General features: G+C 48.0%; 3 protein-coding genes and 1 pseudogene across 6 annotated transcripts; 2 read left to right on the top strand and 2 right to left on the bottom strand.

Annotated features, from left to right (window-relative positions):
- The first annotated feature begins 754 nt into the window (after positions 1-754).
- On the top strand, positions 755-23,539 carry LOC309376198 (transmembrane protein 229B pseudogene; annotated as a pseudogene). Of its 2 annotated transcripts, XR_014173321.1 has the most exons (3): positions 755-870; positions 19,791-19,931; positions 21,662-23,539. The product of XR_014173321.1 is annotated as a transmembrane protein 229B pseudogene (transcript). The 2 variants fall into 2 exon arrangements; XR_014173322.1 differs by lacking the exon at positions 19,791-19,931 and having other exon boundaries at positions 791-870.
- On the top strand, positions 3,386-39,126 carry LOC309376195 (transmembrane protein 229b-like). Of its 2 annotated transcripts, none has more exons than XM_081922455.1 (2): positions 3,386-3,896; positions 38,447-39,126. In XM_081922455.1, exons 1-2 carry the CDS (start codon positions 3,871-3,873, stop codon positions 38,943-38,945), a joined length of 525 nt encoding a protein of 174 aa, XP_081778581.1. In that variant the 5' UTR covers positions 3,386-3,870; the 3' UTR covers positions 38,946-39,126. The 2 variants fall into 2 exon arrangements, with proteins under 2 accessions (XP_081778581.1, XP_081778582.1); XM_081922456.1 differs by lacking the exon at positions 3,386-3,896 and adding an exon at positions 29,719-30,361 and having other exon boundaries at positions 38,447-39,125.
- A 7,530-nt stretch (positions 39,127-46,656) lies between these two features.
- Positions 46,657-59,117, bottom strand: LOC309376120 (mRNA decay activator protein ZFP36L2-B-like). The gene is made up of 2 exons (XM_081922314.1): positions 59,011-59,117; positions 46,657-49,495 (listed from the first exon to the last, which is right to left on the bottom strand). Exons 1-2 carry the CDS (start codon positions 59,062-59,064, stop codon positions 48,638-48,640), a joined length of 912 nt encoding a protein of 303 aa, XP_081778440.1. The 5' UTR covers positions 59,065-59,117; the 3' UTR covers positions 46,657-48,637.
- A 45,629-nt stretch (positions 59,118-104,746) lies between these two features.
- Positions 104,747-114,704, bottom strand: ZFP36 (ZFP36 ring finger protein). Its single transcript, XM_081920116.1, has 2 exons — positions 114,562-114,704; positions 104,747-107,904 (listed from the first exon to the last, which is right to left on the bottom strand). Exons 1-2 carry the CDS (start codon positions 114,595-114,597, stop codon positions 106,858-106,860), a joined length of 1,083 nt encoding a protein of 360 aa, XP_081776242.1. The 5' UTR covers positions 114,598-114,704; the 3' UTR covers positions 104,747-106,857.
- Positions 114,705-121,896: the final 7,192 nt, after the last annotated feature.

Here is a 121,896-nt window from a genome sequence, read left to right as displayed (position 1 = left end):
TGACAGTATATCTACAGATGGCCATGAGGACAGGGGGAATTAGAGGTTACCCAAAACAGAAAGTACAGAAAGAATGGAAAATCTTTCAAGCGAATCTGGGAAAACATTACAATAACAAATGTCTCCTGGCAGAAATAGAATGATCCTTGTAAAAAAACAAATATAATGTCTTTTGATATCTGACGAAAACAAAGAAAGCAATAGAATAATTTGGAACTGTGTGTGAAAAAGTAGTAGAAATAATAACACAATGAGTCTAATCGGAAGCCAAATGTGTTTTTTTTCTTTTCTTTTCCTTTTCTTTTCCCTTTCTCTCTTATTCTTCCTCTTCTTTTTTTCTTTTTTGTGCCCCCTTTCTTGGTCTTCCTCTCTTTGAGAAAGAGATAAAAAGTGTATTATGGAAACTTCAGTAACTTAAAGATGATGCTGTGTGATTTTTCTATTACTATTTATATATTGTTAAAAGTGGTTAATTGGAATGAATTGATGTAGCAATTACTGTGTTTTCCCCCCTTTGTTATTGTTCAATTCTAAATAAAGTTTATAAATAATAATAATAATAATAATAATAATAATAATAATAATAATAATAATAATAATAATAATAAAGGAGATGGCTGCATTGCCGCGGGGTCAGGCTGGATGACCTTTAGAGATCCCTTTGGGCGAAAGCGCCCTCACCTGCCACTCCAAAGGTGGCGCCGGGCCAGGTACGGCGACGCACGCGCGCCATGACGTCACGAGAGGGGCGCGGACCGCCCCTTAAAGGGCCCGCGGCGCGGCAGGTGAGAGGAGCTTCGCGAACAGCTGGGAGACGGAGGGGTGGCGGAGCCGGATCCCCGGAGCGCAGCCTGACACACCTGGGCTCAGGTGAGCAGCAGCAGCTGCAGCATCTGCGGGACGTGTGTGTGCGCGCGGGGGGGCCAAATGGGCGGCAGACACGTGTACGCCCGCGCTCGTGCGAATGCGAAGTTGCGTGTAGCGGGCAAGAGATGAGACCTGCAGCCGGGGGGAAAGGGTGTTTCCCGCAGGAAGGAAGGTGTGTGTGGTTTTTTCTCACGGGAAGCGTGCAAGGCAGGGAAGCGGGATAGGATAACAGAGCGAGCGCGCAAAAAATAAGAAAAAGAAGAAATTTAATGCAAATCCGCTCTCTTTGCACGCCGGGCACAGATGGCAGCAGCGGGTCCCTCCGAAAGCGAGGGGTTAGGGCTGCATTTTCTGAGGGTGTGGGAAGCAAGGAGCAAATAGGCAGCTCGTGAGCGTGCAAAGCGAAGGCAGTGTGGTGTAGCGGTTAGAAAGCTGGCGTAAGACCTGGGAGGCTTAACGCGGGGGCAGCTGACCTCATCTTACTCTGAGTAGACCCATAGGAATCAATGGAGACAGTGTGGTGTAGCTGTTAGACCGAGACCTGGGAGAGAGCAGGGTTCAAATCCCACCAGGAAGCTCCTCGCAACCCGGGGTTGGGCTAGATGACCCTTGGAACCCCTTCTCACCCTGCAATTCAATTATTCTTTGAGAGAGGGAGAAGAAATTTTCCCTACCCGATTTCTCAATGCCGTGCATAATTTTTAAAATTCCTAACCTGTCGCCTCTTGCTGGACTCTTTCTTCATAAGCGATTCGCTCCGCCCCTCGATCATTTTAGTCGCCCTTTCCTGACCCCTTTCCAACTCTGCAATCTCCTTTCTGAGGTGAATTTCGTGTGTGCACTCGCACATTCACAAACAATTCCTCAACATAAGATCTCTGTGATCCCAGTTGATTAAAACAGCATCTTGCATGTTTTATAAGAACAAATTTAATTCCGAATCCGCCCTCTTTGCTAATCTTCTGCCCTCCAGATATTTTGGGCTGCAGCTGTAGCAAACTGTTTAGTTGCTTCCTGCCTCGGTTTTCCTCCTCTGTAAAATGGGGGCAAAAGTTCTGATCTGTTTTCTGGAGCCGTGTGGGTGGATAAATGCCAGGGCAGGCTGCTGCTCTGGCATTAATGCTTAAATAACATATTGCGTGTTCATTTAATTGAACTGGAGCCTTGAGCCAAAAACTTTATTTGAAGCAGGAGCGAAAGAGCAAACATTTCTTAGTGGTGGGATGCGAGATTTGGAGCACATTTCTGAATGAGAAAGGATTATTATTGATTGATTGATTAAATTTTTATTCTGCCCTTCATCCGAGGATCAAAGGACAGTTCACAACGTAAAAGTACAAATTGGAAACATAAAATGCACAGTAAAGCAAAAGCAAAACAAATCCAATAACCCGCTTCCAATGATTTATTTCCATTTATTATTTGGTTATTACCTTATTTGTCTAGTTAAGGCAGCCTTTGCTAACCTGATGCTCTCCAGATGTTTTCGATTAAGACTCCCATCAGCCCAGCTCCGAACATCTGGAGGGCAACAGTTTGACAAAGGCTGATTCAAGGCGTTTCTTCCGTGCTTCTCAGCCAAAGAGGTTTGCAACGTGACTTTCATGCAGGCAATCAAAAGAACACAGGCTCACATTCTGAAAAATGCAGTCCGAAAGGAAACTGGGATGGGGAGGGAAGAGGAAAACCAGGAATCCTGGGTATCTATTTGCAATCTTACAAAGTAGCAACCAGCAGGAATGGAAACAGTTCAGAGAGAGGATGCTTTGAATGGAGCTGGTCTCCCAAGCACTGAGCCACTCAAGTCTTGATTGCCTTCTTTCATTAAAGGTAAAGGGACCCCTGACCATTAGGTCCAGTCGTGGCCGACTCTGGGGTTGTGGCACTCATCTGGCTTTACTGGCCGAGGGAGCCGGCATTTGTCCGCAGATGGTTTCCGGGTCGTGGTACGCGGGTGGCACTGTGGGTTAAACCACAGAGCCTAGGACTTGCCGATCAGAAGGTCAGCAGACCGAATCCCCGCGACAGGGTGAGCTCCCGTTGCTCAGTCCCTGCTCCTGCCAACCTAGCAGTTTGAAAGCACGTCAAAGTGCAAGTAGATCAATAGGTACCGCTCCGGCGGGAAGATAAACGGCGTTTCCGTGCACTGCTCTGGTTCGCCAGAAGCGGCTTAGTCATGCTGGCCACATGACCCGGAAGCTAGTAAAAGGTAAAGGGACCCCTGACCATTAGGTCCAGTCATGGCCGACTCTGGGGTTGCGGCGCTCATCTCGCTTTATTGGCTGAGAGAGCCAACATACAGCTTCCTGGTCATGTGGCGAGCAGGACTAAGCCGCTTCTGGCGAACCAGAGCAGCGCACGGAAACACTGTTTACCTTGCTGCCGGAGTGGTACCTATTTATCTACTTGCACTTTGACGTGCTTTTGAACTGCTAGGTGGGCAGGAGCAGGGACCGAGCAACGGGAGCCCACCCCGTCACGGGGATTCGAACCGCCGACCTTCTGATTGGCAAGTCCTAGGCTCCACGTAGAGTGAGTTACAGTAATCATGTCTGGAGGTGACCATCGCATGGATCACTAGGTCAGAGCGAGAAAGGTAAGCTAGCCTTTCCCACCTGGGAATCCCAGGTTGAAAGGTGCAGATCCGAGACCTGTGCTGTCCTCGGTCCTTGTCAGTCGCTGCTCCACCCTTCTTGGCAAATGTCTTTGGCCGCCCCATGGTCCTGTTGAGCAAGGAGGCTGTGACGTCTCCTTGCAGGCTCCTCCTCTGTTGCAAGCCCAAAACTGCTCTCTCTTCACCTGAACAAAGTTGACAAACATCTCCTTTCTCCTGGACTAGTGGATCGGCCCACACACTTGACAATCAAGTCTTGCGTCCAAGCAGGAAAAAGGAGCACTGCTTACAGGCAAGCCTCCCAGCTCTCGCCATTGTCTCCTGCGCCGGACACTTCCTGGCAGAGTTCCTGCACATACACACACACACACACACTGACCCCACAGTGAATGCCAAGACCAGCTGAGGGCACCAGGTAAGTTGTATCAAGCACAACTTTGCTTGGGTGAGCTGGGAAGCTGTCTGTGTTTTGGGGTAGGACTATCCCAGGACAGGTGAGTGGAAACAGCTGGAATGCCAGCCGTCCGTCGATTTGTCTTTGCGTGTGAGAAGCGCCTTGAATTTCAGGTTTCTGCACTTAGGCAGGAAGAACCAGGTGCACAAATATGAGATGGGGGATATCTGGCTTGCCAGTAGCACATGCGAAAAGGATCTGGGGGTCTTTGTGGACCACAAGTTGAACAGGAGTCAACAGTGTGATGCAGCAGCAAAAAAGGCCAATGCTATTCTAGGCTGGGGGGACGTGGGTGGCGCTGTGGGTTAAACCACAGAGCCTAGGACTTGCCGATCAGAAGGTCGGCGGTTCGAATCCCCACGACGGGGTGAGCTCCCGTTGCTCAGTCCCTGCTCCTGCCAACCTACCAGTTCAAAAGCACGTCAAAGTGCAAGTAGATAAATAGGTACCGCTCCGGCGGGAAGGTAAACGGCGTTTCCGTGTGCTGCTCTGGTTTGCCAGAAGCGGCTTAGTCCTGCTGGCCACATGACCTGGAAGCTGTATGCTGGCTCCCTCAGCCAATAAAGCAAGATGAGCGCCGCAACCCCAGAGTCGGCCACAATTGGACCTAATGGTCAGGTGTCCCTTTACCTTTACCTTTTTATTCTAGGCTGCTTCAGAAGTATTATTATTATTATTAATTGGATTTATATACAGTGGTACCTCGGGTTAAGAACTTAATTCGTTCTGGAGGTCCGTTCTTAACCTGAAACTGTTCTTAACCTGAAGCACCACTTTAGCTAATGGGGCTTCCTGCTGCAGCGCGATTTCTGTTCTCATCCTGAAGCCAAGTTCTTAACCCGAGGTATTATTTCTGGGTTAGCAGAGTCTGTAACCTGAAGCGTCTGTAACCTGAGGTACCACTGTACCGCCCTATCCCCAGATATCTCTGGGCGGTTCACAGGATAAGAAGTATAGGGAAGTCATAGTCCTACTCTCTTCTAACTTGAGTTACAGATAGGTAGCCGTGTTGGTCTGCCATAGTCAAAACAAAATAAAAAAAATCCTTCCAGTAGCACCTTAAAGACCAACCAAGTTAGTTCTTGGTATGAGCTTTCGTGTGCATGCACACTTCTTCAGATACACTGAAACAGAAGTCACCAGACCCTTCTATATAGTGAGAAGGTGGGGAGGGGTATTACTCAGAAGGGTGGTGGGAATGGGTGATTGGCAGATAGCTGTGATGAGCCTGTTGACGACTCTTAACGACTGCAATAGGTCTTACAGGAAAAAGCAAGGGGTGAGAAGGTGAAAAATGGCTTTGTCATGTATAATGAGATAAGAATCCAAGGTCTTTGTTCAGACCAGGTCTCTCCATGGTTTTAAGTTTGGTAATAAGTTGCAATTCAGCAGCTTCTCTTTCCAGTCTATTTCTGAAATTCCTTTGTAGTAAAACAGCTACTTTGAGATCTTGTATAGAATGTCCTGGGAGATTGAAGTGTTCTCCTACTGGTTTCTCTGTCTTGTGATTCCTGATGTCAGATTTATGTCCGTTTATTCTTTGGCGTAAGGTCTGGCCTGTTTGTCCAATATAGAGAGCTGAAGGACACTGTTGGCATTTGATGGCATACACAATGTTAGACGATGAGCAATTAAATAGTCCCGAGATGGTATGTGTGATGTTGTTGGGGCCAGTAATGGTGTTGTCCGCGTGTATGTGGCAGCAAAGTTGGCACCTGGGTTTATTGCAGGCTCTGGTGCCAGTGTCCGTGTTAAGTCAACAATAATACCCACAATAATACTACAACCAGTGTATCTGAAGAAGTGTGCATGCACACGAAAGCTCATACCAAGAACTAACTTAGTTGGTCTTTAAGGTGCTACTGGAAGGAATTTTTTTATTTTGTTTTGACTATGGCAGACCAACACGGCTACCTATCTGTAACTCAAGTTAGAAGAGAGTAGGACTATGACTTCCCTATACTTCTTATCCTGTGAACCAACTAAGAACTAACTTAGTTGGTCTTTAAGGTGCTACTGGAAGGAATTTTTTTTATTTTGTTTCTTCTAACTTGGTCAGACCACACTTGGGAGTCCTGTGTCCGGTTCTGGGCTCCCCGGTTTAAAAAGGAAATTGACAAATTGGAATGTGTGCAGAGGAAGGCAGCCAAGACGATCAAGGAAAGGGGTCAGCAAACTTTTCCAGCTGTGGGCTGGTCCACCGTCCCTCAGACCTTGTGGGGGGCCGGACTATATTTTGAAGGAAAAAATGAATGAATTCCTGTGCCCCACAAATAACCCAGAGATGTATTTTAAATAAAAGGACACATTCTACTCATGTAAATGAGTAGAATCCATGGGCTGGATTGAGAAGGTGATTGGGCCACATCCGGCTCACGGGCCTTAGGTTGCCTACCATTGATCAAGGTTCTGGAAACCAAGCCTTAGAAGGAACAGTTGAGGGAGCTGGGTATGTTTATCCTGGAGAATCAGAGCGGGGAGATGATAGCCATCTTCAAATACTTTAAGGGCTGTCACATGGAAGATGGAGCAAAGCTTGTTTTCTCCTGCTCTGGAGGGTAGGACTCGAACCTGTGGCTTCAAGTTACAAGGAAGGAGATTCCAGCTCAACATCAGGAAGAACTTTCGGACAGCAAGAGCTGTTCGACAGAGTCTCCCTCGGGAGATGGTGGACTCTCCTTTTTTAAAAAAAATAATATTTATTAAGAGTTAAAAAAATACAAAAAGAAAAAAATGAGAATTAAACATAACAATATAATAAAATAAAATACAAAAACAAAAACACTACATGACACATTAAATTAATAAAGCAAAACAAAAACAATTAAAAACACTTCCAATATTTTCAATCTTAGCTTTCATTCACTTGTTTCATTGACTTCCTCACGCCTCCCTTTTTGTATTCCACTTCAATTAACTATTTCAGCAATTCCTTTCCATCTTCATCTATTTTCTGTCCTATAATTAATCTTAACATATTCTAACCTGATTTTTCCCTTTCATACATTAACAATCTATCTGTACCTAGTTCCTTATAACATTTCTGCCAAAGCCATATAACTTCATTCCACCATTTTTCTAAAGCTCATTAATTTTTACAATGTTTCTGTAAATAATCTTTAAATTTTTTCCAATCTTCTTCCACCGACTCTTCACCCTGGTCTCGGATTCTGCCAGTCATTTCTGCCAATTCCATATAGTCCATCAACTTCATCTGCCATTCTTGGTGGACTCTCCTTCCTTGGGGGTTTCTGAGCAGAGGCTGGATGTCCATCTATCCTGGACGCTTTAGTTGAGATTCTCACATTGCAGGGGGTTGGACTAGATGGCCTTTGGAGTCCCTTCCCACTCTAGAATTCTACGATTCTATGATCCACTGTCACAGATAAGCCTCCGCCGATCAATTAGCCATGTGGATCTACGGCCACTCAATCAGTGCCCGAAAACGCTCTTCAGACCAACCCCTGGAATTTTGCCTGGCTGGACCGGGCAACCTTGACCTCTAACAATGCCTCTTGCTGGTCTGGAACAGGGCTGGATTTAGGTTTAAGCTACTGAAGGTAATGGGGCCCTTTATATGTCCAGCTGTCCTTTGCCAACAACAAATTGCCGCTGTTTTTTGTGTTGAATAGATGCTATATGGAAATTGATGGACCTAATAGGTATCTGACATGGGTGGTGCTGTGGGTTAAACCACAGAGCCTAGCACTTGCCGATCAGAAGGTTGGTGGTTCGAATCCCAGCAACGGGGTGAGCTCCCGTTGCTGGGTCCCTGCTCCTGCCAACCTAGCAGTTCGAAAGCACGTCAAAGTGCAAGTAGATAAATAGGTACTGCTCCGGCGGGAAGGTAAACGGTGTTTCCGTGCGCTGCTCTGGTTCGCCAGAAGCGGCTTAGTCCTGCTGGCCACATGACCTGGAAGCTGTACGCCGGCTCCCTTGGCCAGTAAAGCAAGATGAGCGCCGCAACCCCAGAGTTGTCCGTGACTGGACCTAATGGTCAGGGGTCCTTTTACCTTAATAGGTATCTAAAACCATTTGCCGTGCAACCAGTCCATGCAGAATGCAGGTACCCTATATATAGAAAGGAGCAAACCCGTGATATTTGAGGGAGCAGGCTAGCAGGCGGGGCCCATGACTTACATCATAGGAGCCTACACAACACCAAACACGGTTGCTGGATGTAGGTTCTATTTTATTTGTTTTTTATCTTATATTTTGGAAATGTACATCCAGGTTTTTTCCCTTTACATTTTTTGGGGGCCTCCAAGAGAGTGGGGCCCTAAGCTATAGCTTGTTTAGCTTAAACATAAATCCTGCACTGGTCTAGAAGGACTCTGCAGATGCTTGTGTGAATGTGCCTCTGAATCCCAGTGGCTGGGAATCACCTGTGCTTCCTCCAGTCATCTGGCCTCCCATTATGAGAGGGCCTGTCTAGGATTTGGCTTGAGGAGTGGGGTTTTTTGGGGGGGGGCAGAAACAGAGGCAGTTGATCCGCTCAGCTGTCTGACTTCTAAGCAGTGGAGTCCTATCTGTGAGGGCGAAATGGGCAGCTGCAGCTCTCCGCCAGTCTCCACCTGCTTACTTACAACCAGTCTTGGAGTGTCTCTTATTGCCATTGCCTCTAGCGCCATCTACTGTTGGCCTCCCTACCAGTCCCCCCTCTCCCTTGCTTCTAAGGCGGCTTTCAGGCGGGCTGTGTATTCACACACAGAAATGGCTGTTGCCCTGCACTTTCCTGGGCAATTAAACCATTTCTAACTCCACGGTTTCCGGGCATTTATCCATGGAATGAAGGTCAACAGAGACTGTGTTGTCTTTGGGATGTATGATTTCATTTGCACATACAGTCATACCTCGGGTTACAGGTGTCGTGCATGTGCAGAAGCGCTAAATCGCACTTTGCGCATGCGCAGAAGCACTGAATCGCAACTCGCGCATGCACAGATGCGCCTCTGCGGATTGTGCATGTGCTTCCCGCATGGATCACGTTCGCAAACTGAGCATCCACTGTACAGTGGTACCTTGGTTCTCAAACTTAATGTGTTCCGGAAGCCCGTTCCAAAAACAAAGCGCACTTTCCCCTGGAAAGCAATGCAAAACAGATCAATCCAGACTTTTTAAAAACAACCCCTAAAGCAGCAATTTAACATGAATTTTGCTATCTGACGAGACCACTGAAACACAAAATGAAAGCAATAAACGATGAACTGCTGTCACACAATCAATCAATTGGTAGCTGAACCAGGTTCCACACAGTCACAAAAACAAAACAAAAAGGAGCCACATAAACAAAAATGTAAAATAAGTAGCAAAAACAGTGTAACACTCACTTCGGAAGCGTAACACTCAAAACGGAGCACGTTCGGCTTCCAAAAAAAGTTTGCAAACTGGAACACTTACTTCCAGGTTTGCAGTGTTTGGGTTCCAAGTTGTTTGAGTCCCAAGGAGTTTGAGAACCAACGGACCACTGTACCTCGGGTTACACACGCTTCAGGTTGCGTTTTTTCGGGTTACGGACCCGCCGGAAGTACCGGAATGGGTTACCTCTGGGTTTCGGCGGTCACACATGCGCAGAAGTGCTAAATCACGCTTTGCACATGCGCAGAAGCACCGAATCGCAACCTGCGCGTGTGCAGATGCGCCGCTGCGTATTGTGAACGCTCCAGGTTGCAAACACGCATTCCACATAGATCACATTCGCAACCTGAGCATCCACTGTATATATATATAAAAAGGTAAAGGTACCCCTGCCCGTACGGGCCAGTCGTGTCCGACTCTAGGGTTGTGTGCCCATCTCACTTAAGAGGCCAGGGGCCAGCGCTGTCCGGAGACACTTCCGGGTCACGTGGCCAGCATGATGAAGCTGCTCTGGCAAGCCGGCACCAGCGCAGCACATGGAAACGCCGTTTACCTTCCCGCTAGAAAGCGGTCCCTATTTATCTACTTGCACTTAGGGGTGCTTTCGAACTGCTAGGTGGGCAGGAGCTGGGACCAAAAGACGGGAGCTCACCCTGCTGCGGGGATTCGAACCGCTGACCATACGATCGGCAAGTCCTAGGCACTGAGGTTTTACCCACAGCGCCACCCACGTCCCATGTATATATATATAACCTGCACATATTATGGAGAGGCTCACAGTGTCGGATCCCAGAAGAACTTGCTTCTCCATTCAGATCCAAACAGAGCAAGCAGGTCTCTGTGTCTCCAGCTTCCAGCCTCTTTCTAGCTCAGCACACAGATAACACTCTGGCTGTTGTTCTCCTGCCTAGCAGATAGGTGAGGGGGTGGAAGGAAGGCCCACGCATCATTCTGGCAGCTTTTGCAAGAACGGGATCCTGATGAAGACAATGAAATGGCCAACTTAGGTCAGTGTCTTGCAAAGAAACTTGTCTGGCCAGTTAGACAACTCCGTCTGTTAGACTCTAGCCCTTCCCGGGGTACAGGACCTCAAGATTTGAATGGCGCTCTGGGAATCATCCAGCCTGACCCTCCCCAAACCCACAATGATTTTTTAAAAAGAGAGGAATGCTTCAAAAGCACCGAATGGATGGAATATTTGAATATTTCCAGATTCCGTTTCCCATGGCTGCAGTTTCCCCTGCGCAAAAGGGTTCAAAGGGAGGATAGCAACCACCGAACTAAATAGTTTTCCTCCTACCTGTTGGAACACACCCAGCCGGTTTGCAACACTGAGCCAGGGCCCGAGAGGTGAAGCAACCTCCTTGCAAAGTTAAGAGAGCTGTCAAACTAAACTTTGCACAAAAGCACATGACAAATTTACTTTGTTTTCTTTTTGAAAGGAAAATGTAAAGCGGCCTTAGGCAGTGAATCCACAGGGGCGGAGGAGGCGCTTAAGATCTTTCCGAACGGGTTTTCCACCCCCCTCCCACTAAAAATAACATACACACTTTATTTTTCCCATCGCCCGACACACACATTTTTATGGTGCTGGCTCCAGGTTTTGATGAGCCTGCGGGCAAGACACCTTGACCGACTTGCTGAATTTCTATCCCTCCTTTCTCTCTTACGCTCAAGCTGGCGTAAATGGTGGTTCTTCCGCTTCTTATTTAATCCCTACAACAGTCCTGCGAGGTAGGTTAGGCTGAGAGGAAGTGGCTTTTGGCTCTCTAGGTCATCCCCGGGAGTTTTGTGGTCATTTAGCAACACCCTAGAGGTCCCAGCCCTAAGGAAGTCAGATTAGCCTCAACCAGAGGCAGGGCCTTTTCAACACTGGCCCCAGTCTGGTGGAACGCTCTGTCTCATGAGACCAGGGCCCTGCAGGATCTGATTTCTTTCCGCAGGGCCTGTAAGAGCTGTTCTGCCTGGCCTTTGGCTTGGAATCAACTTGATCCCCTTCCCCTCTTTCCTTTTTCCTTCTGTGATGGAACTCCTATTTGGGGACTTCCCTGGCTTTTTTCTGGCCCACGTAGGACCAGTCTGGATAGTTGGCCTTGGTAAAGACTTGACGTTTTCATCCCCAAAAAGTTTTTGATTGGAGTTTCTACTGAAATGAGGCTGCATTTTCATGTTGTATTTTAATCTTGTTTTTTAAGTTGTATTTCAACCAATTGTTTTTATACCTGGTGTTAGCCACCCTGAGCCCGGTCTTGGCTGGGGAGGGCAGGGTATAAATAAAATTTATTATATTCTTCTTATTATTAGAACCCTGGTCTCCAAGGTCCTAGTCTAGCGCTCTAACCACTGAACCACACTGTTTCCTTGAGAAGGTACAGATCAGGCCAGAGGGGGCCCTCTAGTCCAGCCTCCTGTTCTCACAGTGGCCGCCTAGATGCTTCAAAGGGAAACCAACAAGCAGGATTCGAACACAAGACCAACTCTCCCCTCCTGCTTTTTCCAGCAGCTGGGATCCAGAAGCACTGCTGCCTCCGACTGTGGAGGCAGAACAGAGAAATCCTGGCCGACTGCCCTCTCCTCCTCCACAATTTTCTCCAATCCTGTTTGAAAACCGTCCAAGTTGGCGGCCATCCATGTCTCTTGTGGGAGGGAGTTCCATAGTCTAACCCTGTGCTGTGTGAAAAAGGCTTCCTTTTCTCTGTCCTGATAGGGCAGTGGGTAGTCCGGTTGGTTAGAGCACGGTGCTGAGAACACCAAGGTTGCAGGTTCGATCCCGTATGGGACAGCTGCGTATTCCTGAATCGCAGCGGGGTTGGACTAGATGATGCTCAGGGGTCCCTTTCTGACTCTACAAAGTCTATGAAACTTCCAACACTCAGCGTTGTTGAATGCCCACCGCTTTCTCTCTTTTTTTTGAAAATAATATTTATTAAAGTTTTTAAAGTTACAAAAAGAAAAAGTAAAAACACCATATTAAACAAAAACAAAACAGCACATCACAATAAGGAAAAAGAAGAAAAAGAAAAAGAAAAAAAGGGGGGGAAAGAACAGAAAAATAGAAACAATTAAAAAACACATCAAACCTTCCTATAACTTATCTTTCATTTGCTTGTTTCCTTGACCTCCTCACACCTCCCTTTTTTGTATTCTAGTTCAGTTAACTATTTCAGCAAATCCTTTCCATCTTTTCCAATTTTTGTCCTGTAATTTATCTTAATATAATGTAACTTTACTTTCCCTCCTTTCACCAATTAACAGTCTGTTTTTTCCTAAACATTTATAACATTTCTGCTAAAACCACATAACTTCATTCCAACATCCTTCTAACATTCCTTAATTTTACAATGTTTCTGTAGATAATCTTTAAATTTCTTCCAATCTTCTTCCACCGACTCTTCTCCCTGGTCTCGGATTCTACCAGTCATTTCCGCCAGTTCCATGTAGTCCATCACCTTCATCTGCCATTCTTCCCGGGTGGGTAGATCTTGTGTCTTCCAATACTTTGCGATAAGTATTCTTGCTGCTGTTGCTGCATACATAAAGAAAGTTCTATCCTTCTTTGGCACCAATTGGCCGACCATGCCCAGGAGAAAGGCCTCTGGTTTCTTCTCACTATGAATTTATAAAGTCCCAAACTCTGCAAACTACAGTGGTACCTCTGGATCCGTTCTGGAGGCCCATTCGCAACATGAAAAGAACGCAACCCGCAGTGGCGCGTCTGCGCACACACGGATTGCGATTCGCCGCTTCCGCGCATGCGCGTGACACAGTTTTGCGCTTCTGCACATGCGCGAGCGGCGAAACCTGGAAGTAACCCTTTCCAGTACTTCCGGGTCGCCGCGGGACGTAACCTGAAAGAACGTAACATGAAGCAGACATAACATGAGGTATGACTGTATTTCCTCATAAGGGAGTCACTCCATCCTACGAATAACAATAACAATGACAATTTTATTATTTCTACCCTGACCATCTGGCTAGGTTTCCCCAGCCACTCTGGGCGGCTCCCAACAGAATATTAAAAACACGAGGAAACATCAGACATTAAAAACTTCCCTAAACAGGGCTGCCTTCAGATGTCTTCTAAAAGTCAGATGGTTGTTGATTTGTATATTGATCACGTGGGCTGCTTGTTACGGAATCCTCTGTGGGCTTCACTAGGTCGCTGAACCTGCCCTTATCGCCAATGACTTCTGCGACTTCGGTTCCTTATCATTCGCTACCACCTGCCTGTTTGCCAGGGAGAAAACGAAGGAGAAAACAGGCTTCGTTCCTTCTACCCCCTCCCCCCGTTATTTTCATGAATAAAGCAACTGATAAATATATAATTATTATTATTATTATTAATAATAATAATTAAGAACAATATCCCCAAAGTAATTTGCCCATCCCTATCCCGGATGATCAGGGACGCGGGTGGCGCTGTGGGTTAAACCACAGAGCCTAGGACTTGCTGATTAGAAGGTTGGCGGTTCGAATCCCCGCGACTGAGTGAACTCCTGTTGCTGAGTCCCTGCTCCTGCCAACCTAGAACTTCGAAAGCACGTCAAAGTGCAAGTAGATAAATAGGAACTGCTCCGGCGGGAAGGTAAACGGCGTTTCCGTGCGCTGCTCTGGTTCGCCAGAAGCGGCTTAGTCATGCTAGGCACATGACCTGGAAGCTGTACGCCGGCTCCCTCGGCCAGTAAAGTGAGATGAGCGCCACAACCCCAGAGTCGGTCACGACTGGACCTAATGGTCAGGGGTCCCTTTACCTTTACCTTTACCCCGGATGATCAGATGGGCAGCTGAATCTGACCTAAACCCTCATGATGGTGCAACAGCCCCCACTAAAACAGGGATAGCGCATTCGGAAGAGACTCTTAAAACCAGGGCTGTGGGTTCGAGCCCCAGGTTGGGCTAAAGTGGGTTGGGATAGATGACCAAGGGGTCCCTTCCAGGGATTCTGAGTTTCTACTCCTGAGGGCAGCTGCTAGGTCAGGTGAAGCCAGCCCTGAAGGTATACATGCATCCTTGAGAAAGAGATATTCACTAAGCTTTCTTCCTCTTCCTCTTCCTCCTCCTCCTCCTCCTCCTCCTCCTCCTCCTCCTCCTCCTCCTCCTCCTCTTCTTCTTCTTCTTCTTCTTCTTCTTCTTCTTCTTCTACTTCGTCGTTTTCTTTTCTTCTGCGATCCCTCATATCTGAGTCAGATTGTCTTCCATAAACACAGTTTGAACAATGAGTCCGTAAGTGACTGTGGAGGCCAATTCTGGATCCACACGTCCTTCCACAGTGGGGACATTGGTTTCCAGGCGGGAGTTGATCACGGTGTCGGTTTGCCAAGTGTGCCTTCCTCTTAGCACGTTTCTTTAAAAATGGAAAGCGTAATGCTGGTGGTCAACAAAAGAGGTTTAAAGACTGTCTCAAGGCAAATCATAGAATCATAGAGTTGGAAGAGACCACAAGGGCCATCAAGTCCAACCCCCTGCCAAGCAGGAAACACCATCAAATCTAAAAAAAAAATGTAGTAAAAGCACCGACAACTGGGAAACACTGGCCTGCGAGCGCTCCAGTTGGAGAACAGCCTTGACCAAAGCTATCATGGGCTTTGAAGACACTCGAACTCAGGACGCAAGGGAGAAACGGTAGTGGCGCCCACCCTGTGGAACGCCCTCCCATCAGATGTCAAAGAAATAAACAACTACCTGACATTTAGAAGACATCTGAGGGCAGCCCTGTTCAGGGAAGTTTTTAATGTGTGACACTTTAATGTGTTTTCAATCTTTGTTGGAAGCCGCCCAGAGTGGCTGGGGAAACCCAGCCAGATGGGGGGGTACAAATAATAAATTATTATTATTATTATTAAGAGGAAGGCACGCTTGGCAAATCCACACCGGGATCAACTCCTGCCCGGAAACCAGTGTCCCCACTGTGGAAGGATGTGTGGATCTAGAATTGGCCTCCACAGTCACTTACGGACTCATTGTTAAAACCGTGTTTATGGAAGACAGTCTTACTCGGCTACAAGGGATTGCAGAAGAAGCAGCAGCACGTTTCTCCCTTGCGTCCTGAGTTCGAGTGTCTTCAAAGCCCACGACACCTTTGGTCAAGGCTGTTCTCCAACTGGAGTGCTCACAGGCCAGTGTTTCCCAATTGTTGGTGTTTATACTACATTTTTAAAGATTTGCCTTGAGACAGTCTTTGAACCTCTTTTGTTGACCACCAGCATTACGCTTACCATTTTTAACTTGGGAATAGAGTAGTTGCTTTGGAAGACGATCCTCAGGCATCTGCATAACATGACCAGTCCAACGAAGTTGATGCTGAAGAATCATTGCTTCGACACTGGTGATCTTTGCTTATTCCAGTACACTGGCATTTGTTCGCCTGTCTTCTCAAGTGATGTGTAAAATTTTCCAGAGACACCATTGATGGAATCTTTCAAGGAGTTGGAGATGGCGTTTATAAGTGGTCCATATTTCAGCGTTTATAAGTGGTCCATATTTCACAAGCATACAGTAAGATTGGTAGTACAGTAGCTTTGTAAACAAACATTTTGGTTTCCCTGCAAATGTCCCGATCCTCAAACACTCTGCATTTCAATCAGGAGAAAGCCGCACTCGCAGTACAACAGCCCTGTAGGGTAGTCCAGTATGGCAAGGTGGGTCGATCGACCCTGGTCACACCCCACACACCCAACTCTGGGATGCAGTGAGTCAGCATCTTGGGCTGCCTGCGCAAACGCAACGAGAATTGCCACATCGCTATGGCTATGTCAAAATGCGGAAGGAAAATGAGCTTTGTCTACTGAATTGCAGCCGGCAACATTTCCTGGGAGAGGACTAGGGGGCCCGTGCGAGGCAGCCTTGACTGGCATCTTGGGTAAAGAGTCACACGATATTTGGGTTGCACCTCATGACAGTTCCCACCTCTGTGTCCATCCCCTACTTCCCTGCCTCTCTTCCCCCCCCCCCCCTGCTGATTTTCGGAAGGGGGCCGAGAGAGGACTTAGGATGCAACCTGCAGAATGAGGAACTGGTGCCTGGACCAGTGGCTTAAATTCTTTATATATATATATATATATATAAATTTTTATTAGTTTTTTCACATATCATTTTCAACAGTAATTAAACATACTTTTACATCTTATTCAGTTTTTTTGACTTCTATCAGTCCAGTCTGAAAATTTCCCGATCTAATCTCTTAGTATGCATTTCTTATCTTCCCTATCACATTTCAAACTCATAACCAATGTCTCTATCTTTTCCTACTTTGTAACACTTCGTACATTTCTCCTTACAAAACTTCTTGTAGTCCTGCTAGCGTAATTTGTTGATTGCAGTTGCTCTTCAAATAATTCATATACTTCTTCCACTCTTCTGTATAGTGGGTTCACACCATATTCTCACCATACATTTAAAGCACGATCAGGGCCGGATTGAGGTTTGATAAGGCCCTCAGCTACTGAAGGTAACGGGACCCTTTCTATGTCCAGCTGTCCTTGTCAACAACAAATTGTTGCTGCTTTTTTTGTTGAATATATGCTAGATGGAAATTTATGGACACTCATAGGTGTCATGCCAGCGCAGAAGCAATTTTCAGCGTCTGGGCATGCGCAGAAGTGATTTCCGCACCGCGGACAAGCGCAGACGTGATTTCCAACATCTGCGCTTGCACAAAGGTGATTTCCAGAGCTGTGGAAGAGAGCCCCCGTGCCGCACTGCACCGGTTTAGCGCAGCGCACCAGGATTCGCCGAGCGGGCGGCTCGGTTCTGGAGCGGCTTGTGGGCCAGTTAAATGGCCTCTGGGTCACTTCCAGCCCATGGGCTGCACGTTGCCAACCCCTGAGCCAAATCCATGAAGTTTGTTGTAGAATTGCAGAGTTGGAAGGGAGCAGGAGACTCATCCAGCCCAACTCCCTGAAGTGCAGTGAACATTTGCGCAACACAGGACTCGAATCCACGCCCGTGAGATTAAGAGTCTCATGCTGCACCAGCTGAGCTGTCAGGGCAAGAATGGACCTCTGGAATGAATTAAGTATGTAACCAGAGGTACCACTGTACACTTGAAGAATATATTTGTTCATTTTATTCTAAATGTCCTGGGTCTTTTTGCAGCATAGATGCTGAAAGTTGATTGGTAGCCTGAATGGTTTTAGCTTATTGGTATTTCTTTTTTTTAAAAAAAAATCACAATTAAACTTACCATAAAACATAAAGCCACCTAGGCATCTCAGCCTCCTGTGGAAGGGAGTTCCATAAGTTAACATAAGAACATCAGAAGGGACTTTGGCATCAGCCCACGGTTTCCAGCGACTTTGTGGAGGTAGAGAACATACCCTCCAACATTTATTTGATGAAAACAGGGACATCCTAAGGAAAAGCGGGACATTCCGGAATCAAATCAGAAACCGGGACAGCTTCTTTAAATCCGGGACTGTCCCTGGAAAACAGGGACACTCGGAGGGGTGTGAGGGCATAGCCGTTCCTGTTCTCCATGCCATATATCCTTAAATACGCCATCTTAATTCCCTTCTGCTCGGGACCGGTGGAATCTCTCACTGCCCTGAGATTGGGGTGCTGTGTTGCAATATCTATACAGCGGTACCTTGGTTCTCAAACTTAATCCGTTCTGGAAGTCCGTTCCAAAACCAAAGCGTTCCAAAACCCATGGAAAGCAATGCAAAACGGATCGATCCGTTCCTGGCTTTTAAAAACAACCCCTAAAAGAGCAATTGAACGTGGATTTTGCTATCTAATGAGACCATCGATCCATAAAATGAAAGCAATAATGTATTGCGGTCGCACAATCAATCAATCATTAGCTGAACCGGGTTCCACACAGTCGCAGAGCTGTCAATGTTTCCCTTTTTTAAAGAGAAATCCCCTTATTCCGAATAGGATTCCTCGCAAGAAAAGGGAAAAGTTGACAGCTATATACAGTCACAAAAAGAAAAAGAGCCACAAAAATGCCAAATTAAATAGCAAAAACAGACAGACCTCAGCGTAAAACTCAAATCGGAAGCGTGACACTCAAAACAGAGCATGCTCGGCTTCCGAAAAAAGTTCGCAAAATGGAACACGTACTTCCAGGTTTGCAATGTCCGAGTACCAAGGCGTTTGAGAACCAAGGTGCCACTGTATAATTATTTCCCCTGGATTTCATCTCTCCGGCTGAGACGTCTCGCAAACCATAGCCTTGAACTGGAGACCCCACCTTTTGTGGCTCCAAGAGCTGAAATCGTAATCCACCGAGACCCGGCGGAGTCTAATTAGCAGGGGAGAATGAGATGTTCTCTAGGAAATCTTCCCCGCTGGCAGAGACGCTGCAGTTTGTTTACCAAGCCTGGCATCGGAGAGCTCCAAAAGCAGAGCAAGGTGCCAACCTGGGAGCCCCAGGGAATCTCCAACGGCTGCTGGAAAAACCTACAGAGCAGAAATAAAATGCCAGGCAGTGAATTGCAATTGAAGAAGGCAGGGTGACTTCACACCTACGTTGGAAGCACCCAGGGAGGAGAGAGAAGAAGGGGCGGATCTTGGCCAAATGTGGACCCCAAGGCCTCTCATAAGACCGGAAGAAGGTGCTGGATCAGACCACTGGCCCATCTAGTTCAGCACCCTGTTCTCACAAGCAGGATCCGAGCACAAGAGTTGGAAGGGGTTCCCAGGGTCATCCAGACCAACCCGCTTTGCGGTGGCTGCGACGGGCAGTGGTGAAATCATCAAGCCTGATGAGGAACGGTTGAAGGAGCTGGGTAGGTTTCGCCTGGAACGAGGAGTCTGCTTCTGATATGTGATGGGGTTGCCGCATGGAAGAGGGAGCAAGGTGGTTCCTCCTGCTCTGGAGGGTAGGACTCGAACCCGTGGCTTCAAGTTAGAAGGAAGGAGATTCCAGCTGAACATCAGGAATGACTTTCTGATGGGAAGGGGTGTTTGGCTGTGGGGTGGAAGGTGGTGGGCTCTCCTTCCTGGAAGGTGGGGAGGTTTGGACGGCCATCTGTCATGGATGTTTCAGTTGAGATTCCTGCATTGAAGCGGGTTGGTCTAGATGACCCTCAGGGTCCCTTCTAACTCTACTCATGGTTCTAGGATTAAGCGGTCTGCCAAGACCCTCGGGAGCTTTCAAAAGTGGTCTATGGAGAGGGAAGTGTTTGGAAACCACAGATCTGATTTTTGCGTGTCGGAAATGCAGCTTTTGGGTCATACCTCCCTTCCTTTGTTCTGCCCTGCCTGAAAGGCTCTCCTTCAGGGTTCAAAAGGTTGACCCATCCCTAGCTTAGAAGAAGTCACATCCTTTGACCTGGATTTCTGCTTTATTGGGGTGGTGGTTCATCCAGTGATTAAAAGGCTGCAAGGCAACGGCTCTTCCTGTGATTCTTTTAATTACGCCAGCCTGGAAAGGTAGAATCAGAGGACTTGATTGGGCTTTGGCAAAAGGAAGTGAGTCAACCAGAAAAACAGCGAGTCGGACTTGTTCTCTGGCACACGACACCAGCCTAATAAAGACTCCTCTCTCCCCAGAGCTAGATTCAGGATTTATTCCACCCTGCTCCAACCACTGGATGACACTGCCTCTTCCAGAGCTGAGAAGAGGTCCAGGGAATTTGCCTCCATCCGGCCATCTACTTGAGCAAAGCAGAAATCTGCCGCAGCGAATCAGTGGTAAGGAACTCCTTTTGCTCCTGTTTGGATGGGAGAGAGACTAAAAGGACGGGTTTCTAACTAGGGCTGGGAGATATTTGGTTTTCAACCAGATCACCAGCTAAACGTTGCAATATACAGAAATATCACGATATCTGAAAAAAGGATGGAACCGTGTACAGTGGTACCTTGGTTGTCGAACGGCTTGGCTCCTGAACAAATTGGTTCCCGAATGCCACAAACCCGGAAGTGAGTGTTCCGGTTTGTGAACGTTTTTTTGGAAGCTGAACGTCCGACGCAACTTCCAATTGAGTGCAGGAAGCTCTTGCAGAAAACCGGAAGCTGCGCCTTGGTTTTCGAACTCCCGGAACGGATTACGTTTGACAGCGAAGGTCCCACTGTACTCATTTTTACATCCTTAAGATATCAATGACTTCCCTCCTTCTCTTTCCATGGTTCATTTTACATATCATGTTGTTGTTGTTTAGTCGTTTAGTCGTGTCCGACTCTTCGTGACCCCCTGGACCAGAGCACGCCAGGCACTCCTGTCTTCCACTGCCTCCCGCAGTTTGGTCAAACTCATGCTGGTAGCTTCGAGAACACTGTCCCACCATCTCGTCCTCTGTCGCCCCCTTCTCCTTGTGCCCTCCATCTTTCCCAGCATCAGGGTCTTTTCCAGGGAGTCTTCTCATGAGGTGGCCAAAGTCTTGGAGCCTCAGCTTCAGGATCTGTCCTTCCAGTGAGCACTCAGGGCTGATTTCCTTCAGAATGGAGAGGTTTGATCTTCTTGCAGTCCACGGGACTCTCAAGAGTCTCCTCCAGCACCAGAATTCAAAAGCATCCATTCTTTGACGATCAGCCTTCTTTATGGTCCAGCTCTCACTTCCATACATCACTACTGGGAGTACCATAGCTTTAACATACGGACCTTTGTTGGCAAGGTGATGTCTCTATTTTTTAAGATGCTGTCTATGTTTGTCATCGCCTTTCTCCCAAGAAGCAGGTATCTTTTAATTTCGTGATTGCTGTCACCATCTGCAGTGATCATGGAGCCCAAGAAAGTAAAATCTCTCACTGCCTCCCTTTCTTCCCCTTCTATTTGCCAGGAGGTGATGGGACCAGTGGCCATGATCTTGGTTTTTTTGATGTTGAGCTTCAGACCATATTTTGCGCTCTCCTCTTTCACCCTCATTAAAAGGTTCTTTAATTCCTCCCCACTTTCTGCCATCAAGGTTGTGTCATCTGCATATCTGAGGTTGTTGATATTTCTTCCGCCAATCTTAATTCCGGCTGGGGATTCATCCAGCCCAGCCTTTCGCATGATGAATTCTGCATATAAGTTAAATAAGCAGGGGGACAATATACAGCCTTGTCATACTCCTTTCCCAATTCTGAACCAATCAGTTGTTCCAAAGTGCAAATAGATAAATAGGTACCGCTCCGGCAGGAAGGTAAACGGCGTTTCCGTGTGTTGCTCTGGTTCGCCAGAAGCGGCTTAGTCATGCTGGCCACATGACCCAGAAGCTGTACGCCGGCTACCTCGGCCAATAAAGCAAGATGAGCGCCGCAACCCCAGAGTCGGCTACGACTGCACCTAATGGTCAGGGGTCCCTTTACCTTTACCTTAAAGCCGCCTAGAGTGGCTGGGGAAACCCAGCCAGATGGGCGGAGTATAAATAACAAAATTATTATTATTGTTATTATTATTATTATTCACAAATGCACCCCTATTCCCCATCTATCCCACGCAGGTCCCCAGCCATGGGGAGCCCCGGTGAGCCGCTAAGCCGCTTCTGGCGCTGGTACATCTACGCCATCCACGGCTACTTCTCGGAAGTGATGTTCACAGCCGCCTGGTCCTTTGTGGTGGACCGGGACTGGAAGTTCCAGGGGGTGACCAGCGTGTGGGCCCTTTTCATCTACGGGACCTGCGGCCTGGCCCTCGAGCGCCTCTACGTCCTGCTCAAGGGCCGCAGCTTCCTGGTGACTCGCTGCGCCATCTACACCCTGTGCATCTACCTCTGGGAGTTCTCCACCGGTTATGCGCTGCAATGCTTCAACGCCTGCCCCTGGGACTACAGCCACTACCGGTACAACTTCATGGGCCTCATCACCCTGGAGTATTGCCTCTTCTGGTTCGTTGGCGCCCTCCTGCTGGAGAAAATCGTCATCCGCAACGCCCTGAGGCTCAGGCTGGATCCAGCCGGTAGCACCCAAGGGCGCCCCTTCCCCAGGTTCGAACTGAAAGACGACTGAGTTCGGGGTAACTCCGGATGGAGAGAAAACCAGGGAGATTTAAGATCCCGGACAGTCAAACTCCATCCTTTTCTTCCTCTGGACAAATCTGTGGAGGGGACGGCTATCACAACGGCCACACTCTTACTCCACGGTCAAGCGATGCTTCTGAAGGCCCGTTGCTGGAAGCCGCAGGCGGGGAGAGTTGTTCTCGCACTCAGATCCCACTTCCGGGTTTCCGGCAGGCTGGCCACAGGGTGCTGGGCTGGCTGGGCCCCTGAAATATACTCTGAGTCGAGTGTGGATTTCGTGCTCTTTATTCAGCTCAGAGTAGTGAGGATTGGAAGTTCCCCAGAATGTCTGCTTTATATACATTATTTACACAATGAGCCCCATGTGATTGGCTAATTCCGGGATTCTGGTGAAGGCCAATCAGGTTGCGGATTCACTTCCACCTGAAGCTGGATTGGGTGGCTCCTGCAGACCAATCAGACTGCTGCATTATGGATCCTATTGTTCTAGGACCAATCAGACGGCTGCATTCTGAATCCTATTGTTCTAGGACCAATCAGAATGCTGCATTCTAGATCCTTTTGTTCTAGGACCAATCAGACTGTTGCATTCTGGATCCTATTGTTCTGGGACCAATCAGACTGCTGCTTTCTGAATCCTATTGTTCTAGGACCAATTAGACTGTTGCATTCTGGATCCTATTGTTCTAGGACCAATCAGACTGCTGCATTCTGGATCTTATTGTTCTAGGACCAATCAGACTGTTGCATTCTGGATCCTATTGTTCTAGGACGAATCAGACTGCTGCATTTTGGATCCTATTCAACTCAGTACATTACAGCCCCGATCCAGCAGACTTTTTCTTCTTCTTTGCAATATAACCCAAGCCTTGCTTTCCCTCCTTGCAAGTCGAGGGGGAAAGAACGTCTGAACTCTTCCGACTTTGAGCCATGGGTTCGAATCCTCCCCCGCCAGCCACTGGGTGACCCTGGACTCTGGTGACGGTCTCCCGCTTTCACCTACCTCACAGGGTTGTTGTGAGAAGGCGGCGGAAAACGCCGCGATCCTGGAGCTGTGGCGGAAAAGAGTCTCGCAGGATTGGAAGGATTGAACCCAGGACCTTCTGCAGGCCAGGAAAATGCTCTAACCACTGAGCCACAGCTGTCCCCCTGGGATCATAGACTTGCAAGCGTTTCAACCGCCTCATACAATGAGCTAGTCTCTCAGCGAATAGCAACACTGGGAGCTGGGTCCGTTGAGCTCATATTGTCAACACTGGGCAGCATTGGATCTGCAGGAGTTCAGCGGGAGACTTTTCCAGCCCTGCCTGGGGATTTCTTTTTATTTCTATTTATTTATTAAATATGCTGCTGTGGAATGAATTTGGGTCCTGTTCCTGCCTGCACTGCAGTCGCAACACCCCTGATTCGCGGCTCGCCCCCTAAAAATATACCAAGATGCCAGATTCTGAAAAAGGGATGGTTTAATAGACACACAGGAAGCAGCCTTAGAGCAAACCAGTCCATTGGTCCACGTACTTCAGTACTGTCTAATCTGACTGGCACATAGCTGTCAACCGTCCCTTATTCGGCAGGAAAGTCCCTTATCCCAGCGCCGTGTCCCACTGCTGTCCCTTATTGATGATGTCCCTTAAATTTCCCAGGTTTCCAAGGAAGCAGCTCCTCTCCCTTCCTCCCTGCCAGCCAGGAAGGAGGGAGGCTCCAACTGGGTTGCTTGGCTGCGTTGCTCACCCAATAAGGAGTCTTAAGAACGACTGGGGGGTGGAGCTTGCATGCCTTGTGCCCATCAAATCGGCTGCGTTGCCTGGGGACTCGCCTTTGCTCAGCGCTTCCCAGCGGAGAGGTGACGGTGGTTTTCCTTGCTGTATCCCCTTTGCCAGGTTGCTGCGCTGTGGGAACCACCGCTTGAGGCTTCGTTTGGCTGCTGGCTGGACTTTCTGCCTTTGGCTCGGAGGGGCTCAGAAGTTGAAGCCTTATTTTGGCTGCTGATCTCTTATTTTCAAAGCAGATGTTCTAACACTAAGCCACGACTTTTGCCCAAAGTGCCTACGCCAGGGTTTCCCAACCTGGCTCACTCTTTTTGGACTACACTTCTCATTCCTTCCTGGGCACTGGTCCTGCCAGCAAGGGATGATGGGAGTTGTAGTCCAGAAACAGCTGGAGAACCAAGTTTGGGGAAATCTGGACCACACAATTGACTCCTGTGGCTTATTTCAAATCAGAACCAATAAAGGCGGTGAAGGTCCTGTGTGAGTGTCTGGAGATGGTTGGAGGATGGATGGCAGATAATGAATTGAGGTTGAATCCTGACAAGACAGAAGGACTGTTTTTTGGGGACAGGAGGCAGGCGGGTGTGGAGGACTCCCTGGTCCTGAATGGGGCAACTGTGCCCCCGAAGAACCAGGTGCGCAGCCGCGGAGTCATTCTGGACTCACAGCTGCCCATGGAGGCGCAGGTCCATTCTGTGTCCAGGGCAGCTGTCTACCAGCTCCATCTGCTATGCAGAATGAGACCCTTCCTGCCTGCAGACTGTCTGGCCAGAGTCCAGCATGCTCTGGTTATCTCCTGCTTGGACTACTGCAATGCGCTCTACGTGGGGCTACCTTTGAAGGTGACCCGGAAACTACAACTAATCCAGAATGCGGCAGCCAGACTGGTGACTGGGAGTGGCCACTGAGACCACATAACACCGGTCTTGAAAGACCTATGTTGACTCCCAGTACGTTTCCGAGCACAATTCAAAGTGTTGGTGCTGACCTTTAAAGTCCTCAACGGCCTCCCCCTCCCAGTATACCTGAAGGAGTGTCTCCACCCCCATCGTTCTGCCTGGACACTGAGGTCCACCTCCAAGGGCCTTCTGGCGGTTCCCTCAGTGCGAGAAGCCAAGTTACAGAGAACCAGGCAGAGGGCCTTCTCGGTGGTGGCGCCCGCCCTGTGGAACGCCCTCCCATCAGATGTCAAAGAGATAAACAACTACCTGACATTCAGAAGACATCTGAAGGCAGCCCTGTTCAGGGAAGTTTTTAATGTGTGACATTTTAATGTGTTTTTAAGCTTTGTTGGAAGCTGCCTAGAGTGGCTGGGGAAACCCAGCCAGGTGGGTGGGGTAATAATAATAATAATAATAATAATAATAATAATTTATTATTTATACCCCGCCCATCTGGCTGAGTTTCCCCAGCCACTCTGGGCAGCTCCCAATCGAGTGTTATAAACAATACAGCATTAAATATTAAAAACTTCCCAAAATAGTGGTGCCTTCAGATGTCTTTTAAAGATAGGATAGCTGCTTATTTCTGACAGGAGGACGTTCCACAGGGCGGGCGCCAGTACCAAGAAGTCTCTCTGCCTGATTCCCTGTAACCTCACTTCTCACAATGAGGGAACCTCCAGAAAGCCCTCGACGCTGGGTATAAATAATAATAATAATAATAATAATAATAATAATAATAATAATAATAATAATTTGCACTTCCGCCATGGGCAGCCTCCAGTTCCTTCTCGTAGGAGCTCTTGAAGCCACGTTGGAGGAGGGGGGTTTGGAGTGGCTCAGGACCACCCCCCATCCTGCCTGGGCCCTTGGTCAGTCCAGCCCTCCATCCTCTCAGGTCAACAGCGTCACTGCACAACCAGGTCCAGGGATCAATGTTTGGGCCTTTCTGACTCACACCAGAAAATTCACAGGGGAACCTTATGGTATTACCTGGAAAAGGGGAGAGAAATGTCCCATGGGTGCTGGCTGCAATTGTTTGAAGGGGTAAGGCAGGCATAGGCAAACTCGGCCCTCCAGATGTTTGGGGACTACAACTCCCATGATCCCTAGCTTACAGGACCAGTGGTCAGAGATGATGGGAATTGTAGTCCCAAAACATCTGGAGGGCTGAGTATGGGGATACCTGGGGTAAGGGGTAGAGGTGGCAATCAAAAAACCCAAATGAAACACACCTGACTGAAAATCCGGACTGTTTGCAGTAAGGAAAGTGACAGGGGGAAGCGTGAAATAACGCCTGCTTTGATGCAACGTCATCTAAAATATCCCCACAAACAAATCAGTGCAAGTGCTCAATAAGCAGGTCATCTGGAAGCGTCCTCCCTCAACCCAAGCCTACATTTAAAAATAAAATCAGAAAGTCTAAAGGGCTCGAGGATGAGTGAGTTCGACAAACAGGCTGCCTGTGCTTCATCAGCCATCCAGCAGAGGGAGCTGTTGCTGCACTTTGAGAGCAGGTGAGGTGGTCCAGCGATGATGCGTTTTGCAGGACTGGGAAGTTTTGCAAGCGCTGCAAAAAAAGTTGCTTTATTTCATTTGCAGAGTCATGCTCTCTTGGCTTGCAGCTTCCACAGGCAACTTGAGCACACAGGCCAGGAAAACAGACACATTCCACCCCTCCCCCCACCCCTTTTAACCCTGCACGTAGCCAGGACTTTTGCATATCAAATCTGCATTTTCGGAGCAGAAGGAAAAGAGTAGCATTGTGACCCAGAAGCAGGAAAACACACATTTCAGGAATTTGGAGTGCCGGGTTGCCACTGGGCGGAGCGCTGCAACAGGAGAGACTGAGCGCAATTAGAACACAGTGGTACCTCGGGTTAAGAACTTAATTCGTTCAGGAGGTCCGTTCTTAACCTGAAACTGTTCTTAACCTGAAGCACCACTTTAGCTAATGGGGCCTCCCGCTGCCACCGCACTGCCAAAGTTCTCATCCTGAAGCAAAGTTCTTAACCCGAGGTAATATTTCTGGGTTAGTGGAGTCTGTAACCTGAAGCATCTGTAACCCAAGGTACCGCTATTGTTGTTGTTTAGCTGTTTTGTCATGTCCGCCTCTTCGTGACCCCCTGGACCAGAGCACGCCAGGCCCTCCTGTCTTCCACTGCCTCCCGCAGTTTGGTCCAACTCATGCTGGTAGCTTCCAGAACACTGTCCCACCATCTCGTCCTCTGTCGTCCCCTTCTCCTTGTGCCCTCCATCTTTCCCAACATCAGGGTCTTTTCCAGGGAGTCTTCTCTTCTCATGAGGTGGCCAAAGTCTTCGAGCCTCAGCTTCAGGATCTGTCCTTCCAGTGAGCACTCAGGGCTGATTTCCTTCAGAATGGAGAGGTTTGATCTTCTTGCAGTCCATGGGACTCTCAAGAGTCTCCTCCAGCAGCTGAATTCAAAAGCATCTATTCTTCGGCGATCAGCCTTCTTGATGGTCCAGCTCTCACTTCCATACATCACTACTGGGAAAACCATGGCTTTAACTATACGGACCTTTGTCGGCAAGGTGATGTCTCTGCTTTTTCAGATGCTGTCTAGGTTTGTCATTGCTTTTCTCCCAAGAAGCAGGCGTCTTTTAATTTCGTGACTGCTGTCACCATCTGCAGTGATCATTGAGCCCAAGAAAGTAAAATCTCTCACTGCCTCCATTTCTTCCCCTTATAATAATTATAATTATGATTAATTGGGTTCTGATTATGAGCTTCCCAGAAGAGGCATCTGGTCGGCCGCTGTGAGAAGAGGATACTGGACCAGGTGGGCCACAGAGACCTGATGCTGTAAGCCTCTTTCTGTGTTCTTGTGACTTCAGTGTGAGGCACAGCTATGGAAATGTAAATTGCACAAAAACACACAAACCCCAGACTCTCCAAGCATCCCTATTTTCCAGTGACAGTCCCGGATTTACGGAAGCCGTCCTGGTTTTTGATTTGATCCTGGAATGTCCCACTGTTCATTAGGACATCCCTATTTTCATCAAATAAATGTTGGAGGATATAGAGTTATGGGACCTCCCTATCCAAGGAGATACCGCATTTTTCGCTCCATAAGATGCACCAGACCACAAGACGCACCTAGTTTTCGGAGGAGGAAAACAAGAAAAAAAATATTCTGAATCTCAGAAGCCAGAACAGCAAGAGGGATCGCTATGCAGTGAAAGCAGCAATCCTCTTGCTGTTCTGGCTTCTGGGATAGCTGCGCAGCCTGCATTCACTCCATAAGACCCACACACATTTCCCCTTTCTTTTTAGGAGGGGAAAAGTGAGTCTTATAGAGCAAAAAATACGGACTAGCAACCTTTAGAAGTCATCTGAAGGCAGCCCTGTATAGGGAAGTTTTTAAATGTTTGATTTTGTGTTTATATATGTTGGGAGAGTGGCTGGGGCAAACCAGTCAGATGGGTGAGGTATTATTATTATAATAATAATATAATATAATATAATATATTATATTATATTATATTATATTATATTATATTATATTAATTATATTAGTATATTATATTATATTATATTATATTATATTATATTATATTATATTATATTATATTATATAGAGGTAAAGGGACCCGTGACCATTAGGTCCAGTTGGGACCAACTCTGGGGTTGCGGCGCTCATCTCGCTTTATTGGCCAAGGTAGCCGGTGTACAGCTTCCGGGTCATGTGGCCTGCATGACTAAGCCGCTTCTGGCGAACCAGAGCAGCGCACGGAAACGCCATTTACCTTCCCGCCGGAGCGGTACCTATTTATTTACTTGCACTTTGACGTGCTTTCAAACTGCTAGGTTGGCAGGAGCAGGGACCGAGCAACGGGAGCTCACCCCGTCATGGGGATTCGAACCGCCAACCTTTTGATCGGCAAGTCCTAGGCTCTGTGGCTTAACCCACAGCGCCACCCGCGTCCTTTTTTATTATATAGGACATCCCTATTTTTGTCAGGAAAATGTTGGAGGGTGTCAAACCCAGTGAAGTACTGTATACTTTGTCCAAGCCTGAGTGTTGGCTTATTTGAATCTATAGCAGATGTTTCAGGGAGATTTGGAGTGGGGGCAAGTTCCCGTTCATTCATCTTGGAGCTCTTCCCACTTTTTAAAGGAGAACAAAAGGTATTTCTTAAAAGGGGGAGGGAAATCCCATCGCCTGCCATGTACTGCAAGGCTGCGGGAGTTTCTCAAGCCCTCTCCCCAAAGCCTTTCTGCCCTGCTCCACCATCACCAAGGCATAATTTCGTGGGAACTGCCCAAGCTCACACAGCCCAACAGGCTGCCTGGGAGAGGAAGGGTTAAACAGAGCAACCCCTCTCACCTGACCCAAGTCTATGGATAATAATAATAATAATAATAATAATAATAATAATAATAATAATAAAAAATTATTATTTAGACCCCGTCCATCTGGCTGGGCTTCCCCAGCTACTCTGGGCGGCTTCCAACAAAATATTAAAATACAGTAATGCATCAAATATTAAAAGCTTCCCTAAACAGGGCTGCCTTCAGATGTCTTCTAACAGTCTGGTAGTTGTTGTTCTGGTAGCTGAGGCTCCAAGACTTTGGCCACCTCCTGAGAAGAGAAGACTCCCTGGAAAAGACCCTGATGTTGGGAAAGATGGAGGGCAGAAGGAGAAGGGACAACAGAGGACGAGATGGTGGGACAGTGTTCTCGAAGCTAAAAACTTGAGTCTGACCAAACTGTGGGAGACAGTGGAAGACGGGAGTGGCTGGCGTGCTCTGGTCCAGGGGGTCACGAAGAGGCGAACATGACTAAACAACTAAACAACAACAACAGACTCCTTAAGTGGGTCCCCCATCTATAGGAGAAAACAGCAGAGGCCAACCAGAGAATATTGTTCCCCCCATAAGAGAATAAGGGCAGGTTTTCGTTTAATACGCCCTCCTCGCTGAGCCTTCAATCAGATATCACCCTTCTGAGATACATAATTCCTAGGGATTCCTTCCGCTGTCTAATTTCCAAGCAGGGATGAATATTCCAGGTTTAGGCAGCCAATGTTCTGGCCATCCAGGAAGACCTGGAGCCCAACTTGGCTTTCCTCCCCTGAGTTTTAAGTTTGCTAACATGTTTACACGGAGGCGCCCAAAGGAGTGGAGCAAAAAAATTGCCCCTCCCTGCAAAACACGTCTAATTATCCCCCTAATTATCAGCAGGTGCCTTTGAAATGGTGTGGAAAGCGAAGCCTCCGTGGGAGGAAGTCACACACCCACAAATCGGGGCGTGGAACGGGAACATCTCACCTCACTGCTCCAACCACTAGGCATCATTCCCTTCCAGACCCGGGAAGACGTCCTAGGAGTTCTCTGCCTCTGAGAAGTCCCTGTTTCCCTTCAAGACCGATGTGGTCCATTTAGAAATATACGAAAACATAGAAATATTGGAGGCAAAGGAAGACCATTGGGGGAAACCAGCGATTCTGGGGTAAGTAGCTCGCTTTTGGACTGTTTGCATGGGAGGCGGCAGAATGTGCGGCAGGGTCTGAAACTGACCGATTGATTTCTGTACCGCTTAATATATTATAAGCATCCCTAAGTGGTGTATAGGGAACTGAAGCAAGCGACAGGCAGCTTGCACAAAATATTGCAGAGATATGCTGTCACATATAAAAATGTAACAAAGTTAATAATAATAATAATATATAAATCAATATCCATTCATTTTTCCCTGTTTAGGGAACCTTTTAATGTTTAATAGATTATTGTAATTTAGTGTTCTGTTGGAAGCCGCCCAGAGTGGCAGGCTATAAATTATTATTATTATTATTATTATTATTATTATTATTATTATTATTATTATTATCCTTCTGACCCAACCTCCCTCTCAGCCTCCAGATTCTCTCATCATCATCATCATTTAGTCTCTAAACATTCCTTCCAGTAGCACCTTAAAGACCAACTAAGTTAGTTCTTGGTATGAGCTTTCGTGTGCATGCACACTTCTTCAGATACACTGAAACAGAAGTCTTCAGTGTATCTGAAGAAGTGTGCATGCACACGAAAGCTCATACCAAGAACTAACTTAGTTGGTCTTTAAGGTGCTACTGGAAGGAATTTTTTTATTTTGTTTTGACTATGGCAGACCAACACGGCTACCTATCTGTCTCTAAACATTGTTCCTGCTGGCTGGTGGGGCTGATGGGACCAAACCCTGACCTCAAAGAATCATAGACTTGTCGGAAGGGACACCCAGGGATCATCCAGCCCAACTCACTGGATTGCAGGGCAAAAGAATCCCTGACAGATGGCCAGCCAACCTCTGATTAAAAACCTCAACATGCCTTTGTGTGAATATTCTTCAAGATGAATAGGGAGAGGGGTATTTTATTTTATTTTTAAGTGCATTTTAGGTAACGCCATGTGGTCTGGTAACTTGAATTGCTACTCCGGCCAAATGAATGCCGTTGGCAGCAGGTTTAAGAAGCAGACAAATGAGCAATTGCCCATACATTGAATGCTCAGCCTTAAGATGCAATGATAGTCGCTGTTTTTGATGCCTTTAAAAGAGGATAGGACAAAGTCACAGAGGAGAGAGAGAAATATATATCCTTCGATGGCTAGTGATAGGGCAGAGTGGAGCCTCCATGCTCTGAGGGAGTCTATCTGTGAATGCCCAATCCTGGCAGCTGGGAATGGAAAGGACTGTTTCCTGCTTATGGGCTCTCCTTAAACCACTGAGCCTCTTGGGCTTGCGGATCGGAAGGTCGGCGGTTCGAATCCCCGCGACGGGGTGAGCTCCCGTTGCTCGGTCCCTGCTCCTGCCAACCTAGCAGTTCGAAAGCACATCAGTGCAAGTAGATAAATAGGTACTGCTCCAGCGGGAAGGAAAACAGCATTTCCATGATCTCTGGTTTCCATCACAGTGTCCCTTTGCACCAGAAGTGATTTTGTCATGCTGGCCACATGACCCGGAAAGCTGTCAGTTCCCTCGGCCTGAAAGCGAGATGAGCGCCGCAACCCCAGAGTCGCCTTGGACTGGACTTAACCGTCCAGTTGTCCCTTTACCTTTTTTTGTGTAGCCACAGCTGGAAACAGAGTCCTGGGCTGTGATTTGAGCGAGCTCCCTACACGTTCTTCTGAATTGCAGCTGGTGGGAAATCCTGGGGAACCTGTCTGAGGCAGCACCACCTAGACTGGATTAGGCAACAGAGTTGTTAGAGCAGTCGAATGGGTGAGGCAACTGTGCAAGCTGGGCAGTAACCAGGAGGAACCCACAGCTTTCGTGTTTCAGTAATGGCAAAACAGCATGCTTCTAGCCCTCAAGGTTGCAACAATCACGTTGCAAAACATGGCGATGTGCAGATCCGAGAGTGAGCAGGGCTTTATTTTATTTTATTATAATTTTTAAAATATATACAGTGGTCCCTCGGGTTAAGTACTTAATTCGTTCCGGAGGTCCGTACTTAACCTGAAACTGTTCTTAACCTGAAGCACCACTTTAGCTAATGGGGCCTCCTGCTGCTGCTGCGCCGCCGGAGCACAATTTCTGTTCTCATCCTGAAGCAAAGTTCTTAACCTGAAGCACTATTTCTGGGTTAGCAGAGTCTGTAACCTGAAGCGCATGTAACCCAAGGTACCACTGTATATATATTATTTTTTAGGTAAAGGTAAAGGGACCCCTGACCATTAGGTCCAGTCATTGCCGACTCTGGGGTTGCGGCCCTCATCTTGCTTTATTGGCCAACGGAGCCGGCGTACAGCTTCCGGGTCATATGGCCAGCATGACTAAGCTGCTTCTGGCGAACCAGAGCAGCGCATGGAAACGCCGTTTACCTTCCTGCCGGAGCGGTACCTATTTATCTACTTGCACTTTGACGTGCTTTAGAACTGCTCGGTTGGCAGGAGCAGGGACTGAGCAACAGGAGCTCACCCCGTGGTGGGGATTCGAACCACCGACCTTCTGATCGGCAAGTCCTAGGCTCTGTGGTTTAATCCACAGCGCCACCTGTGTCCCTATATTATTTTTTACCAACCACCAAAACACAAACAGTGAAACCCACCAGGCGGCTGATACATTGGGTATACAATATTCAATAATATACATATTCAATAATAACGTACTCAAATTAACCATATGTACACTTCTATATACCTTAACACTCCTCCTTCCCCAAGGTTTATTTAACTTTTAACATTTTAATTGCCCCAAATTGTTCAAACCTACTCACATAATTCAATATCTTCTCCAACCAATCCTCCTCCTTCTCACAGACCTTAAACCCTTTCATTCTATGTATCTTCACAGTTAGGTATTCTAAAATTATAATATTATTCAGTTTTTTCCTCCATTGGTTCACCCCTAGCTCTTCTGCTTTTTTCCAATTACTCGCTATAACATATCTGGCTGCAATTACCATCAATTTTACCCATTTGCATTCCTCTTTTGTTTCTAGCTTGGTGCTACTCAGGGTAATTTAGTTATTTCCACGTTCCTTCTCACTATTCCCGATATGGGAGCGGGGCTTTATATGCCGCACCGTAGCTCTTCTCCAACTTTCCAGATGTTCTGGACTACAACTCCCATCAGCCCGAGCCAGCAGGGGCTGATGGGACTTGTAGTCCTCAAATCCCGCTTGTGGGTTTTCTAGCCAGGCATCTGGCCAGCCATTGTGCGAAATATTTCGGCCTGATCCAGCAAATTCCTTTCTTTTTTAAAAAAAGATATTTATTTAAGTTTCAAAAATTATATAAAAACAAAACAATAATACAAACAAAACACAAACAAAAACAAGTATAATTTCAATCCCTTATTTTCTTATAACTTACTTCCCCGACCTCCTCATACCTCCCCTTTCTGTATTCCAGTTTCTAATTATTAATTCAGCAAATCCTCTCCCTTATTTTTCATTTGATTTTTAACCTTTCTTTTCTTTTTACTTAATCATTACAGCTGAAACCACACAATTTCTAAACCAACGTCATTCTAACATTCATTAATTTTACAATGTTTCCTAAGATAATCCTTAAATTTCTTCCAATCTTCTTCCGCCGTCTCTCTCCCCTGGTCTCGGATTCTGCCAGTCATTTCTGCCAGTCCCATGTAGTCTATTACCTTCATCTGCCATTCTTCCAAGGTGGGTAGATCTTGTGTCTTCCAATACTTTGCGATGAGTATTCTTGCTGCTGTTGTAGCATACATAAAGAATGTTCTATCCTTCTTTGGCACCAATTGGCCGGCCATGCCCAGGAGAAAGGCCTCTGGTTTCTTCAGGAAGGTATATTTAAATACCTTTTTCATTTCATTATATATCATTTCCGAGAAAGCCTTAATCTTTGGGCATGTCCACCAGAGGTGAAAGAATGTACCTTCAGTCTCTTTACATTTCCAGCATTTATTATCAGGCAAGTGGTAAATTTTTGCAAGCTTGACTGGGGTCATGTACCACCTATAAATCACTTTCATAATATTCTCTTTTAAGGCATTACATGCCGTAAATTTCATACCGGTGGTCCACAACTGTTCCCAGTCAGCAAACATAATGTTATGACCAATATCTTGTGCCCACTTGATCATAGCTGATTTAACCGTTTCATCCTGCGTATTCCATTTCAACAGCAAGTTATACATTCTTGACAAATTCTTAGTTTTGGGTTCTAACAATTCTGTTTCCAATTTTGATTTTTCCACCTGGAAGCCAATCTTCCTGTCCAACTTATAAGCTTCCATTATTTGATAATAATGAAGCCAGTCTCGCACTTTATCTTTTAATTTCTCGAAACTCTGCAATTTCAATTTATCCCCTTCTTGTTCCAGAATTTCCCAAGATTTCGGCCATTTGGACTCCATATTGAGTCTTTTCCCAGCCTTTGCCTCCATTGATCCAGCAAATTCCTTTTTTTAAAAAAAAATCCTATGTCCTTATGGAACCTCCAGGTCCATAGTCTATCTAGACCCCCAGGTTCTTTGGGGTATTCAGCCACTGTCAGAATTGAGCCATTGGCCATATCCTGCAGGACTGCTCTTATGTTCTTAGATCTGTGCATTCTGTTGGCTCATATATTGCACATTTTATGAGTGCTTGTATATTCACCTGCCTGCTTTTTTTTTATATACAGTGGTACTTTAGTTCTCAAACTGACCGTATTTATCCATGTATAAGACTAGGTTTCCTCCCAAAAAGATAATGTAAAAAATTAGGGGGCGCCTTATACACGAATATATCTCCCCCCATTTTCTTAAATCTGAGTCCCCCCAAATAGGGGGCATCTTATACATGGGGGGGAACCCGTGTATAAAAATATGGTAATCTGTTCCGCAAGTCCGTTCCAAAATCAAAGTGTTCCAAAACCAAGGCGCGCTTTCCCATAGAAAGTAATGCAAAATGGATTAATGCGTTCCAGACTTTTAAAAACAACCCCTAAAACAGCAATGTAACATGAATGTTACTATCTAACGAGACCATTGATCCATAAAATGACAGCAATAAACAATGCACTGTACTATAAAATAAGACAGTATTGTAGATGATAAAAATAAAATAAATTTTCTTACCCGCACTGATAATAGTCATTGTTTGGATGGGGGGCTTTTATCCATTTCTGCAGTCACACAATCAGTCAATCAGTAGCTGAACTGGGTTCCACACAGTCACAAAAACAAATTAACCAAAAAAGCCTCAAAAATAAAAACACAAAATAAAAAGCAAAAACAAAAGCGCCAAACTTAATCTGTTCCGGAAGTCCGTTTGACTTCTGAAATGTTTGAAAACCAAGGCGCGGCTTCTGATTGGTGCAGACGCCCCAGAAATAATAGCTGGCAGCCGCATCGGATGTTCAGCTTCCGAAAAACATTTGAAAATCGGAACACTTACTTCCGAGTTTTCGGAGTTTGAGAACCAAGGCATTTGAGAACCAAGGTACCACTGTACTGCATTGGACTGATGGCTGTAACGTATTTCCTTAAATAATTTTTCTAAGACCCCTGGCCCCTTAGCAATCACTGTCAGAACGTCTGAGGGCTTAACTCTGGCTCAGACGACCATCACTCGAAGATACAGTCATACCTCAGGATGAATACGCTTCAGCTTAAATATTTTCAGGTTGCGCTCCGTGGTGACCCGGAAGTAACGGAGTGTGTTACTTCCGGGTTTCGCCACTCGCACATGCGCAGATGCTCAAAATGATGTCACACGCATGCGCGGAAGCAGCGAAACGCGACCCGCGCACGCCGAGACGAGCAGTCTCGTCTTACATTTGCTTCAGGATGAGAACGGAATGGATCCTGTTCACATCCAGAGGTACCACTGTATTTTAAAGTGCAGGGGATCTACTAGGAAGCCAATCCTGACTAAATTTCAGGAGGAACTTCCTGATGGAAACAATAGTTACCGTATTTTTCGCCCTATAAGACGCACTTTTCCCCTTCCAAAAATGAAGGGGAAATCTGGGTGCGTCCTATGGGGTGAATGCAGGCTTTCGCTGAAGCGTGGAGAGTGAGAGGGGTCGGTGCGCACTGACCCCTCTCGCTCTCCAGGATTCAGGAAGACATCCGCAGCCTAGACAGCCCTGCGGGAGTTCCTGCAGGGCTGTCTAGGCTACGGATAACAGCCTGCTGCCCGGCGGGCGGGGCGCCCTGAAGCAGAGTGCCCTGCGCGCCGGACAGACATCCGCAGCGTGGGGAGCCCTGCAGGAGTTCCCCGCAGGGCTCCCCACGCTGCGGATAGCAGCCTGCTGCCTGGCGGGTGGGGCCCGCTGAAGCAGAGCGCCCCTCGCGCCGGGCAGACATCAGCCAGCCCCACAAGCTCGGGGGACAGCAGGGAGGTGCAGCGCCGCCATCCCGCTGTTCCTCGTCCTGGTTCGGTTTCCCCGACCTCCTTTGGGGGGGGGGGAAATAAAGGAATTTTTTCCCCCTTTATTTCCCCCCCCCCCAAAAAAACTAGGTGCGTCCTATGGGACGGAGTGTCCTATGGGACGGAAAATACGGTATTTGGCGAGGAACAGACTCCGTCGGAAAGCAGTGGACCCTCCTTCATTGGAGGTTGTTGGATGGTTACCTATCTGCGCTTCTTCTGCATTGATCCCCGCGTTGCAGGTTGGGGTTGGTCTAGTTGGCCCCTGGAGGTCCCCTCCCAATTCTTCATTTCCTTTTTATTATTATTATTCAAAGTTATAACAAGACATATTATCCAAAAACATGTCATCCTTGCTTCCCCCCCATTTTTCCTCCCTCCCCCCCCAAAAAAAACCCCACCCACCCCCCGACTTCCCTCAGTTCCAGTCTTTGGTTTCTCCAATAATGCTGTTTTCTGCATGTTACAAAGTTGTTTGGATCCTCAAACTGTTTAGCTGATTATTATCAGTAAAAAAATTGTGAATGTTTATTCAAAACCTGCCAAGGAGTCCAGTTCGCTTTGTTGCGTCTTCAGATACTTTGTAAAGGGTTCCCATTCATCCATAAAGTCACAGTTATCCTTCTCCCGTAGCTTATATGTCAGTTTTGCCAGTTCTGCATAGTCCATCAATTTTTCTTGCCAGGATTCTTTAGTTGGGGCTTCTTCAGTCTTCCATCCTTGTGCTGCCAGAACTCTCGCGGCCGTTGTCGCATACATGAAGATGTTTTTCTTTTTTTTCTTTTCTTTTTTAAAAATAATATTTATTGAGGTTTTGAAAGATTACAAAAATAAAGAAAAAAAAAAAGAACAAAAAAGAAGAAAAAACAATTTAAAAAAGACATATCAACCCTTCCATAACTTATCTTTCATTTGCTTGTTTCCTTGACCTCCTCACACCTCCCTTTTTTGTATTCTAGTTCAATTAACTATTTCAGCAAATAGTTTCCATCTTTGTTTCTATCCTAATAATTTATCTTAATATAATGCGACTTTACATTCTCACCAATTAACAATCTATTTTTACTTAACCCTTTATAACATTTCTGCTAAAACCACGTAACTTCATTCCAACATCCTTCTCAATTTTGCAATGTTTCTGTAAATAAACTTTAAATTTCTTCCAATCTTCTTCCACCGACTCTTCTCCCTGGTCTCGGATTCTGCCAGTCATTTCCGCCAGTTCCATGTAGTCCATCACCTTCATCTGCCATTCTTCCCGGGTGGGTAGATCTTGTGTCTTCCAATACTTTGCGATAAGTATTCTTGCTGCTCTTGCTGCATACATAAAGAAAGTTCTATCCTTCTTTGGCACCAATTGGCCGACCATGCCCAGGAGAAAGGCCTCTGGTTTCTTCTCACTATGAATTTGTAAAGTCCCAAACTCTGCAAACTACAGTGGTACCTCTGGATCCGTTCTGGAGGCCCGTTCGCAACATGAAAAGAACGCAACCCGCAGTGGCGCGTCTGCGCACACGCGGATTGCGATTCGCCGCTGCCGCGCATGCGCGTGACATCGTTTTGCGCTTCTGGGTTTTGCGCTTTCCGCCAGTTACATGTAGTCCATCACCTTCATCTGCCATTCTTCCCGGGTGGGACATGAAGATGTTTTCCAACTTTTTGGGCAATTCTTCATTTCCACCAACCTCTGCCTGACGAGCCCCATCTCTTCTTGCGCGCAGGTCGCGGCCAGCCATGGCGACGGCCCCCGAGCCCCTGAACCCGTTGTGCCGAGCGTACCTCTACGCCTTCCACGGCTACCTCTTGGAAATCCTGTTCACGGCCGTCATCTCGGGCGAGGACTGGGCCTTCGGCGGGGCCACCACCTTGCTATCTTTCTTCGTCTACGGGACCTGTGGACTGGCCTTGGAGCGCATCTACCTCTGGCTGCGCAACGACTGCTGCCTCCTGACTCGCTGCCTCCTCTACAGCCTCTGCATCTACCTGTGGCAGTTCTCGACGGGCTACGCCCTCCGCTGTTTCGGCGCCTGCCCCTGGGACTTCAGCGAGTTCCGCTACAGCTTCATGGGGATCGTGGCCCTAGAGCACAGCCTCATCTGGTTCGTGGGATCCCTCCTGCTGGAGAAGTGGGTCCTGGCCAACGTGTTGAGGCTCCGGTTGGACGAGCCCTGGAAAGCCAAACCTCGTCCCATGCCCAAATTTGTGCTGAAGGACGACTGACCTCCAGCTGGTTTTAAGGAGGAGTAGAAAAGAGTGAGGGTCTGGGTGGTGGGACTCCGTCCTCTTCCTCTTGGACCTATAATCCTCTTTTAAATCCATCTAACAGATGGAGGTTGAATCCTGACAAGACAGAAGTACTATTTTGGGGGGACAGGAGGCGGGTGGGTGTGGGGGACTCCTTGGTCCTGAATGGGGCGACTGTGTCCCTGAAGGACTAGGTGCGCAGCCTGGGAGTCATTATGGGCTCATGGCTGTCCATGGAGGCGCAGGTCCATTCTGTGTCCAGGGCAGCTGTCTACCAGTGCCATCTGGTACGCAGGATGAGACCCTACCTGCCTGCGGACTGTCTTGCCAGAGTGGTGCATGCTCTGGTTATCTCCCGCTTGGACTACTGCCATGCGCTCTATGTGGGGCTACCTTTGAAGGTGACCCGGAAACTGCAACTAATCCAGAATGTGGCAGCTAGACTGGGGACTGGGAGCGGCTGCCGAGACCACATAAAACCGGTCTTGAAAGACCTACATTGGCTCCCAGGACTTTCCAAGCACAATTCAAGGTGTTGGTGTTGACCTTGAAAGCCCTAAACAGCCTCAAAGGCACAGTATACCTGAAGGAGCATCTCCACCCCCATCGTTCTGCCCAGACACTGAGGTCCAGCTCCGAGGGCCTTCTGGCGGTTCCCTCCCTGCGAGAAGCCAAGTTACAGGGAACCAGGCAGAGGGCCTTCTCGGTAGTGGCACCCACCCTGTGGAACGCCCTCCCACCAGATGTCAAAGACAAGAACAACTACCAGACTTTTAGAAGACATCTGAAGGCAGCCCTGTTTGGGGAAGCTTTTGATGTTTGATGCATTACTGTATTTTAATATTTTGTTGGAAGTCACCCAGAGTGGCTGAGGAAGCCCAGCCAGATGGGCGGAGTATAAATAATAAATTATTATTATATTATTATCTAGGTTGGTGGCCATCACTGTTTCCTGTGGCAGTGAGTTCCACAGGAACTACGCGCTGCATCTGGTTGGCCGCTGTGAGGATGCTGGACTAGATGGACCAATCCAGGAGCCTCTTCTTAGAACTGTAGAGTTGCAAGGGACCGCGAGGGTCATCTAGACCAACCCCCTGCAAGGCAGGAGTCTTTCACTCAACGTGGAGCTCGAACCCACAACCCGGGGACTAAGAGTCTCATGGGCAACTGACCAAGTTCTTATGCTCTTAACTTTCACCGAGGGAGCGATGCAAAGGGTTCACAGGGCGATCTGAACCACGTCTACTCAGAAGTCAGCCCTGCCGATTTCACTCACAGGTAAGTAGGTTCAGGATTGCAGATGATGTGTGAAAGGAACCTTTTTTTAATGTGCTGGGGAACTTCGCTGAACTCCTTGGGAGTAAGAAGAAGGATCCGGACCATGGGAAAGAACATTGCTGGATTATATAGCAGCGTATCAAATGTGGACACACTGTTTAAATTCCATTTACAACTAACTAACTGCATCAATTCTACGGTGATCAGCCTTCTTTATGGTCCAGCTCTCACGTCCATACATTACTACTGGGAAAACCATGGCTTCTTCTTGGGAGAAAAGCTATGACAAACCTAGACAGCATCTTCAAAAGCAGAGACGTCACCTTACCGACAAAGGTCTGTATAGTTCAAGCTATGGTTTTCCCAATCAATTAGTCGTGTCCGACTCTTCATGACCCCTGGACCAGAGCACACCAGGCACTCCTGTCTTCCACTGCCTCCCGCAGTTTGGTCAGACTCATGCTGGTAGCTTCGAGAACACTGTCCCGCCATCTCGTCCTCCGTCGTCCGCTTCTCCTTGTGCCCTCCATCTTTCCCAACATCAGAGTCTTTTCCAGGGAGTCTTCTCTTCTCATGAGGTGGCCAAAGTCTTGGAGCCTCAGCTTCACGATCTGTCCTTCCAGTGAGCACTCAGGGCTGATTTCCTTCAGAATGGAGAGGTTGGATCTCCTTGCAGTCCATGGGACTCTCAAGAGTCTCCTCCAGCAGCAGAATTCAAAAGCATCCGTTCTTCAGTAATCAGCCTTCTTGATGGTCCAGCTCTCACTTCCATACTTCACTACTGGGAAAACCAGAGCTTGAACTATACGGACCTTTGTTCGCAAGGTGATGTCTCTACTTTTTAAGATGCTGTCTAGGTTTGTCATTGCTTTTCTCCCAAGAAGCAGGGGTCTTTGAATTTCGTGACTGCTGTCACCATCTGCAGTGGTCATGGAGCCCAAGAAGGTAAAATCTCTCACTGCCTCAATTTCTTCCCCTTCTATTTGCCAGGAGGTGATGGGACCAGTGGCCACGATCTTTGGGGTTTTTTTATGTTGAGCTTCAGAAGCGTGTAGTCTTGCAAATTAAAAGAGAGAAAACTTGTGTATGCACACCTCCGGTTCCTGAACACACACCATCGCAAGCCTGAGTTCAAGGCCTGCAGCTCAGATGCAACCCCCCTGCCCGCTTTCGGCGTTTAAAGAAGCGCAAGAGTAAAAAGGACAAGCTGTCATTATAATACCTGCTGTCAGGCTGATGTTAGCTTCAGAGTCACAGCCCTTAAAGCAGCCCTAAAGCCCATTTCTCCCTTCAAAGAATTCTGGGCACTCTAGGGCAGGGGTGTCAAACTCAAATTCATCGGGGGCCACATCAGCAGTTTGGTCACCCTCAAACGGCCGGTTGTATCTGTAGGACTATGTGTCCACTCTTTATTATCATTAATTATTGTCACTGCATTCAATTATTACTGTGACATTTTGGGGTTATTTGATTATAGTTTATGGTCCCTATACCACTGTAAAGTGACACGGAAGTGGTCAGTACAGTGGTGCCCCGCAAGACGAACGCCTCGCAAGACGGAAAACCCGCTAGACGAAAGGGTTTTCCGTTTTGGAGGCGCTTCGCAAAACGAATTTCCCTATGGGCTTGCTTCGCAAGACGAAAAAATCTTGCGAGTTCCCGCGGTTTTTTTCTGCTTTCCCCCCCTTTTCCTAAGCCGCTAAGCCACTTAACAGCTGATCCGCTGATAAGCCGCTTAACAGCTGATCGCTAGAAGCCGCTAGACCGCTAATAGCGCTAATCCGCTAAGCTGTCAATGGGCTTGCTTCGCAAGACAAAAAAACCGCTAGACGAAGAGAATCGCGGAACGGATTCTTTTCATCTTGCGAGGCACCATTGTATATCCAAAGTTTACTGCTCAGACTTTTAAGCAGAATAATAAGCAGACCCCCCCCAATAAGCAGACCCCCCTCCCACCCCCAAATACATCATATGTACTTACAGTACAGGAGAGAAGGGTGCAGGCAGCCGTTGGATCTGTCACATCACAGGATGGCATGCGCTCAATATAAAAACAAGTGGAGGGTTCCTGAATGCATGTAAAGTGGAGGTTTCCTGTGTAGAACGGCCGGCGCCGCTAGAGGGCAGACGTTCTCTGGCCTGTAGGCTGCCACGCATGCGCTGAAGAGGCGGCTTTCTTGTGTCAAAAAAAGAAGCGAGAATAAAAGGTGAAGGCTGGCGGCCGGCGGCGGCTACACCGGCCACATGACAAGGTCTGGCGGGTCGGATTCGGCCCGCGGACCTTGTGTTTGACACCCGTGCTCTAGGGTGTTTTTTAAAAGAGTGTCTGGGAATTGTAGTTCTGTGAGAGGTGAACTACAGGGCCCATGGGGAGAAGGCGCTCCAAATGTCATTTAATAATAATAATAATAATAATAATAATAATAATAATAATAATAATAATTTTTATTTATACCTAGCCCTTCCCGGTTCAAAAAACCGGGCTCAGCAAATTTTAAACACTTAATTGTAAAAGCAGCATAAAATACAGTAGAAAAACATGAATAACAATAAAATTCAAAATTCAGAAATCAAATTAGGGGAAATAAGCATTAGATAATCCCCAGGGCTAGCTGGCTGAATTGGTCCTACTTGGGCCAGCGAGGAGGCCAGGGGAGAATTATCTGTGGGGTCTCAGAGCGGGTGATCTTCATAAAAGGGGAAGGGGAGGGAAGAAAAGGGAAATAAAAGATCAGGCTGAATTCAAATTAAAGTCCTGGTGGAACAACTCTGTCTTACAGGTCCTGCGGAAAGAAATCCTGAAGGGCCCTGGTCTCATGAGACAGAGCATTCCACCAGGTGGGAGCCACCACTGAGAAGGCCCTGGCCCTGGTGGAGGATAGTCTGGCTTCCTTAGGGCCCGGGACCTCTAAACTATGGATATTCATGGACCTTAAGGTCCTCTGCAGGGCAGACCAGTTTAAAGGTTTAGGTGTGTGTACCCAGCTCCAGTCAACTTTCCGGTAACCCAGTTAAGAAAGAAGATCAAGGAAAGGGTGTGGACGCTTTGGTTTTGCAAACAGGATCTGCAACAGCTTGGAAAGACGTGGGCGGTGCGTGCAATTGTTGCAACATGCCTATTTTGGGAGAGGGAAAAGTCTATATTAGGATGAGGAGTGGGCTATTGACGGAGAGATGTTCTAGCTAGCAGCCGTCGATGCCCCTCTCCTCCAAAAAATTGTCCTTTTAAAGCCCTCCAAGTTCATGGCCACCATCAAAAGATCAACATTTTTGCGATAATAATAATAATTTAATAATATTTTATTATTTATACCCTGCCCATCTGGCTGGGTTTCCCCAGCCATTCTGGGCAGCTTCCCACAAAATATTAAAAATACAAGAAGGGAAATGATAGGAAATGCCATTTTAACCTTCTCGCCAACAACTCAGAATGAATGCTCAACTTCAGGAAAACCAGAGACCTGCACTACTGTAGGCTAATCTTTTAGCAGTTAAGGTGCAAGTTTCCCATGACATCCGGGGTCCAAATGGATGACCTTGAGGGGTCCCTACTGCTTGTTAACAGTCCCAGGGACGGATTTAGGTTTGATTATGCCCTAACCTACTGAAGGGACGCGGGTGGTGCTGTGGGTTAAACCACAGAGCCTAGGACTTGCCGATCAGAAGGTCGACGGTTCAATCCCCGCAATGGGGTGAGCTCCCGTTGCTCGGTCCCTGCTCCTGCCAACCTAGCAGTTCGAAAGCACGTCAGAGTGCAAGTAGATAAATAGGTACCACTCTGGCAGGAAGGTAAACGATGTTTCTGTGCACTGCTCTGGTTCGCCAGAAGCGGCTTACTCCTGCTGGCCACATGACCTGGAAGCTGTACGCCGGCTCCCTCGGCCAGTAAAGCGAGAAGAGCGCCGCAACCCCAGAGTCGTCCACGACTGGACCTAATGGTCAGGGGTCCCTTTACCTTTAACCTACTGAAGATAATGGGGCCCTTTATATATGTCCAGCTGTCCTTAGACAACAACAAATTGCCGTAGTTTTTTGTGTTGAATATATGCTATATGGTAACTTATGGACCTAATAGTTATCTTGAGCCATTTGCACATGCAGAATGTGGGCACCCTATATATAGAAAGGAGCAAACCAGTGATATTTTAGGCAGCAGGCGAGCAGGCGAGGCCCATGACTTACATCATAGGAGCCTACACCACACAAAACACGGTTGTGTTTTTTATTTTATTTGTTTTTTATCTTATATTTTGTACACCCAGTTTTTTTTCCCTTTAATTTTTTTGGGGGCCCCCAAGAGAGTGGGGCCCTGAGCTAGAGCTTGTTTAGCTTATATGTACATCTGGCACTGAACAGTCCTCACGCAAACAGATCTCTTAGAAATAATAAATAAAAATAAAAATAATTTATTATTTATACCCCACCCATCTGGCCAGGCTTCCCCAGCCACTCTGGGCAGCTTCCAACAAAATATTAAAATACAGTAATGCATCAAACATTAAACGCTCCCCTAAAGTAGTAGCGTTTTATTTTTCATCTCTGGGATAGCAGTGAGTGCCGGCGATTCAGCCCTGCTTACAGGGATCAATAGTCTAGGGTGAGGGTGTTTTAGGGTGGGTCAATTTGTTGAACCCCTCCTCTCCCAGGCTGCCTGTGGGGCTTTTGTGATCTGGGGCCATTCCCATAAGGCTGTGCACTTTTGTGGGGGCAGAAAGGCGAGCCGGGGTGTGTGGGGGGGGTGGTTTTGAGAATCTCTGGGCATCCCGACCTCATAGGGGACTGCAATTCTTCCTTTATAAATAAAATAAAATAAGCACGCCTTTTGTTCTCGCAAGAAAGGGGGAGGCAGGGCAAGAAGATGGATCGCTGGGAAAACTCGCTGCAAAGCCCCGAACATCTGTTATGGATTCAAAGAAGCAGCTGGCGAGGCCTGGAGAAAATGCACAAAAAGATTTTGCAGTGTGGCTGGAGGCAAAAAAAGAGAGGGTTATTTTTGGGGAGGCTTCCACAAATTCAACGCAGGTGAGATCTTGCCTTGCACAAGACCCGACCCTGGCAGGCTTGGATTTGATCGAAGAATGTTGATGCTTCTTAATTCGTTATCATTTACATTTCCATCCTGCCTTTAAGCTTAGCCCAGGCTCAAGGCGTCTTTGCAAATAAAGACCGTAAAATGCAGCTTAAAAAAGAAGAAAAGCTAAAAACTTGGAAAACATTTTATCCATGTACGTGGAGCTCAAAGTTCACCCACATTTAAGTCTGCCTGAGCCCCCTAGTAGGTTCTAGCAGGTTCAGAGTGAGTTTTTTATTTTTTAAAAAAAATCAAGACGAGAGAGTTTAAAATTAGACAGACTTTATTATGACAGGATCAAACCGGAAACGCAGACGCATCCATGTTAAAAGTCGTTCTGATTAACACAGAAACCCGTTAACGAAAGGGGAAGACAACTCTATAAATAAAAAGACACAAAAACAATAACTTAATACTGAATATTCCCCCGACACACACCAAATTAAGGCAGACGTTGGCTTTTTCAATTTTTAAAGTTAGCAGATAAACTAAGAACTTTTTATGCACTTCTATAAAAAGGAGAAAAAAATAACATTTGGTTCCAAATATCAGAAATAACGTTCATATATTTTTTTTAAAAAAGGATGCAATAAATAGCTTACAATATATTAAGGATTCAGGGTGGAGCTTTGCCAATTCCGAGGTTCTCTGTCCCGGATTCCCACTCCCTGGAGACAGTTTATCCCCTGATATGCTTTCTCCATACACAGAACTTGTGTAGGTAGGAATCGCCCGCAATCTCAGGCAACACAATGTGTTCCTGTGCTCCACACATCAAACATTCCTTGGAAGAATGAGCTGCAAAACCAGCACGAGATTAAGGATTGTTTTCCGGGGCACAAAAATATTAGCTCGGTTATGAGAGGTGCAATTCGCCCACCAAGCTCCTGAAAAAAATTATGAGAACCCTCACTCATGCACAAATAGAGATTGAAAGGGAATTCGAGAACGGAAACCCTTCCTTTCCTCCTGTTCTATGCAAAATAATCCGAACCTGCAAAATTCCCCCTTATATTTTAAAGGAAAAAAAGAAGTCGTCGTCGTCCCTGTGGGGGAAATACCACACTTTCTTCAAAAAAACTGAAGAGAATATCTTTTTTTAAAACACACACACAAACAAACAAACTTGGGGGCTAATCCTGTCCCCACTACAGAAGCATTATTGTGAAGGGCACAGGTGGTCTGGCTCTTTAAGAAGACCGGCTGTGCAATAAGGGGATGAGAGAATTAATGCAGGAGACAGACAACGACCCCCCCTCCCCGTCTCTCCCCCCCTCAATCTTGGAGACTTGAAGGCGGTTTCAAAAGACGGATTTTAGCAGTTTTTAGCAGGGCTTTGCCGTTTGCATCGGGGGCGATGGCGTAAAGGGGAACACTCTCAACCAATTTTTGAGTCTGCAGACACTGTTTTCTAGATCTTTTTTATCAGGTAACGCGCCAGAGACCCGGGCATGAGCCCAAAAAACCAGTGTTGTGTTGGCATACTAGTGCGACTGAGAGTTTCCAAGCAAGCCACACTCTTGCCCTGGAAAGAAGAATGCGAAGGGCTGCTGTTTCCGTTGCAAAAACCGGAGGGCCAACCCAAGACGCAATCTGGGGTCCCTCCAGATGTTTGGGACAGCATCTTCCATCAGACCCTGCAAGGGCTGATGGGAAAATCCCAGTTGCAGTTGGCACCGCCCAGCGGCCTCCATCCTAGGACCCAACTCATCATCTTCCCAACCTGCTCTGCAAAAATGAATAAATTAAGAAGCACTTGGGTGTTTGGCCTGAGAAAATGCGAAACCCGCCGTTAATACAATCTCTTCTCCACACCCACCCCGCCTTCTTCCTCACCCAGCAGCCATTCAGAAATATCCAACATTCTTTCCTCTGAGCACCCAAATTTGTGGAGAGAGTTCGGATTCGAATGCGTTGCCGCTCCCTTAAAAATTAAAAAATGCTTTTGGCCTGTGGTCAGTTTTCAAGGTTTTCTCCCACCCCCTCAGTAAAGAGAGAGAGAGAGAGAGAGAGAGAGAGAGAGAGAGAGAGAGAGAGAGAGAGAAATCTTGGCAGGCGAATATTTGTCAGTTTAAGTTTTTCGTTCTGTCAGTTTCGTCCTCCAGCTTTTCTGCCCGTAGTCAGAAAGTTCTTGGCTTTCCATTTTTGCATGCTGCTAGATTCTCAGCTGAAACAACACAGTAAAGGAAAGCCCTTTGCTTAAGGCTTTTTTGGGGGGTGGAGCAACCACCAAAATTAAGGTTTTCCATATTGCAACAACAAAAAGACAAAAAGCACGGGTAGCTGCAAATTCGTCGGCCTCTTCTCGCATGGAGACAGGAGTCAACATTCAGGGTCGTATCCAATGCTAGCGCTACACAGAGTAGACCAACTGGAGATAAGGAACACGGCCGACTTAGGTCCCTGAATGCTAGTGGGTCTACTCTGTGTAGGATTTGGTTGACTACATTCCAACGGTATCGAAATAAAGTTCTGCAAATCTTTTGGAGTCAGAAACAGAACCCAATAATTCACGGGTCACAATATATGTTTTTTGCCAAGGCCCTAAGCCAGATTTCCCCAACATGGTGCCCACGCCAGAGCTTTTGGACTACAACTCCCAGCCAGGTGCAAGGATGACTACGGATAATGGGAGTCGTAGTCTAAAATATGAGCACCAAGTTGACCCTGAGAAAATGTGAGTAGCCCGGCGGAAATAACATCCTCCTGGATTCCACAAAAAATCTCGCCACGTTCCATGGAGTCGGCTTTGCTCCAGACTTCCCACATGTCCCTGGCTACTCTCTGTGAAACTATCGCAGCAAGCAGAGCGTCGTCTGTTCTGGTGGTTCCACGTCCTTCTCACTCTGCATATAATTTCCTCTATCCCTCCCTCAAGCAGAGAAAACCAGCGATATAGCGCAGAAGTTGTTCATCTCAGTCCATTGCTTGAGAAACGTCAGGTTTTTTATATTAAAAAAAAAAAATCAAATCATCGACAGCATAAAAAAAGAGTCTTCCTAAACAACTCGGGATATCTAGAGAAACCAGACCATTTTTAAGAGCGCTGGAAGTGGTCTGAGAAGGACACACCTCTCGCCCCCCCAACAGCATAGAAAAACACACACTGTTGCCTCTGGATAAACAGGTTGATGAGGTTTTTGAATCGATGCGGAAACCTAGCAAACCTGTTTAAGCAGAGGCAAAAAGTCAGGTGGGCGTCCACACACAAAGAGCAGGGGTTCCTAGTTGCCTCCAGCATTCTCTGGGTGCGGACAAGGGAAATCTTGCATCTTTCTCTCCATGCCTCAGTTTCTCCTCCCAACCTCGAAACGCCCCTTCAGTCGTCGGAGACAGAGATTTGGCTGAAGATGGGCAGCCGGCGGCCCAGCGGGCCCAACCCCGGGGATTCTGACCCACTGCTGCCCCCCGAACTCCCGGAGTCTTCCTGGTCAGAGAGGGAGTCGGCGGAAAGGCTTTTCTGCAGCGTCAGTAGGGCCGGGAAGCCAAAGGGGCACGGCAGGGACCCCTGAGCGGCCCTGGCAGTACGGAGGGGGCAGGCGAGAGTCGGCTGGCTCAGGGCGTCATGAGGGAAGGAGGTCTCCGGAAGGCGGGGGTCGGCAGTGGGGCAGTGGCGGGTTGGTGCCCGCGGGGGCGGCACGCGGCGCTCCTCTGCATTGTGGATGAAGTGGCAGCGTGCGCCGTAGGGGCAGATGCCCGAGGTGTGGAAGGTGCGGCAAGGCTCCGTCTTGTACTTGGGGTGTCGGCTGAGCCCCCGCAGCTCGGCCGCGCCGTGGGCAAACTGGCACTTGGCCCCGTACTTGCAGACGCCACTCTCCTCAAAGGTGCGGCACAGCTCCGTCTTGTAGCGGGACGAGGGCGGCTTGGCGTCGCCGCGGCAGCAACCTTCGATCAGGCTGGTCGAGCGGTCCGCTCGGAAGGGGATGCGCTGGAGGGAGGTGGGCGGCAGCTCAGAGTCCCGGCCCCACAGCTGCTGGAGGGGCCACGCTGGGTCGCTCGGACCAGCCGCGGCCACGTGGGGAGCGACAGTGTCAGCCGAGTGCAGCGCACAGCTGGTTCCCTCGAAGCTGGAAGCCGAGAGGGTGACAGGGCAGGCGGAGAAGGTGCGCTGGAAGCGGAGGAAACGTCTGGCATCTGGGCTGTTGTCGTCCTCATTCAGGTTCAGGCTCAGGAACGTCTACGAAGGAGGGAATTGGGGGAATATTATGAGAATTGAATTGATCAGTCGCTGGTTTTTTTGGCCACAGGCAACTCAAAGCGATGTACAGAAAAATGGAAAACCCAAACATAACTTACTGCATTTTTCGCTCCATAAGACGCACTTTTTTCTTCCTAAAAGTAAGGGGAAATGTCTATGCATCTTATGGAGCGAATGTGTGGTCCCTGGAGCCGAATTGCCCAGGGACGAAAAGCAGATTGTGCTTCCCTTTTTTTGAAAGAGGGAAGGGGGTGTTGAAATGAAGCCGCCGATCGTTTGCCGACTGGAGAGAGATAAGAGACGCTAGAGATAAAGGAGGCTGCCTGGGAGGGTGGAGGTAAAGACAGCAAACTTGCAAAGGGGGGGAAACAGGAAGACTAAAGCAATAAGGAGAGGAATTAGAAGAAAAGGAGGAGCAAAAAACTGCTCCAGCTAAGGAAAAGACACTAAGGCAAACAAGAGGGAAGGGAGTGTTGAAAGGAAACAGCTGATCGGTGGGATCGGAAGAGGGATAAGGGACTGGCAAGGGCTGCCAGGGAGGGGAGGAGGTAAAAGCCCATGGATCCTCAGGATTTTTGCATTGGGTCACCCCAAATTCACCATCAGATCACATAGCATGTCCATGGCTACAGCCTGCACCAAAAAATTCATGCATCCACTGTTGCGTGGGGCTGCAATGGTGCAAAAACGTAGTTACAAAGCACAGATCCACATGGATCGTCAGGATTTTTGCATTGGGCGAGCCCAAACTCACCGTCAAATCACATGTCTGTGGCCACAGCTTGAACCACAAAAATCATACATCCACGGTTTCGTTCAGAATATTTTTTTTCTTGTTTTCCTCCTCTAAAAACTAGGTGCGTCTTATAGTCAGGTGGGTCTTATGGGGCGAAAGATACAGTACAGTGGTACCTCAGGCTACATACGCTTCAGGTTACAGACTCCGCTAACGCAGAAATAGTGCTTCAGGTTAAGAACTTTGCTTCAGGATGAGAACAGAAATTGTGCTCCGGCGGCGCGGCGCAGCGGCAGGCCCCATTAGCTAAAGTGGTGCTTCAGGTTAAGAACGGACCTCCAGAACGAATTAAGTACTTAACCCGAGGTACCACTGTACATTAAAGGCAGGGGAGAGAGAGAATAATAGAATTCTAGAGCTGGAAGGGACCTCAAGGGTCATCTAGCCCAACCCCCTGCAATGCAGGAATCAAGACATCCCACTCACTCTAAAAGGCCATAGATGGTAAAAGCCACAGACCTGGTTAAAAAGGAAGGTTTTCACCTGGCAGCTGAAGATATGTAATGAAGGCATCAGGCTAGACTGGGGAGAGCTAAACCCAAGTCAACGGAGTAATGCAGCAGCAAAAAAGGCGAATGCAGAATCCGAGACCAGGGAAGAGAGACGGCGGAAGAAGATTGGAAGAAATTTAAGGATTATCTTAGGAAACATTACAAAATTAATGAATGTTAGAATGACGTTGGTTTAGAAATTAAGTGGTTTTCAGCTGCAATGATTAAGTAAAAAGAAAAGAAAGGCTAAAAATTAAATAAAAGTTAAGGGAGAGGATTTGCTGAACAAATAATTAGAAACTGGAATGCAGAAAGGGGAGGTATGAGGAGGTCGGGGAAGTAAGTTATAAGAAAATAAGGGATGGAAATTATACTTGTTTTTGTTTGTGTTTTGTTTGTATTATTGTTTTGTTTTTATATAACTTTTGAAACTTCAATAAATATCTTTTTTTTTAAAAAAAAGGCGAATGCTATTCTGGGCTGCATCAACAGAAGTCCAGATCGAGGGACGTAATAATCCCTCTCTATTCTGCCTTGGTCAGAACACATCTGGACTCCTGTGTCCAGTTCCGGGCTCCGGAATTTAAGGAGGACGTTGACAAGCTGGAAGGCGTGCAAAGGAGGGCGACCAAGATGACCAGAGGTCTGTAAACCAAGCCTTATGAGGAATGGTTGAAGGAGTTGGGTATGATAATAAATAAATAAATAAATAAATATAATAATAATAATAATAATAATAATAATAATAATAATAATAATAACAATAATGTATTATTTATACCCCACCCACCAGACTGGGTTTCCCAAGCCACTCTGGGCGGCTCCCAAACGAATATTAAAAACACAATACATGGCAGGACCTGCCAAGGAAATTTATTTATGTATGCTGCAATAGCAGCACGAGTCTTGATAGCACAAGGTTGGAAGAATGAGGAAATAAATGCCGACGAACGAACAGTGGCAAGAGAAATTGATGAATTATGCAGAACTGGCCCAACTGACTTACAAATTGCGAGACGAGGACAACCCGTGACTTCAAGGAAGAATGGGAGCTTTTTACAAACTAACTAAAAAGACAACAAAATGAACTGGACTCCTTGGCAGGTTTTGAATAAACATACACAAATTTATTGGTTGATAACGTGATGGATAGATATGTAAGGATATGTACAATTTTATAATATGCGGAGAAATATGTGAAGAGAAATCAGGAAGAGGAGCTGAGGGAAGTCTGGGAGGGAGGGGAAAATAAAGTATGTGATTATATGGTTTGATAATTTGTTATGTGGAAATTGATCAATAAAAATATTAAAAATAAAAAACACAATACAGTATTAAACATTAAAAACTTCCCTAAACAGGGCTGCCTTCAGATGTCTTTTAAAAGTAAAATAGTTGCTTATTGCCTTGACATCTGAAGGGAGCGTGTCCCACAAAACGGGCGCCACCACCGAGAAGGCCCTCTGCCTGGTTCCCTGTAACCTCACTTCTTGCAGCGAGGGAACCGCCAGAAGGCCCTCAGCACCGGATCTCAGTGTTCGGGCTGAATGATGGGGGTGGAGACGCTCCTTGAGATATATACTGGACTGAGGCCATTTAGGGCTTTAAAGGTCAGCACCAACACTTTGAATTGTGCTCGCAAACATACTGATTACCCTGGAAAAGAGGAGACCAAGAGGAGTTATGACGGCAATCTTCAAACATCTCAAGGGCCATCACATGAAAGAGGGAACAAGCTTGTTTTCTCCCGCTCCGGAGGGTAGGACTCGAACCCATGGCTTCAAGTTACAAGAAAGGAGATTAATACTAAACACTCGGAAAAACTTTCTGACAGTAAGAGCTGTGGAGCAGTCTCCCTCGTGAGATTGGACTCTCCTTCGTTGGAGGTTTTTAAGCAGAGGATGGAAGGCCATCTGTCATGGATGCTTGAGCTGAGATTCCTGCATTGCAGGGGGTTGGACTAGATGTCCCTTGGGGTCCCTTCCAACCCCACATTTCTACGATTCTATAATTCCATGCAAGTCCCTGATGCAACTACGACTTCCACACTTCTCTGCAGGCAAAGAATTCTCCCGTTCTCAACGCTTGACCTCCAGGGACCCAGGGCTGCTCTCTTGCGCCAAGTGACACCGAGGAGGAAGCAATTTGCCAGCCGGCCAGTCCTCCCCGTGGGCTAATTGTTTTGAGCTGCGCAATCCGGCGACGTCTAAGCCCAAGCCAGCCGCTCTGAGCCCTCCCTGGGTTTTCCCCACGAGGGGCAAGCTGGTAGCCGCACTCTCCCTCTGCAAATCCCTCGGACGGAGGCAACTCGCCCCAGAGGATGCTATTAACTAAATGGATCTCCATCTGGTCGCTGGGCGGATGACACCTGCCTGGCCCAGCGCTTGTGGAGGGCACCCAGGGAAGGAGCCTTGAAATCAAGGGGGAGGAATGCGAGACCCTCCAAATATTGACGGACTTAAGATCCCATTGTTCACGACAACCAGTGTGGCCACGGGGAAGCAGAGGCATCTTAATGTTTTGCTCCCTGGCAGTGTTCGAAATAGCCCAGGTAGAGGTCTAATAATAATAATAATAATAATAATAATAATAATTTATTTACTCCCCAGCCACTATGGGCAGCCTCCAACCGAATATTAAAAACAATACAGCATCAGACATTAAACAGGGCTGCCTTCAGTTGTCTTTTAAAAGTAAAATAGTTGTTTATTGGCTTGACATCTGGTGGGAGGGCGTTCCACAGGGCGGGCGCCACCACCAAGAAGGCCCTCTGCAACTACTGGTCTTCCGGCAGTTCCCTCACTGTGAGAAGCGAAGATACAGGGAGCCAGGCAGAGGGCCTTCTTGGTAGTGGCACCCTTGCTTCAGAAGTCAAGGAGATAAAGAACTACACAACATTTAGAAGGCATCTGAAGGCAGTCCTGTATCGGGAGGTTTTTAACGCTTGGTTTTTCTACTGTTTTTAGAAATGCTGTAAGCCGCCCAGAGTGACTGGGTTAACCAGCCAGATGGGCAGGGTATAAATAATAAACTTATTAGTAGTAGTAGTAGTAGTAGTAGTAGTAGTAGTAGTAAAGGGACCCCTGACCATCAGGTCCAGTCGTGGCCGACTCTGGGGATGCGCGCTCATCTCGCTTTACTGGCTGAGAGCCGGCGTACACCTTCCTGGTCATGTGTCCAGCATGACTAAGCCGCTTCTGGCGAACCAGAGCAGCGCACGGAAACGCCGTTTACCTTCCCGCTGGAGCGGTGCCTATTTATCTACTTGCACTTGGACGTGCTTTCGAACTGCTAGGTGGGCGGGAGCAGGGACTGAGCGACGGGAGCTCACTCCGTTGCGGGGATTCAAACTGCCGACCTAGAGATTGGTGTGAACGGAAGCAGAATTGCTGGGCGCACTGTGTGTTGTGTCTGGGGTGTGTGTGTGTGTGTGTTGGTGTACCAGCCCAGCCCAGCCCTCACCCAAAGCAACCCTCTAGATAAACAATTTGCTTGCTTACTGCATTAGGAGGTTTTGGTCATCCCCAAAATGGCGTTCCTGTGCCTCTCTCACAAGACTAGAACATTGGACGATTCGGGACAGATAAAAGGAAGCCCTTCTTGACTCAGCTAGGGGACGCAGATAGTGCTGTGGGTTAAACCACCGAGCCTAGGGCTTGCCGATCAGAAGGTCGGCGGTCCCTTTACCTTTACCTTCTTGGCTCAGCACATAGTTAAACTATGGAACTCCTTGCCACAAGGGAATGGGATGGTCACCAAATTGAATGGCTCTAGAAGAGGATTAAAGGAGGAGAGGGCTGTTGAAGGCAGTAATGCTTCTGGGTACCAGCTGCTGAAAGCCGCAGGAGGGGAGATTTGCTCTCGCACTCAGGTCCTGCCTGCGCGTTTCCCACAGTGGGCATCTGGTTGGCCACTGTGAGAACAGGAGGCTAGACTAGACGGGCCATTGGCTTGATCTGTCAGCCCAGCTCTTCTGATGTTCTTATGGAACCTCCAGGTGCAGAGGCAGTCTATCCAGATTCCTATAGTTGCCCTAGGAAACTGAGAGAACAGGATGCTGGACTAGACTCCCTGGTCCTGAATGGGGCAACTGTGCCCCTGAAGGACCAGATGCGCAGCCTGGGAGTCATTCTGGACTCACGGCTGTCCATGGAGGCACAGGTCCATTCTGTGTCCAGGGCAGCTGTTTATCAGCTCCATCTGGTACGCAGGATGAGACCCTCCCTACCCACAGACTGTCTGGCCAGAGTGATGCATGCTCTGGTTATCTCCCGCTTGGACTACTGCAATGCGCTCTACGTGGGGCTCCCTTTGAAGGTGATCCATAAACTACAACTAATCTAGAATGCGGCAGCTAGACTGGTGACTGGGAGCGGCCGCCAAGACCATATAACACCAGTCTTGAAAGACCTACATTGGCTCCCATTATGTTTCTGAGCACAATTCAAAGTGTTGGTGCTGACCTTTCAAGCCCTAAACGGCCTCAAAGGCCCAGTATACCTGAAGGAGCATCTCCACCCCCATCGTTCTGCCCGGACACTGAGGTCCAGCTCGGAGGGCCTTCTGGCAGTTCCCTCACTGCAAGAAGTGAGGTTACAGGAAACCAGACAGAGGGCCTTCTCGGCGGTGGCACCCGCCCTGTGGACACCCTCCCACCAGATGTCAAAGAGAAAAACAACTACCAGACATTTAAGGCAGTTTAGGGAAACTTGTAACGTTTGATGCATTACTGTATTTTAATATTCTGTTGGAAGCCGCCCAGAGTGGCTGGGGAAGCCCAGCCAGATGGGCGGGGTATAAATAATAAATTATTATTATTATTTAGATGGGCTGTTGCCGTGATCCAGCAGAGTTCTCCTTTGGGATTTCTCTCTGCATGGACGAAACTCAGCTCCTTACTCTTTTTGCACCTTATTGGGGGACAAGTGCCCGCGCGGCATGTGAAATGCTTTGCCCGTGAGGCAGACATCGCCCTGCTCTGTCCAGCAGGTACCAGCCTCCACCGCAAGTACCTCCAGATGCCCCTAAGATGCAAATCCTGCTCTGAATAGTGGCTTTTATCCCACAAGGGAGGACCATATGCTACAGGTCAATACTTGGGTTGCCAGGGAAACAGACAGGGCATTGGGAACAAAAGTCTCACCACAATGGCTCCCTAGAGTCACCGCCAATTGTGATGGAAATTTCCACACTCTGAATACCATCACATGCAAACACCTCCAGCCCAACCTGCCCCAACCCTCGAGGCCAAACCACAAACCCTTCCTTCCTATGCTGCTAATATTTCCTGTACGTTAAGAACTCTTGATTAGGCACAAGATAAATGGTGTGTTTGGGGGTTGTTGTTTTTTACTTTGCTTCTCTCTCTCTCATTGCAACGCGGACATTGTTTTGTATACAACATTAGCAGCAATGCCCTGACCGACTGAAGCATAGCTGTCAACTTTCCCCCTTTTTTAAATGTGAAATTCCATCATTCCGAATAGGATTTCTCGCGAGAAAAGGGGAAAGTTGACAGCTTTGAACCAAACACTTCCAAACCTGCAGCCAGGAGTTCTAACGCGGCAGACCCCAACATTTTACAGTTGCAGGGCCCACCTTTAATGCATATTTGGGGGCCAATTTCTCAGTCTTTTACCATATATTTGCACGGTTGTAGGGCTGCTGGAGAATTGCACCTTGGATCAGGCCGTGACCCAGGAAGGGGTCCCGACCCACCAGTTGCAGACCATTGTCCAATACTTGCATGCATCCATAACCTCTTTATTTCTGCACGCAGATCAAGGACTAGGTGGGGCATTGATGTCCCAAAGGGTCTCCAATTCTGGCAGGCTCAGAGGGGCTCTTACACCTTTACTTAGATGCTGCTCTTTAGGGAAACTGTTAACTAACTTGGAAGAACTTGCTAGGTTCTTATTTTTCCTAAACACACAAAATTATACATGCAGCAGCATTCAGTATTTGGTTCTAAGCAGGAAACTGTCAGTATATGGAAACATCACCGCTGCAGACAGCCAGTTTGTTGACATCACATGATGTGCTTATCTTTGGGAAAGAAGAATTTCCCAGGATGTTCACAGGCTGGATAAGTCTTTGTGAAGAGTGTAACTTGAAACCTTCTGACTGCGCATGTTCAGGAAGTTTGTCGGACTTGCTGGAAGAACTGAACTGAAAGGACGTGTTTTTCTCTAGTGCTGTAATGTCAGAAATAAACATCATGTAAATAGATTTCTGACTTATTTTCTTTCCCCTGCGGAAGCAGGAGGAGGGAGGGGTTGTGCATTTTGCCCATGCTTGGGAAAATGTCGCCTATCAAGATCTCCCTGGTCTGTCCGAGATATCAGCCAGAGGAGGTTACCGGTAAGCAACTCCGAGGACAGTGAGAGGGGCCAGCCTCTATGGAGGGGGCTTGCAAACCAACAGAAACAAGATTGATGTTGAACCCCTGAGAGTTCCCCATCTCTACCTTACAAACAACCCTGTAAGGTAGGCCAGCACGATTACCCAATGGGCAAGAACCAGGAGGGGGAATCTCTGTGTCCAAGGCCTTCCGGCATGTTCACAGCAGACGCTATACGCAAACAGAGAACCTCTCTGGATATCTAACTGTGCACCCTGACCTGGGACTCAGCACCACACAACAAAGCAGGATGCTGCCCCAGTTCACATGCGGTCAGGCACCATAGCCAACATGGCACCCTCCAGCAGCAAGGGCTTCTGGGATATGAAGTCCAGGCACAGCGTGACGTCCACAAGACCCCCGGTGCATCTCCATTTTGCAGGCAATGTGCAGAATCTCTCCCTCCCTTTCGTGGGGCAAAGTCTCCTTCACCTTTGCAGGAAGGAAGCATAATCTAAAAGCAGACCTCGATTCGAATTCAGGGCCCCAACGGAACAGAGACATACCGCCTGGGGCTCAGCCAAGGCTCAAATTATGGGGAGGTAGGGAGCCCTTACCAAAACTCAAAAACTCCCCATTTAACACCCAGACACTGCTTTATACACACCCCATAATTTCTTTAAAGCAAGGCCCCTCTGCCACCCTCCCTCCGTGGTGGAAATGCCAGGGATCTGGTCCCAGGTTCATCGACTATCGGAATTTGAAATGCTGGAATCAAGTTCATACATTTTGCTGAATTATTTGAACTAAATAGTTTTCATCAAGAGTCTGAATAAACTATTTATTACTGTATATGAGTTTTATCGCGTTATTATCTTCCTCAGTGGGGCGTGCAAAACTGCTATTCTGAATAATGTTTTTTTATTATAGGGTAGAGGGTACATGGGATGAGTTTATGGAACCCAAGCAGGCAGTGGCCCCCAAAAAGTTTGGGAACAAAAAAACCACACAAATCAGACTGCAACACACGTCGGCTTTCTGAACAGCTGAGCAGGCTCATCCAAACAAACGTTTTTAGTAGGCACCTCCCCCCCCCAAAATAGAGGACAGCGAAGGCGCCTGCTTGATTATCAAGAGGCAGGGAGTTCCAAAGGGAACCTTGCAAATGGGATGCTGAAAGAGGGGAGAGAGAGAATGTGAGTCAGGAGGAGAAGAGGGTTTGATGAAGAACAACAGGTGGACAGAAAAGAACTGCTGCAAAAAATCCCCTCCGTATAAAGGCCCAAAGCGAGGGGTCTGTTTTTTCAGTGGTGCCTGCCCTCTGCAAGGAGGAAGTCTCTCCAGAGGAGAGCGGATTCCTTCGAAGCACATAACAGATCGTGATGGGATCCAGTGATCCAGAAAGGTCGCTCCATGCACCAAGCAAGTCAGGAGAAAGACTTTTGGGGTATCCTTGCATTCTTAGACAACGCTGAGTGACGTCTGGACCTGTTGATCTGGCCCAGTAATCGGAAGTTTTATTTTATTTTATTTTTTGCAAGCGAAGTTACAGCTGGGGAGGGAAAGAGCTTGCTGCAGTTTCCTTAAAACACTTTGATAGCTTCCACAAAAATAGGGGCAAAACAAAACAACAAAACAAAACACTGTTTTAAATGAGTTTTCAGAGTACTCCCTGCCTCCCCCCCCTATTTTTAACTACCAAGGTTTCTGGTAGCTAAAAAAAAGGGGTAGTGAGTTTGCAGACGCTTAAGCAACACGAGGAAGTTGCAAGGCTGAAAATAAACCGGCAGAAATGCGCTTTGCCAGAACTTCTGGGAAAGTCCAGCAGTTCAGACCAACTCCAGCATCCTACAAAAACACACCTTACCTTGCAGAGAGCATCATCCAGCTCCTGGAAAGGACTCAGGAAATACGAGGGCATCTTCTCCTCCAGGAAGCGTCTGGCTCTTAAAAAAAATCGCCCACCCTCCTCCCCGCCAGGGAGAACCGATTAAAACCAAGAAAGCCCTGAAGCGGCTCTTTTAAAAGCCTCCTGCCTCCCATCTCAGATTTGGGGGGGGGGGGGGAGCCACGCCTCCTGGTCCAGAATGGGCGGGGCATAGGCGGGGAGGGCGGGGAAGTCCCGGGCAAGGAGGGGGCTAACAATTTGGTGGGATGGAGGGATGGAAAGGGAGGGGGGCGAGAAAAGGAACAGGATGGAGAGGGAGGAAGGAATACCTGTGGAAGGTTTTTTTGCCCAAGAGCAGCAAAGCACCTGGGCTCCTTAACTGGAGCTGCGCTTTTCAATGAAAGGAAGAGGTGCAGGCTTCAGAGCTATGCAGAACTCTTGGTGCTGCAGAAATGGGTTTTCTTTTTCTTCTTCTTCTTCTTCTTCTTCTTCTTCTTCTTCTTCTTCTTCTTCTTCTTCTTCTTCTTCTTCTTCTTCTTCTTCGGTGATCTCTTGTAGCCAAGTAAGATTGTCTTCCATAAACACGGTTTTAAAAGTGAGTCCGTAAGTGACTGTGGAGGCCAATTCTGGACCCACACGTCCTTCCACAGGGGGGACATTGGTTCCCGGGTGGGAGTTGATCCCGGTGTGGATTTGCCATGCGTGCCTTCCTCTTGGCATGTTTCTCCCTTGCGTCCTGAGTTTGAGTGTCTTCAAAGCCCATGACACCTTTGGTAAAGGCTGTTCTCCAACTGGAGCGCTCACAGGCCAGTGTTTCCCAATTGTTGGTGTTTATACTACATTTTTAAAAACATTTGCCTTGAGACAGTCTTTCAACTTCTTTAAACCAGCATTAGGCTTCCATTTTTAAGTTCGGAATAGAGTACAGTGGTACCTCAGGTTACATGCGCTTCAGGTTACATATGCTTCAGGTTACAGACTCCGCAGGTTACAGTTCTCCTGTCTTCCCAAGTGATGTGTAAAAGTTTCCAGAGACACCGTTGATGGAATCTTTTGAGGAGTTGGAGATGGTGTGTATAAGTGGTCCATATTTCACATGCTTGCAGTAAGGTTGGTAGTACAATAGCTTTGTAAAGAAGCATTTTGGTTTTTCTGCAAATGTCTCAGTCCTCAAACACTCTGCAAGGAAAGAAACAATTATCTGACTTTTAGAAGACATCTGAAGGCAGCCCTGTGTAGGGAAGTTTTTAAGGTTTGATATTTTATCGTGTTTTTAATATTCTGTTGGGAGCCGCCCAGAGTAGCTGGGGAAACCCAGTCAGATGGGCGGGGTATAAATATATTATTATTATTATTATTATTATTATTAGATGTAAATGCAATCAGTGCAATCAATCGATAACCAATGAATAAATCTTGAGGACAAACAGATTGCTGAAATCACCTACACTCTGGTTGCTGGTTTTACCCTAGCTCTGTACAGTGGTACCTCGGGATGCGAACGGGATCTGTTCCGAAGCCCCACTCACATCCCGAAGCAAACGTAACCTGTGTCCGCGCATCTGCGCATCCGTGGGTCACGTTTCGGCGCTTCTTTTTTTAAAAAAAGATTTTTATTAAAGTTTCAAAAATTATATAAAAACAAAACAAAACAATAATACAAACAGACAAAAGTAAAAACAAGTATAATTTCAATCCCTTATTTTCTTATAACTTACTTCCCCGACTTCCTCATAACTCCCCTTTCTGTATTCCAGTTTCTAATTTATTAATTCAGCAAATCCTTTCCCTTAATTTTCATTTAATTTTTGGCTTTTCTTTTCTTTTTACTTATCCATTACAGCTGGAAACCACGTAATTTCTGAACCAACGTCTTTCTAACATTCATTAATTTTGTAGTGTTTCTTAAGATAGTCCTTGAATTTCTTCCAATCTTCTTCTGCTGTCTCTCTCCCCTGGTCTCGGATTCTGCCAGTCATCTCTGCCAGTCCCATATAATCTATCACCTTCATCTGCCATTCTTCCAAGGTGGGTAGGTCTTGTGTCTTCCAATACTTTGCGATGAGTATTCTTGCTGCTGTTGTGGCGTACATAAAGAATGTTCTATCCTTCTTTGGCACCAATTGGCCGACGTTTCGGTGCTTCTGTGCATGCGCGTGATGTCATTTTGACGGTCTGTGCATGCGCATGCGGTGAAACCAGGAAGTAACATGCCACGGAGCGCAACCCAAATTTGCCTAACCCGAAGCGTATTCATCCCGAGGTATGACTGTACTCTGGATTCATACTGGCCAATGGCCCCCCTAGTCCAGCATCCTGTTTTTATGGGGGCCGACCAGGTGCCCCAAAGGGAAATTTGCAAGCAAGACTCTCCCCATAAGGGCCCTTGCTCCTCCTGCAGATTCCAGCAACTGGAGTTCAAAGGCATTACTGCTTCTGATCACAGCCTGGTATCCATCCATAGCCCTCTCCTCCTCCATGAATTTGGCCAACCCTCTTTTAAAGCCGTCCCAGTCGGCAGCCATCCTTGGCTCTTGTGGCAGTGAGTTCCACAGGTCAACTATGTCCTGCATGCAGGATTTCCTGTTACCCGTTCTGAATCTCCCGACTTTTGCCTTCATTGGATGTCTAAGAGTTCTAGCGTTGCAAGAAAGGGAGGTGAACCTTTTCTCTCTGCCTGCTTTCTCGACGCCGTACAGAATTTTCTGTACTTCGGCCGCGTCGCCCCTGGCTCACTTTCCTCCAAACCTCTGCTGGCGGGAGAGTCTCTCTGGAGGGGCATTCCTGCAGCACCACAAAAGTGGGGAATATGGGGTGCACAGTTGGAAGTCAAACGCCTTGGATGTAACCTTCGACGCCTCCCTTTCCATGGAGCCACAGCAAAAGTGGCATTTTTCCATCTCCGCCGTATCAAGCAGTTGGTCCCTTAGCTTTCTCGCCCTGATCTGGCCACTGCGATCCATGCCATGGTCACATCCAGGCTTGATTATTGTAACTCGCTCTACGCGGGGCTGCCCTTGAAGCTGACCCAGAAACTCCAGCGGGTGCAGAATGCTGCGGCAAGACTCCTTGCCACGGGATCACATTCATCCAGTGCTGTTCCAGCTGCACTGGCTCCCGGTGGAGTACAGGGTCAGGATTAAGGTGCTGGTTTTGACCTTTAAAGCCCTATGCAGCCTAGGACCCTCGTACCTACGGGACCGCCTCTCCAGGTATGCCCCACGGAGGACCTTAAGGTCCACAAATGACAACACCTTGGAGGTCCCAAGTCGTAAGGTGGTTAGGTTGGTCTCCACTAGGGCCAGGGCCTTTTCAGTACTGGCCCTGACTTGGTGGAACGCTCTGTCACAAGAGACTAAGGTCCTGCGGGATTTGACATCTTTCTGCAGGGCCTGCAAGACAGAGCTGTTCCGAATGGCCTTTGGTTTAGACTCAGTCTGACCCTTATGTTTCCCTCCCCTTAGGGTTTTGATCTATGGGCTACTTTTAAAATGAGGCTGCATTTTTACCTGTATTTTAAATTGTTTTTTTTCCCCTAGTATGTTTTTACTGTAATTTTACTGGTGTTAGCTGCCCTGAGCCCGGCTCTGGCCGGGGAGGGTGGGGTATAAATAAAATTTATTATTTATTATTATTAAGTCAAACGTTTTGGCTCTTGAACGCCGCAAACCTGGAAGTGAGTGTTCCGGTTTGCAAATGTTCTTTGGAACCCGAACGTCCGACGTGGGTTCCGCAGTTTCCGATTGGCTGCAGGAGTTTCTTGCAGCCAATCAGAAGCCTCGCCTTGATTTCCGAATGTTTTGGAAGTCAAATGGACTTCCGGAACGGATTCCGCTTGACTTTCGAGGTACGACTGTAGTTACTCGTTGCATTTCTGTCCCCCCACTTTGTGCAGGGGCTGAGAGTTGTGCAGGGATCGGGACCCTTGGGGCAGGCAGGCAGCATTGAGAACACCTGCTGCACCGGCTGGTAGGAAGCCGGTCTGCCAACATTGAGAGGCGAAAAACAGGACTCGGTCTTCTGGGGCTGCACTCCCACGGAAGTTCTGCGACTCGCACGGGATCACAACCCCCAAATACACTTTTTTGGGGGGTGCCGCTCCAAAACGTGTGTTTTGGGGTGCTGTGCAAGATTGCACCAGGGCCGGATTTAAGTTTGATGAGGCGCTCAGCTCCTGAAGGTAATGGGGCCCTTTCTGTGTCCAGCTGTCCTTTGTCAACAACAAATTGCTGCTGTTTTTTGTGTTAAATGCTGCATCTGCTAGAATGGTCATTTATGGACCTCATAGGTATCTCAAGCCATTTGCACATCACAAAATGTGTATTTTCTCAAAGGAATTGTTGAACTGAAATACAATGCAGAAGAAGTCTATTAATAGTGAAATACAATTAAGAAGAAGTATATTAATAGTGAAATAATTATTAAGCTCTAACTTAAAATGAGGGACACGGGTGGTGCTGTGGGTCAAACTACAGGGCCTAGGACTTGCCGATCAGAAGGTCGGCGGTTCGAATCCCCGCGACGGGTCAACAACTTTGGGGTCCCCCCCCTTAAAAAAGGTTGGCAATTCTGGGAAACCTGGGGGGGGTGCCAGCGGGATCTTTGCACCACGGCGCTGGATATGCTTAAGACGGCCCTGTGGCCGTCACTGTATTTTGCTGCTCCTTCGGTTCGCCTGGGGTGCAGCGATATACAGGCGGTGTGCAAATTAAAAGTGGATCAATAATAATAACAATAACAACAACAACAACTCTGGGAGGCTTCCAACAAAACACTAAAATACAATAACCTACTAAACATTAAAAGCTTCAGTAAACAGGACTGCCTTCAGATGTCTTCTAAAAGCCTGGTAGTTGTTTATCTCTTTGACATCTGGTGGGAGGGCGTTCCACAGGGCGGGTGCCACCACCGAGAAGGCCCTCTGCCTGGTTCCCTGTAACCTCACTTCTTTCAGGGAGGGAACCGCCAGAAGGCCCTCGGAGCTGGACCTCAGTGTCTCGGCTCAACGATGGGGGTGGACACGCTCCTTCAGGTATACTGGACCGCGGCCGTTTAGGGCTTTTAAGGTCAGCTCCAACACTTTGAATTGTGCTCAGAAACGTACTGGGAGCCAGTGTAGGTCTTGAAATGAGCAAGAGGCCTAGTGGTTAGATCTGCGACGGATGCCTCGCCGAGCTCTGCTTGCAAGACCTTTAAGCTACCCCGCTCCTCACATGCTTCTGCAATTTCTTCGTCGCTCTCACATTTTCCCCTTGTGGCTGAGACCTCTCCATCCCACAATGACATCAGCTCCCATCAAGGTGTGCTTATATAATGCTTTGCCTCCGCAACGGTTGAAGCCCTTCCTGCCTGCCAGCCACACGCCGGGTGTTCGCACAGTCACACTCCAGGCAACACAGGCATCCGGAACACGCCTGACTCCGTTTCACACTGACGCCCCCGCTGGGTCCTGCAAAGGCCTGAGCGCTGCGCTCCTCTTCTCTGTCCTGGGTTATCATTGCCCGATTTACGTATAAGCTAAAAAAGCTCTAGCTTAGGGCCCAACTCTCTTGGGGGGGCCCCAAAAAAACAAAGGAGAAAAAACTGGATGTACATTTCCAAAAGATAAGATAAAAATAAAATAAAATAAACCCTACCTACAGCAAAAAGCAGAGACATCACCTTGCCGACAAAGGTCCGTATAGTTCAAGCTCTGGTTTTCCCAGTAGTGATGTATGGAAGTGAGAGCTGCACCATAAAGAAGGCTGATCGCCGAAGAATGGATGCTTTTGAATTCTGGTGCTGGAGGAGACTCTGGAGAGTCCCATGGACTGCAAGAAGATCCAACCTCTCCATTCTGAAGGAAATCAGCCCTGCGTGCTCACTGGAAGGACAGATCCTGAAGCCGAGGCTCTAAGACTTTGGCCACCTCAGGAGAAGAGAAGACTCTCTGGAAAAGACCCTGATGTTGGGAAAGATGGAGGGCACAAGGAGAAGGGGACGACAGAGGACGAGATGGTGGGACAGTGTTCTGGAAGCTACCAGCATGAGTTTGACCAAACTGCGGGAGGCAGTGGAAGACAGGAGTGCCTGGCGTGCTCTGGTCCAGGGGGTCCCGAAGAGTCGGACACGACTAAATGACTAAACAACAAACAACAACAACCTACAGCAACCGTGTTTTGTGTTGTGTAGGCTCCAGTGACGTAAGTCGTGGGCCCCGCCTGCTCCCTCAAATATCCCTGGTTTGCTCCTTTCTATATATAGGGTGCCTACATTCTGCATGGATTGGTTGCACTGCAACATGTGCAAATGGCTTGAGATACCTATGAGGTCCATAAATGACCATCTAGCATATTTTCAACACAAAAAACAGCGACGATTCATTGTTGACAAAGGACAGCTGGACATATAAAGGGCCCCATTACCTTCAGGAGCTGAGGGTCTCATCAGATCTAAATCCGGCCCTGCAGGTTATGTAACATGGAAGAAGAAGAAGAAGAAGAAGAAGAAGAAGAAGAAGAAGAAGAAGAAGAAGAAGAAGAAGAAGAAGAAGAAGAAGAGGAGGAGGAGGAGGAGGAGGAGGAGGAGGAGGAGGAGGAGTAGTAGTAGTTTGGATTTGATATCCTGCTTTATCAGTACCCGAAGGAGTCACAAAGCATCTAACATTCTCCTTTCCCTTCCTCTCCCACAACAAACACTCTGTGAGGTGAAACAAAAAAAATTCCTTCCAGTAGCACCTTAAAGACCAACTAAGTTAGTTCTTGGTATGAGCTTTCGTGTGCATGCACACTTCTTCAGATACACTTCTTCAGATACACTTCTTCAGTGTATCTGAAGAAGTGTGCATGCACACGAAAGCTCATACCAAGAACTAACTTAGTTGGTCTTTAAGGTGCTACTGGAAGGAATTTTGTTTTGTTTTGACTATGGCAGACCAACACGGCTACCTATCTGTATCTGTGAGGTGAGTGGGGCTGAGAGACTTCAGAGAAGTGTGACCCGATTATGAGTCCACCGCTCTTAACCACTACAGTGGTACCTTGGGTTACAGACGCTTCGGGTTACAGACTCCGCTAACCCAGAAATAGTACCTTGGGTTAAGAACTTTGCTTCAGGATGAGAAGAGAAATCGGGCTCCGGTGGCGCAGCGGCAGCTGGAGGCCCCATTAGCTAAAGTGGTGCTTCATTTTATGAACAGTTTCAGGTTAAGAATGGACCTCCAGAACGAATTAAGTACTTAACCTGAGGTACCACTGTGCACCACACTGGAAGGACGGCGATCTCCTGGGTTCAAGGCTGACCTCCCCTCTGCTGGGATTTGTGGATGCTCCACATGGATTTTCAGAGGTCACATTTTTAAAACCAAAACAAATAGGGAAGTGGGGAAGTGGTTTTAGAGGGTCACACATTTCTCTGCATTGGTCACTCTCCTGCACTCAGTTTGTTGGCCTGATCATAGAATCACAGAACTGTAGAATTGGAAGGGAACATGCGGGGTATCGAACCTGCAACCTTGGCCTTATCAGCACCACGCTTTTAAGCTCCAGCAGGGCATTTACATATTCATTTCGCATCATGTCTACACTGCTTGCTTGACTGTTTGTGTTTTTTAAATAAAAAACACACACAAATGGGTTTACAAAAATCAATAAAATTATCCATAAGGAGAACTAACAAGGCTCCTTTCAGACTTTCGAGAAGTTAAAGTAACAGTTGGCTCAAAGCAGATCAACACTCACTCCGATGATGCGGAACAGGGATGGCTGTCAACCATAGCTGTCAACCGTCCCTTATTTGGCGGGACAGTCCCTTATCCCAGCACCGTGTCCCGCTGCTGTCCCTTATTGATGATGTCCCTTAAATTTCCCGGGTTTCAAAGGAAGCAGCTCCTCTCCCTCCCTCCCTGCCGGCCAAGGAGGAGGGAGGCTCCAACTGGGTTGCTTGGCTGCGTTGCTCGCCCAATAAGAAGTCTGAGAACGACTGGGGGGTGGAGCTTGCATGCCTTGTGCCAATCAAATTGGCCACGTTGCCTGGGGACTCGCCTTTGCTCAGCGCTTCCCAGCAGAGAGGTGACGGTGGTTTTCCTTGCTGCATCCCCTTTGCCGGGTTGCTGCGCTGTGGGAACCACCGCTTGAGGCTTCATTTGGCTGCTGGCTGGGCTTTCTGCCTTTGGCACGGAGGGGCTCAGAAGTTGAACATACCTGTGCCCCTTGGAAAATCCCTTATTTTGGCTGCTGATCCCTTATTTTCAAGGTTGGTGGCCCCTTCTTTTCAAATCTGTAAGTTGACAGCTATGTGTGGCACCTGTCGCAGTGCCAGTTCCAATCGACTGAAGCAGCCAAGTGGGCACATATAGGGTGAGCCAATCTTGCAGGTAAACTGGCCCCCAGTTGTTCAGGGCTTTATATACTAATAGTAACAGCTTGAACTTGGCCCCGTAGCCAATCAGCAACCAGGGCAGATTTCTGAGCACCCAAGTTGTATGCGGACAAAGCTTCTCTCCCGTCAGCGCATTGTAGTCGTCCCGTCCTTTGTAACCACTTCTTACATTTTTATGTTCTTTACCATTCCTGGAAGGGATGTGGGTGGCGGGTGGGTTAAACCACAGAGCCTAGGGCTTGCCGATCAGAAGGTCGGCGGTTCGAATCCCCGCGACGGGGTGAGCTCCCGTTGCTCAGTCCCTGCTCCTGCCAACCTAGCAGTTCAAAAGCACGTCAAAGTGCAAGTAGATAAATAGGTACCACTCCAGCGGGAATGGACCCCAGAGTCGTCCACGACTGGACCTAATGGTCGGGGTCCCTTTACCCTTTACCTTTACTTTACCATTCCAGGAAAGGGATAGCCTGGCTGCTGTGACTCGCATCACATACACCGATAACTTCAAGCAACTTTTCTGCACACAATGTTTGATTTTATACACGTCCGTCCTGTTTCTCAAGCTCTTGGGCCAGTCTAGTTCCATCACCTACATTCAGGAAACAGAGAAAGACTTTTAAAAAACAAAAACAAAACATTCATCCATTTAGATTTTTGGCCGCTAAGTTTGCGTAGTTTTTACCTGATCGGCTTTAAACTGCTGTCTGGCAATAGAATGTTTTGAATCGTTTTATGGGATTTTATCGCTGTGAGCCACCCAAGGGCAGTCAAAATCGTTGAAGGGGTGGAGAAACTCCCCTATGGAAAAAGATTGTCACATTTGGGATTTTTTGGGTTGAGAGAAAAGGCTAATAATAATAATAATAATAATAATAATAATAATTTATTTATACCCTGCCCTTCTGGCTGGGTTTCCCCAGCCACTCTGGGCGGCTTCCAACAAAGATTTAAAATACATTAAAATGTCAAACATTAAAAGCTTCCCTGAACAGGGCTGCCTTCAGATATGTTCTAAATGTCAGGTAGTTATTTTTCTCTTTGACATCTGGTGGGAGGGCATTCCACAGGGCGGGCACCACCACCGAGAAGGCCCTCTGCCTGGTTCCCTGTAACTTGGTTTCTCACAGGGAGGGAACCACCAGAAGGCCCTCGGAGCTGGACCTCAGTGTCTGGGCAGAATGAGGGGGGTAGAGACGCTCCTTCGGGTATATTAAGATAAATTATTAGGACAAAAACCAAGCTGGAAAGGATTTGCTGAAATATTTAATTGAACTAGAATACAAAAAAGGGAGGTGTGAGGAGGTCAGGGAAATAAGTAAATGAAAGACAAGACATGGAAAGATGGACTTTTTTTATTTGTTTTTATTTTTCTGCATTTTGTATTTTCTGTTTCTTCTTTTTTTTCCTTCTCATTTTTGTAACTTTTTTGAAACTTTAATAAATATTAATAATAATAAAAAAGAAGTAGTACAGTGGTACCTCGGGTTAAGAACTTAATTCGTTCCGGAGGCCCGTTCTTAACCTGAAACTGTTCCTAACCTGAAGCACCACTTTAGCTAATGGGGACTCCTGCTGCCACCGGGCGATTTCTGTTCTCATCCTGAAGCAAAGTCCACCAATCCCACAGCACCTCCTTTACCTCTCATTGTGTCTTCCTGTTTTCCTGATCATCTCTATCCTAGCACCTAGATATAAATCCCTCTTTCTTTTCCCTTCACAGACTCAGCCAGATTTCTGTCCTTGAACCTTGGCTTTTAAGGTATTCATTTAGGCACTCCTTTTTCACTTCACTTTTTGGTTTTTGTCTTGTTGTATCTGTCAATCTGGCTAATTCTAAATATTCCATTTCATGTGCTAAGGCATAGGAGCCTTGCCAGAAAGAAAAGGGGGCAACTCTATAAAGGGACTAGATGTCATAGATGTCAGACACAAGTATGTCACCCAATGTAATTTGGGAGGAAAATTTCTATATCGATTGTTTTACTCGTGGATAGTCAAATATCAGAATTCAGCTGTGGTCTGAAATTCACATTTATATATATGTCTATTAAACGCTGGGTGAATGTTAGGTTCCAGCCCTGATATTTGGCAAGTGCTTCCTAACAACGCTTGTGTAACCTTGGAAACTCAGGCATCACGTTCCTCAGAAACATTTTGCAGAACCTCAAATTGTACAACACCTTGGATCATTTTTGCCTTGAACGTTGCAGGACTGTTTGGAGTTAGTCAGGGTAGGGGTTGAATGGGGCTGCCTTAAGGCTGCCAACTTTTATTTTTGGCGAGGCTCCTCTGCCCTTAGCAACTAGATGATGTAGCAAAATCCAGCAGGTTATTAAAGGCCCAGGAGCCCCGTCAAAAAGAGAGAGAGAGAGAGAGAGAGAGAGAGAGAGAGAGAGAGAGAGAGAGAGAGGAAGGAAGGGAGGGAGGGAGGGAGGGAGGGAGGAAGGAAGGAAGGAAGGAAGGAAGGAAGGAAGGAAGGAAGGAAGGAAGGAAGGAAGGAAGGAAGGAAGGAAGGAAGGAAGGAAGGTAGCAGATCTCAACTCCTTTTTGCTCTGGGAAGAAATGCTATTCTAGGCTACATCAAAAGGAATTATAGTGTCTAGATCAAGGGAAGTCATGGTACTGCTCTATTCTGCCTTGATCAGACCAAAACTGGAATCCTGTGTCCAATTCTGGGCACCGCAATTTAGGAAGGATGTTGACGAGCTGAAACGTGTGCAGAGGAGGGCAACCAAGAGGATCAAGGGCCTGGAAGCCAAGCCTGATGAGGAATGGTTGAAGGAGCTGGGTATGATTAGCCTGGAAAAACGGAGACTGAGAAGAGATAGGAGAGCCATCTTCAAATATCTCAAGGGTTGTCACATGGAAGCTGGAGCAAACTTGTTTTCTCCTGCTCTGGAGTGTAGGACTCGAACCCATGGCTTCTTCTTCCACCACCGCCTGCTGTGCGGTCCAGGAGGCGGCTGAGCTTCCTGAGCAAGGGACGAAGGGCTGACTGACAGAGCCAAACGGCCCCATAGCGGTTCTCCCCAAAAACCCACACAGCCCAACGGCTGTTTTGTGGGCGATGCCAACAGGAGACACCTGGAGAAGGCAGCGAACAACCCCCCCAGCCCGTAATCTTTCCCTTCCTCTTCTCCAGGGCGCCTTGCCCTCCCCGCTTACCCTCTGTGCCAAAGACAGGCCCTTCTCCCTCTCTTCTCTCCCTCCATTTTGCCAGTTTGCAATAGAAGGGGAGGTGATCGCCCTGACCATGAGGTTGGTCGCCCAAGGAGCACGTACCTTGCTGATGGGTCTGATGTAGAGGCAATATTTCTCCGATGCAAATATTGATGCAAATGTGAGTGCCTGGAGGCGGTTGGAGGATGGATGGCGGCTAACAGATTGAGGTTGAATCCTGACAAGGCAGAAGTACTGTTTTTGGGGGACAGGAGGCGGGCTGGTGTGGAGGACTCCCTGGTCTTGAATGGGGTAACTGTGCCCCTGAAGGACCAGGTGTGCAGCCTGGGAGTCATTCTGGACTCACAGCTGTCCATGGAGGCGCAGGTTAATTCTGTGTCCAGGGCAGCTGTCTACCAGCTCCATCTGGTACGCAGGATGAGACCCTCCCTGCCCACGGACTGTCTCGCCAGAGTGGTGCATGCTCTGGTTATCTCCCACTTGGACTACTGCAATGCGCTCTACGTGGGGCTACCTTTGAAGGTGACCCGGAAACTACAACTAATCCAGAATGCGGCAGCTAGACTGGGGACTGGGGGCGGCCGCTGAGACCACATAACACTGGTCTTGAAAGACCTACATTGCCTCCCAGTACGTTTCCGAGCACAATTCAAAGTGTTGGTGCTGACCTTGAAAGCCCTAAACGGCCTCGGCCCAGTATACCTGAAGGAGCGTCTCCACCCCCATCGTTCAGCCTGGACACTGAGGTCCAGCTCCGAGGGCCTTCTGGCGGTTTCCTCACTGCGAGAAGCCAAGTTACACGGAACCAGGTAGAGGGCAGAGGTGGTGGCACCTGTCCTGTGGAACACCCTCCCACCAGAAGTCAAAGAGAACAACTACCAGACTTTTAGAAGACATCTGAAGGCAGCCCTGTTTGGGGAAGCTTTCAATGTTTAATAGGTTATTGTATTTTAATATTCTGTTGGAAGCTGCCCAGAGTGGCTACGGAAACCCAGCCAGATGGGCGGGGTATAAATAATAAATTATTATTATTATTATTATTATTATTATTATTATTATTATTATTATTTGCATCCTATTTCATAACAACAACAACTTTATTATTCATACCCTGCCCATTTGGCTAGGTTGCCCCTGCCACTCTGGGAGGCTTCCAACATATATAAACACATAATCAAACATTTTAAAACTTCCCTCTACAGGGCTGCCTTCAGTTGCCATCTAAAGGTTGTATATTTACTTATCTCCTTGGCTCAGGGGGGTCACATAACTCCATACCCTCCAGCATTTCTCGGATGAAAATAGTGACTTCCTACAGAAAAGCGGGACATTCCAAGATCAAATCATAGACCGGGACGACTTCTGTAAATCTCAGACTGTCCTTGGAAAATAAGGCCTGGGTTTTCTCCCTCTGAAATTTTGGGACAACGACGGGTTATACGTTACAGACGGAAGACATTGCTTTGATGGTGTCCTTGTGTCTGTATCCCACAGACAGGATATAAATAAATGACATTATTGTGGGCTAGGGTGTCCCTGTTTTCATTGGGCGAATGTTGGAGGGCATGGGGAACCTCGCAGCTCCGAGGGAAGCCAGCGATGGGATGGTTTGAATAAAAAGGCCCCCGGCCAGCTGATGGAATTCGCCATCTGCGTCGGGGAGAAGAGAAGAAGGCGATGGATTACCCTGGCGCGAAAGGCCTGCCCCCCCTCCATTTCATAGAGATTAGGGGCAGACGAGCTAAGGGTGGGTTTGGCCCCATATGTCCCCGTGCTGGACAAAAGAAAGCCAAGACCTCTCGCAATAGCCCCCGTTTCCCAGGGCAACGGCTGAGCCCAGGGTCTGTTAAAGGACTTATTGTGGCTGCAATTCGAAAGGAGATGGCCGGGGAGGGGGGGCGGCAGCTGCTCCCTCCATCAATGGTGGGGAGGCGATGGGAACAGCAGGCCGGCACATGCCTCCATCCTCTGGGCTTTCTTCCCAGAGACCGCCCAACCCACCCGCTCCCTGGCCCACCCCCACTTTTCACAGGAGGGTCCTGGGTGAGTTGGAGGCACAGATTTCTGCCAGGCGGGGGGGTCTGTGGTGTGTGGAGAAATGCTCTGCGCATGGATGCGGGCCGTGAGCAAGAGGAGCGATCTGCAAGGAGCGCTACCGAAGAAAGTCACTTGCGGAATGAACCCCAGGGCAAGGGGTGAAATAGTTTACAGTGGTACCTTGGTTCTTAAACTTAATCCGTTCCAAAACCAAGGCACACTTTCCCATAGAAAGTCATGCAAAAAGGATTGATCCGTTCCGGACTTTTAAAAACAACCCCTAAAACAGCAACTGAACATGAATTTTACTATCTAACGAGACCATGGATCCATAAAATGAAAGCAATAATAAATATACAGTGGTATCTCGGGTTAAGAACTTAATTCGTTCTGGAAGTCTGTTCTTAACCTGAAACTGTTCTTAATCTGACACACCACTTTAGCTAATGGGGCCTCCTGCTGCCACCGCACGATTTCTCTTCTCATCCTGAAGCAAAGTTCTTAACCCAAGGTACTATTTCTGGGTTAGCGGAGTCTGTAACCTGAAGCGTCTGTAACCTGAAGTGTCTGTCACCCGAGGTACCACTGTACTGTACTATAAAATAAATAAGACAGTATTGTAGATGAGAGAAATTAAAATTACTATTTTTTTCTTACCTGCACTAGGAGTCTTGGTTGACCACAAACTTGACATGAGCCAACAGTGTGACGCGGCAGCTAAAAAAGCCAATGCAATTCTGGGCTGCATCAATAGGAGTATAGCATCTAGATCAAGGGAAGTAATAGTGCCACTGTATTCTGCTCTGGTCAGACCTCACCTGGAGTACTGTGTCCAGTTCTGGGCACCACAGTTCAAGAAGGACACTGACAAACTGGAACGTGTCCAGAGGAGGGCAACCAAAATGGTCAAAGGCCTGGAAACGATGCCTTATGAGGAACGGCTAAGGGAGCTGGGCATGTTTAGCCTGGAGAAGAGGAGGTTAGGGGGTGATATGATAGCCATGTTCAAATATATAAAAGGATGTCACATAGAGGAGGGAGAAAGGTTGTTTTCTGCTGCTTCAGAGAAGCGGACACGGAGCAATGGATCCAAACTACAAGAAAGAAGATTCCACCTCAACATTAGGAAGAACTTCCTGACAGTAAGAGCTGTTCGACAGTGGAATTTGCTGCCAAGGAGTGTGGTGGAGTCTCCTTCCTTGGAGGTCTTTAAGCAGAGGCTTGACAACCATATGTCAGGAGTGCTCTGATGGTGTTTCCTGCTTGGCAGGGGGTTGGACTCGACGGCCCTTGGGGTCTCTTCCAACTCTAGGATTCTATGATGATAGTCATTGCTTGGATGGGGGCTTTTATCCATTTCCGCAGTCGCACAATCCATCCATCTATCAGTAGCTGAACTGGGTTCCACTCAGTCACAAAAACAAAGGAACCGAAAAAGCCTCAAAAACAAAAACACAAAATAAATAGCAAAAAATAAAGCACCAAACTTAATCTGTTCCGGAAGTCCATTTGACTTCCGAAATGTTCAGAAACCAAAGCGCAGCTTTGATTGGTGCAGGCGCCCCAGAAATAATAGCCGACGGCCGCATCAGATGTTCAGCTTCCGAAAAGCGTTTGAAAATTGGAACACTTTCATGAATGTTAGAATGATGTTGGAACGAATGTATGTGGTTTTAGCAGAAATGTTATAAAGGTTTAGGAAAAAACAGACTGTTAATTGGTGAAAGGAGGGAAAGTAAAGTTAGATTAATATTAAGATAAATTACAGGACAAAAATTGGAAAAGATGGGAAGGATTAGCTGAAACAGCTAACCGAACTAGAATACAAAAAAGGGAGCTGTGAGGAGGTCAAGGAAACAAGCAAATGAAAGATAAGTTATGGGAAGAGTTGCTGTGTTTGCATTTTTTCTGTTCTTCTCTTTTTCCTTTTTTTCCTTTTTTACTTATTGTGATGTGTTGGCTTGCTTTTGTTTAATATGGTGTTTTTACTTTTGCTTTTTGTAACCCTTAAAATTTTAATAAATATTTTTTTTAAAAAAAGAAAAGAAAATTGGAACCCTTTCTTCCGGGTTTTCGGCGTTTCAGAACCAAGGCGTTTGAGTACCAAGGTACCACTGTACGGCTAGGTGCCAAGAGCTGTGCATAGTGTCGATGTGCCCGTTCCTAAAGTGCTGTGCCGCCACCTTTTTAAAAAAATAATAATATTTATTAGAGTTTCAGACAAATCACAAAAATGAAAAAAACAAAACAAAACAAAAAAGAATAAAAAAAGATAGAAAATACAAAGAAGTAAAACCAATTAAAAACATGTCAATCCTTCCATGTCTTATCTTTCATTTGCTTGTTTCCATGACCTCCTCACACCTCCCTTTTTTGTATTCTAGTTCAATAGTTGTTTCAGCAAATCCTTACCATTTTTTTCTTTTATCTTAATAGTTTATCTTAATATATTGTAACTTTACATTCTCACCTGTTAACAATCCATTTTTACATACCCCTTTGTAACATTACTGCTAAAACCACATAACTCCATTCCAACATCCTTCTAACATTCCTTAATTTTACAGTATTTCTGTAGATAATCTTTAAATTTCTTCCAATCTTCTTCCACCGACTCTCTTCCCTGGTCTCGGATTCTGCCAGTCATTTCCGCCAGTTCCATGTAGTCCATCACCTTCATCTGCCATTCTTCCCGGGTGGGTAGATCTTGCGTCTTCCAGTACTTTGCAATAAGTATTCTTGCTGCTGTTGTTGCATACATAAAGAAAGTTCTGTCCTTCTTTGGCACCAATTGGCCGACCATGCCCAGGAGAAAGGCCTCTGGTTTCTTCAGGAATGTGCCGCCACCTTTTGTCCAGGAGGGGGCAGCCTTGACAAGCCCAGCCGAACCTTTGAACGCCTGCTGTTTGGCATAGCTCTGAGCTGAGCGCTCAGGTCTTGCTAGTGACTTCCTTTTTTTTGCTTCGGCGCTGTGATTTCGTAACTTCTTTTTCTTTCAGAGAGAAAAATCCCCACAGGTCAGAACAGTTTGTTCCACCCTGCGGGGAGATGTGTGACGATGAATCATGGCGGGCGCAGAGAAAAGAGGCTTCTATTGATCGCTGCCTCTGATTTCGTGGAAAAGGGAATCAAAGGTTAGCAAGTCTTGGCTTGCTGAAAGAAATCTGGGTGGGGGGGGACAAATGTTTGCTTGGAGGTGGGTGGAGGGTCAGATAAACACAGGAGGGAGGGAGAGAGAGGCACCATGCCTTCAACAGCTGCACAGCAGGCAGATATTCTACCGGTGGAGCTTGCTTGTGGTAGTGGGGTTAAAGGTTAAAGGTCTACCTGTTGGTTGCTTTCAAGTCCAGGGGTCAGAAAACGTTTTCAGCAGGGGGCCGGTCCATTGTCCCGCAGACCTTGTGGGGGGCCGGACTATATTTTGAAGGGAAAAAATGAACGAATTCCTATGCCCCACAAATAACCCAGAGATGCATTTTAAATAGAAGCACACATTCTACTCATGTGAAAACACACTGATTCCCGGACCGTCCGTGGGCCGGATTTAGAAGGCGATTGGGCCGGATCCAGCCCCCGGGCCTTAGTTTGCCTACCCATGCTTTAAACTATGCAATACAGTGGTACCTCAGATTAAGTACTTAATTCATTCCGGAGGTTCGTTCTTAACCTGAAACTGTTCTTAACCTGAAGCACCTCTTTAGCTAATGGGGCCTCCTGCTACTGCTGCACCGCCGCCGCGCGATTTCTGTTCTCATCCTGAAGCAAAGTTCTTAACCTGAGGTACTATTTCTGGGTTTGTGGAGTCTGTAACCTGAAGTGTCTGTAACCTGAAGCGTATGTAACCCGAGGTACCACTGTACTGATTTTCTCGACGCAAAACTCGGCAGGGCATGTCACCCATGCACAAGCTTGTGTTGTTGTTTTCAGATTTGCTTATTTTTAATGACTTTGCAAACTTCCCTGTACTGTAAATATATTGCACCACTGAAAAGGAAAACAAACAAAGCAAAACGAATGATGTTGGATGTTGGGAGCCACAAAGAGCAAGCAGGGTTGCCAACATCTGAAAAAATACCTGCTGGGTCTGCTCTTGAGCTGTTTTAAAAGCAGCTGAGTTCAGCAGCTGAAACTTTTCACAGCATGGAGGTTAGTATAGCTTCCCGTGGTAATATCTGCAGAGTAAGCTGCTGTTAGAGGTTGTGAAGTAGGAATCCACAAAGATATTGGCATTCTTCTTGCAAATCACTTTCGTACATTAATCTGAGATGAAAGATATCAGAGTCTCTATTGATTAAGGGTAAAGGTGTGTGTGTGTGTGTGTATGTGTGTGTGTGTGTGTGTGTATTCCATGGGACGCGGGTGGCGCTGTGGTCTAAACCACAGAGCCTCTTGGTCTTGCCGATCAGAAGGTTGGTGGTTCAAATCCCCGCAATGGAGTGAGCTCCCGTTGCTGTGTCCCAGCTCCTGCCAACCTAGCAGTTTGAAAGCACACCAGTGCAAGTAGATAAATAGGTACCGCTCCGGCGGGAAGGCAAACGACATTTCCGTGCGCTCTGGTTTCCGTCATGGTGTCCTGTTGCGCCAGAAGTGGTTTAGTCCTGCTGGCCACATGACCCGGAAAGCTGTCTGTGGACAAACGCTGGCTCCCTTGGCCTGAAAGCGAGATGAGCGCCGCAACCCCATAGTCGCCTTTGACTGGACTTAACCGTCCACCACCTCCCAAGGGAGACTGTTCCGCAGTTGAACAGCTCTTACGATCAGAAAGCTCTTCACTCTTGTGACCTGTCCTCACAACATCTACTCATTATGGGCCCTACTAAAGCAAACAGTCTAAGTGGTCAACATCTAAAAGATGTCGAGCATCAGAACAACCTGGCCACTATAAGGAAATTCTGCCCTTGGTACGTTCATTTTCCATCTCTCCGTTTTGATTCTCTGGCCCCATATCTGCACAAACGTATTATCCCAAAATACAGACGTGCTTTTACACTTGCAAGACTGGATATTCTGCCATCTGCGGTACTCGAGGGTCGATTCCAAAAGATCCCGCCTGAGAAACGCCTTTGCCCCTGTGGAGACGGTAGCACCGAAACAGCGGCACGCGTCTTCCTGTCTTGCGCTCTCTACAAAGACCTGAGGAACGAGATCCTCACCCCACTCGTACTAACCATCCCAGGGCGCTCAACCACTGCCACAATGTCCTTTCTGCTATCAGATCAAAATGAGCAGATAAGAGCAAAGGTCGCTAGGTCATAGCAGGGGCAATTAGAATAAGGGCCACTAACTGACTACTGATTTAGGACTTATATCATATTTCCCTTTCTGCATATACTGTAATGTTTTACTGTTGCTATGGCCATTGGCTAATGCGAAGTAAGTTTTATCTATCTACCTGGTGTTTAGCTGGAATGTCCTTTTGTGTAATTTGAAGCCATGGGTTCGAGTCCTACCCTCCAGAGCAGCAGAAAACAAGTTTGCTCCAGCTTCCATGTGACAACCCTGGAGATATTTGAAGATGGCTCTCCTATCTCTTCTCAGTCTCCTCTTTTCCAGGCTCAACATACTGAGCTGCTTCAACCATTCCTCATCAGGCTTGGCTTCCAGGTCCTTGATCCTTTTGGTTGCCCTCCTCTGCACACATTTCATTCGCCAACATCCTTCCTAAATTGTGGTGCCCAGAATTGGACACAGGATTCCAGTTTTGGTCTGATCAAGGCAGAATAGAGCAGTACTATGGCTTCCCTTGATGTGGACACTATAATTATTTTTGATGCAGCCTAGAATAGCAATGACAAACCTAGACAGCATCTTAAAAAGCAGAGACATCACCTTGCTGTCAAAGGTCCGTATAGTTCAAGCTCTGGTTTTCCCAGTAGTGATGTATGGAAGTGAGAGCTGGACCATAAAGAAGGCTGATCGCCGAAGAATGGATGCTTTTGAATTCTGGTGCTGGAGGAGACTCTTGAGAGTCCCATGGACTGCAAGAAGAACAAACCTCTCCATTCTGAAGGAAATCAGCCCTGAGTGCTCCCTAGAAGGACAGATCCTGAAGCTGAGGCTCCAAGACTTTGGCCACCTCATGAGAAGAGAAGACTCCCTGGAAAAGACCCTGATGTTGGGGAAGATGGAGGGCACAAGGAGAAGGGGACGACAGAGGATGAGATGGTGGGATAGTGTTCTGGAAGCTACCAGCATGAGTTTGACCAAACTGCGGGAGGCAGTGGAAGACAGGAGTGCCTGGTGTGCTCGGGTCCAGGGGGCCACGAAGAGTCGGACATGACAAACAACAACAGTCGACGCCTGCACAGATTTTAATTCTTAGATTAGGAGCAACTTGTGTCTGTCCCGTCCACACCAGGAGTCATTTAAATTAGTCACCGCCATTTAAGTTGTTGATTCCATTGTGCCATTTAAGTCTCCGCCCAGGAAGGGCGCAAAAGCACACAGCCAGGCAACTTTAAATCCTCAGCAGCACACACACACACAGACACACACTTTTGCAGGTTTTGTGTAAACCATGGGATCCAAAGAAGAAGAATGTTATGAGGGGTTTTTTGGGAGGGGGTCAGTCTGGATGACATCCCGGGTCCCCTTCCAAAAATACGACCCTGTATATGTGAGGAGAGGACGTTTAGGAGGCGGCTTGCCAAGCCAGTTCCTTTGTCAGGGCAACGGCGTCAGCTGGCTGCTTAAGTACCACGCTGAGCATCTCTAAAGAAGATGCTCTGTTGCCATGGAGACGAACGGGCAGCCCTCCATCCTCACCTGACTGGTACATACGAGAGCAATAGTCAGAGCTGTGTGAGAGAGAGCTGCAGTGCTGGATTAAACCCTCTAGAGGCCCCTGGGCCATGGGTAGGCAAACTAAGGCCCAGGGGCTGCATCAGTCCCAATCGCCTTCTCAATCCGGCCCACGGACGGTCCGGGAATCAGCGTGTTTTGACATGAGTAGAATGTGTGCTTTTATTGAAAATGCATCCTGGGGTTATTAGCGGGGCCTAGGAATTCGTTCATTCCCCCCTTCAAAATATCGTCCGGCTCCCCACAAGGTCTGAGGGACAGTCAGACCCAAATACGGTATATCACCCAATGTAAATTGGGAGGAAAATTTCTATATCAATTGTTTTGCTCGTGGATAGTCAAATATCAGAATTCAGCTGTGGTCTGAAATTCACATTTATATATATGTCTATTAAACGCTGGGTGAATGTTAGGTTCCAGCCCTGATATTTGGCAAGTGTTTCCTAACAACGCTTGGGTAACCTTGGAAACCCAGGCATCACGTTCCTCAGAAACATTTTGCAGAACCTCAGCTTGTGCAACACCTTGGATCATTTTTGCCTTGAAAGTTGCAGAACTGTTTGGAGTTAGTCAGGGTAGGGGATGAATGGGGCTGCCTTAAGGTTGCCAACTTTTATTTCTGGCGAGGCTCCTGTGTCCTTAGCAACTACATGATGTAGCAAAATCCAGCAGACGCAAAGCCTTTTCCCAGCATGCAGGATGAAATGGTGAGGGAAGCTTGCCCGGTGGGATTTCTGCCTGTTAGCATGGTTATTAAAGGCCCAGGAGCCAGAAAGAAAGAAAGAAAGAAAGAAAGAAAGAAAGAAAGAAAGAAAGAAAGAAAGAAAGGTGGCCTATCTCACCTCCTTTTTGTTTTGGGAAGAAATGCTACTCTTCTTCTTGTTGTTCTTTAGTCATTTAGTCGTGTCCGCCTCTTTGTGACCCCCTGGACCAGAGCACGCCAGGCCCTCCTGTCTTCCACTGCTTCCCGCAGTTTGGTCAAACTCATGATGGTTGCTTCAAGAACACTGTCCCACCATCTGGTCCTCTGTCATCCCCTTCTCCTTGTGCCATCCATCTTGCCCAACATCAGGGTCTTTTCCAGGGAGTCTTCTCTTCTCATGAGGTGGCCAAAATACTGGAGTCTCAGCTTCAGGATCTGTCTTTCCACTGAGCACTCAGGGCTGATTTCCTTCAGAATGGAGAGGCTGGATCTTCTGGCAGTCCATGGGACTCTCAAGAGTCTCCTCCAGCACCAGAATTCAAAAGCATCCATTCTTCGGCGATCAGCCTTCTTGAAGGTCCAGCTCTCACTTCCATACATCACCACTGGGAAAACCAGAGCTTTGACTATACGGACCTTTGTCAGCAAGGTGATGTCTCTGCTTTTTAAGATGCTGTCTAGGTTTCTCATTGCTTTTCTCCCAAGAAGCAGGTGTCTTTTAATTTTGTGAGTGCTGTCACCATCTGCAGTGATCATGGAGCCCAAGAAAGTAAAATCTCTCACTGCCTCCATTTCTTCCCCTTCTATTTGCCAGGAGGTGATGGGACCAGTGGCCATGATCTTGGTTTTTTTTTATGTTGAGCTTCAGACCGTATTTTGCACTCTCCTCTTTCGCGGGCATCGACTACTCCCATCTAATTCGAATTGGGGGGTGGGAAGCAAAGGAACAGCTAAATTAGGTTCAGCAAGCCCTGGCACACCAGTTTCGCTGCCAGGGCCGGCCCAACCATGAGGCAAGGTAAGGAAAGCGCCGCAGGCGGCAGAGTCCACAGGGGCAGCAGTTCCTGGTGCAAATCTTTCTTCTCTCCTCGTTCCTGACGTTGTTGATCTCCACTCACCCCTTCTTCCCCTGTAGGGTGGAGGAGCGCCATTCTGGGGTTCGCCTCAGGCGTCAAAATGTCTTGGGCCGGCCCGGCAAACTGCATCTTAACAGGATACGGAACAACACAGGAACATAAGCAGAGTATGCTGAGCGGCCTGTCTAGTCCAGCCTTCTGTTCTTGCCGTGGCCAGCTAGATGCCTGTGGGAACCCTCAAGCAGAGAACAGCCATCGGGGCTAGTAACCATATGATATTATTATTATTATTATTATTATTATTATTATTATTATTATTATTATTGCCCTGCCCATCTGGCTGAGTATCCCCAGCCACTCTGGGCAGCTTCCAACAAAATATTAAAATACAGTAATGCATCAAACATTAAAAGCTTCCCTAAACAGGGCTGCCTTCAGACGTCTTCTAAATGTCATATAGTTGTTTAATTTTTCAACATCTGATGGGAGGGCGTTCCACAGGGCGGGCGCCACCGCCGAGAAGGCCCTCTGCCTGGTTCCCTGTAACTTGGCTACTCACAGTGAGGAAACTGCCAGAGGGCCTTCAAATCTGGACCTCAGTGTCCTGGCTGGATGATGGGGGTGGAGACACTCCTTCAGGTCTACTGGGCCAAGGTAGTTTAGGGCTTTCAAGGTCAGCACCAACACTTTGAATTGTGCCTGGAAACATCCTGGGAGCCAATGTAGGTCTTTCAAGACCAGTGTTATATGGTCTCAGCGGCCACTCCCAGTCACCAGTCTGGCTGCCGCATTCTGGATTAGTTGTAGTTTCCGGGTCACCTTCAAAGGGAGCCCCACGTAGAGCGCATTGCAGTAGTCCAAGCGGGAGATAACCAGAGCATGCACCACTCTGGCCAGACAGTTTGCGGGCAGGGAGGGTCTCATCCTGTGTACCAGATGGAGCTGGGAAACAGAATGGACCTTCGCCTCCATGGACAGCTGTGAGTCCAGAATGACTCCCAGGCTGCGCTCCTGGTCCTTCAGGGGCATAGTTACCCCATTCAGGACCAGAGAGTCCTCCACACCTGCCCACCCCCTGTCCCCTCAAAACAGCACTTCTGTCTTGTCAGGATTCAACCTCAACCCGTTAGCCTTCTCCTGCATGAATTCATCTAATCCTCGTTTAAATCATCCAAGTCAGTGACTATCGCTGCCTCTTGTGACAGGGAGTTCCACAGATTAAATATGTGCAGTGTGAAGAAGGACTTTCTTTCTCTTTCGTGAATCTTCCAGCACCCGCGATTTCTGCTGTTATGAGAGGGGGAGAGAAAAAACGTATCTGAAGCGTGGTAGGAAGTTTTGCACAACCCAGCGCTTCTGCCTAGTTAAACAAATAACCGCATCGGTCCAGAATGGACAAACTATGACACATTCCTAGCCACCTCAAGCTTGTGAGCAAGAAGGACTCTTCCTAAAGATCATAGAAGCATAGAATTGTAGAGTCGGAGTCCAGTTTTCTGCAATGTAGGAGTCCTTTGCCCGGTGTTAGACTCGAACCCAGGACCCTCAGTTTAAGAGCCTTATGTTCTGAGCCGCCTGAGTGCAACTTTTGAGTATCCTGCCCTTCCTTCAAGTAGCTTAAAGTGGGGCGCAGCGAACTCCTCCGGCATCATCCTCTCAGCAACCCTTAAACCAAAAGATCATAGAATCATAGAGTTGGAAGAGACCACCAGGGCCATCGAGTCCAACCCCCTGCCAAGCAGGAAACACCCTCAGAGCACTCCTGACATATGGTTGTCAAGCCTCTGCTTAAAGACCTCCAAAGAAGGAGACTCCACCACACTCCTTGGCAGCAAATTCCACTGTCAAACAGCTCTTACTGTCAGGAAGTTCTTCCTAATGTTGAGGTGGAATCTTCTTTCTTGTAGTTTGGATCCATTGCTCCGTGTCCGCTTCTCTGGAGCAGCAGAAAACAACCTTTCTCCCTCCTCTATGTGACATCCTTTGATATATTTGAACATGGCTATCATATCACCCCTTAACCTCCTCTTCTCCAGGCTAAACATGCCCAGCTCCCTTAGCCGTTCCTCATAAGGCATCGTTTCCAGGCCTTTGACCATTTTGGTTGCCCTCCTCTGGACACGTTCCAGTTTGTCAGTGTCCTTCTTGAACTGTGGTGCCCAGAACTGGACACAGTACTCCAGGTGAGGTCTGACCAGAGCAGAATGCAGTGGCACTATTACTAGATAATTCTTTGCTTTTCAAAGTGAATTTGCAAAACCGTTTGCAACATGGAAAAAAATGCTACAGAACAGCTTTATCATGTTACAGGCTATAAACAGAACCAGTTGAAGGAAGTGAAATCATTGCAGCTTAAAACACGTACCAAAAATATATTCCCAAGAGGAGACCCGTCATCAGAAAACACACGATTCCTCTGATTAGTTACAGCTGTTGCAAAATGGGGAAGAGTCGACTTTAGGACTTTCTCCATGATTCTTATTCCACATATGTGTGTGTGTGTGTGTGTGTGTGTGTGTGTGTGTGTGTGTAAATATATATGCTCATTGTTTCTCAAACACATGAAGTATTTGCCCATAAAATCCAGGAGGTCTTGCTTAGTGTTGTGAAATCTTGCAATTAAAATGTGCTGTTCTTGCAATTGTGGATATTTTCCTTTCTCTCGCCAGTACTTTGTGTAAAACAAAAGGCTCATTTCTCTTTATCCTCTTCATTCATATAGGTCAATAATAATAATAATAATAATAATAATAATAATAATAATAATAATAATACATTGGGAACTAAACACAGCCTATGTTCCAAGATTGTTTGGACATTCCGTAAAAATCTCCTGCCAGTAATTAAGGGCAGGCCCACCAGCATATTTCTAACCGTTAGAACTGTTGACGTTATAAATCCAAAATAATCGGGGAGGGGCTAAGTCTTGGAGCCTCAGCTTCAGGATCTGTCCTTCCAGTGAGCACTCGGGGCTGATTTCCTTCAGAATGGAGAGGTTGGATCTTCCTGCAGTCCATGGGACTCTCAAGAGTCTCCGCCAGCACCATTATTCAATATAATAATTCAATACTATATTGTGAATATACAAGCATACATTTCATACAATCCTTAAAAATGTTCAAACATACTTATACTCAATCCCACAGATAATTCCTTTTCCCATCACCATCCACCCCCCCTCACCCCCAATTACAATTTCTTTCCACTTCTATTACTTTCTTTCACACACCTTTAACCTAATTTAATGCTTCTTTTTCTATTACACATTGTTACCCAACCTATTTAGTATTCCAGTATTTAAAACGGAAATTGTTTATTCTACTAGGAGTTCTGATTTTTCAATATGGTTTTGCAAGTATCCTTTAAACACCTTCCAGTCCCTCTCTATCTTCTCTTTTCAGATCCTTCCAATTTCTCCCATTGTTTTGAATATATTGGAATATTCCAGTAATTTGGCAAGCTACTCTATTTTTGTCGGTATAATACCACTTTTCCAATTTTCGCAATCAGGAGCCTTGCAGCTACTGTTGCATATGAATATAATGTCTTGTCTTCTTCCTTTAGGGACGTGGGTGGCGCCGTGGGTTAAACCACAGAGCCTAGGACTTGCCGATCAGAAGGTCGGCGGTTCAAATCCCCGCGACGGGGTGAGCTCCCGTTGCTCGGTCCCTGCTCCTGCCAACCTAGCAGTTCGAAAGCACGTCAAAGTGCAAGTAGATAAATAGGTACCACTCCAGCGGGAAGGTAAACGGCATTTCCGTGTGCTGCTCTGGTTCGCCAGAAGTGGCTTAGTCCTGCTGGCCACACGACTCGGAAGCTGTCTGCGGACAAACGCCGGCTCCCTCGGCCAGTAAAGCGAGATGAGCGCCGCAACCCCAGAGTCGGTCATGACTGGACCTAATGGTCAGGGGTCCCTTTACTTCTTCCTTTAGACATCCTGGTACTATTCCCAATAGAAAACCTTCTGGTGTTTACCTAAATGAATAACTGAACATTTTTTTCCATTTCATTATATATTGTTTCCCAAAACTGTTTGATGTTTAACGCCTGACTCAGATCTATCATGCCATCAGCACTGTCTATACCTGGGAGCACCAATGTGGTACCCACCTATGGAAGGTTGAAAGCAGGGCTGGGCGATATATCATCCAAAACCAGTTTGAAGTCCATCTCATGATATCGGTTTCATAGTTTTTGACTTGGCAATATATTGCAAATCGTGATGTGCATCAGGGCTGGGCGATATATCATCCAACACCGGTTTCAAGTCCACATCGTGACAGTGGTTTCCTAACTTTTGACCTGGCAATGTATCGTGAATCAAGTGTGTGTATGTGTGCTGTGCAAAAAATCACAATGTGGGGAAAACCATGAAGTCAGCCCATGCCTCTACAGAGCTCCATCCTTATTTCAGACATTGTGATAGATCCGTATATTGCGATGTTTAGCTGGCAGGTAAAGGTAAATTAAAAGACGCCTGCTTCTTGGGAGAAAAGCAATGACAAACCTAGAAAGCATCCTAAAAAGTAGAGACATCGCCTTGTCCGTATAGTAAAAGCTCTGGTTTTCCCAGTAGTAATGTATGGAAGTAAGAGCTGGACCATAAAGAAGGCAGATCGCCAAAGAATGGATGCTTTTGAATTCTGGTGCTGGAGGAGACTCTTGAGAGTCCCATGGACTGCAAGAAGAACAAACCTCTCCATTCTGAAGGAAATCAGCCCTGAGTGCTCACTGGAAGGACAGATCCTGAAGCTGAGGCTCCAAGACTTTGGCCACCTCAGGAGAAGAGAAGACTCCCTGGAAAAGACCCTGGTGTTGGGAAAGATGGAGGGCACAAGGAGAAGGGGACGGCAGAGGACGAGATGGTGGGACGGTGTTCTCAAAGCTACCAGCATGAGTTTGACCAAACTGCGGGAGGCAGTGGAAGACAGGAGTGCCTGACGTGCTCTGGTCCAGGGGGTCACGAAGAGGTGGACACAACTAAATGACTCAACACCAACATCATATTCACAATATGTATTAATATGTGTATTAATGCTGAATTATTTTAATAATAAAAGAAAAGAAAAAGAAGAAAAGAAAAGAAAAAGATAGATCAGAGTCAATCAAAGGCTGCTCTCACTGATTCATTGCCAAATGCTGACACCTTTGGGCTAGAGACAAGTGGCCCAAACTTGGCATGCCAAGCCCCACGTTCCGAACTTTCCCTTGGCAGATCCTTTTGAGCAACCGGAAGAAAGCGCTTCACACGCCTTGTAATTAGCCGATGGAACTGGTTGCCACAGGATGTTCCCAAAGGCCTTAGGAAATACCTTCCCTCAAAATCCACAGCATGATGCAAATGGGCGTTGCTATCAGTATTGATAAGGAGATAAATACGCAGATGAGGAGGTGATGTCCGGGCGCTGCGAAAAGAATGCAGAGCTCAAAGAGGAAGTGGGAAAGAGTGCCAGCCTTGCAAATTTGCATTTCTGAAAACTCAAATCATTTTGTGTGGCGGCACCTACTTTGGAACTCCCTGCTTATTGAGCTCAGGGAACAGCCTTGGTTTTACTCTTCTCGGCACCTGCTAAAAACATTTCCGTTTAGACGAGCCTACGCAGATATGGGCTTGCTGTACGTCAGGAAAATTCCTGACATGTCCTGGTTTTCGGGTGTGGAAATGGCATTGGGAGGGGGGGGGGGAATTTTGCCGAATCTGCAAAATGTCAGGGGAAACCCGGGTGCATGGCGACAGAAGAAGGAGCAGAAACAGCTCCAAATCTTATTTTGGGGGGACGTTTAGGTTTGTTCCCCTAAAAAGCTGAACAGTTTTGGAGTCTCCCTAAAAAGCTCGACAACTTTGTGGGTGTTTTTGGCAACCCTAGATACTTAGAAATTGTAATCTGCTTTAGCATTATAACTTTTGCATGTTCTAAAGCAGGCTTGTAACTTTTTATTGATTTTATTCCCTCTTTATAAACCACTTTGTGGCTGCTGCTGCTGTTTACAATCAAGAAGTATATACGTTTTATGAAACAAGCAAGCCAGCAAGCAACTTTGCTCCTTCAGAGGGGACTTCCAATAATAGCTCCATCACTGATGTATGCTGGGACAGCGTGGATCGACTCTGCTAATGGACTTGACCTGGTCTAGTTGACATTGGTGCATCGCAGGGGGTTGGACTAGATGACTCTCAGGGTCCCTTCCAATTCCACAACACCAGGGCCAGGGCCTTCTCAGTGATGGCTCCCACCTGGTGGAATGCTCTGTCCCATGAGACGAGGGCCCTGCAGGATTTAACTTCCTTCCACAGGCCTGTAAGCCAGAGCTATTCCACCTGGCCTTTAATTTGAATTCAGCCTGATCTTTTATTCTCCGACCTTCCTGCACAGAAACGCCATTTACCTTCCCGCTGGAGCGGTACCTATTTATCTACTTGCACTTTTGGCACTGGGAGACAGGGAGACAAACCCCCCCTCCCAACCCTCTTTCCCCCTGCCTGCATCACTGCGTAAAAATCTATTGTGTTGCCTTTTCTCTCTAGTCCCAAACGATGAAGCCTTCCTTTGCAGGGGTGTGGCGGCTCCATCCCCCCCCCGGGGGGGCCTTGCTGCAAAATACACCAATGCCCTCCACCCCAAACCCCGGGAGAGAGAGAGCGCATGGTGTGTGCTGTCCTTAGATGGCATATGTGGGACGAAAGCCGAGCCACGCAGTGCGTTTTCTCCCTGGACTTGGACGTCTCCAAACTGCTGCGAGTGCTGCGTCAGATTTCCAGCTGTTTCCCTTTGAAGGAGGCAGCTCTTGAGACACAGCCGCATTCCACAAACGGCTGGGAGGCTGCAGCCTTGACGCAAGACCCACCTCCCGCGCCTCCGTCCCTCCTCGGCAATGCTCCCGTCCACAGCCAGCCTTGGCACGGCCAAGCCTTCCGCCGGCACACACTGAACTCTTGTCCGGACCTCTGCGCGCCCTCCGGACCACTGGGACTGGCAGGCAGCGCTGGATTTACAGTACAAGCTAGAGCATAGGGCCCCACTCTCTTGGAGGTCCCCCAAAAAATTTAAGGGGGGAAAAAACACTGTATGTACATTTCCAAAATATAAGATAATAAACAAATAAAATAAAATCCACATAGAGCAACAGGGACATGAGTGGCGCTGTGGGTTAAACCACAGAGCCTAGGGCTTGCTGATCAGAAGGTCGGCGGTTCGAATCCCCTGCGCTGCTCTGGTTCACCAGAAGTGGCTTAGTCATGCTGGCCACATGACCCGGAAGCTGTACACCGGCTCCCTCGGCCATTAAAGTGAGATGAGCGCCGCAACCCCAGAGTTGGCCACGACTGGACCTAATGGTCAGGGGTCCCTTTACCTTTACCTTACATCAACAGTGTTTTGTGTTCTGTAGGCTGCTATGATGTAAGCAATGTTATTAATATACTTCTTAGCTGTATTTCACTATTCATATTTTTGAATTCTGGTGCTAGAGGAGACTCTTGAGAATCTATCCATTCTGAGTGCTCACTGGAAGTACAGATCCTGAAGCTGAGGCTCCAAGACTTTGGCCATCTCATGAGAAGAGAAGACTCCCTGCAAAAGACCTTGATGTTGGGAAAGATGGAGGGCAGAAGGAGAAGGGGATGACAGAGGACGAGATGGTGGGACAGTGTTCTCAAAGCTCTACCACTCTCTCAAATCAGAACCAGTGAAGGTGGTGAAGGTCCTGTGTGAGTGCCTGGAGGCGCTTGGAGGATGGATGGCGGCTAATGGATTGAAGTTGAATCCTGACAAGACAGAAGTACTGTTTTTGGGGGACAGGGGGCGGGCAGGTGTGGGGGACTCCCTGGTCCTGAATGGGGTACCTGTGCCCCTGAAGGACCAGGTGCGCAGCCTGGGAGTCATTTTGGACTCACAGCTGTCCACGGAGGCGCAGGTCAGTTCTGTGTCCAGGGCAGCTGTCTCCCAGCTCCATCTGGTACACAGGATGAGACCCTCCCTGCCCGCAGACTGTCTCGCCAGAGTGGTGCATGCTCTGGTTATCTCCCGCTTGGACTACTGCAATGCACTCTACGTGGGGCTACCTTTGAAGGTGACTCGGAAACTACAACTAATCCAGAAGGCGGCAGCTAGACTGGTGACTGGGAGCGGCCACTGAGACCACATAACACCGGTCTTGAAAGGCCTACATTGGCTCCCAGTACGTTTCTGAGCACAATTCAAAGTGCTGGTGTTGACCTTTAAAGCCCTAAACGGCCCAATATACCTGAAGGAGCATTTCCACCCCCATCGTTCTGCCCGGATGCTGAGGTCCAGCGCCGAGGGCCTTCTGGCGGTTCCCTCATTGCGAGAAGCAAAGCTACAGGGAACCAGGCAGAGGGCCTTCTCGGTAGTGGTGCCTGCCCTGTGGAATGCCCTTCCAGCAGATGTCAAAGCGATAAACAACTACCTGACATTCAGAAGACATCTGAAGGCAGCCCTGTTCAGGGAAGTTTTTAACGTGTGATATTTTAGTGTATTTTTGGTTTCTATGGAACCCGCCCAGAGTGGCTGGGGAAACCCAGCCAGATGGGCGGGGTACAAATAATAAATTATTATTATTATTATTATTAGTCCTCTGCCCACCTCCCAGCTTGTCAATATCCTTTTTAAACTGGGGCCCCCAGAACTGGACTCAGGACTCTGGGTGGGGTTGCACCAAGGCAGAATTCCTTTTTCTCCAACTTCCCTTGATCTACATCAGGGGTCAGCAAACTTTTTCAAGGGCCGGTCCACTGTCCCTCAGACCTTGTGGGGGGCCGGACTATATTTTGAAAAGAAAAAATTCCTATGACCACAAATAACCCAGAGGTGCATTTTAAATAAAAGGACACATTCCACTTGTGTAAAAACACGCTGATTCCCGGACTGTCTGCGGGCCGGATTTAGAAGGCAATTGGGCCGGATCCGGCCCCCGGGCCTTAGTTTGCCTACCCATGATCTGGATGCTGGACTTGATAGGAGCCAACAGCAACAACAATTTATTTATACCACGCCCATCTGGCTGGGTTTCCCCAGCTACTCTGGGCGGCTCCCAAAAGAATATTAAAAACAAGCTAAAACATCAAACATTAAAGAAAGAAGGGCAGATGAAAATAATAGACTATGCAGATTTGGACAAAATGACAGGAAGGATTTGAAACCTGCGGGACCAGAGATTTACAGTAGATTGGAAGAAGTATATGAACTACAGTATTTGAAAAGCAATTGTAACCAAAAAATTGCGCTAGTAGGACTACAAGAAGTTTTGCAAGGAGGAATGTATGAAGTGCTACAAAGTAGATAAAGAATAGAGATATTGGTTATGAGTTTTAAATGTAACAGGGAAAATAAGAAATGTATACTAAGAGATTAGAATGGAAAATTTTCAGACAGGGCTGATGGAAGTCAAAAAAATTGAATAAGATGTAAAAATATGTTTAATTACTGTTGAAAATGGTATGTTAAAAAAAACTAATAAAAAATTGATATATATCAAACATTAAAAACTTCCCTGAACAGGGCTGCCTTCAGATGTCTTGCAAAACTCAGACAGCTGTTTATTTCCATGAATTGCATTCGCCTTTTTTGCTGCTGCATCACACAGTTGACTCATACTAAGCCTGCGGTCGACCAGGGCTTGGGATGTTCCCTGAAGTCTGAAACCCTGGAGAGCATCTGCCGGTCAAAGTAGACATTATGAAGCTGGATAGACCCATTTCTGACTCACTGTAAGAGCGGCTTCTATGTTTGGGATGGTTTCCCCTACAGGGCGACCGCAGACAGCGCCCACACCCGTTATGTAACAGATGTCACAAATTCAGGAAGTTGCCTTCTCCTTGGACCAAAGATGGGGAAGTTGTGGGCCTGCAGATGTTGCCCATCATCCCATCATCCCTGACCATTGGCCAGGCTGTCTGGGGTTGATGGGAAGTCTGGAAAGGCCCCCCGCAGACTCCGAACCCGTGACTTAGGCACTTAGTTGTACCTGAGAAGAACTGGCCATAACGTACGTTATGAAAATCTGTGTCTTGTCAGCCTTAAACTGAGTCAGACCCTCGGGGGATTTAGGTCAGTACAGTGGTACCTTGGTTCTCAAATTTAATCCGTTCCAGAAGTCCATTCCAAAACCAAAGCATTCCAAAACCAAGGCGTGCTTTCCCATAGAAAGTAACGCAAAATGGATTAATCCGTTCCAGACTTTTAAAAACAACCCCTAAAGCAGCAATTAAGCATGAGTTTTACTTTCTAACAAGACCATTGATCCATGAAATGAAAGCAATAAACAATGTACTGCAGTCACACAATCGATCAATCAGTAGCTGAACCGGGTTCCGCACAGTCACAAAAACAAAACGAAAAAGAGCCGCAGAAACACAAATGCAAAAACAGACAGACTTCAGAGTAACACTCAAAACGGAAGTGTGGCACTCAAATCACAGCACATTCGGCTTCCGAAAGAGGTTCGCAAACCGGAACACTTACTTCCGGGTTTGCAGTGTTTGGGTTCCATGTTGTTTGAGCACCAAGGAATTTGAGAACCAAGGGACCACTGTATTGTTGTCTACACTGATAGGCAGCTGCGATTTCAGGCAAAGTGTCTCTCCTGGCCCTTCTGCATGCCAAGCATACGCTCTAAAACACTGCCTTTGCAGAGTGAATTAACTTATGTTAAAGAGTTAAATCTACCCTGTACCTTTTCGCTACCAGCCTTTTCCTGCCCTTTTAACATATCGCCGACTTTGTTTTTGCAGAAAAACATAGACTTTGCTTTTGCAGGGGGGAAAACAAAATTGTAACTTACCAGCTTTTAAAAATTCATAATTCAGGAAGGTTAACCTTTCAAACGATGAGTTGCATTAGGGTGCTTAAATTTCTTAATCAGCGAATAAACAGCGAAGGAGATGCATATGTAATGCATAAATGAGTCCTGGGATGAATATTGCATCCATATTCAAACAAACTTTGAAATTTCCTGGAGAGTTGGGTAAAAGCAAATCTATTAAGGCCAAAAAAAGAGAAATATCTATTAAAGCACTGTACTGTTTGAATCTGTTTAAGGAAGTTTTTAATGTCTGACGTATTATTGTGTTTTTATTATTCTGTTGGGAGCCACCCAGAGTGGCTGGGGAAACCCAGGCAGGTGGGCGGGTGTTTAAATATTAAATTATTATATTATTATTATGTTTATACTCATGGAATGACAAACCTGTAGAGCTGGAAGGGGCACAAATGGGTTTTCTATCCTAACCCCATGCAATGCAGAAATCAAGATATAGAACCGGCTTGTTGTAATTCTGTATGTTGCCTACAGCTTTCATAGAATCCTAGAGTTGGAAGAGACCCCAAGGGCCATCGAGTCCAACCCCCTGCCAAGCAGGAAACACCATCAAAGCACTCCTGACATATGGTTGTCAAGCCTCTGCTTAAAGACCTCCAAAGAAGGAGACTCCACCACACTCCTTGGCAGCAAATTCCACTGTCGAACAGCTCTTACTGTCAGGAAGTTCTTCCTAATGTTTAGGTGGAATCTTCTTTCTTGTAGTTTGGATCCATTGCTCCGTGTCCGCTTCTCTGGAGCAGCAGAAAACAACCTTTCTCCCTCCTCTCTGTGACATCCTTTTATATATTTGAACATGGCTATCATATCACCCCTTTGCTACATTTTCATGAATATGCGGTCTGTAAATATGGACACGGGTGGCGCTGTGGGTTAAACCACAGAGCCTAGGGCTTGCTGATCAGAAGGTTGGCGGTTCGAATCCCCACGATGGGGTGAGCTCCTGTTGCTTGATCCCAGCTCCTGCCAACCTAGCAGTTCGAAAGCATGTCAAAGTGCAAGTAGATAAATAGGTACTGCTCCAGCGGGAAGGTAAATGGCGTTTCCGTGCGCTGCTCTGGTTCGCCAGAAGCGGCTTAGTCATGATGGCCACATGACCCGGGAAAATTGTCTGCGGACAAACGCCGGCTCACTCGGCCAGTAAAGCAAGATGAGCGCTGCAACCCCAGTGTCATTCACAACTGCACTCAACTGTCAGAGGTCCTTTACCTTTAAATACAGTGGTACCTCTGGATACGAACGGGATCTGTTACAGATCACCATTCACATCTTGAAGCGAACGCAACCTGTGTCTGCAGGGGCACGGCTCGCCATTTGCCGCTTTCGCGCATGTGTGTGATGGCATTTTGACTGTTTGCGCATGCGTGAGCGGCGAAACCCAGAAGTAACGTGTTCCGTTATTTCCAGGTCGCCGCAGAGCGCAACTCGAAAGTGCTCAACCTGAAGCATATTTAACCCGAGACTGTATTTCAATAAGCATGCTCATTTCTTTTCTTTAAGTAAGACTCTAGTCCTCAGTTTTTCAGAAAAATGCCAATTTCAAGATGAACATAAAAAGCTGATGGGACACGGGTGGCGCTGTGGGTTAAACCACAGAGCCTAGGATTTGCCAATCAGAAGATCGGTGGTTTGAATCCCCGCGATGGGGTGATCTCCCGTTGCTCGGTCCCTGCTCCTGCCAACCTGGCAGTTCGAAAGTACGTCAAAGTGCAAGTAGATAAATAGGCACCACTCCAGCGGGAAGGTAAACGGTCTTTCCGTGCGCTGCTCTGGTTCGCCAGAAGCAGCTTAGTCCTGCTGGCCACATGACCCGGAAGCTGTACGCCGGCTCCCTCAGCCACTAAAGCGAGATGAGCGCCGCAACCCCAGAGTCGTCCACAATTGGACCTAATGGTCAGGGGTCCCTTTACCTTTACTATAAAAAGCTGACTACCGCTCCATCTAGCTCAGCTGTCAGACTCTCCTCACTTGCAATTCTCAGCGGCTGGAATTCAGAGCCAAACACTGGCTGGGATTTCAGACAAGAGGGTCTCTCCCAGTCCTACTCTAGATGCCACTGGGGTGGCGGTCCAGTTGAACCCGGGGTCTTTTGCCTGCAGAACCCGTATCCCAAGCCTACCCCTCTTCCTTCAGACATTTGTCCCTGCTGAGAAAATATAAACGGACCCAAAATTTCCCAACAGGAAAAGCGACCCAGGGGTAATTCCCAGAAAAGACAAGCGTGGGCGTCGTCTTCTTCTGCAAATGCTTTGCAGTTTTGCAAGCGTCAGGAGCCAATTCCCCTTTTTGGGCAGGGGGCAGAGTTAGGGAGCAGGGTCACATTCCTGAACCCCAGTTCCACCGAATCCTCAGGAGGGGGGCACAGCTCCAGGGTCTTTCCTTGAGACTTCCTGAACCTGGGCCTCTAACTTGGCTGCTCTGCAACCTCCAGCCCCCTTTCCTCCCCTCTCCCCGCCTGCCTGCCTGCCACCCACGTCATTTTATATTGTTCGGCCCATTTCCTTCCACTTCTCCTTTTAAGGGCAACGCTTTGTCAAGCAGGCCTGCAGCAAATCTTGAGACAACCCGGAGAAGAAGAAGAAGAAGAAGAAGAAGAAGAAGAAGAAGAAGAAGAAGAAGAAGAAGAAGAAGAAGAAGAAGAAGAAGAAGAAATTTTATTTATACCCCGCTCTCATTGACTTGGAAAGGGACCCCTGGGCATCATCTAGTCCAACCCCGCTGCTATTCAGGAATGCGCAGCTGTCCCATATGGGAATTGAACCTGCAACCTTGGCATTCTCAGCACCATGCTCTAACCAACCGGACTACCCACTGCCCTATCAGGACAGAGAAAAGGAAGCCTTTTTTCACGCAGCACAGGGTTAGACTATGGAACTCCCTCCCACAAGAGACATGGATGGCCGCCAACTTGGACGGTTTTAAAACAGGATTGGAGAAATTTGTGGAGGAGGAGAGGGCTGTCAGTGGCTACCGGCCAGGATTTCTCTGTTCTGCCTCCACAGTCGGAGGCAGCAGTGCTTCTGGATCCCAGCTGCTGGAAAACGCAGGAGGGGAGAGTTGGTCTTGTGTTCGAATCCTGATTGCAGTTTCCCGTTGAAGCATCTAGGCGGCTACTGTGAGAACAGGAGGCTGGACTAGATGGGCCCCCTCTGGCCTGATCTTTACCTTCTCAAGGAAACAGTGTGGTTCAGTGGTTAGAGCGCCGGACTAGGACCTCGGAGACCAGGGTTCAAATAATAATAATATAATAAATTTTATTTATACCCCCCCCTCCCCAGCCAAGACCGGGCTCAGGACGGCTAACACCAGGTATAAAAACAATTGGTTGAAATACAACTTAAAAAACAAGATTAAAATACAACATTAAAATGCAGCCTCATTTCAATGGAAACTCAAATCAAAAACTTTTTGGGGGATGAAAACGTCAAATCTTCACCAAGGCTAACTATCCAGACTGGTAGAAAAAACCAGGGAAGTCCCCAAATCGGAGTTCCACCACAGAAGGAGAAAGGAAAAAGGAAAGAGGGGACGGGGATCAAGTTGATTCCAAGCCAAAGGCCAGGCGGAACAGCTCTGTCTTACAGGCCCTGTGGAAAGAAATCAGATCCTGCAGGGCCCTGGTCTCATGAGGCAGAGCATTCCACCAGGCTGGGGCCAGTGCTGAAAAGGCCCTGGCTCTGGTTGGAGAACAGCCTTGACCAAAGGTGTCCTGGGCTTTGAAGACACTCGAACTCAGGACGCAAGGGAGAAATGTGCTAAGAGGAAGGCACGCTTGGCAAATCCACACCGGGATCAACTCCCTCCCGGAAACCAATGTCCCCAATGTGGAAGGACGTGTGGATCCAGAATTGGCCTCCACAGTCACTTACGGACTCATTGTTAAAACCGTGTTTATGGAAGACAATCTGACTCGGCTATGAGGGATTGCCAGCATTCAGAAGAGAGGGGGGATTGGGGGGCTGCTGGGGGGGGGGGAGAGAGCTGCACATAAAAACAAGGAACTGAAATTGACGGCGAAGCCGGGAGTATCGGTTCCCCTTCTGGAAGCTGCTAGTGGGTTGGGGGTCAGACAGCTCAGTGGGCGGAGACGTCCATGTGAAGAGGGGGTGCAATTGCATTGCTTGGCTGTCAATCATTGCACACCTGAGTCGTCTTCACCCTTCTGGTGCCCTCTGGATCAGGGGTCCCCAAACTAAGGTCCGTGGGCCAGATAAGGCCAGAGGGACTCGTTTATCTGGCCCACGACGACCCCCGCTGCCCGCTTTTACTGGCGCTGCTCTGCGTGGCTGCCCACTTCCGGGTCAGAGGAGCACTGGAAATAGCTTGTGCGCATGCTCAAGTGTTATTTGCACATGCGCAGGCATTATTTCCAGTGCACATCTGGGTCGGAGGAGGCCCGTGCACATTGTTGTTGTTGTTTAGTTGTTTAGTCGTGTCCGACTCTTCGTGACCCCCTGGACCAGAGCACGCCAGGCACTCCTGTCTTCCACTGCCTCCCGCAGTTTGGTCAAACTCATGCTGGTAACCTTGAGAACACTGTCCAACCATCCCGTCCTCTGTCGTTCCCTTCTCCTTGCGCCCTCCATCTTTCCCAACACCATGGTCTTTTCCAGGGAGTCTTCTCTTCTCCTGAGGTGGCCAAAGTCTTGGAGCCTCAACTTCAGGATCTGTCCTTCCAGGGAGCACTCAGGACTGATTTCCTTCAGAATGGAGAGGTTGGATCTTCTTGCAGTCCATGGGACACTCAAGAGTCTCCTCCAGCACCAGAATTCAAAAGCATCCATTCTTCGGCGATCAGCCTTCTTTATGGTCCAGCTCTCACTTCCATACATCACTACTGGGAAAACCAGAGCTTTAACTATACGGACCTTTGTTGGCAAGGTGATGTCTCTGCTTTTTAAGATGCTGTCTAGGTTTGTCATTGCTTTCCTCCCAAGAAGCAGGCGTCTTTTAATTTCGTGTCTGCTGTCACCATCTGCAGTGATCATGGAGCCCAAGAAGGTAAAATCTCTCACTGCCTCCATTTCTTCTCCTTCTATTTGCCAGGAGGTGATGGGACCAGTGGCCAGGATCTTCGTTTTTTTGATGTTGAGCTTCAGAAGCGTGTAGTCTTGCAAATTGAAAGAGAGAAAACTTGTGTACGCACACCTCCGCTGCGGCGGTGACAAGCGTTCTTGTCGCGGGAAAATGGGAGAGTAATGAAATCTGCTCTATACAAGATTGGATCCAAAAGCTGACAGAATATGCCAAATTAGACGGTCTATCAGAAAAAAAACAAAGAATAAATCAAAACAGGAATTTGTCTCAAAATGGGAGGTTTTCAAAGAATGTTTGAAATATAAATATAGTCATTTAAACTCTGTTGCAGCATTCGAGGAACTTCAGTAATAGTTGCAAGGTAGATATAAGAATTAAGACATATTAAGAAAAAGTTTAATTACGATAAAAGTGTGTATTGGCGATAAATAATATGAAATCGAAATATGGAATAGACGGGAGGTGGGGTCTTTAGTGTCTTAAGGGGTCTTAAGACATAAATTGGTCTTCTTTATGTTTTATCGTTTATTAAGAAAATTATGTGTTTATGGTTATTCTTGTGTGTAATTTGGTGTTTGTGTTTTGTCTTTCTTCTTGCTGTATCAATAAAAAGGAAAAAAAGTTCTGACATTAAGAGCTCAATCCTTGGAGGTTTTTGAAGCAGAGTTTGGATGCCCATCTGTCATGGATGCTAAAGAGGGGGTTGGTTTGGATGACCGCTGGAGGCCCCTTCCAGCCCTCCTTTTATATAAAGTCTCTCCCAGCCCTACCTGGAAACGGAGCCTGGGACTTTCTTGACGCAAAGCCGCTGCTCTGCCCTTTCCCCTCATCCTGGCTCTGATTCCCAGAGGAGAACGGCTGCCAAGGACAAGGGAGCAAAAGTTTGGTGCCGTGGAGGCAGCCCGTCACAGGTGCTTCGGGGAACGGCGTCCTTGGCCCCTCGCCAGCTACTCCTCGAACTTTGGGCTCGCACCAAAGCCACGCACGCACGCAGGGACTCGCCCGGCCGCTGGACGGATCCTGGCCGCTGCCTCCTTGCTGGGAACTGGCAGCCAAAAAGGAACAGTTTGCAAAGCAGAGCTGCTGGAGCTTTAGGGGCCAGGAGCAGCGGCCTGTGGCTGGATCAGGCCAAAGGAGGCCCATCTAGTCCGGCATCCTGTCCTCAGAGCGTTCCCACTGTCTGGGATTCAGAGATAGACTTCTCCTGAGCATGGAGGCTCTGCTATGTGATTTTGTTGTTGTTTCGTCGTTTAGTCATGTCCGCCTCTTCGTGACCCCCTGGACCAGAGCACGCCAGGCACTCCTGTCTTCCGCTGCCTCCCGCAGTTTGGTCAAAGTCATGCTGGTAGCTTCGAGAACACTGTCCCACCATCTCGTCCTCTGTCGTCCCCTTCTCCTTGCGCCCTCCATCTTTCCCAGCATCAGGGTCTTTTCCAGGGAGTCTTCTCTTCTCATGAGGTGGCCAAAGTCTTGGAGCCTCAGCTTCAGGATCCGTCCTTCCAGTGAGCACTCAGGGCTGATTTCCTTCAGAATGGAGAGGTTGGATCTTCTTGCAGTCCATTGGACTCTCCAGAGTCTCCTCCAGCACCAGAATCCAAAAGCATCCATTCTTCGGTGATCAGCCTTCTTGATGGTCCAGCTCTCACTTCCATACATCACTACTCAGAAAACCATGCCTTTAACCGTACGGACCTTTGTTGGCAAGGTGATGTCTCTGCTTTTTAAGATGCTGTCTAGGTTTCTCATTCCTTTCCTCCCAAGAAGCAGGCGTCTTTTAATTTCCTGACTGCTGTCCCCATTTGCAGTGATCATGGAGCCCAAGAAGTAAAATCTCTCACTGCCTCCATTTCTTCCCCTTCTATTTGCCAGGAGGTGATGGGACCAGTGGCCAGGATCTCCGTTTTTTTGATGTTGAGCTTCAGACCATATTTTGCGCTCTCCTCTTTCACCCTCATTAAAAGGTTATTTAATTCCTCCTCACTTTCTGCCATCAAGGTTGTGTCAGGCTCTGTAAAAAGGGTCCTATGTCTAGACCAGGCCAGAAATTCCAGCTTCCTGTCCTTAGAGCGTTCCTACTGTCTGGGATTCAGAGACAGACTTCTCCTGAGCATGGAGGCTCTGCTATTTCAATAGAGCTCCATAAAAAGAGTCTTATTTCTCAAAGGTAAAGGTAAAGCACCCCTGACCATTAGGTCCAGTCGTGGCCGACTCTGGGGTTGCGGCGCTCATCTCGCTTTATTGGCTGAGGGAACCGGCGTACAGCTTCCGGGTCATGTGGCCAGCAGGACTAAGCCGCTTCTGGCGAACCAGAGCAGCGCATGGAAACGCCGTTTACCTTCCCGCCAGAGTGGTACCTATTTATCTACTAGCACTTTGACATGCTTTCGAACTGCTAGGTTGGCAGGAGCAGGGACTGAGCAACGGGAGCTCACCCCGTCGCAGGGATTCGAACCGCCGTCCTTCGGATCGGCAAGTCTAAGGGTCTATGGTTTATCCCATAGCGCCAACTGCGTCCCATAATATATAGATACCCCCCCCAATAAAGACATGTTACAGAACCCGAGTGCAAAATCACTCTCTGGTCACCGTTCCTACTGTCTGGCATTCAGAAGATAGACTTCTCCTGAGTGTGGAGGCTCTGCTATAGCAACAGAGCTCCATCAAAATAACTCTGGGTTTGGATCAGGCCAAAGAGATCTCATTTTAGTGGTTGGGTGGCCGTCTGTCATGGATGCTTTAGTTGCGATTTCCGCATTGCACGGGGGGGGGGGGACTAGATGGGGGCGTTCCTTCCAATGCTACAATTCTGTGATTTTATCTAGTCTAGCGTCCTGTTCATAAGACCTCTCAGAGCCCAGGAATCCAGGTAGACTGCCTCTGTACCTGGAGGCTCCATCAGCTTCCTGCACCCTTTCTAATAATAATAATAATAATAATAATAATAATAATAATAATAATAATAATAATATTTTATTTATACCCCGCCCATTTGGCTGGGTTTCCCCAGCCACTCTGGGTGGCTTCCAGAAAAATATTAAAATACAATAATTCATCAAATATGAAATGCTTTCCTAAACAGGGCTGCCTTCAGATGTCTTCTAAACATCAGGTAGTTGTTTATTTCCTTGATATCTGATGGGAGGGCGTTCCATAGGGCGGGCACCACCACAGAGAAGGCCCTCTGCCTGGTTCCCTGTAACTTGGCTTTTTGCAGCGAGGGAACCGCCAGAAGGCCCTCGAAGCTGGACCTCAGTGTCCAGGCAGAACGATGGGAGTGGAGACGCTTCTTCAGGGATACTGGGCCTTTGAGGCCGTTTAGGGCATTAAAGGTCAGCACCAACACTTTGAATTGTGCTTGGAAACGTATTGGGAGCCAATGCAGATCTCTGAGGACCAGTGTTATGTGGTCTCGGCAGCCGCTCCCAGTCACCAGTCTAGCTGCCGCATTCTGGATTAGTTGTAGTTTCCGGCTCACCTTCAAAGGTCGCCCCACATAGAGCGCATTGCAGTAGTCCAAGCGGGCAGGGAGGGTCTCATCCTGCGTCCCAGATGGAGCTGCCCTGGACCCAGAATTGACCTGCACCTCCATGGACAGCTGTGAGTCCAAAATTACTCCCAGACTGCACACCTGGTCCTTCAGGGGCACAGTTACCTTATTCAGGACCAGGGAGTCCCCCACACCCGCCCGAACCCTGTTCCCCAAAAACAGCCCTTCTGTCTTGTCAGGATTCAACCTCAATCTGTTAGCCGCCATCCATCCTCCAGAACACGGAGGGAAAGCATCTCAATGAGGATTTGAACCCTTGACTCTGGTTCCCTTGCTTCGCTTTTCGTTTTGCAGCCAGTCGGCTGCTCTGCCTAGGAGGCGGCGACGGTTTTGTTCCCAGCTCGGGATTTTTCGTCAGGCGGAGCCGACCGGCAGGTTCTCCCAGTCTGGGTAGGGTTCGGAGGATAACAATGTGGGTGTTCTCACCTGGTGAGACCTGCTGGCGCGCCCCGGGCTGCTGGAATGCGCTGGGGCCGCACCCTGGTCCACGGTGACGCAGGTATCATGCACTCCGCAGCTGAACATGTTCCCAGCTCAAGGAAGTAAGGCGTAACTAGGCCAGACTCTCCCAGTCTCACAGACTGGGAAGCTCATGTAAATTCCAGTTTCACTGGGATCAAGAGGTTTATCTCCCTGGGGAACCTTCCTTTCTCTTTCGTATTTATTTTATAATACAGTGGTGCGCAGCCTGGCAGTCATTTAGGACTCACAGCTGTCCATGGAGGCACAGGTCAAATCTGTGTCCAGGGCAGCTGGTCCAGTATACCTGAAGGAGCGTCTCCACCCCCATCGTTCTGCCCGGACACTGAGGTCCAGCTCGGAGGGCCTTCTGGCGTTTCCCTCCCTGCGAGAAGCCAAGTTACAGGGAACCAGGCAGAGGGCCTTCTCAGTGGTGGCACCCGCTCTGTGGAACACCCTCCCACCAGATGTCAAAGAGAACGACAGCTATCAGCTAATAATAATAATAATAATAATAATAATAATAATAATAATAATATATTATTTATACCCCAACCATCTAGCTGGGTTTCCCTAGCTACTCTGGGTGGCTTCCAGCAAAATATTAAAATACCTTAATACATCAGACATTAAAAACTTCCCTAAACAGGGCTGCCTTCAGATGTCTTCTAAAAGTCTGGGAGTTGTTGTTCTCTTTGACATCTGGTGGGAGGACGTTCCACAGTGAGGGTGCCACCACAGAGAAGGCCCTCTGCCTGGTTTCCTGTAACTTGGCTTCTCACAGCAAGGGAACCGCCAGAAGGCCCTCAGAGCTGGACCTCAGTGTCCAGGCAGCACAATGGAGGTGGAGACGCTCCTTCAGGTATACAGGACCAAGGCCATTTAGGCCTTTCAAGGTCAGCACCAACACTTTGAATTGTGCTCGGAAACGTACTGGGAGCCAGTGTAGGTCTTGCAAGACCGGTGTTATATGGTCTCAGCGGCCGCCCCCAGTCACCAGTCCAGCTGCCACATTCTGGATTAGTTGTAGTTTCTGGGTCACCTTCAAAGGTAGCCCCACGCAGAGCGCATTGCAGTAGTCCAAGAGGGAGATAACAAGAGCATGCACCACTCTGGAGAGACAGTCTGCAGGCAGGGAGGGTCTCATCCTGCGTACCAGATGGAGCTGGTAGAAAGCTACCCTGGACACAGAATGGACCTGCGCCTCCATGGACAGCTTTGAGTCCAGAATGACTCCCAGGCTGCGCACCTGGTCCTTCAGGGGCACAGTTACCCCATTCAGGACCAGGGAATCCTCCACACCTGACCGCCTCCTGTCCCCCAAAAACAGTCCTTCTGTCTTGTCAGGATTCAACCTCAATTCGTTAGCAGCCATCCATCCTCCAACCGCCTCCAAATACTCACACAGGACCTTCACCGCCTTCACTGGTTCTGATTTGAAAGAGAGGTAGAGCTGGGTGTCATCCGCATATTGATGGACGCCCAGCCCAACCCCTCTGATGATCTCTCCCAGCGGCTTCATATAGATATGAAAAAGCATGGGGGAAGAGGATGAAACCCTGAGGGACCCCACAAGTGAGGGGTCTGAACACTCAACCCCCAACAATATATAAAAGGATGTCACATAGAGGAGGGAGAAAGGTTGTTTTCTGCTGCTCCAGAGAAGCGGACACGGAGCAATGGATCCAAACTACAAGAAAGAAGATTCCACCTAAACATTAGGAAGAACTTCCTGACAGTAAGAGCTGTTTGACAGTGGAATTTGCTGCCAAGGAGTGTGGTGGAGTCTCCTTCTTTGGAGGTCTTTGAGCAGAGGCTTGACAACCATATGTCAGGAGTGCTCTGCTGGTGTTTGCTGCTTGGCAGGGGGTTGGACTCGATGGCCCTTGGGGTCTCTTCCAACTCTATGATTCTATGAACACCACTTTCTGGACACAGCCCAGGAGGAAAGAGCAGAACCACTCTATAATAATGTGTGAGGGAATTGCCAGCTGGTTGCCATTCTACATCTCTGCCCCAACATGGCCAACACATTTAGTCACAGTAGGTCAGGATTCAATCTCAATCCGTTAGCTGCCATCCATCCTCCAACTGCCTCCAGACACTCACACAGCCTAGACATCAGGAATAATTTTCTGATAGAAAGAAAGAGCTGTGGAACGGACTCCCTCGGGAAGTTTTTGGTCTCTCCTTCCTTAGAGGTTTCAAGGCAGAGGATGGATGGCCATCTGTCTGAGATGCCAAGGGCTCCCATCTTCCAACTCAACAATTCTATGAATAAGAGCTTGCAGGATGCAGGGCGATCCCAGAAGAGATGGGGGCAGGAGCTATTCTCATGGGCACCTCCCCCAGGCTGAGGAGTTACTGGTGGATTTTGGAATTCATCCAGGGATTTTTGGGAGAAAGGGGAATTTGAATTTTGACTCTCCCATCCTGACTCTTTGTCAACAAGGAAAAACCAAACCTGTTCAGATCTAAATGCACGTTCCGTTTCCAATAGCAGATGTTTTGTGCTCAGCAAATTATCACCTTTAGGTTTTCCAGAAAGCCGGTTGCTAGCTTGGGCCTCAATCCCAGAGCTGTGGGGCATCACAAGAGCGGAGTGGTGTTGTCGCTGGGCACAGAATTTCAGCATCCTGCGATTTGTTTGTTTTTCAAGTTTCCAGACCTCATGGACGCAAACATGGGTTTTATGTGCAGCAAGACGAACCGCAGCGATTGTGAGGCAGAGCTTGCTTTGGGGGCCCTGTGTTAAATCCTGGCTTTCCCAGGACCATCAGAATAAATTATGCAATCAAGCTAATGTATGCAAAGTACTTGATTTGCATAATTCTTCCCTCCTCCCAACCAGAGAATCTAGGTGCCCCCCCACCCAGTTTCTTATATATTCTGGGTTCAAAATCCTAATCAGGCCTATACATAGCTGTCAAGTGTCCCTTATTTGAAGGGACAGTCCCTTATTCCAGCGCCATGTCCCGCTGCTGTCCCTTATTCGTGGATGTCCCTTAAATGATGTCCCTTAAATTTCAAAGGAAGCAGCTCCTCTCCCTCCCTCCTTGCCGGCCAGGGAGGAGGGAGGTTCCAACTGTGTTGCTTGGCTGTGTTGCTCACCCAATAAGAAGTCTAAGAATGACCGGGGGGTGGAGCTTGCATGCCTTGTGTGTGGCTAGTTAATGCAAGCTGAGGAGGTTTTTGAATGCTGGACGCCACGTGCTGCTGCAAACTTTGCAGTGCAAAGCCAGGCAGGGGAGCCATCTTAAGTTGAGGCTGCATAGGCCTTGTGGTGCATGTGATTCAGATTCTATTCAGTTGAACCTCTGGTTACAAAGTTGGTGGGGCAGTGTTCTCGAAGCTACCAGCATGAGTCTGACCAGACTGCAGGAGGACAGGAAGACTGGAGTGCCTGGAACAGGTGAGGCTGCAGGTCCCTTATTTTGGCTGCCGGTCCCTTATTTTCAAGGCTGCTGGTCCCTTATTTTCAAATCTGTAAGTTGACAGCTATGGGCCTAAACTGCCTTGGGTTAGGCTGGCTGGTGTTTCTACACATTCCAAAAAACGAATCCTCTCCTTAAACTGGAATGTGCTGCAGAAATATAAGAAATGCATCTTTTCCTCAAGGCGACTCGTCACTTATGTTATGCAGGTGGTTTTGTACTGCAAATAAATAGCCACAAACGTCACAGGTCCTTTCGATCTTTGAATTTATTATTATCAATAATAATAATAATTATTAACGGCACCATTATTAGTTGCTTTTTTTTATCTGAAATTCTCACGTTGAGAAAAGAAATAGCAAACTTTTTTTTCCCCTAGCGAAGAAAGTAGCAAACTTATTTCCCCCCCCCCATAAGCAATTTAAACTTTAGCACAATGTTCTCTTTTTTTTCCATATTTCAAACACGAAAATATATATATATATATATTATTTTGGAATATTACAAAAAAAGATAAATAGTATATAAAATTGTTTGAATAAATAAAGTGTCTATAAATAGTTTACATTTTGGTTTTTTTTCCGCTTATCGCAGTATTATAAGGTAAACATTGAGGGCTCATTTTAAAGGAAATAAAAATACACACAGACACATACGTTCCCCACAATAATTAGACGCAGGTAGTTAGCATCAACATTTTATATATATATAAAAGATTAAGAATTCCACCCCACCCCCTCATGGCTGCTCAGTCTCCCTTTAGCCCCTGATCTCCATCCTGGGATGCTCCTAGTGATCAGTGTAAATATGGGTGTGAAACAGCAAGACACACCTAGGTGGCTTTTTTCCACCCTTCCACCAAAAGACAGAAAACCACAGAGTCTCTTCTTTTGCAATCTCAGAAAAATTCAAGGCTCCTCCAACCTCCATTCTAGGGGCCAATGCTATTTTGATATTTGATTTTATTTTAAACCCAACTCTCAGCCCCTTGTCGTTTGTGTGCGAGGGGAAGGGGGTTGCCCATTAAGGCAGCGAGGTCCAGGCATTCACAGTATGTTAGAAGCAACCAGATATATATCTATTTTTAATTTTAAAAAATAAATAAACGAGGAGACCGGCAGAGGAAGCATCGTCACGATTGCACTTCTCCTCTGCCCAATTTCCAACCGCCGTGTCGTCTGTTCCCCCTTCCCAGAGAGGAAGTGTGAATCTGCTACATACAAAATGGGGCGGGGGCGACGAGAAGGGCGGAACTGCTCCATTTCCCCACTGCGGAGATATGTGGGGCAGCTTGGGGTTTGGAGGAGCGATGCTGGACGGGCAAGAGGAATGCCAGGGACTAAATGATCCATGGAATCCCTTCCAATTTGTCTGTGATCTCCATCTCCCCCCAAACCACAGCAAAAGAGTTTAGCAGACTGGGGAGGGATGAAGGAATGTTTTTTTGGGGGGAAGAGATCTCCTAGCTGCCACCCCGTATTAGCAAAATTTCACAGGATGGGGAAAAGAGACACAAGAGAGGTGGGCAGTTGGGATAATAAGCCTCGCACTTTCGGCTTTTATCCGCCCCAACCAACATGGCACTTTCGGAGGCAAGGCACTGTTTCTCCCTCTTTCTGCGTAGTTTTAAGAGGTGGGGGCGGAGCTCTGTAAGGGGTCGGCAACTGGCGGCCAGGGAGCCAAACCCGGCCATCGCCAATCTCTCTCTTTAGTCTCTCTCCAATCATCCTGTTTCGTCCGATTTGCGGTTTCCACTGCAGTGGTGGGTCAAATGATTTGGTGGTGGGTTTGTCATGCTAAAAAGGGGGGCAGAGGTCACTAGGATGAGGAAGAGCAAAACCCAGGTGAGGAAGCAGAGGGTGGGGGGGTCCCTGCCCCACTGTCAAAGGCTTACTGTGATCACCTGCCAATCACATCACTAACTACCTGCTGTTCGACGCAAGCGAGACTCTCGGCCCCTGACGTATTGGGTTGGGGGGCTGTGCCTCCTTCGAGCCAGCACAAGGCACTTGTGGGGTAAACACAACAAGCCACAGCCAATTTGGGTTGTTGTTCATTTCTCTCTCTCTCTTTTAAAAGGCGTTTTCCAGGCACATTTGGACGGAGGAGAGATGCGAAGGAGGGTTCCAGCCTCCTCTTTCGCGCTCTCCTCTCCCTCTTCCGTCAGCGAAAAGGACGCGGCGAAACACCAGGAAGTCCTGCGTGCGGCTTGAGGACCCCGGAGCAGCGACAGCTCCGAGGGATCGAGTCCAGAGGGTGGTTCGAACAGGCCCCACAAACCGGGAAGGTCATACGTAACACCTGCGCAGCGACAAATCACTCCCCGCATAAATCCGCAAACCGGCGAAGTGGCCGCAAGGCTCACTCGGAGACGGAGATTCGGTTGAAGATGGGCAGCCGGTTGCTGCTCCCCACGGGCCCGCTGGGGGCGTGGAAGTCAAAGACGGGCGAGTCGGAACCGCTCAGGCTGCTGGAGCTGCTGTAGCAGTCGGGGTCGGAGAGGGAGTTGGAAGAAGGTGTCCGGGGCAGGTTGGCGGAAGCGGCCGCAGAGGTCGGCGTCCCCGGGGCAGCGGAGAAGAGGTCCCGGTGGTGGGTCTGGAGAGGGCCGGACACGCTGGCTGACTTGCCACAGCGGCACGAGCAGCACCCCCCGGAGGCCGGGATGGCCAGGGCCTCCCCCAACGTGTGGAAGCGAGAGATGGGATCCGAGTTCAGGTGCCCAAATGTCGGGGAGAGGAGGTCGGCTGGGGCCGGAGGCGGCGAGACGGACGGCGCCCGGGCAAAGGAGGCCGGGTCGGGGACGCCGTGCAGAGGGGAAGAGCGTCGGCCGGCCGGCACCCCGGAGTAACTGACGCTCTGGCGCAGGAGCTGCGGCGACGACGAGGACGGCGAGCAGGCCTGCGCCTCCTCGATGGAGTGGATGAAGTGGCAGCGGGAGCCGTAGGGGCACTCGCCGTGGATGTAGAACTTGTGGCACAGCTCTGTCTTGTACTTGGGGTGGCGGCTGACCGTGCGCAGCTCGGCCGCGCCGTGGGCAAACTGGCACTTGGCTCCGTACTTGCACTTGCCCGTCTCGCTGAAGGTGCGGCACAGCTCCGTCTTGTAGCGGGAAGAGAGCGGAGGCGCCGCCAGCGAGGGCAGCTTGAGGGGAGGGAAGCCCGGAGGAGGAGGCGGCAGCACCTTGTTGCCCTCGATGAGGCTGATGGAGCGGTCCGGCCGCAAAGGTGGGCGGCGGGCGGGCTCGCTGAGGGGGCGCAACTGCTGCTCTGAGCCGGGGCTCCAGTGGCTGCGAAGTGGCCACAGCTGGGAGGAGTCCCCGCTGCTGTAGGGCGTGTCCAGGGAACAGGCGGAGTCGCGGCGCGAGGAAGGCATGTCCTGGTCTTCGCTCAGAGACAGGTTACGCAGGTTCTGTGGGGAGAGAAAGAGAGAGGCGTGAGCTTTCGGTGCTGCTGCCTTGTGATATATTTTTATGCAGAGAATGGACGGCCCTCTGTCATGGAGGACTCAAGTCGAGATTCCTGCATTGCAGGGCGTTGGAACGAATGACCCCCGGGGGCAGTGGCATGCGGCCAGCGGGAACTAGGCTAGCCCCCTAAGTGTCCCCCTAGAGCAGGGGTCCTGCTAGGTTTCATCAATCTGTCCCGCCACCAGGCGAGCAGGACGATTTCCATGGCTGTTTCCTGCACCCCGGCGGGCAAACGGGGCTTCAGTCCCCCCAATATTTAGGGACAGCGAGATCTGACTCGGGGCCCCATTGGGTCCTCCCCACCATCGGGAGAGTGGGACGGACAGCGTGGCGGTTTCCTGTTAACCTACAAAAAAGCTGACCACATGAACATGAACGCCACCACAACGGCGAGAGTATTGTTAGCACAAAACTGGGAAGGAGATCAAATTCCAACGAAAAGGGACTGGCAAGTGAAGTTGATGGAATACGCAGAGATGGGCAAGCTGACCGGGCAGTTAAGAGACCAAGAGCACCCAAAATTCAACAAGAATTGGAGTAAATTTTTAAAAATATCTGGAAGATTACTGCGGCGATTTTAATTTTTTTGACTGGGCTAGAATGACTCTTGTAAAGATAACTAGTAGAAACAGTGGGAAAGATGGTAAATAGAATATTAGATACAATTGGAAAGGCATATTATATAGAATTCTATGGACCCAAGTAAGAGGTGGAGGCAAGTCTGGTGCAAACCAAGGATTTGAGGAATGCCTGGTTGTCATTTTGGGGCAAGTCTTAATTTTCAACGGATGGAACGACTCTGATTGAGTATCAGTTCAGATGACAACCTTGAGCTAAGTTAAGAACCTTGAGGAATTGAAGGAGGAAAGTCACTCGGCTCCAGGGACAGCCCACAATTATACTGGGCTATTTTGACTGCTCAGACAAGGCATTTTGGTGCCAGTAATTCGTTCTGGTTGTGCGGATAAAATATAACTAATTCTGCAGGATAGGGTACACGGTGTGTGAAAACAGTCTGGATCAAATGATTCCCAGATGGCAGAGATGGCAAATTCCAAACACTGTCCTTCGGTCCCCAAAGTCAGCCTATAAATAAGTTTACAAACACAGGTAGATGCCGGAAGTGTGTTGGAGACCAAAAACCTGGGAGTATTGTCCCCTCTGAGATCCTGCCCTAGAAATGGCTGCTATGGGATACAATCAAGATTTCAAAGGAGGCTCAGCCTCAATCCTTCGCCCCTCTCTCCAAGAACGTCAAAAATTATATCCTAGTAATTGCATTTCTTTCCCACCTTTTCCCTCCCCTAGAGAGCTCAAGGTGGCATAGCTGGTTCTCGTTTAATCCCCACAACAGCCTTGCAAGGCAGGTTAGGCTGGGAGGGAGAGTGACTGGCCCATAATCTTCATGGTCAAGGGCAAGGATTCGAACCCAGGTCTCCAGGCCCTAGTTCTACATCACACTGGCTGCCGCGACAAGGCAGCTGGCGGGAAAGAAGGAGGCGGAGGCGCTGGGGAAGGGCAAACAGGTTTCTGAGAGCAGAGCGGGCCTCGCTGCGGAGCAGGAAAAGGTGACGTCAGGCAGTTTCATATAGCCGCGGTGGGCTGGGTCGCAGTTATTTTTAACGCTGGGCCTGCGCCAGAGCTGGAGGGGGAACAGCTGCTCTTCTGGCTGCGGAAAGCCAGAAAGATAGGGGAGGAAGGGAGGGTTGTGGGAGCCCAGAAAGCCTTTCACCTACTAGAGGCGCATTATCACTTTGCTATCGTCTGGGCTAATTAAGGAGGCAGGGAAGCATCTAGCTGCTGGAACTGGCCCAAAGGGGCCCACCGAGTCCAGCAGCCTGTTCTCGCCGGGCCAAATACCCCAGCAAACCTAGAAATTGGGATAGACTGCCACTGGTGCTGGAGGTTCCACAAGCCTGCGCATCTACAGTCCAACATCCTGTTTTTTGTACCAGATGCCAATATGGGGAAACCCTGTGAGCTCCTGAGCCGAGGGGGCGCAGACAAGGGCTGCCTCATTTCATAGCAGCACAGAATCACAGAGTTGGATGGGACCCCCCAAAGTCATCTAGACCAACCCCCTGCAATGCAGGAACAATTTGTTTCCAGCTCAACCAGCCTCCCAAGTTCGCCGGATTCAGTTTACTGGCATTTTGAAGCCACCGGTTTGGGTTCGGACCTGCCGTTCCAATTCAGATGGCTTGCGTTTTAAATGGAAATATCTCTCTCTCTGGGTAAAAAAATACAAGTTTGAATCAGGTCTGTGGACTTTGGCATTAGACGGGCCACGCCTCAAGGCGTCCCAAAGTCAAAAGCTGCAAAACAGCGTTGATAAAAAGACTAACAAGGGAAAACTCCCGTCTTCTAAATGAAATAGAATCATAGAGTTGTTGAGTTGGAAGGGATCTCTGAGGGTCATCTAGTCCAACCCCCTTCATGGAGAACCCGGGTTCCACAGAGTGTGCAATCTCAGCTTAGATGGTTGAGGAGAGACAAGGGAGACAGGCTGGACAGGGCACAGCTGAGACAGGTGGCAGTGCAGGTGCAGCCCAGGTAAGGCAGGCTAATGAAAGATTTGCTAAACAGGAATTGCTCGGCAGATGAGTGGCAGGAGCCTGACAAACAGGAAGAGGAAGTCCTGCCCCCAGGAAGTGGCAAGCATCTTTTTTTAAGGTGGGGGAGAGATTGCCAGGTAGCTAGCAGTGGAAACACACGTGCAAAGGGAAGGAAGGTTGTCAATGGAAGATCTCTGGCCAGGAAACAGACCATGAGATCTAGAAACTTGAAACGAATGCCGAGCAACAGAAAGGATGAAGACTCAATTTTTCTTCTGCGTCCCCACATGATTTCACTGTTCCCCACGCCTACAATCGAGGGCCCCTTCACCTTCTGGCAAATATCCAGAGTTGCACATTGGGCGTTATTAGGAATAGTGTGGTGCAATGGTGAGAGTGTCTAGGATCAAGAGCTGGGTTCAAATGCTCAATCAGCCGCATGAAGCTCGCTGCTGCCTTTCTCAGCCTAACCTACCTCACAGGGCTGTTGTGGGATTTAAAAGAAGAGAACCATGTACACGGCGCCTTGAGATCCTTGGAAGAAAAAGTGGGGTATATAACTGTAATAACTAAATAAGGTAAAATAGAGGGGGCCCTTCCTCAACTTGCACCAACAAACACACACTTCCTGAGTGGTGCTTACAGAAACCCAAGCTGCCCCAGACTTATCTGGGACTGAGAGGCCATAAAATGTCTTTGCGTAGGAAATCAGGTGTCAAACTAAACTTGCATGTGCTGTCAAAAATAAAAATGGACCTTCTTCAGGAGGCTAACCGCTGTTTATTTGTTTTTTTATCAAGACTTTCCAAAGCTGCAGGATTTATTAAAACCAATCAAAACAAGAGCACAGTCTCCCTGGGGGAAGTCTTTGCTTTAAAACATTTTTTGGGGGGAGAAATGAGAATTTTTTTTACACCCTATTGGCCAAAACCTGTAATATGGAAAACTGGGCAAAATATACCCCATGACTAGACCCCGCTTTTAAAATGCTGGGGCTAAATTCTCAAAGTGTGTGAGATCACAAGGGAAGAGAACACGACTGAGCATGTGTCCTGTTCGTCCCCAAATATAAACCAGGCTCCAACTATATCTACAATCTGGAGGAGTAGAAACTTTGAAAAACAACTTCCCCCTGTTTTGCCACCTGGCCTGTTAATCTTCACAAATCTGCTCCTTAATCATCCAAGCCACAAGACCCCTTATCAAGATGTGGCAAGAGTCAACACCTATTTCTCAATCTTTCACTGGCATGATCTGTGCCGTTCAGTGAACTGGGGGTGACACATGCAACAATAATGGGCTGTCGGTGCAGATTCTCTCGAATTCATTTTGAGATATTTGGAGATATTCTGCAAACCGGTCCTCCACGTAGCCGACGCAGCTTCTGAGTTTGACAGCTCATCCCAGGATGGGAGAACCTGCCCTCGTTCCTTCCTGCCTGTCAAGAAGGGTTTGCTCTGTTTAATTTAGCAGGGGTGTCTGGGGCTGATGGGAATTGTAGTCCAAGAAATCTGGCGGGCACCAGCTTGGCAAAGACTCTCTAGACCATGGAGGCCTGTAATAATAAGACCTCTTGCTCCAAAAGGCGCTCATGGCACGCACATTTTAAGGAGGAATATTTTGGGGTTCTGTTTTAAAGAAAGTATCTGTTTTGCAGGGTTCGCAGAAGGCTTCAAGAAAATGCAAGCTATTTCCTTGCTTACACAGAGGTAGAGAAGTCTTTTGCATATGTGATGAGGCTGACATTCACATGAGGACTGTCAGGTTTTGTGGATGTGGTCGCAAAGCTGCTCCCATTGATGTGGGCCTTGCTTCAGAGGAGTGGGCTGTTGCTTAACACATCTTCTGCTATGGGACTGAAAACACGTCGCCTCCAACTAATTGCGGAAATTTACCTTCACTCAACATCTGCCCGAAGTATTCCACGTAACCCAAAAACTTTAATTCCTCAATTTCTCAATCTAGCCAAAGCCTTCTTGGGCTCCCAACTGAATGAACCCTTTATCGGCGGGTTGTAAACTAACTTGCTTTATTTATGATTTGCACAGCCTACCGGGAAACAAAATCAGGCTTGCATGTTTATTTTTAAAAAATCCTATGTAACTCTCACCGTAAAGTCCCAAGGACATGTTACAACAGCAAAACATACATTCAACAAACAAATGATTCAGGCCCATTCAGTTTTTTTCTATAGAGGAAACTTTGTCACACCCTCTCAACAAAGATAAATGTTTTGCTTGATTCAATTGTGGTTTTTTCTTGTCCCTCTCCTGAGGAGATCAGGTGGTGAACAAGGTTCCTTCTCCATCCCTATTTTATACTCACAACAACCCTGTAAAGTAGGGCAAGTCATTGGTCTGAAGTCACCCGGGGGATCTGAACCCCAGATCCTAATGGCTGGGACCTAATCTAGCACCAGACTGCATTGGCTCCATTATATACCAAATATTATTTTTTAGAACTCTTCTTACAGATTCTGCACAGAAAATTCAAACTGCCGCAGCGACTCTGTGCAGGTCAATGACAGAATTTCATTTCCTGGGTCTTTTGCGGGACTGAAACCCGCGCACCAATCCTGGACTGTTGCAGTTTAAGCAAAGGGCTTGTGAAATCTGAAGTCGGAGTGCTTTATAGCATTCGCACACAAAAGCCTGCTTGATTTCACAGCCCCAGCCAAGGAGGAGGAAAAGAAGAAACAGAACTATTGACCTAGAAAAAAGCGCTGTTCCTCCCTCCAGGAAGTAAGCCAGCAAAAAAAATATGTTCCTGTCCCCTCCCATTCCCTTCTGAGCCACCCAATTCAATTTGGAGAGAGCCGGGTGGGGCAGAATCTAGGAAGGGGGCACAAACAACCCCCTGCCAAAACAAAGTAGTCCAACAGGCAACACTCTCCCTCTATACAGAACCACATTTCTCAGATTCGTATTTTTCCTCAATAGAAGCAGGATAATCAGAAAGGGAATCCTGCAAAATAACTGGAGCCCCTCGCCAAGATTTTCCAGGTAAGGATGAGAGCTGGGGAGGTGATATTCAGGGTTCAAAATGGGTGTGCTTTGCAGAGTAGAGCCACATTAGAGAGCAGGGGGGAGAAAACCCGGATTCCCAACACTTGCCAGGATTTTAACTCTTTTGTCTGAAAGGTGGCACAGAGCTCTGTGTCACTCAAAAGCTTGCGTTGTCATACAAGGAAATCTAGACGCCCAAAAAGAACCATCTTACTTTAAAACACACACACACATAAAATCTCTCTCTCTCTGAAATAAACACACCACCAATCGTATGGAAAATGTGTCCCAGGCTGTGCTGGCAGAAGGAGGTCAGGCAGCGGGTGCTGTCAACAAGAAACCGCAGCGCCCCAAAGAAATTTTCCTACCCAAAAGTCAAAAAAAGGACACTCTCCTTCCTCCTAGCTCTGAAGTGGCGTCCACTTTAAAAAATAAAAATGACACCCAGTGGGTGGAGGCAGGGAAAATGGCCGGTCCAGCCCGGGATGTAGTTAGGTCTAGCAGTAAAGAAAGAGATCATTAAGTTTTACTATCCGGCGACCAGTAATCTCAAGAGGGAAAGGTTCCTGTCTGATCCAGGGATCTCTCTCTCTCACACACAAATATATTTCTAACTTCCAAGGTTACACCAGCCCACAGAGCTGCCAGCAAAATCCCTTCCAACAATCAGTCCCTAGGAGCCAAAATATCCCAGCCAAATCCAGGACTCTTTCCAGTCTCCCGTAACCGTTCCCGGATCTCCGGTCTTTCTGGAAAGTCCAAAACCAATTTGGCGACTCGGTATCGGAGGAACAGGACGGAAAGGAGGGGGGAAAGGGAAGGGGTGGAAGCGGGGGGACATCCGACCTTCCTTTCCGACCTCGGCTGGGAAGGAAAGAGGGCGAAAAGTAGTTGCCAGAAGCTGCGTAAAAAGCCCGGAACCCAAAACGCATGCAAACCGCGCGCTGAAAGCTTTTCTCTTTCATGGAGAGCATCTCCTTCCTTCGTCTGGGAGACAGTCCCCAGCCCCTCCGCGGCTTTTCCGCGCTGCTGCGCGTACCTGGAAGATGGTGTTGACGTCCAAGATGGAGCTCATCGCGCTACGTGGGGCTCTCGGCTGGGGCTCCGGCTGCGCCGCCGCGTAAAGGCTACTTGCTGAGCTGCGCGCGTCGCGTCTCACGCGGGGAAGCTGAGAGCGCAGCGCCGGGGCTGCGCCTTTTATTAAGGGCTGGCGATGAGCTCATGGGGCGGAGACGCGGCAGCCGGAGCTGGAGGTTGCAGGGAAGGCGGGTGCCCAGAAAGGGGGAGAGGGAGCAGGGAAGAAAGAGAAAGAGGACCGAGGGGGAGCGCGCAGGAAACGGAGAGGAGATTTATTCGCCGCTTGTTCTTGCCAGGGCAACCTACAGAAACAAACGGACCCAAGCCACATTTTTATGGTTTCCCAAACTTGGGTCTCTCCAGTTGTTTTTGGAAAGCAGTGCTAGCTAGCTAGCTTTCTTTCTTTTATATATACTGTATATAATTTTTATTAGTTTTTTTAATATATCATTTTCAACAATAATGAAACATACTTTTACTTCTTATTCAAATTTTTGACGTCCATCAATCCTGTCTGAATATTTTATCTCTCAGTATGCATTTCTTATCTTCCCTATTGCATTTCAAACTCATAACCAAAATCTCCTTTTTCTGCTTTGTAACACTTCATATATTTCTCCCTACAAAACTTCTTGTAGTCCTACTAGCGTAATTTGTTGATTACAGTTGCTCTTCAAATAATTCATATACTTCTTCCAATCTTCTGTAAATCTCTGGTCCTGCAGGTTTCGAATCCTTCCTGTCATTTTGTCCAATTCTGCATAGTCCATTAATTTCGTCTGCCATTCTTCTTTCGTCGGAATTTCTTCTTGTTTCCATTTCTGGGCTAACAATACTCTTGCCGCCTTGGTTGCATATAAAAACAATTTAACATCTTGCCTATTAATGTCCTGACCTATAATACCAAGTAAAAATGCTTCTGGTTTTTTTAAATGTATATTTCAACATCTTTTTCATCTCATTATATATCATTTCCCAGAAGTTCTTTACTTTTTTACATTCCCACCACATATGATAAAATGTTCCTTCTTTTTCTTTACATTTCCAACATTTATTATTTGTCTTATACATTTTAGCTAATTTCACTGGTGTAATATACCATCTATACATCGTTTTCATCATATTCTCTTTCAAAGCATTGCAGGCTGTAAATTTTATGCTTTCATTCCACAACCCAGTGGCGTAGCGTAGGGGGGGGCGGCCGCACCGGGCGCAACATCTGGGGGTTAGGGTTAGGGGGCGCAAATCCACGGGTTAGGGGGCACAAATCCACGGGTTAGGGGGCACAAATCCACGGGTTAGGGGGCGCAAATTACTTGCCTTGCCCCGGGTGCTGACAACCCACGCTACGCCACTGCCACAACCTTTCCCATTCTTCAAGGAAAGCCCTAACCACTGGTCCTGCTAGCTCGGAATGGTGGGAGTTGTAGTCTAACAACAGCTGGGGACACAAATTTGGGAAACACTGTTCTAGGTCAGAGAAGTTTAGAGTTGGAAGGCATGGAGTCCAACCCCCTCTTGCAATGCAGGAATCGCCACTAAAGTGTCCTCTTTGACATATGGTCGCTTTCAGATTGTTTCCCAATCTTAATGTGGTAACCTGGCCTGGGTGCCTTCGGGCGAAGGTCGAGGGATAACAAGATTTTATTTATCTAACTTATCTATTGCCGTTCTTTAGTGCCCTTTGTCCGAGGGTCACAGGGCGGCAAAAATGCATCACGTAGTAGCAAAGAAAACAATAACACCCCCCACCCCATACACACAGCTTAAAAGGCCATATGTGGGGCTCCCTTTGAAGGCGACCCGGAAACTACAACTGATCCAGAATGCGGCAGCTAGACTGGGGACTGGGAGCGGCCGCCGAGACCATATAACACCGATCCTGAGAGATCTGCATTGGCTCCCAGTACTTTTCCAAGCACAATTCAAAGTGTTGGTGCTGAACTTGAAAGCCCTGAACGGCCTCAAAGGCCCAGTAGACCAAATCCACCTCCATCTTTCAGCCCAGACACTGAGGTCCAGCTCCAAGGGCCTTCTGGTGGTTCCCTCGCTGCATGAAGCCAAGTTACAGGGAAGCAGGCAGAGGGCCTTCTTGGTGGTGGCGCCCACCCTGTGGAACGCCCTCCCATCAGATGTCAAAGAGAAGAACAACTACCAGACTTTTAGAAGACATCTGAAGGCAGCCCTGTTTGGGGAAGCTTTTAATGTTTAACAGACCACTGTGTTTTAATACTTTGTTGGAAGCCGCCCAGAGTGGCTGGGGAAGCCCAGCGAGATGGGCAAGGTATAAATAATATATTATTATTATTAATTAGCCAAAGGCTAATGATAATAATAAATAAAGATTAATACATTAATCCCACATGTCTACATTAAAAGCGAGGAGAAACAATGCATTAGAACAGGGGTTGGCAAACTAAGGTCTGCGGGCTGAATCAGGCCCAATGGCCTTCAGGATCCAGCCCACGGACTGTCTGTGGATTGCCGTGTGGATTCTGTTGATTCGGGCTGTGCCATTTCCCCCCCCCCTGTGAATTCCATTCCCAGCCCTTCCTCTCACACACCGCAGTGACGCCTCCTCCCTCCCTCCTCCTGGCTTCTCCCCGCCCTGCCTAGAGGAGGAAGGGGTTTGGGCTGAGCTAGCTGAGCGCCATTTTAAGCAGCCCCTCTCCGGATCCAGCCCTTTTTAAGCAGCCCTGAGAGCCAGTGTGGTGTAGTGGTTAAGAGTGGTGGACTCATCATCTGGGGAACTGGGTTCGCGTCTCCGCTCCTCCACATGCAGCTGCTGGGTGACCTTGGGCCAGTCACACTTCTCTGAAGTCTCAGCCCCACTCACCCCACAGAGTGTTTGTTGTGGGAGAGGAAGGGAAAGGAGAATGTTGGCCGCTTTGAGACTCCTTAGGGTAGTGATAAAGCGGGATATCAAATCCAAACTCCCCCTCCTCCTCCTCCTCCTCCTCCTTTTGCACCGCTCATCTTCCCGCCACCGCCGTGATGCTCCTTTGGCCAGAGAGTGGAGCGGACTAGCTCATGAGAAGCAGTGCCGGCAGCGGCGGCCCCTGGGAAGGTAATCGCAGCGGCTGGGGCTGGGGGGGTGGGGAGGAGGACTACTTGCCCCCCCCTTGCCTCTTCTCCCAGCTCGGTGCCGCTTCTGTAGCCCACCACAAGGTCTGAGGGTCAGTGGACCAGCCCACGGCTAAAAAAATTTGCCGATTCCTGCATTAGAAACATCACCCCCCAAGGCCACAGGTGGTTAAAAGCCAAAAGGTCTGGTCCAAGAGGGGTGTTTTTGCCTGGGCTCCCCCCACTGCATCACCCCCTCTTCTCTTGGGAAAGTTCAGCCTGAGTCGTGGCAGTGCTGGGCCATCTCATTTTTTTGCCAGCACAGGCTGGCAGCAGCTGGGCAGGGGTTTGGGTGAGGGGGGGTGTGCTCCAGAGAGAGGTAAGAAGAGGCTGTTTAGTCAGATAAAAGGGGGGTCCATTTGGGCCAGCGTTCTGTTCCTGTAAACCTAGGAATCAAGATAGACTGCTCCAAACCAGCAGGTTCCATAAAGGTTTAAGAAGAGCCTGGATCACCTTTTGTAGGTGTGTAATGTGGCAGACGTGGTCCCCCCCCCCCATTTTAGCCTCACAACAGCCCTGTTGGGTAGGCCAGGTGGAGAAACATTGACTGGCTCAAGGGCACCCAGTGAGTTTCACGGTCACCTCCAACAACTTGTTTGTTCAGCATTTATCACCCTACACTCCCTGGCGGATTTCCCCATCACTTTCCTTACTGCAAACAGTCCAGTTTTGTGGGAGAAGTAGGTTCGTTGCACAAGAGCTCCAGATCCGCTTTGACTGTGCAGCCTGACTTTTCTGGAGGGCGACTGAATCCCACAAAAAAAGCAGCAGCTGTCTGGGATCCGTCTCCCCTCTCTTACCTGTGGCTTAAGTTTGATTGTTGAAAAACCTCCAGGTGGCTTGCATTGAGACGAAGCGAGGAAATTAGTTTCCAAAACAGTTAAAAGCAACCCTTTAAAATGTTTTCCCCAATTTAAAGTCAGCAACAAACTTAAAAGGCAGCTTTAGGCACAAACTAATGTTCTACATATCTAGGCTCCCATTCGTCAGGGAAATTCTGACATATCCTGGTTTTAGGGTGTGGAAATGGCGTCAGGTCCAGTCATGGCCGACTCTGGGGTTGCGGCGCTCATCTCACTTTATTGGCTGAGGGAGCCGGCGTACAGCTTCCGGGTCATGTGGCCAGCAGGACTAAGCTGCTTCTGGCGAAGCAGAGCAGCGCACAGAAACGCCGTTTACCTTCCCGCCAGAGCGGTACCTATTTATCTACTTGCACTTTGAGGTGCTTTTGAACTGCTAGGTTGGCAGGAGCAGGGACCGAGCAACGGGAGCTCACCCCGTCGCGGGGATTCAAACCGCCGACCTTCTGATCGGCAAGCCCTAGGCTCTGTGGTTTAACCCACAGCGCCACCCTAAATAGCAAAGGGCAGAGAAGGGCGGCTGCACTACGAATATTGGCGCTGACCCCTCCTCCAGTTATGGTGCCCACTGAGCTGGGTCCCCCATCTCACACAGAAGAGGGAGTTTTATTTCATGATGACATCTGGCAAATCCCAGGACCTTCCTACAGAGGGAGCAGCTCCTTCCTGGCCTGTGCAGACATCCCAGAAGGAATTCTGCCCTGGTTCAGCGTCTCCGGGTTCCTCCAGACTCGACAGGTATTTTGTGGGATAGATTCAAGTACATCCCAAAACTTTAGGTTTGCACAGCTAACGTGGGTGAGAGGGCTCTGTCGCCCAAATGCAATGGTTCTTGGGTTTTTTCCTCCGGGCCACATTTTCGGAATGAACAATTGCTCACACCACACTGAATTCTTTGTGTTGATAAATGCACTGGGAAACAAAAAGACGCAACTCCCAGCAGTGCTTGATTTATAACATAAAACATAACAGCTTTCCAATATTATCACAGGACGTCCAGAAAGTATAATAAAACAATGCAGCTGCATAAGAACAGGAATCACGCCCAAAATATAATATTGTTTGTCCTCGAATCTTCCTGCCATGATTTCCTGCCACATCAAACGGTCACACCACAACTTTTGAGAACCACTGCCCTAACGCAACAACTCTTGGGCAGACCTATTGTTTAGGAGAGTTAGTTGGGAGGAGGGAATAGTTATTATTTATTATTTTTTTGTACTTTCTGACAGTAAAGGTAAAAGGTAAAGGACCATGGACGGGTTTCCGGGTCATGTGGCCAGCAGGACTAAACTGCTTCTGGCGCAACAGGACACCGTGACGGAAGCCAGAGTGCACAGAAACGCTGTTCACCTTCCCGCCACAGTGGTACCTATTTATCTACTTGCACTGGTGTGCTGCTAGGTTGGCAGGATCAGGGACCGAGAAACGGGAGCTCACCCCATCACGGGGATTCGAACCGCCGACCTTCCGATCGGCAGGCCCAAGCGGCTCAGTGGTTTAGACCACAGCAACACCCCCTTTACATTTTTCTGGCAGTAAGAGCAGTTTGGCAGTAGAATAGCCTCCCTTGGGAGGTTGTGGACTCTCCTCCCATGGAGGTTTCTAAGCAGAGGATGGAAGGCCATCTGTCATGGATGCTTGAGCTGAGATTCCTGCATTGCAGGGGGTTGGACTAGATGTTCCTTGGGGTCCCTTCCAACCCCACATTTCTACGATTCTATAATTCCATGCAAGTCCCCAACGCAACTACGACTTCCACACTTCTCTGCAGGCAAAGAGTTCTCTCGTTTTCAACGCTTGAACTCCAGGAACCAGGGCTACTCTCTTGCGCCAAGTGACGCAGAGGAGGCAGCGATTTGCCGGCCGACCTGTCCTCCCCGTGGGCTAATTGTTTTGAGCTGTGCAATCCGGCGATGTCTAAGCCAAGGCCAGCCACTCGGAGCTCTCCCTGGGTTTTCCCCGCGAGGGGTGAGCTTGCAGCTGCACATTTCTGTGAAATGGGCAAACAGTATTGGATTTCCCTCAGAAATGTGTGAATCGTTTTCTTGCAATGCCTTCCTGGAAGCACTCAAAGTGTCTGGGAAAGCGCTTAAAGGTAAAGGGACCCCTGACCATTAGGTCCAGTCGCGGACAACTCTGGGGTTGCGGCGCTCATCTCGCTTTACTGGCCGAGGGAGCCGGCGTACAGCTTTTGGGTCATGTGGCCAGCAGGACTAAGTTGCTTCTGGCAAACCAGAGCAGCGCACGGAAACGCCGCTTACCTTCCCGCCAGAGTGGTACCTATTTATCTACTTGCACTTGACGTGCTTTCGAACTGCTAGGTTGGCAGGAGCAGGAACCGAGCAATGGGAGCTCACTCCATCGCAGGGATTCGAACCACTGACCTTCTGGTCGGCAAGTCCTAGGCTCTGTGGTTTAACCCACAGCGCCACCTGCGCCCCCGGAAAAGCGCTTAAAGGGGTACAAAAGGACGCAGTGTGTCTCTCTGTGTGTTGAACCTGCGCTGCAACACACAGAAGGGCTCTGATTGGCTGAACTGCTGCCACATCATAGAGGATCAAGTGACAGAGTTTCTGCTGCTGGTGGTTTTACCGCTGCCTTCGTTTCCCAGTCACGAGAGGAGGCCTAGCGGGAAGGAGGAGGCGGAAAAAGCTGAGCAAAGCTGTTTTGGAGTCTCTGCAACCAAGAAGTCACCGAGGCCAAATGACAGCCTCCTGGCCTAACAGCCAATAAGCCTCATTTTCTTGGTTGTACAGTCCGAGGTGCAGGGAAGACTGCGATGCCCTTTTGCAAAAGTGAAGGTCCCGGGTCACAGCGATTAAACAGGGAGCACCTTGAAGGCTTCTTCTTCTCCTCTGAGCCTCCCTGGCAAAGGCGTGGGGCGACTTTCGGTTTTGAAATTGCTTGCGCTCTCTTGTTTTGATTTCTTTTTCTCAGGTGACTCGTGTGCCGTGACTCACCGCTCCAGAGATGTTCCTGTAAGGCCTGCGATGGCAAAACAGAACCCCGCTTCTTGTACCTTTTCCCCCCTCTCACGTTTGCATAACGTCTTAACTGTAAACACGGAGTGGAACCAAAAGGGGTTCCTGTAAGAAAAGGGTTGTTTACCTATACATTTCCTGGATATTAAAATATCAGTCTCTGTTTACTCATTGCTTTCTATGGAACTGATGACTGCAGAAATCCTACAGTCTCCGCTGTTTTGTTTTGTCACATGCGAAGGTCTGCGGAGGTTGAGAAAACAGAAAATATGACATGATTTTTTTCACGTCGCCATTAACTGTAAACCGAGGGCTATCATGGGCGAGTGA

The sequence above is a fragment of the Podarcis melisellensis genome, assembly GCF_964234715.1.
Source record: "Podarcis melisellensis genome assembly, chromosome: 8".
In the NCBI taxonomy this organism is placed as follows: Eukaryota; Metazoa; Chordata; class Lepidosauria; order Squamata; family Lacertidae; genus Podarcis; species Podarcis melisellensis.
The sequence above is the reverse complement of the archived record's forward strand: the minus strand, read 5'-3'. Positions and strand labels throughout refer to the sequence as shown.

Bases quoted from the DNA above. Each gene is read 5' to 3' on its own strand.
- LOC309376195 (XM_081922455.1), top strand. From the start codon at position 3,871: ATGCCAAGACCAGCTGAGGGCACCAG. The intron at 3,897-38,446 runs GTAAGTTGTATC...TCTTGCGCGCAG, and splicing joins AGACCAGCTGAGGGCACCAG to GTCGCGGCCAGCCATGGCGA.
- LOC309376120 (XM_081922314.1), bottom strand. From the start codon at position 59,064: ATGCCCTCGTATTTCCTGAGTCCTTTCCAGGAGCTGGATGATGCTCTC. The intron at 49,496-59,010 runs GTAAGGTGTGTT...CCTCCTTCGTAG, and splicing joins TGGATGATGCTCTCTGCAAG to ACGTTCCTGAGCCTGAACCT.
- ZFP36 (XM_081920116.1), bottom strand. From the start codon at position 114,597: ATGAGCTCCATCTTGGACGTCAACACCATCTTCCAG. The intron at 107,905-114,561 runs GTACGCGCAGCA...CTCTCCCCACAG, and splicing joins ACGTCAACACCATCTTCCAG to AACCTGCGTAACCTGTCTCT.